The following is a 144,179-nucleotide window of genomic DNA, read 5'->3' as shown; positions in this document are numbered from 1 at the left end:
ACAGACAATGACATTCAATGCCACCTTGCATACTGTTGCCTGCATCTAGCTGATATAGGGTGTAATCATTAGTCCAACAGTTGCAAATGAGAGTTTCTATTGGACAAATTCAGATATGTTCATCCCTGTTTTGTTACGTTTGCTTCCATTTAAGAAACGTTTTCAACAGAATTGTCTGGAATGAATACACCCCTGTCCACGCTTAAACACAGTTCACTTTCATAGCAGCCACGTTGTTTTCCTTCTCGTATATATGCACTCTCCTCCTTTCACCTCTTCCCTTTGCTTGTGGACTTCAATGCACAACACATCAGCTGTATGTGACCAGGCGAAAAACACTTTCCAAACCAAACTGCTGCACACAGCCTACATCTTTCTCACAATATTAGCTAAAGTAACGCCACAGTCAGCATAGCTAATTGAACTAATGCGTTAGTAAACCCGCTACAATCATGCAGTGACGTTAGTGTACAGTCAGTTAGCAGTTACACCGACAGGCCCCGGTTGCAATAAATGAGTAATACCAAAAGCTTACCTTGACTTGGAAGAGTTCCAGTGTTGTGCTGGAAAGTCATAGCCAGCTAGCTAACATAGCATCCCTCTGTTTGAGCAGGGCGTTTCAGTTGGCTAAACCAGCTAGCTGCATTTGCTAGCTAACCTCTCTGGGCTAGGCGGGACGAATTCGTCCCACCTACGTAACAGCCACTTGAAGCCTGTGGCGCGATTTTCAAAACCTTAAAAATCCTATTACTTCAATTTCTCAAACATATGACTATTTTACAGCTATTTAAAGACAAGACTCTCGTTAATCTAACCACACTGTCCGATTTCAAAAAGGCTTTACAACGAAAGCAAAACATTAGATTATGTCAGCAGAGTACCAAGCCAGAAATAATCAGACACCCATTTTTCAAGCTAGCATATAATGTCACAAAAACCCAGAAGACAGCTAAATGCAGCACTAACCTTTGATGATCTTCATCAGATGACAACCCTAGGACATTATGTTATACAATACATGCATGTTTTGTTCAATCAAGTTCATATTTATATCAAAAACCAGCTTTTTACATTAGCATGTGACGTTCAGAACTAGCATACCCCCGCAAACTTCCGGGGAATTCGCTAACATTTTACTAAATTACTCACGATAAACGTTCACAAAAAGCATAACAATTATTTTAAGAATTATAGATACAGACCTCCTCTATGCACTCGATATGTCCGATTTTAAAATAGCTTTTTGGTGAAAGCACATTTTGCAATATTCTAAGTACATAGCCCAGGCATCACGGGCTAGCTATTTAGACACCCGGCAAGTTTAGCACTCACCATAATCATATTTACTATAATAAAAGTTTGATTACCTTTTGTTGTCTTCGTCAGAATGCACTCCCAGGACTGCTACTTCAATAACAAATGTTGGTTTGGTCCAAAATAATCCATCGTTATATCCGAATAGCGGTGTTTTGTTCGTTGGTTCCAGACACTATCCCGAAATGGTAAAGAAGGGTCGCGCGCATGGTGCAATTCGTGACAAAAAAATTCGAAATATTCCATTACCGTACTTCGAAGCATGTCAACCGCTGTTTAAAATCAATTTTTATGCCATTTTTCTCGTAGAAAAGCGATAATATTCCGACCGGGAATCTCCTTTTCGGCAAACAGAGGAAAAAATCACAAAGACGGGGGCGGTCAGGTCACGCGCCTAAGCCCAGAGTCCCTTGATCGGCCACTTGAGAAAGGCGATAATGTGTTTCAGCCTGGGGCTGGGATGACGACATTCAGGTTTTTCCCGGGCTCTGAGCGCCTATGGACGACGTAGGAAGTGTCACGTTAGAGCAGAGATCCTTAGTAAAAGATAGAGATGGAAAAGAAGTTCAAGAAATGGTCAGACAGGCCACTTCCTGTAAAGGAATCTCTCAGGTTTTGACCTGCCATTTGAGTTCTGTTATACTCACAGACACCATTCAAACAGTTTTAGAAACTTTAGGGTGTTTTCTATCCATATGTAATATGTTTATGCATATTCTAGTTACTGGGTAGGAGTGGTAACCAGATTAAATCGGGTATGTTTTTTATCCAGCCGTGTCAATACTGCCCCCTAGCCCTAACAGGCTAAGTAAGTCAAACTGAACGTGTTTTTTTTTTAAATCTCTCTCTATTTCTCTTTTGCTTCTCCTTCATTTTGGAAGAAATTAATTTGTTCAAAACTGTTCAACTATTGGATTTTTCTCTCTTTGAGTCAACAATAATTACTGTGTAAGTCTTTGAAAGGGGGTGAGAACCATGAGCCTCCTAGGTTTTGTATTGAAGTAAAAGTACCCAGAAGAGGACGGAAGGTAGCTGTCCTTTGAGCATTCGGCCAGGAACTGAAAGGTTGCTGAATCGAATCCCCGAGCTGACAAGGTACAAATCTGTTGTTTTGCCCCTGAGCAAGGCAGTTAACCCACTGTTAAGACACATTTCAGTTGAAGGCATTCAGTTGACTAGGTATCCCCCTTTCCCTCTGGTTACACCATGGTGCTACCCAACAGAGTGCTGCTGAGGCTACTGCAGACCTTATTTGCAAAATAGTGTGTTTTAATCAGTTATTTGTTGACATGATTATATTTAGTATAGTTTTATCTAAAAAGGAAAACTTTTAAATGTATTACAATTTTTATTTTTATGAAATTCATTGAGGAGGATGGTCCTCCCCTTCCTCCTCTGAGGAGCCTCCATTGGTTGAAAGTGCCCGGTGTTCAGGTTGATGCTGCTTTCCAATAAATATTGAGGGTCTTATTCTGGTGACATGATGAACGATGCTTAACTGCCGTTTGACAAATAAAAATATTCTCGATCTTAGTCTTATCCATAATAATCTCATCATGTAGACAAGCTTACCAGCACAGTTTACCCGTACTTTATCTGCGAGCTGTTGGCTAGAGCACACGTGGAAGACCAGAGTAGGCACATTTGCTATTTAACGCAACAGTTTTTGTGAGTTGGTAGATCTCAAGTCATTTTGTTCACCTGACCTAGAATTCCTCACAATCAAATGCCTACCTTTTTATCTCCCAAGATAATTCTTGTCGGTTATTGTCACAGCCATATATATATATGCCCCCTCAAGTCAATACATTTACATTTTTACATTTTAGTCATTTAGCAGACACTCTTATCCAGAGCGACTTACAGTAGTGAATGCATACATTTCATTTAATACTGTCACGTCCTGACCAGCAGAGGGAGCAATTGCATTAGTTTTGGTCAGGACGTGGCAGGGTTTTTGTGTGTGTTAAGTGTTGTGTTGGTGATTGGACTCCCAATTGAAGGCAGGTGTGTTGAGTTGCCTTTGATTGGGAGTCCTATATAGTAGTGTGTGTTTTTCTTTGGGGTTGTGGGTAGTTGTTTTTGCACTGCGTTTGATAGCCTGCAAAACTGTTCTTGTCGTGAGTATCATTTATTGTTTTTTCACTGTGGATGCTCTGCGTGTTTTTTCATTAAAGAATATGAGTATCCACATACCCGTTGCGCCTTGGTCTTCTCTCCACTACGACACATGTGACAGAACTACCCACCACAAAAAGACCAAGCAGCGGAGAAGAGGACAGAGGGAAGTCAAGGAGGACTATTGGAAGCAGCACGCTCAGGAGGAGATGGCATCCTGGTCGCTGGAAGTATTGGAGGAAAGGATTGACTGGACATGGGAGCAGTTGCGGGTCCACTGTGACAACCTGCCTGGGAGGCAGGTAGAACCCGAGAGGCAGCCCCAATAATTTTTTGGGGGGGGGCACAAGGGCTATTTGGCTGGGCGAGATTGGAGCCCCAGGCCAGCTCCCCGTACCCTTGTTGGGCAGAGACAGACTGGACAGGTCCCGTGCTTTGGGGTTGGGGCTGTGGTGAGGCCTGGGGTTTTCAGGCCGGTAGGCACAGTACCAGCGCCCCGCATGTGCCAGGGTGTAGTAAGCATCGAGCCTGAAGGGGTGATGCCAACCCTGCGCTCAAGACCGCCAGTGCGCCTCTATGGTCCGGTGTTTCCCGCTATACGCACTAGCATGGAGGTCGCCAGAGCTGCCCGCCAGTCAAGAGTCGCCAGAGCTGCCCGCCAGTGAAGAGTCGCCAGAGCTGCCCGCCAGTCAAGAGTCGCCAGAGCTGCCCGCCAGTCAAGAGTCGCCAGAGCCGCCCGCCAGCCAGGAGCGGCCAGAGCCGCCCGCCAGTCAGGAGCCGCCAGAGCCGCCCGCCAGTCAGGAGCCACCAGAGCCGCCCGCCAGTCAAGAGCCGCCAGAGCCGCCCGCCAGTCAGTAGCCGCCAGAGATGCCCGGAGATGCCAGAGCGGCCCGTCTGCCCGGAGATGCCAGAGCGGCCCGTCTGCCCGGAGATGCCAGAGCGGCCCGACTGCCCGGAGCTGCCAGAGCGGCCCGACTGCCCGGAGCTGCCAGAGCGGCCCGACTGCCCGGAGCTGCCAGAGCAGCCCGACTGTCCTCCGGCCCAGCCCGAGTGGCCCGCCTGTCCTCCGGCCCAGCCCGAGTGGCCCGCCTGTCCTCCGGCCCAGCCCGATTGGCCCGCCTGTCCTCCGGCCCAGCCCGAGTGGCCCGCATGTCCTCCGGCCCAGCCAGAGTGGTCCGTCTGCCAGGGTCAGCCCGAGTGGCCCGTCTGCCCGGCACAGCTATCGGCGCCACCGAAGTGGGCGACGCCGAAGGTGGAGCGAAGTCCACGTCCTGCACCTGAGCCACCTCCAGGATAGGTGGGTTGGGGAGGGAGGGTGTAGCACAGTGCCGTCGTTGACGGCAGCCACCCTCCCTTCCCTCCCTTATTGTTTAGGGGTTATTGTTTATTGGTTTTGTTGGGGTATTGGGGATTTTTTTGTGTTTTCTTTTTTAAGGTGCATTCTGCACCTGCACCTTGAGGGGGGGGTACTGTCACGTCCTGACCAGCAGAGGGAGTAATTGCATTAGTTTTGGTCAGGACGTGGCAGGGTTTTTGTGTGTGTTAAGTGTTGTGTTGGTGATTGGACTCCCAATTAAAGGCAGGTGTGTTGAGTTGCCTTTGATTGGGAGTCCTATATAGTAGTGTGTGTTTTTCTTTGGGGTTGTGGGTAGTTGTTTTTGCACTGCGTTTGATAGCCTGCAAAACTGTTCTTGTCGTGAGTATCATTTATTGTTTTTTCACTGTGGATGCTCTGCGTGTTTTTTCATTAACCTGTTGGGGATAGGGGGCAGTATTGAGAGTTTTGAAAAAAATATGTGCCCATTTTTAACTGCCTCCTACACCAACTCAGAAGCTAGGATATGCATATTATTGTTCAGGTTTGGATAGAAAACACTCTGAATTTTCTAAAACTGTTTGTATGGTGTCTGTAAGTATAACAGAACTCAGAAGAGAATGCAATCGTCCGCCTTGAATATTATTCATGTTCTGGTTGAAAAAGGCACTAATGATTTATGCTATACAACGTTTGACATGTTTGAACGAACGTAAATATTTTTTCTCCACTCTTTCATGAAGACAAGTCCGGCAGGCTTAGATCATGTGCTAACAACACGGAGCTTTTTGGACATAAATTATGAGCTTTTTCGAACAAAACTACATTTGTTATGGACCTGGGATTCCTGGAAGTGACATCTGATGAAGAGAATCAAAGGTAATGGATTATTTACATAGTATTTTCGATTTTAGATCTCTCCAACATGGCGGTTAGTCTGTATCGCAAAGCGTATTTTTCTTGGCGCAGTGCTCAGATTATTGCAAAGTGTGATTTCCCAGTAAGGTTATTTTTAAATCTGGCAATCCGGTTGCGTTCAAGAGATGTAAATCTATAATTCTTTGAATGACAATATAATATTTTACCAATGTTTTCGAATAGTAATTATTTAATTTGTTGTGCTGATTTGACGGGCGGTTATTGGAGGGAAAAGATTTCCTCAACATCAACGCCATAGTAAAACGCTTTTTTTGGATATAAATATGAACTTGATAGAACAAAAAATGCATGTATTGTCTAACATAATGTCCTAGGAGTGTCATCTGATGGAGGTTGTCAAAGGTTAGTGCATAATTTTAGCTGGTTTTCTGCTTTTGTTGACGCGTGTCTTTGCATTGACAAAACATTACACACAGCTATTTTCAATGTACTGTCCTAACATAATCTAACTTTATGCTTTCGCCGTAAAGCCTTTTTGAAATCGGACAATGTGGTTAGATTAACCTCTATGGGCTAGGTGGGACGCTAGCGTGCCACCCGTGGTGCACTCCATCAACAGCAGGTGCATTTCAAGAGCGGCAAATTTGAATCCAAATAAATGTCAAAATTCAAATTTTTCAAACATACAACTATTTTACACCCTTTGAAAGATAAACATCTCCATAATCTAACCACGTTTTACGATTTCAAAAAGGTTTTACGGCGAAAGCATAAATTTAGAGTATGTTAGGACAGTACATTTACAAGAGTTGTGTGTAATGTTTTGTCAATTCGAAGACAGGGTAACCAAAACCATAAAACCAGCTAAAATGATGCACTAACCTTTTACAATCTCCATCAGATGACACTCCTAGGACATTATGTTAGACAATGCATGCATTTTTAGTTCTATCAAGTTCATATTTATATCCAAAAACAGCGTTTTACTATGGCATTGATGTTGAGGAAATCGTTTCCCTCCAATAACCGGCAGTCAAGTCAGCGTCACAAATTAAATAATTAAAATTAGAAAACATTGGTAAAATATTATATTGTCATTTAAAGAATTATAGATTTACATCTCTACAACGCAATCAACTTGCCAGATTTAAAAATAACCTTACTGGGAAATCACACTTTGCAATAATCTGAGCACTGCGCCCAGAAAAATACGCGTTGCGATACAGACTAGCCGTCATGTTGGTCCATAACGAATGTAGTTTTGTTCAAAAAAGCTCATAATTTATGTCCAAAAATCTCCGTCTTGTTAGCACATGATCTAAGCCAGCCGGACTTCTCGTCATGAACGAGGGGAAAAAATATATTTACGTTCGTTCAAACATGTCAAACGTTGTATAGCATAAATCATTAGGGCCTTTTTTAACCAGAACATGAATAATATTCAAGGTGGACGAATGCATACTCTTTTATAACGTATTGGAACGAGGGTACCCAACATGAACTCGCGCGCCAGGTGTCTAATGGGACATCATCGTTCCATGGCTCTTGTTCGGTCAGATCTCCCTCCAGAAGACTCAAAACACTTTGTAAAGGCTGGTGACATCTAGTGGAAGCAATAGGAAGTGGCAAAATATTCCTCAGCCCCTGTGTTTTTCAATGGGATAGGTTTAAAGGTAATACAACACATCAGGTATCCACTTCCTGTCAGAAAATGTCTCAGGGTTTTGCCTGCCAAATGAGTTCTGTTATACTCACAGACACCATTCAAACAGTTTTAGAAACTTTAGAGTGTTTTCTATCCATATATAATAAGTATATGCATATTCTAGTTACTGGGTAGGATTAGTAACCAGATTAAATCGGGTACATTTTTTTTATCCAGACGTGCAAATGCTGCCCCCTAGCCCTAACAGGTTAAGGAGATGTTTATCTTTCAAAGGGTGTAAGATAATTGTGTGTTTGAGAAATTTGAATTATGACATTTAATTGTTTTCAAATTTGGCGCTCTTGATATTTCACCTGTTGTTGATAGGGTGTACCAGGGGTGGGACGCTTGACGGTCCCACATAGCCCATAGAGGTTAAAGAATATGAGTATCCACATACCCGCTGCGCCTTGGTCTTCTCTCCACTACGACAAATACATTTTTTTATTTTATTTTTTATTTCTTTCCCAAACTGGCCCCCCGTGGGAATCAAACCCACAACCCTGGCATTGCAAACACCATGCATTGCAAACACCATGCTCTACCAACTGAGCTACAGGGACAATACCACGACAGCCCTCAAGGAACTCCACTGGACTCTATGCAAACTGGAAACCATATATCCTGAGGCTGTATTTGTTGTAGCTGGGGATTTTAACAAAGCAAATTTGAGAACAAGGCTACCTAATTTCTATCAGCATATTGATTGTAGCACTCGCGCTGGCAATACAATGGATAACTGTTACTCTAACTTCCGCAATGCATACAACACCCTCCCCCGCCTTCCTTTTGGCAAATCTGACCACAACTTAATTTTGCTTCTCTCTCCCTGTAGGCAGAAACTTAAACAGGATGTATCCGTGACAAGGACTTTCAACGCTGGTCTGATCAATCGGAATCCACTTATACTAATTTCATTTATACGCTGATTCGGTGAGTGAGTTTATAAGGAAATGCATAGGAGATGTTGTACCCACTGTGACTATTAAAACCTACCCTAACCAGAAACCATGGATAGATGGTGGCATTCACACAAAACTGAAAGCGCAAACCATTGCATTTAACCATGAAAAGGTGACGGGGAATATGGCCGAATACAAACAGTGCAGTTATTCCCTCCGCAAGGCAATCAAACAAGCGAAATGTCAGTATAGAGACAAAGTGGAGTCGCAATTCAACGGCTCAGACACAAGACGTATGTGGCAGGGTCTACAGACAATCACAGACTACAAAAAAAACAGCCATGTCACGGAGACCGACGTCTTGCTTCCAGACAAACTAAACACCTTCTTTGCCCGCTTTGAGGATAATACAGTGCCACCGACACGCCCCGCTACCAAGGACAGTCAGCTCTCCTTCTCTGTGGATGACATGAGTAAGACATTAAAACGTGTTAACCCTCGCAAGGCTGGCGGTCCTGACGGCATCGCTAGCCGTGTCCTCAGAGCAAGCGCAGATCAGCTGGCTGTTTGTTTACAGAAAAATTAAATCTCTCCCTATCCCAGTTTACTGTCCCCACATGCTTCAAGATGGCCACCATTGTTCTTGTACCCAAGAAGTTAAAGGTAACTGAACTAAATGACTATCGCCCCGTAGCACTCATACTCCCCTATCCCATCTGGACAAGAGGAATACCTATGTAAGAATGCTGCCCGAGAGGCAGCCCCAAGATTTTTTTTTTGGGGGGGGGCACACGGGTAGTTTTGCTGGGCGAGGAGTGAGCCCCAGGCCAAATCCCCAAACCTTTTTTGGGCAACCAGTGACTGGACAGGTCCCGTGCTTCAGGGTAATGGGTACTGTGGCGAGGCCAAGTATTTTTAGGCCGGTACGCGCAGTACCAGCGCCCCGCATTTGCCAGGGGGAAGTGGGCATCCAGCCAGTAAGAACGATGCCAGTTCTGCGCTCGAGACCGCCAGTACGCCTCTACGGTCCAGTGCGTCAGCCCAGTCCAACTCGTCCTGTTCCCGCTCCCCGCACTTGCCCTGAGGTGTGTGTTCCTAGGCTGATACCTCCAGTACCAGCACCACGCATCAGGCTTCCAGTGCGTTAACCCAGTCCGACTCGGCCTGTTCCCGCTTCCCGCACTAGCCCTGAGGTGCGTGTTCCCAGGCTGATACCTCCAGTACCAGCACCACGCATCAGGCTTCCAGTGCGTCAGCCCAGCCTCGAGAGTTTGGCAATAGTGTGCAGTCCAGAGTATCCTGCAACAGTGTGCAGTCCAGAGTATCCGGCACCAGTGTGCAGTCCAGAGTATCCGGCACCAGTGTGCAGTCCAGAGTATCCGGCACCAGTGTGCAGTCCAGAGTATCCGGCACCAGTGTGCAGTCCAGAGTATCCGGCACCAGTGTGCAGTCCAGAGTATCCGGCACCAGTGTGCAGTCCAGAGTATCCGGCAACAGTGTGCAGTCTAGAGTATCCGGCAACAGTGTCTAGTCCGGAACCGAGGGAGACTGCCTGCGACCCGGAACCGAGGGAGACTGCCTGCAACCCGGAACCGAGGGAGACTGCCTGCGACCCGGAACCGAGGGAGTCTGCCTGTGACCCGGAACCGAGGGAGTCTGCCTGTGACCCGGAACCGAAGGGGTCTGCCTGTGACCCGGGAACCGGGTGAGTCCACCTATGACCCGGAACCAAGGGAGTCTATCAGCAACCCGGAACTGAGTAAGTCTGTTGACGATCCGGAACTAAATGTGATTAACTGTGTACAAAATGAGTCTGCTTACAGCGTGGAATGGAATGGGTCTGCCTACGATCTGGAACGGAATGGGTCTGCCTACGATCCGGAAAGATGGGAGTCTGCCTATGGCCCGGAACTGAGCAAGTCTGTCTGCAGTCTGGAGGGCAGTAGGCCTGAGCCGGAACCACCTCCAGTTTAGGTGGGTTGAGGAGGAGGGGTGTAGCACAGGTGCCGGCATTGACGGCAGCCACCCTCCCTTCCCTCCCTTTAGTTTAGGGGGATTTTTGTTTGTTTTTGGGGATTATGTTTTTGCACCTTTGGGGGGGGGGGATAATGTCACGTCCTGACCAGTTTAGGGATTATTTGCTATTGTAGTTTGGTCAGGACGTGGCAGAGGGTATTTTGTTTATGTGTTTCGGGGTGGTGGTGTATGTAGTAGGGTGTTTGATTTATTATTTCCGGGTTTTGGTCTATGTTCTATGTTTTGTATTTCTATGTTCTTTCTGGTTTGTGTATTTCTATGTTTAGGTTGATGGGGGATGGACTCTCAATTGGAGTCAGGTGCTTTCTCGTTGCCTCTGAGAGTCCTATATATGGGTAATTGTTTGGTTTGGTGTTGTGGGAGATTGTTTCTTGTTTTGCCTGTGTGAGCCTGACAAGACTGTTTTGTTGTTCGTGTGTTCTTCGTTTTGTTATTTTGGTGTTCTCTTTATTTAAAATAAATAACAAGATGAGCATCCACATTCCTGCTGCGTTTTGGTCCTCTATTCCCGACGACAGCCGTTACAGTTTCCTCCAGTATCTTCACAAGAACCTTTGCTGTTGTTCTGGGATTGATTTGCACTTTTCGCACCAAAGTACGTTCATCTCTAGGAGACAGGACACGTCTCCTTCCAGAGCGGGATGACGGCTGCATGGTCCCATGGTGTTTATACTTGCATACTATTGTTTGTACAGATGAACATGGTACCTTCAGGCATTTGGAAATTGCTCCCAAGGATGAACCAGACTTGTAGAGGTCTACAATTTTATTTCTGAGGTCTTGGCTGATTTCTTTTGATTTTCCCATGATGTCATGCAAAGTGGCACTGAGTTTGAAGGCAGGTCTTGAAATACATCCACAGGTACAACTCCAATTGACTCAAATTATGTCAATTAGCCTATCAGAAGCTTCTAAAGCCATGATATCATTTTGTTCTGTTTAAATGCACAGTCAACTTAGTGTATGTAAACTTCTGACCCACTGGAATTGTGATACAGTGAATTATAAGTTAAATAATCTGTATGTAAGCAATTGTTGGAAAAATTACTTGTGTCATGGCAAAAGTAGATGTCCTAACCAACTTGCCAAAACTATAGTTCGTTAATAAGAAATTAGTGGAGTGGTTGAAAAACGAGTTTTAATGACTCCAACCTAAGTGTATGTGAACTTCCAACTTCAACTGTATATTCTTATTCCATCCCTTTACTTAGATTTGTGTGTATTAGGTAGTTGTTGTGGAATTGTTAGATTACTTGTTAGATATTGCTGCACCTTTGTAACTAGAAGACCTATAGACCTATCAAATTTGATTTGATAAGATATATGTCATGTGTCAAATGTGAATTGTTTTAGTTGCCTTTTGGGTGAGAATGATTTTTAATGCATTTGTATTGATTGAACCATGCAAACAATGCATGGGTTTATGAGGTCAATGTAGAATAGCATTGATCACCTCTGGATTTGACAGCACACAGCAAATTTGCGGGGGTTAAAATCTCGGTGTTGAGGTAAAAAGTGTTGTGAGTGTTTCTCTGAGTGTTGACACCAGTGGGATTGAAATTGATGCCACATGGGGTGAATAAATGAAGTGTTAACCAAGTGATGTTGTTCTTACTCGACAGTGAGTTCATTTCCGTGCTTTGTTGCTTTTTAGAATAGTTTGTTTTAATATCAATGTTTCTGCATACACATTGATTGATTCATTGATCTTATACTAACTCAAAGGTAAATCACATACATTTTTCTAAACTAATCCAATCTGTAAGTGGTTGAATTTATGCGAAGTAAATTATTGAGATTGTTGTGCCAGTTTAGATGGTTTAGCTAGTCTCATTTATCAATCTTCCCTAACTTCTATGGGCTAGGTGGGATGCTAGCGGGACACAGCCAGTGAAATATCAGGGCGACAAATTCAAAACAACCAAATCTCATAATTCAAATTTCTCAAACATAACTATTTTTCACCATTTTAAAGATACACTTGTCCTTAACCTCTATGGGCTATGTGGGACGCAAGCGTCCCACCCCTGGTACACCCTATCAACAACAGGTGAAATATCAAGAGCACCAAATTTGAAAACAATTAAATGTCATAATTCAAATTTCTCAAACATACAACTATCTTACACCCTTTGAAAGATAAACATCTCCTTAATCTAACCACGTTGTCCAATTTCAAAAAGGCTTTACGGCGAAAGCATAAAGTTAGATTATGTTAGGAGAGTACATTGACAATAGCTGTGTGTAATGTTTTGTCAATTCAAAGACAGGCGTCACCAAAAGCAGAAAACCAGCTAAGATTATGCACTAACCTTTGACAATCTCCATCAGATGACACTCCTAGGACATTATGTTAGACAATACATGCATTTTTTGTTCTATCAAGTTCATATTTATATCCAAAAACAGCGTTTTACTATGGCGTTGATGTTGAGGAAATCGTTTCCCTCCAATAACCGCCAGTCAATCAGCACAACAAATTAAATAATTACTATTCGAAAACATTGGTAAAATATTATATTGTCATTCAAAGAATTATAGATTTACATCTCTTGAACGCAACCGGATTGCCAGATTTAAAAATAACCTTACTGGGAAATCACACTTTGCAATAATCTGAGCACTGCGCCCAGAAAAATACGCTTTGCGATACAGACTAACCGCCATGTTGGAGAGATCTAAAATCGAAAATACTATGTAAATAATCCATTACCTTTGATTCTCTTAATCAGATGTCACTTCCAGGAATCCCAGGTCCATAACAAATGTAGTTTTGTTCGAAAAAGCTCATAATTTATGTCCAAAAAGCTCCGTGTTGTTAGCACATGATCAATGCCCGCCGGACTTGTCTTCATAAACGAGGGGGAAAAAAATATTTACGTTCATTCAAACATGTCAAACGTTGTATAGCATAAATCATTAGTGCCTTTTTTAACCAGAACATGAATAATATTCAAGGCGGACGATTGCATTCTCTTTTAAAACGTATTGGAACGAGAGTACCCAACATGAACTCGCGCGCCAGAGTCTAATCGGCCACCACCGTTCCAAGGCTCTATTTTGGGTCAGATCTCACAGTATAAGACTCAAAACACTTTGTAAAGACTCGTGACATCTAGTGGAAGCCATAGGAAGTGCTCAAAGATTAATAAGCCCCTGTGTGACACTCCTAGGACTCAATGTTACACAATACATGTATGTTTTGTTCGATAAAGTTCATATTTATATCCAAAAACCCCATTTTACATTGGCGCGTGATGTACAGAAAATATTTTGCCTCCAAAACTGCCGGTGAAAAAATACTCATCATAAACGTTGATAAAATATTAAACTGTTATTCAAAGAATTATAGATAAACATCTCCTTAATGCAACCGCTGTGACAGATTTCAAAAAAGCTTCACAGGGAAAGCACACTTTGCAATAATCTGAGTACGGCACTCAGAAAAATACATCAGGCAAGGCAGATACCCGCCATTTTTGAGTCATCTAAAATCATAAATAGCATTATAAATATTCACTTACCTTTGATGATCTTCATCAGAAGGCACTTCCAGGAATCCCAGGTCCACAATAAATGTTGTTTTGTTCGATAAAGTCCATAATTTATGTCCAAATACCTCCTTGTTGTTTGCGGGTTCAGTAAGCTACTCCAAATGTAGGAAGCGCGCCGAATTTCACAACGAAAAGTCAAAAGAAGTTGTATTTCCGTTCGTAGAAACATGTCAAACGTTGTATAGCATCAATCTTTAGGGCCTTTTTAACCTGTTAGGGCTAGGGGGCAGTATTGACACGGCTGGATAAAAAACGTACCCGATTTAATCTGGTTACTACTCCTGCCCAGTAATAATAATAATATGCAAATATTTTACTCTGGGCCCGAGTATTAGGCAGTTTACTCTGGGCACGCTTTTCATCCGAAATTGAAAATACTGCCCCCTATACCTTAAAAAGCTAACTTGGCAGTCATTGTAACTGCAGATTGTGGGTGATTTGAAGTTTCAATTGTTAGATAAAAAAATGTCAAGATTTCAATAGGAATTATACTGAACAAAAATATAAACACAATATGTGAAGTGTTGGTTGCATGTTTCATGAGTTGAAATAAAAGATCACAGACATTTTCCATAGGCACAAAAAGCTTCTTTCTCTCAAATGTTGTGCACACATTTGTTTACATCCCTGTTAGTGAGCATTTATGTTTTGCCAAGATAATCCATCTACATGACATGTATGGCATATCAAGAAGATGATTACATTTTTTTTTTTTTACAATCGCTTACACACTAAACGTGGTACTTGAGGCACACTCAGTGAAACCATTAACTTGTTATGGATAAGGGGCAGTATTTTCACGGCCGGATAAAAAACGTACTCGATTTAATCTGATTATTACTCCTGCCCAGAAACTAGAATATGCATATAATTATTAGCTTTGGATAGAAAACACTCCAAAGTTTCTAAAACTGAATGGTGTCTGTGAGTATAACAGAACTCATTTGGCAGGCCAAAACCTGAGAAGATTCCAAACAGGAAGCGCCCTCTCTGACTATTTCTTGGCCTTCTTGATCATCTCTATCCAAAACAGGGGATCTATGCTGTAACATGACATTTTCTAACGCTCCCATAGGCTCTCAGATGGCGCCAGAACGTTGAATGATGACTTTGCAGGCCATGGCTGAAAAACAGTAGCGCATTTGGTAAGTGGTGGATCTGAGAACAATGAGACTGGCGCACGCGTGCACAAGACGACTCCATGTTTTTATTTTCAGTCTTTGAACGAAAACAGGGTTTCCCGGTCGTAATATTATCGCTTTTTTATGAGACAAATCGCATAAAAATTTATTTTAAACAGCGTTTGACTTGCTTCGAAGTACGGTAATGGAATATTTTGACATTTTTTGTCACGAAACGCGCCGGGCGCGTCACCCTTCTTTACCCTTCGGATAGTGTCTTGAACGCACAACAAAACGCCGCTATTTGGATATAACTATGGATTATTTGGAACCAAACCAACATTTGTTATTGAAGTAGAAGTCCTGGGAGTGCATTCTGACGAAGAACAGCAAAGGTAATCCAATTTTTCTTATAGTAAATCTGAGTTTGGTGAGTACCAAACTTGGTGGGTGTCAAAATAGCTAGCCATGATGGCCGGGCTATCTACTCAGAATATTGCAAAATGTGCTTTCACCGAAAAGCTATTTTAAAATCGGACACCGCGATTGCATAAAGGATTTCTGTATCTATAATTCTTAAAATAATTGTTATGTATTTTGTGAACGTTAATCGTGAGTAATTTAGTAAATTCACCGGAAGTGTTCGGTGGGAATGCTAGTTCTGAACATCACATGCTAATGTAAAAAGCTGGTTTTTGATATAAATATGAACTTGATTGAACAAAACATGCATGTATTGTATAACATAATGTCCTAGGAGTGTCATCTGATGAACATCATCAAAGGTTAGTGCTGCATTTAGCTGTGGTTTTGTTTTTTGTGACATTATATGCTAGCTTGAAAAATGGGTGTCTAATTATTTCTGGCTGGGTACTCTGCTGACATAATCTAATGTTTTGCTTTCGCTGTAAAGCCTTTTTGAAATCGGACAGTGTGGTTAGTTAACCTGTTGGGGATAGGGGGCAGTATTGACACGGCTGGATAAAAAACGTAACCGATTTAATCTGGTTACTACTCCTGCCCAGTAACTAGAATATGCATATAATTATTGGCTTTGGATAGAAAACACCCTAAAGTTTCTAAAACTGTTTGAATGGTGTCTGTGAGTATAACAGAACTCATATGGCAGGCAAAAACCTGAGAAGATTTCATGCAGGAAGTGGCCTGTCTGACAAGGTGTCGTTCTTCTTGTCTCTGTTTATTGAAGAGTGAGGATCTTAGCTGTCCCATGACACTTCCTACGGCTGCCATAGGGTCTCAGAAGGCGGCAAAAAGCTGAATCGTGGCTTTGCAGGCTCTGGCTGAAACAAAGTAGCGCGTTTGGGTAGTGGTTGGTTACAGTACTGTGAGACTCAGGCTCGTGCCCGCGTCGACCGAAAGCTTTGTTTTCTTTCCTCTGTTTAGCTAAATGGACATTCCCGGTCGGAATATTATCGTTTTTTTACGAGAAAAATGGCATAAAAATTGATTTTAAACAGCGGTTGACATGCTTTGAAGTACGGTAATGGAATATTTAGATTTTTTTTGTCATGAATTGCGCCATGCGCACGACCCTTATTTACCCTTTCAGATAGTGTCTTGAACGCACGAACAAAACGCCGCTATTCGGATATAACGATGGATTATTTTGGACCAAACCAACATGCTATTTTAAAAACCAACAAGCTATTTTAAAAACGGACATATCGAGTGCATAGAGGAGTTCTGTATCTATAATTCTTAAAATAATTGTTATGCTTTTTGTGAACGTTTATCGTGAGTAATTTAGTAAATTGTTAGCGAATTCCCCGGAAGTTTGCGGGGGGTATGCTAGTTCTGAACGTCACATGCTAATGTAAAAAGCTGGTTTTTGAAATAAATATGAACTTGATTGAACAAAACATGCATGTATTGTATAACATAATGTCCTAGGGTTGTCATCTGATGAAGATCATCAAAGGTTAGTGCTGCATTTAGCTGTCTTCTGGGTTTTTGTGACATTATATGCTAGCTTGAAAAATGGGTGTCTGATTATTTCTGGCTTGGTACTCTGCTGACATAATCTAATGTTTTGCTTTCGTTGTAAAGCCTTTTTGAAATCGGACAGTGTGGTTAGATTAACGAGAGTCTTGTCTTTAAATAGCTGTAAAATAGTCATATGTTTGAGAAATTGAAGTAATAGGATTTTTAAGGTATTTGAAAATCGCGCCACTGGATTAGACTGGCTGTTGCGTAGGTGGGACGAATTCGTCCCGCCTAGCCCAGAGAGGATAAAGGAGAGTCTTGTCTTTAAAATGGTGTAAAATAGTCATATGTTTGAAAAATTGAAGTTTTCGGATTTTCGAGGAGTTTGTATTTCACGCCACGCCTATCATTGGATATTGGAGCAGGTGTTCTGCTAGCGGAACGTCTAGATGTAAGAGGTTAACTCATGTACCTAATCTTCAGACCAAGTCTGCAAAACTGCAAGCACATGCTCTGCTTCACACTCAGTTTGCAAATGTTAAAACACTTTTTGAAAAACACTGAACACAGTTCTCTACATTAGACACATCATTCAAAACTAACAGGTCTTGTGTTTCGTTTGGAAAACACTGCCATTCAAAATTCCACACTCATTTACCGATTACCTACGCCCAGTGCTCAAGTGTGAAAACATAGCCAATTTCTTCACTTAGAAATCAGAGCTTCAGCACCATACATAGGCTTCAGGTTGGCTTTCTTGGTTTGGACAACAATGGAGCCAATTTTGGAGAGAGAGTTAGTTAGAGGAAGATGAGTGAGAGTAAGAGGGGGGTGAGGATGAGGATGAGGACATTGACGAGGAGGGGGAAGAGGACGAGGACAAGGTGTGGGACAAGGAAGAGGAGGAAGGAGAACAATCACAGATGAGATCCGGGCCACTTTGGTTGACAATGTGGTCAACCATGGTTTGAGTTTCAGGGAGGATGGGCAGAGGATCCAGCCTAACTTGAGCCGTTACACTGCAACAAGTGTCATCCGGACATTTCGAAATGAGAACAGGTAAGTAAACCTACCTTCTATACCATGCCACTGTGCTTACAGCACTACAGTAACATTTCATTTCATACTGAAAGAAATCTTGCACCCTAACCATTCACATCACGTTTTTGCAGAATTGCTAGACAACCCTTCAATGGAGGAAGAAACCGGCTGTTCACAGCAGACCAGGAACAACACATTGTGAATACGGTCATTTCAAACAACTGCATACGTTTACGACAATTGCAACACCACATCATCACTGACATCACAACATTCAGTAACATAAATAGGGTGAGTTTATCCGCACTTGGCCGTCTCCTGAAACACCATCAGATTTGTATGAAGCAGCTCAACTGAGTACCATTTGAGCGAAATTCTGACAGAGTGAAACAACTGCGCTATGAATATGTACAAGCAAGCTATACTATCCAGTCGTTGGTACTGTAATCCAATGTATTGTGCGACATATTGACTGCTCTGTTTATTCATACTGTCATACAATAATGTTTTGTCTTGTCTGTTTCAAAGTTATGGAACTAGATGCTGCTGCAGAGCATCATCATTTCGTCTACGTTAACGAAGTCGGCTTTAAGCTAGCCAAAACAAGACGCAGGGGAAGAAACCTCACAGGACACTGCGCCATTGTCAATGTCCCTGGATAGGGTGGTGACAACATCACAATGTGTGCAGCCATTAGTCAGAACGGTGCTATGACAAACTGCTGTGGACTCCATTACACACTGAACATGCAAAAGACACAAGGTAGTAAGTAGTGTTTTACCTTTGTCACATCCGTGTGTAGTTGGCGTGTATAAGAGCTAATCATTTGATGGTTTGTGTGTAGAGTTAAAATCGTTTTGAATGAATTGTTTGGTTTTGCAAGAGATGTGTGATGTTTTGCATGTTGGGTGTGTAGAGTCTAGAGAAAAGGAGCCATAGTTTCAGAAATCATGTGTAAGCAATTGTCAAAAAATAAACAGTATGATCATTGCACAGGTGCACCTTTAGCTGGGAACAATAAAAGCCCGATCTTAAATGTGCAGTTTTGTTACACAACACCATGCCTCAGATTCCTCAAGTTTTGAGGGACTGTGCAATTGGCGTGCTGACTGCAGGAATATCCACCAGAGCTGTTGTCAGATAATTTCATATTAATTTCTCTACCATAAGCTACCTCCAATGTTGTTTCAGAGAATTTGGCAGTACGTCCAACGTGACTCACATGCAGATCACGTGTAACCACACCTGCCCAGTACATCCACATCTGGCTTCTTCACCTGCTGGATCATCTGAGACCAGTCACCTGGACAGCTGATGAAACTGAGGAGTATTTCTGTCTGTAATAACGCCCTTTTGTGAGGAAAAACGTATTCTGATTGGCTGGGCCTGGCTCCCCAGTGGGTGGACTTATGCCCTCCCAGGCCCACCCATGGCCCAATTAATTTGTTTCAGTTGACTGATTTCCTTATATGAACTGTATTTCAGTAAAATCATTGACATTTTTATATTTTTGTAAGCCAGCATAATATGACTTGCTGATCTGGTCTGCCAACCAGGAGTTTTAGAACACTGTGTTGGGGTAAAACTAGGCTATTGAAATATGTTATTGTCAAAAAAAGTAATGTATTGCCATAAATAATTCCATTTGAATTATAAACTACTCACTTGATGAAGGCTACAGGACTGAAAGACATTGAATGCAACAACCAAATCAAATCAAAATCAAATGTTATTGGTCACATACACATATTTAGCATATATTATTGGCTTCCTGAACTAGTTAGGAACTCGCCTTTCCTCTTATGTTAATCTTGTCCGTTTATGACAAACAAAAAGTGTTTTTTGTTTCAAATGTATTAATTATTTTGGATTAATGCATATAAATCAATCTCTGAATGTGCTACCGTGAGGAAACCAGTCTGGTAGGAGGTTTCAGATTTCAAATCCTACGTCACATAGGCAAAGAAGTATAGTCTGTGTCTATGGTAACCAAGGCTCAATGCAAAGCATTTCAATCTACATTGTCCACAGATCGACTATAAACTGTCGGTCAGAAGCAGTACCAGAACCACGCAGGTGCCCTAAACAGCGGACTTTAGATCTAAGAGGTTTTAAACAACACCCCAAAACGAGTTACTGCAACACCACAGGTGTTACTTCCCTAACACTGAGAGTGTATCAGCATGAGCTCTAATAAAGTGTTAATTTAAGTCGTAATTTGCAACACCCATGGTATTACCCTAACTCTTGGGGTGTTAATTTATCAATACTTTGAAAAGTGTTAGTTTAACACTATTTCTATGGGTCATATATACTGTAATTACTAAGAAAGTGTTACATTTAGCATTTGGGTATTAAAATTCTGCTGTGCGTAAACAAGAAACCCTCTATGATTTGAAGCAGACGGCATCGTGCAAATGGAGGTCATAGTTTAACTGTATTGAGTCCCACCTCATTGGGTTTCCAACAACAAAAGGAGTCAGCAAAATCCCTTTGAAAATTATTAAAACTAAACCTCTCTTTTGGGGATAAAATATGCTGTCTAAACACAGCGAGTATTTATCACATTTCAAATTGATAGTGTCAACAGCCTTATAGTGTCTCATGGCCTATAGCATCCCTGAGTTACTCCAGGTCTGCAGTTCAATAACTAAAGCCTAAGCCTATCCATCCTCTCAGAACCCCAGCCCTCCAGCCGGAGACAAATATTTTGATTTGAAATGGACCATTTCCTTAAATAACTGCATTTCTAACAAGTACTCCCCCTTTTCTCCCCTCTCCTCCCCTATAGTTGTCTCTCTATTAGCGTCGGGGAACATACCAACGAGCCAAGCTACACGCAGGACTTGGAGGCTGGCTGAGTGATCAACTAAACCTTGGGGCTGACAGGACTGCTAGCCCCAGAGGAGGCCCCAGTTAGACTAATGTGGTTCTCTATTTAACAAGGCTGGAGGAGGGAGAGACAGGGGTGGAGGGGAAGGAGGTAGTGATATAATGGGGTGAGAAAGGGGTATGAGAGGAGGGATGGAGGAAATAGTAAAGGAGTGAAAGGGGCTAGTGGGAGGTGGAGAAGGAGTGTAAGGGGATAGTTAGAGGGAGGGAGGGGCTCGAAGAAAAGTATGAAAAGGTCAATAATGTAAGAGTGAAGCACAGGTTTACAAGGAAGACTACCATGCGAGGAAGCAGTGAAATATAAGGTGTGACAGGTCTGAGGCTTAACTAACGAGCTAGCCTGACTGAGAATGGGGCTGCTGAAACCTCTCCCAGGGGCTCTGGAGCGATGCATGCAGTTGTTTACCAAGCACTCCTGATCAAATGTCCTTCTTTACCCACCTTTACCCACAAGTGAGGAGGGATATTGATGGCTGTTTTCTGGAGCAAGCAGCATTTGAAAGTGCAGTTATTGTTTTGATTGCAGAGCCAGTGGTCTTTTCAAGTAACAGCTAGGGTTGATGGTTGCTGGTTGATGTCCATGAGGTGTTGAAGGAGACAGAGCATTGTTAAAAATGATTCTCCTGTGTATGTGTAACGAGGGATGGGTATGAAAACAGAGTAATTAGAGAGTGGCAGAGCTGTTTGTTATCACAGATGAAACAGATCTGTTTTTTTTTACCATTGGCATAAACACTCCTCACACAGACAGTCTCCTCCTGATAAACACATTTCAAACACAGAGCCCACTGAGATTCCTTAACTGGCATCGCTTAACAAACAAGTGTGATGTCCATTCATGATAAGTCTATTTTTGGGTTAGGTTTTTAACTAATTACACGCTTTATGTAGGTGCATTGTCCAATAGATTGCCTTCACTGTCGTTAAACAGGAACACACCTCACTGCACTGAGAAAAGTGTACTGTGGTAAAATCGCACTTAAGCAGCCATACAATCCTGTTCTCTATTAATTTCCTTTTCCAACAGTCAGAATCTTTACAGCAGTGTTTCCTGTCACCAAAGTGCTGGGCTCAGCATTTAGTCTCCTTATTAGTGTCATTTCTCCTGCCACTATACTAGGAACAGTCACAGTGACTATGTGATACATTCAGTAGGAAAACCCCTGGGTATGTTTGCTAGTAGGCAAAGTGGATGTCAGAATACAGCCGTTGGCATCTGCTGCTGAGAAACAGAAGACCTCACACTCTCTAGCAATGAGGAGTCCCATCTTTTTTACCTCTCCAGACCCTCATTATCTACCATTAACAGCAGGATTCTCCCTGTCAACGATCTCTATAGACGACAGAGATACCGAGGACAGAGAGAATGAAAGCTTCTGTATTCACTCAAAAGTGGGTTGGAGCTAGATCATGTTCCATTGGTAGCTGTCCCTATTAATGGTATCTAAAATGAACGGTAGTATTTAGAAGTTACTATAAGTCAAAGTTACAAGCAGTGAATACATCCAAGATTGCATATGTAAGATTCAGCATGGCAATGTTGATATACACTATATATACAAAAGTATATGGACACCCTTTAAAATGAGTGGATTTGGCTATTTCAGCCACACCTGTCACTGACAGGTACTGTATATACATTTTTACCTTTCTTTAACTAGGCAAGTCAGTTAAGAGCAAATTCTTATTTACAATGACTGCCTACCAGGGAACAGTGGGTTAACTGCCATGTTCAGGGGAAGAACAACATATTTGTACCTCGGGGATTCGATCCAGCAGCCTTTCGGGTACTGGCCCAACACTCTAACCACTAGGCTACCTGCTGCCCCGAGCTAACACGTCTTAGTGTGCATAAAAAATTGAGCACACAGCCATGCAATCTCATTAGACAAACACTGGCAGTAGAATGGCCTTACTGAAGAGCTCAGTGACTTTCAAGTGGCACCGTCGTAGGATGCCACCTTTCCAATAAGTCAGTTCATAAAATGTCTGCAGTGCTATAGCTGCCCTGGTCAACTGTAAGTGCTGTCATTGTGAAGTGGAAACGTCTAGGAGCAACAATGGCTCAGCCGTGAAGTGATAGGCCACACAAGCTCACAAAACAGGACCGCTGAGTGCTGGAGTGAGTATAGCATAAAAATAGTCTGTCCTCAGTTGCAACACTCACTATCAAGTTCCAAACTACCTCTGGAAGCAACGGCCATGGAAATGGGTTTCCATGGCTGCATACAGGCCTAAGATCACCAGGGGCAATGCCAAGCACTGGCTGAAGGGGTGTAAAGCTTGCCGCCATTGGATTCTGGAGAAGTGGAGACGCTTTCTCTGGAGTGATGAATCACGCTTCACCATCTGGCAGTCCGATGGACGAATCTGGGTTTGGCGGGTGCCAAGAGAACGCTACCTGCCTGAATGCATAGTGCCAACTGTAAAGTTTGGTGGAGGAAGAATATTGGTCTGGGGCTGTTTTTCATGGTTCGGGCTAGGCCCCTTAGTTCCAGTGAAGGGAAAATCTAGACAATTCTGTGCTTCCAACTTTGTGGCAACAGTTTGGGGAAGGCACTTTCCTGTTTCAGCAATACAATGTCCCCGTGCACAAAGCGAGGTCCATACATAAATGGTTTGTTGAGATCGATGTGGAATAACTTGACTGACCTGCACAGAGCCCTGACCACAACTCCATCAAACACCTTTCGGATGAATTGGAACGCCTACTCCGAGCCAGGCCTAATCACCCAAAATCAGTGCCCGACCTCACTAATGCTCTAATGGCTGAATAGAAGCAAGTCACAGCAGCAATGTTCCAACATCTAGCAGAAAGCCTTCCCAGAAGAGAGGAGGCTGTTATAGCAGCAAAGGGGGCCCAACTCCATATTAATGCCCATGATTTTGGAATGAGTTGTTTGACGAGCAGGTGTCCACATACTTTTGATCATGCAGTGAATGTTCACCTTCTAATTTGCTACTTCAGCTTTTTTCCTTTTTTTTCTCGAAAACATTGGACCCAGTCCTGCATTCAATATATTTGCTGCCAAAGTCTACTGTACATCTACAGCGTGTTAGACTTGATAACAGATACAATTTGCATTCATGGCACAATGTATCAAATCCAACCATTTAGTTCTAGCAAGTATATAATGAGCAGAGCAAACACAACTTAGATATATATACTGAACAAAAATATAAATGCAACATTGAACAATTTCAATGACTTTACTGAGTTATAGTTAATCTAAGAAAATCTGTCAATTGATCCCACATGACTGGGCAGGGGTGCAGCCATGGGTGGGCCTGGGAGGCCATAAGCCCACCCACTTGGGAGCCAGGCCCACCTAATGGGGAGCCAATTATAATTAGTTTTTCATAACAAAAGGGCTTTATTACAGACAGAAATACTCCTCAGTTTCATCAGCTGTCTGAGTGGCTGGTCTCAGACGATCCCACATGTGAAGCAGCTGGATGTGAATGTCCTGGCCTGGCGTGGTTACACGTGGTCTGCAGTTGTGAGGCCTGTTGGACGTAATGCAGAGTTCTCTAAAATGACATAGGAGGCTTATGGTAGAGAAATGAACATTCCTACAGTAAGTAAAACTTGAGACATCTGTGGCATTATGTTGTGTGACAAAAGTTGCCTTCTATTGTCCCCAACACAAGGTGCATCTGTGTAATGATCACGCTGTCTAATCAGCTTCTTGATATGCCACACATGTCAGGTAGATGGATATCTTGGCAAAGGATAAATGTTCACTAACAAGGATGTAAACAAATTTGTGCACAAAACTGGAGAGAAATAAGCTTTTTGTGCGTATGGAAAAATTCTGGGATCTTTAATTTCAGCTCATAAAACATGGGACCAACACATTACATGTTTCGTTTTCATTTTTGTTCAGTATATTTGCTCCCTTCTCTATGAGAAAAGTAAAAAAAAATACAATGAAATGTTATTGCAACTTAGCAACAATTTACACAATGAGCCACTAGATGTAGATGTTTGAATTCTGATGCAATGTGTTTTCCAAATTATTTACTTTGTTGTGCCCCAACAAACACATAAACAGGCACACACTTGTTCACTTCAATTAAATTCAATTTAAGGGCCTTATTGGCATGGGAAACATATGTTAACATTGCCAAAGCAATTGAAGTAGATAATAAACAAAAGTGAAATAAACAATACAAATTTACAGTAAACATTACACTCACAGAAGTTCCAAATGTAATATTATGTCTATATACAATGTTGTAACGATGTGCAAATAGTTAAAGTACAAAGGGGAAAGTAAATAAACATAAATATGGGTTGTATTTACAATGGTGTTTGTTCTTCACTGGTTGCCCTTTTCTTGTGGCAACAGGTCACACATCTTTCTGCTGTGATGGCACACTGTGGTATTTCACCAAGTAGATATGGGAGTTGATCAAAATGTGCTTTTTCTTTTCAAATTCTTTGTGGATCTGTGTAATCAGAGGGAAATATGTTTCTCTAATATGGTCATACATTTGGCAGGAGGTTAGGAAGTGCGGCTCAGTTTCCACCTCAATTTGTGGGCAGTGTGCACATAGCCTGTCTTCTCTTGAGAGCCGGTGTGTGTGTGTGTGTGTGTGTGTGTGTGTGTGTGTGTGTGTGTGTGTGTGTGTGTCTGTCTGTCTGTCTGTCTGTCTGTCTGTCTGTCTGTCTGTCTGTCTGTCTGTCTGTCTGTCTGTCTGTCTGTCTGTCTGTCTGTCTGTCTCTCTCTCTCTCTCTCTCTCAAATACAATCAGTAATTATCCTTTTTGTCTCCCAAATAAGGAACTATAAACCAGCAGAATCCAGGAACCACATCAGAAAGAGCTCTGTGTGGCAGAGAGACACTGTGGAGTGGGGTTCTGAAAATAATGTAATTCACCAGTGGGGATCAAAATGCTGCAACCTGCCATCTCCCCGAGATGGACTTTGTAGTCCCTCAGAAGTGTTAAAGCTGGTTAATTAGCATAATAGAAATGTTAATGAGAGGCAACATGACAAATCACAACATGCAATCAAGGACAGGCGAAGAAGACGCTGATAAAGTTGTTGGTGTTGAAGAGAGAGAGAGCGAGCGAGAGAGAGAGAAAGAGAGAGAGAGAAAAAAAAGAAGAGAAAGAGAGAGAGACAAACAATCATAGATGTTTTGGGCCACATGCAATACTAGGGAAACAAACACACCTACATCTAAACTGAGCTAACCTTGAGAGATGTCTGTTTTTATGTGTTTCACCACATCAATGGCTCCACTCACTATAAAGCCTGACATGTACACCTTCCCTCACACAATGCAGCCAATTATTTCCCCTGCTCTGAAGAAAGTGCAGCAGTGCTGACTTTCAAACACTAACACATTCTGCTACCACCTTTGAGGACTGATTTCCCCAACTTCACTTCAAGTTACTCTGGGCCACAAAAATTCAACAAAAACGTGCTTGTCGGTGTGACTTTTCAGTATCCAATTATTTAATTCATACATGCATTGTGTTCATTATATTTACCACAGAGATAATTCTAAACTTATGCCTATTTGTCATGTTCCCTCCCATTTCATTGCTGTAGCTGCACTACTGGTGGATGACTGGAAGTGGAATATGCGAGGTTGCAGGTTATGTAAAAGCACAGTTCAGAGATCAGCGAGGATGCAGGAAATGACAACACAGAGCCAACTGCAGACTCGGATATCCAGCTTCCTCTCTCAAAGTTGGTTCCTCTATCGTATGCAGAAAACGGTTCGTATGCATCTCAATGAAGCATGCCTCTTTTCTACCTAACATCAATAGTCCCTCAAATCCACCTCTGCACCCTTTCATACTGACAGCCCTAAACAGCAACCACACATCAGTCAGTCACCCTCCACCCCAGCACAGTCAAGCACGATATGAGAGAACAGAGGCCTCACCTGCCTGTCTTCCGCTCTGTAACTGCCTCTCTGCTGCCTCACACATAATTAGAGGCCAGGGAATACGTTTGACTAATCATCAGAACGACGCGGGTCCTTGAAAAGTGATCATCATTAGGTGATTTGTGTTCGTGGTGCCACATCAGCGTCGCCGTAGGGGGCTACGGCAGATCTAAGGAGGCCTCTCATCTCACCTCAAATCGTTTCCCTTTGTTGTTTTTCAGCATGTTGTTTATAAAGCCAACACCACACGACTACACACACATATAAACACATTGTGAACCATACTCTGATCAAAAACACACATACACACACACACACACACACACACACACACACACACACACACACACACACACACACACACACACACACACACACACACACACACACACACACACATACACACAGCAGTTGAATCAGAGTACACAGTATGTGATCTGTCTGTCTGTTTAAATATGGATATGTTGATAAATATGATTCCATTTGTGTACTTGTTTAAAATGACTTGTCACTCTTCTTTTAGATCAAAGACTTGTCAAAGCTTTAATTCATGTTATTGAATGTGTTTAAGTAAGTAACATCAACAGAGAAGTGTATTCTCCAACTTCTTGGTCTCCAGTGCCTGTGAAGACAAGGCCAAACAGAGAGAGGCGGTCTACAGAACACAGCACCCAAGCCAAGGAGGAACAATTAGAGAAGAAAAACAATTACAAGCCGTCTTTATGTTTCCTCCCTGCAAGGCACAGCGTGATCCACAGGCTGACTGCTTTAGTTTGACTAAATGTGAAATTTAAGTCTTTAAATTAGGACTTTGGGGAGAGTGGATTTATGTCCTGCTGAGGCGGTTAAAGAACTTCCTTGTCTTCCATTTGTACAGGAAGTAGGCTCTGAATATTGATGATTTGCTTTAAGTTGTGTGTACATAGAAACATTCTGGTACATACTGGTTAAATGTTTTAGGAAGGCACAGTGGTATTTCAGTGGTGTGCGAGCTAGCTGCAAGTCGAGGTGAATACTCTCCAATGACATCACTTCTGACCAACTGAGTTTTTCCTGTTATAATCACATTGGAGACAAGTCTTTCTCTTTCTCTCTCTCTCTGATAGTTATCTAGGATTCATGTTTCGACTGTATCAATCACACCTCCACTTCCTTTCCAAAGCGCAGCCAGCATCAAGAAAAATAGGAGAGATGATTGCATGAGATTGCAGCCCGTCTTCCTTAAATGGTTCGTAAGTAATGGCTCCAAACAATTTCCATGTTTCATTGACAGCCAAGTTCACATCATCGCCAGCAGCAATACATGTACAGAAAAAAGCAGACCGTGGTTTTAAAGATTTTTTTTTAATTAGATTTTTTTGTATCAGTGCTCTGAGAGTGTTTGTAGTAATTTGTTGAGTGGGTGTCTCAGAATGTTGTTCACATTTAACAATCACTGATGAAGGACAAACAAAAAAAACTAAAATGTGGATACCGATGGCATATTCCACTGTTACTGAGTATTTGTTTTCCCAAGGAAATATAAACAACTCAGACATATTTAATGGTTAGAAAATAACAATTTAGCTGCACATACAGTCAAATTCAATATCCAATACTGCTTGTATTCCGTTGAGAATTCTCTATCAGGGGCATATGATAACTGCCTATGAAGTGCTCAATGTTTCCCTGCAAGCAACTTTATACCATTCATTTTCTGTTTCTCATTCTAGTCAAACATTATTACAACTTCTTCCCTGTGGCCTTATATCATAACGGTCTAAATGAATGAATGACGTGTGCAGCATGTTTTGAGCAATTTTTATAGTAACCTCTTGAGTGTTCTCTGCTGAGTAATTTTGTACTGTGCTGTTTGGGAGAGGGCATACCACTGAGCCCTGTGGTACACCACTTTGAGCAAGACAAATTGAGATGAATAAGATTAACTTAGTAAGCTCACGGAAGTAAAGTTTACCAGACTGATGTTTATTTAATAACAACCATCGAACTAAAGTACAATAAACTAGAAAAATAAATAGTAGAAAAGTTTTAAAAAAGGCAAGAATGAAGAATCAAAATTGTCATTTTTATAGCTCAGTTACATACTGTATATAAATATTGTATCACTCAAATGGAAACGCTGAATATAGTGTGAATGGTAAAATATAATTTGCATTATGAAAAAATATATACTGAACAAAAATATAAAAACAACACGTAAAGTGTTGGTCCCATGTTTCATGAGCTGAAATAAAAGATCCCAGAAATGTTCCATATGCACAAAAGCTGATCTCCCTCCAATTTAGAACACACATTTGTTTACATCATTACATCATTATGATCATTACACAGGTGCACCTTGTTTTGGGGACAATTTAGAATGTGCCGTTTTGTCCCACAACACAATGCCACAGATGTCTCAAGTTTTGAAGGAACGTGCAATTGCCAGGAATGTCCACCAGAGCTGTTGCCAGATAATTTATTGTTAATTTCTCTACCATAAGCCGCCTCCAATGCCATTTTAGAGAATTTGGCAGTACGTCCAACTGGCCTCACAACCCCAGACCACGTGTATCCACACCAGCACAGGACCTACACATCCGGGTTCTTCACCTGTGGCATCATCTGAGACCAGCCACCCGGACAGCTGATGAAACTGAGGAGTATTTCTGTCTGTAATAAAATCCTATTTTGAGGAAAAACTCATTCTGATTGGCTGGGCCTGGCTCCCCAGTGAGTGGGCCTATGCCCACCCATGGCTGCACCTCTACCCAGAAAAGGGCCTAATGAATCAATTTCAATTGACTGATTTCCTTATATGAACTGTAACTCAGTAAAATCGCTGAAATTGTTGCATGTTGCCTTTATATTTTTGTTCAGTAATATTATAAATCACTAAATTCTTAATTTCACACAAGAGTCCTATGGGATCCAATTTCTATGTACAATGTACACTGAGTGTACAAAACATTAGGAACACCTGCTCTTTCCATGACATAGACTGACCAGGTGAAAGCAAAGTTGATAGTCTTCAATTTTGGAATTACTAGAGAATGTATAATCTTTTTTGTAAGAACACAGTATATGGGATTGATTTTATGAAATTTTGCTTAATTAATTTGATTAATATTATGGTGTTTCTATTCCAAGAAAAATTTAAAACGAACCCCTGAGGGTTTCTGTTAGGATGGAATGGAAAATATGGCACTGTACAACGTGATGGTCGGGAGTACGCTACAGTACTAAGCGCACAACATTTCCAAACCTTAATTGTAGTGTAACCAATACCCAAACGGAGATTCAGTGAAAATAAAAATCTCATTGATTTATCAAGACCATTCCTCATGATTGTCTCAGAGTAGAGCGAAACGATGCTGGAATAGTTATTGCTTCAAATCCTATTGCTTTTAACCTCAATATGCTTTTTAAATAAATAAGACCTACACCACTTTTAACAGCACATTACTCAACACTAGTGAGACTCATTTTGCCTTCGGTAGGCCTACAGTGTATCTAAAAATATTTTTTTCAAAGACGACTCTCCGCCAAATAATTTCATTTAGAGGAATGCTGGATTCTAAATTAATATCTAAGGGGCATTTTTTATTAGGGCAAATCTGATCTGTGAGAATATCTAAGGGGCTTTTATATAATTCTAAATTAATTATCAATAATAATAGTAATTTGCTTTGTTTAAAAATTAACAATATTTTGGAGATGATTTCATTTTCATTTAACCTAGAGTGAGTGAAAAAAGACCATTCTTGAACATGGGGTGAGACATTCTCACTAATTTGGAAATAAAGCCAGTTTGTTATTAAGAATGATTTATTTCTGTTTATAGAGAGAGAAACCAAAAGCCTACCATCGCCTCATGGGTCTCCCGGTTGCGGCCGGCACGGGTATCAAACCAGCATCTGTAGCAATGCAGTCTGCATTGCAATGCAGTGTCTTAGACCGCTGCGCCACTCAGGAGGCCCCATGCGCAAAGTTTTTAATGCTGATCAATTACCTTGCACAAAGTATTGTAATGACCTGGCTAGATCATAAAAGAACAATTGTCCAGACAGAGGTTGAGTTAACGAATTTACGGTTTATTAACCCAACTTTACACAGGCTACTGTTTGGCCGTAGCCCACGCCAAATAAATGAAAGGCACCCTACAAACCAACCGTGACCTTCTCTTGTGAAGCCCAAACGTAAGAGAGAGAACAATGGCTAAACCTGGTCTTAACTTCCAATGCTCCATCCCCCTGCCCAACACCCCTCCAAGCCACTCCACCAACCACCAGGATGCCCGACATCAGAACATTCCAGGCATTCCTGTGATTGGCAGATAGCAGGTCGATTGGCATGTCGGACCCCGCGAACACTAGGTACTGGTAAGAACAACACAACCAACTACTAGCCTAACACATAACACACAGCTGTCTGTGCGGGTCACTACAGTATCAAAATACAGAGAGATGTTGGTAAAGGTATATTGTCCTGCGAATAGCCCATAATGGGCTATTATAATACTGTACATGGTGTCCAGGTCAGGATAACCAAAAAATATATTTATTAAAGACGATCTGAAAGAATGTTGGTACTTATATTTTGATCCAAACCCATGAATGAGTGAGTCACTCAGCTTTATCAAGGTGCCGGGGCTATATGACTGTGCCATCAACTTGATTATATATTACGATATTTTGGAGATTATTTTGTTTAAAAAAAAAAAGAAAGTGAGTGATTGTAATCTAAATAAAGGCCAAAATAATATTTGTAAAGGCCAAAACATGTATTTCTGTTTTTAGAGGGAGAGAAATGCTGGTCCAATTGTGCGCCGCCCTATGGGACTCCCATTCACGGTCGGATGTGATACGTAATAATAATAATACTTTTTCCCCCTTCCACATGTTCAAGGTTCCAATTGATTTAAAAAAAATTAGCAATTAGGATATTTGAGTTTAACCACAAAATGTGTTGTATTATTTGTTCTGTCTTTTCTGGTGGATTAAACTGAAATTGCAACCAATCACGGCCGGTTTTGTTACAGCCAACCTAACTAAGAAATACATTTGACGACAGAAGTCTCCCCCTACCCTCCTTCTAGGCAACTCTATTGTCCTGCTGATAGCCCTGCTAATAGCCATAGTGCTGTTGTTCAACGTGACCGTGTGTGTTTGAAAGAGTATTTTCCAGGAAGCAACAATTTGTTTACCTTCATTAGTCTACTTTCTTCCAATATTTCTGTCATTCAGTGATAGTTATTCCCATAGTAATTCATTACGGATCCATAAGGAAATAAACATCTGCATTTTGAAAGAGTATTTTTTTATCATTATTTTATTAAAGAAAGCTTAAAGATGCTGATGAAGAAATACAGTACTGTACAGTATATGCTTTATCCAACGTTTTGCGGTTGCATGATGTCACCCACACGCACTTTAAACATTTGGATAATAAAGCATTTAAAGCATTTTGAAGATAGAAGCCACCTGCATGTGTGTATTAGGCTACTGTGCAGTCTGACAAGTAAACATAGCCTACAGTACATACTGTAGTAAACATGGCAAAGTGCCTAATTCCTTACAGAAGGGAGAGCAGGTCACGTCCAGACTTTCTCGGTGACCTCAAGTACTCATTAACTCTGTCTTTAATACTTTTTTGGGTTGCATCAGTCATGGACAGAAACTTCTGAGACACAGTACTAATGACAAACACCCGGAGGTTCATTGGTAAGCCACATTTGCCTCGGGATCCATCTCAGTTGGTATTCTGTGTCCACTCGTGGTATCTCTCTTCGGTTACACATCCTTGGAATAGCAAAACAGCATAACGGTCCGGACTGCCCTTGCTGTGCCTGGTGAGCAGTTGGTCAAGTTCTATTGTCAGAAGAGGAATGGAAATGTCAGGATGAACCGACGACACAACGAACCCGCCATGTATGTTGATATATATATATATTTGTTTGTTTTTCTCAGAACATTAACCATGTGTGTTCGCTTGTTTTGTACTGTTCTGTAGTTTCGACCCAATGATTTGTCTTACAAACAAAGACCTTCGCTTCCTGCAGGCCCAGACATGGATCAAAGCTGGTGAGACATTCAGTGACATCATCTTCACAGACGAATCAACCATGGCCCTTGAGCAATTTGCTCAAAATTGCTACAGAAAAAAGGAAGAAGATCAATCGGGCCGAGTCCCAAGTATCCGTTCAAACTCCATGTGTGGGGGGCAATTTCTCATCAGGGACGAGGCCCATAATTGATTTTTGATTGTAAGTTTGGCTATTTACAAAGTAAAAGGTACATAAAATATTAGGGCTATACCTGCTACAGTACCACAGTACACTTGTGAAAAACAAGTGTTTGAAAACCTGTTTTCAAAATGCCACCAGCTGTCCATCCCTACTGTAAATAAAAACACAGCATCTTGTTTACATCTTGTTTACCTTCTTTATTGTAACCACAATATCACAAATAATTTGTATCTACCTTTCCAATTACTTTTAGAGTTTGGGATTTACAAATGTGCACTTTTCATGTCATTTTTGTTAAATCCAGTTCGGATTAAAGTTTAACTTTTGACTGACGCCTTTAGTGAGAAGTCTAATGCTTTAATATTTAATACTATCTGCCCTCCGAATATCATATCTAAGGGGTATTTTTCACGCTATTATTAGTTACATTGTTTTAGTTTGAAAGGGCAGACAGGCACTAAGAACAGCGGGAAAATTTCCCTAGTCAGTGGAGAAAGCTGGAGAACTGCAAGACAATCCTATTGTGTGCAACTCGGGAGCCATGACCAATATGACCAACATATAAAGTCCTGCTAGAAACGTTGTTTGCAGAATTCTCAGCCTGCTACACTTGTGAAAAACAGGGTTAATAATATATCTGTGAGAATATCTAAGGGGCTTTTATATAATTCTAAATTGATTAATAATAATAATAATAGCTTTGTTTAAAAAATAACAATATTTTGTTGATGATTTTGTTTTCAAATAACGTAAAGTGAGCAAGAAAAAGGCCATTCTTGAACATGGGGTGAGACATTGTTACTAATTTGTAAATAAAGCCAGTTTGTTATTAAGAATCATTTATTTCTGTTTTTAGAGGGAGAGAAATCAAAAGCCTACAATCACCTCATAGCTCTCCCAGCATCTGTAACAATGCAGTTACAGACCACTGCGCCACTCAGGCACTGTACAACGTGACTTGTCGGTAGTAGGCTACAGTACTACAGTAAGAGCAAAATAATCCTAACATTTCCACACCCTAATTGTAGTCTTTCTCTTAGAATAAAAACCTTAGTGTAACAACAGTTTTCATAAGTAATACTGACGAGTAGTAACAAAAAAAATAAGTGTATTTTTAGAGACACAGTAGCGCCTTGGGACCCAAAAGCATAATCAGTGCTCTAACTCCCCCTTGCGCTGATCTGGAGCAATGAAGTAGTGATGCAGGGTACCATACTAAACCACAAATTACCTCTAAGTCCCGCAACATAATCACAAAACTTTTAGTTGAGCAACCACTGTACTAAGGACATGGACTAATGACTCATTACTTAAATTATAACTGTATTTTCTTCATAAAGCACTTTTTACAATCCCCAAAATATAAAATGTGTAATTAAAATGAATTGTTGTAATAGAATGAAAGCGTACCAGAATGCGCTTTAGTAGTTGAACTAAAGGCAAACGAGCTACGTACCATACTGTAGGCAAAAAGCAGGCACAAATACGTTAAAAAATAACTCAAAGTCAATTTAACAGAGCTATTATTTGTGCCTTAAGAGCATATGTGAAATTGTGTCTTTTTCATAGGCTAAAAGTAGAGACTCAGAACTACGAAATAGTATATCATACACCACATTTGAGGAACAATGGGAAAGCAATTTTGCTTTGGGAGTTGATAAACTTGTAAACTCACTTTTGAGAAAATGGCCTTTGAATATTTTGGTACTACTACTGCAGAGCCCTTCTTAGTCAACACCCATTCAGCGTCGTTCACACCCTCTTAAGCTTTAGCCCCACCCTTCTCTTTAAGGGTTGATCTGAGTGTTCTGTACTGTACTAACAACATCGGTCAAGCACCCCTATAAAGATCTTTATTATACACAGATTCAAAATAGCTATTGATAACAAATGTGTATTTTGTGGTTGTGACCCAGAGAGTCTTGACCATTTATTTTGGGATTGTTCTCATGTCAGAAGATTTTGGAGTGAGTTAGAAGATTTGGTTTTAAAATAAACTACTATTAATGTTAATTTGAAAGACTCTGATATTATGCTTTATTTTGATCCAAATTATATGGACCCTGATTTAACTTTCATTTTTAATTTGTTTATTTTTCATTACCCGCTCTAACAGAGCTGGTTAGGCTGTTATGTTATCCAGAGAGTTGGAGACTGCACCTGTGCAGTCAGATTGTCCATTAGTAAATTTAGAGCGTTTCGCTCTCGGAGCGTTCAGAGCGCACACTGAACGCTCTGGCCGATGAGTAGGGTTGATCCGAACGTTCTGACCTCACAACGGTAGTCAAGCACCCAAGCTACCTGGCTAACATTGGCTAGCTTGCTAGCTACTTCCAGACACATAATGAGAGAAACCCCACTCTGACCATTTTACTCACCCTAGCAAAGCTGTTTTCATGTTATCCAGAGCATTGGTGACTGTAACTGTGCTGCTGGCAACAATTTAATTACGCTTTTTTGCCGACGTTTACTGACACCGGCCATATTCAACTGCTGTTGACGTTCATAAATTCATCAGTTATTCTGCGCTCTGGCACACTCAGATGAGAGTGCACTGAAATCTGAGCAGATGGCCAGACTGAATTTACGAATACACCTGAAATGGTTACTTGCGTGGAGGATTCTTTTGTTAAGACATGTAGCTAGCTAGCTAGGTTAACAATGAACCATAATCCCAACTCATGACGTTACTACCATGCATGAATCTGCAGGTAGCTAACCAACCAGGTTCCTTGTTAGCTAGCCAAGCAAATGGCTCTGAGATATGAATAATAAGATCATACACATAACATTAGCTACCGAGCCAGCCAGCTAACATTAGCTAGCTAACAGTACACTTTAACTTGAAATGAAACCACTTTCTTACCCATATACATCATAGATGGACAAGTCTCCTGTCACGGATGCCATGGTTGCCCCTAGTTTGATGATGTAATCCAGAGACAGGTATTTTCTCCATCTCCTTAGCTATCACATTCGAATTCCACTGAACTCGGTCCTCCAGAGAGCAACACTTATGCAGTTTACCTTTGCGATACATTTAAAAAAAGACTTGTTAGACAGGATTACCGACACATACTAACCAGCTCAAATAGACAGACCAATCCAAACTCCACATACTCCAGCCCACTCATTATCTCAGCCAATCATGGCTAGCAGAAAGGTTTCTGACTTTTTCTGTGGCTAAACCAACTAGGCTCGTAATTATTTTTTTAAATTCATATTTACAGATGGCATACACGTTTGTTATTAAGGCACGTGGAAGTTCACATGTTCGAGAACTCATTTCTGCCCCCAAAAAAACACATTTTGATAAAAAAAAAAAAAAAGTTTACATTCAAATGGCTCTCCTGTGAAGTAGTGACCCGCAACATACACCTAGTTCCCTGAAACGGTAAAATATTAGCATTGGAATGAGACACTCATGGCTCATCCATATATCAATCTATTTAATTCACAGGAACACATTAGCCAGAGGGCTCACTTCTCACACTACATACAAAAGAAGATACTTATCCACTATTGTTCAGTGGGAAAAAAGACATGCTCGCAACAGTCTTACTGCGGGGGATTCTGTTCCTGACAGCTGATACATTGTGGTCTGTAGGAATTCCCAAGCTGGGGGACACTGCCCGCATTGCCTTCATTGTCGTTTTCTTTACTAATAATAACTTTGGACATGTGTGTGTTCCTATCAAAGTAAGTGCCTTATTACATTATTGTTGTAGTTTCTGTATATTGTGTTTTCTTTTTACTGTAGCACACCGTATGTGTGGCGCATAATGTATCCACTCTGTTATTCACATGTTTTCAAGTGCTGGTGTCCAATCATGCATTCGGATTCTTGTATAGATTGTAATAGACACATATGATGTGTGTAAAATACTTTTTGAAGGTTGTACTGATTATGATAAGCTAATGCTAATATGTTGCGCCATGTCTGATGACATCATACAATGCATTCTGGTTGTCACGTAAACATCTGTCAGACCAAAGATGTTATAACAAAACAAGGTGAAGGGATGGTTCCCTCATCTTTCGAGTAAACTTCACGGAAGTGAATGAATGATCGTAGATGACACATCCCTTCAACATGCATACTGCAAACACACCCAACTTATCTTGTAACCGCTTATCTTTGATTGACGTGAAAATACAAACATGGGGGCATGCACAAACTTACTACCTCTGAGGGTTTAGAGCTTGAGGTAGTCACCTCATACAAGTACTTGGGAGTATGGCTAGACAGTGCACTGTCCTTCGCTCAGCACATATCAAAGATGCAGGCTAAAGATAAATCAAGACTTGGTTTCCTCTATTGTACTCGCTCCTCTTTCACCCCAGCTGCCAAACTAACCCTGATTTAGATTACCATCCTACCCATGCTAGATTACGGAGACATCATTTATAGATTGGCAGGAAAGGGTGCTCTCGAGCGGCTAGATGTTCTTTACCATTCGGCCATCAGATTTGCCTTATAGGACACATCACTATACTCCTCTGTAAACTGGTCATCTCTGTATACCTGTCACAAGACCCACTGGATGATGCTCATTTATAAAACCCTCTTAGGCCTCACTCCCCCTATCTGAGATACCTATTGCAGCCCACATCCCCACATTCAACACCCGTTCTGCCAGTCACATTCTGTTAAAGGTCCCAAAGCACACACATCCCTGGGTCACTCCTCTTTTCAGTTCGCTGCAGCTAGCGACTGGAATGAGCTGAAAAAAAGCACTAAAACTTGACAGATTTATCAACGTCTCTTCATTGAAAGAATCCACTAATCATGGATACTCTTACTGACAGTTGTGGCTGCTTCACGTGATGTATTGTTGTCTCTACCTTTTTTCCTTTGTTCTGTTGTCTGTGCCCAATAATGTTCATACCATGTTTTGTGCTGCTACCATGCTGTGCTGCTGCCATGTTGCTACCATGTTGTTGTCATGTGGTGTTACTACCATGCTGTGTTGTCATGTGTTGCTGCCATATGAAAGCCTATCCCGGATTTCCTTATATGAACTGTAACTCAGTAAAATCGCTGAAATTGTTGCATGTTGCCTTTATATTTTTGTTCAGTAATATTATAAATCACTAAATTCTTAATTTCACACAAGAGTCCTATGGGATCCAATTTCTATGTACAATGTACACTGAGTGTACAAAACATTAGGAACACCTGCTCTTTCCATGACATAGACTGACCAGGTGAAAGCAAAGTTGATAGTCTTCAATTTTGGAATTACTAGAGAATGTATAATCTTTTTTGTAAGAACACAGTATATGGGATTGATTTTATGAAATTTTGCTTAATTAATTTGATTAATATTATGGTGTTTCTATTCCAAGAAAAATTTAAAACGAACCCCTGAGGGTTTCTGTTAGGATGGAATGGAAAATATGGCACTGTACAACGTGATGGTCGGGAGTACGCTACAGTACTAAGCGCACAACATTTCCAAACCTTAATTGTAGTGTAACCAATACCCAAACGGAGATTCAGTGAAAATAAAAATCTCATTGATTTATCAAGACCATTCCTCATGATTGTCTCAGAGTAGAGCGAAACGATGCTGGAATAGTTATTGCTTCAAATCCTATTGCTTTTAACCTCAATATGCTTTTTAAATAAATAAGACCTACACCACTTTTAACAGCACATTACTCAACACTAGTGAGACTCATTTTGCCTTCGGTAGGCCTACAGTGTATCTAAAAAATATTTTTTTCAAAGACGACTCTCCGCCAAATAATTTCATTTAGAGGAATGCTGGATTCTAAATTAATATCTAAGGGGCATTTTTTATTAGGGCAAATCTGATCTGTGAGAATATCTAAGGGGCTTTTATATAATTCTAAATTAATTATCAATAATAATAGTAATTTGCTTTGTTTAAAAATTAACAATATTTTGGAGATGATTTCATTTTCATTTAACCTAGAGTGAGTGAAAAAAGACCATTCTTGAACATGGGGTGAGACATTCTCACTAATTTGGAAATAAAGCCAGTTTGTTATTAAGAATGATTTATTTCTGTTTATAGAGAGAGAAACCAAAAGCCTACCATCGCCTCATGGGTCTCCCGGTTGCGGCCGGCACGGGTATCAAACCAGCATCTGTAGCAATGCAGTCTGCATTGCAATGCAGTGTCTTAGACCGCTGCGCCACTCAGGAGGCCCCATGCGCAAAGTTTTTAATGCTGATCAATTACCTTGCACAAAGTATTGTAATGACCTGGCTAGATCATAAAAGAACAATTGTCCAGACAGAGGTTGAGTTAACGAATTTACGGTTTATTAACCCAACTTTACACAGGCTACTGTTTGGCCGTAGCCCACGCCAAATAAATGAAAGGCACCCTACAAACCAACCGTGACCTTCTCTTGTGAAGCCCAAACGTAAGAGAGAGAACAATGGCTAAACCTGGTCTTAACTTCCAATGCTCCATCCCCCTGCCCAACACCCCTCCAAGCCACTCCACCAACCACCAGGATGCCCGACATCAGAACATTCCAGGCATTCCTGTGATTGGCAGATAGCAGGTTGATTGGCATGTCGGACCCCGCGAACACTAGGTACTGGTAAGAACAACACAACCAACTACTAGCCTAACACATAACACACAGCTGTCTGTGCGGGTCACTACAGTATCAAAATACAGAGAGATGTTGGTAAAGGTATATTGTCCTGCGAATAGCCCATAATGGGCTATTATAATACTGTACATGGTGTCCAGGTCAGGATAACCAAAAAAATATATTTATTAAAGACGATCTGAAAGAATGTTGGTACTTATATTTTGATCCAAACCCATGAATGAGTGAGTCACTCAGCTTTATCAAGGTGCCGGGGCTATATGACTGTGCCATCAACTTGATTATATATTACGATATTTTGGAGATTATTTTGTTTAAAAAAAAAAAGAAAGTGAGTGATTGTAATCTAAATAAAGGCCAAAATAATATTTGTAAAGGCCAAAACATGTATTTCTGTTTTTAGAGGGAGAGAAATGCTGGTCCAATTGTGCGCCGCCCTATGGGACTCCCATTCACGGTCGGATGTGATACGTAATAATAATAATACTTTTTCCCCCTTCCACATGTTCAAGGTTCCAATTGATTTAAAAAAATTAGCAATTAGGATATTTGAGTTTAACCACAAAATGTGTTGTATTATTTGTTCTGTCTTTTCTGGTGGATTAAACTGAAATTGCAACCAATCACGGCCGGTTTTGTTACAGCCAACCTAACTAAGAAATACATTTGACGACAGAAGTCTCCCCCTACCCTCCTTCTAGGCAACTCTATTGTCCTGCTGATAGCCCTGCTAATAGCCATAGTGCTGTTGTTCAACGTGACCGTGTGTGTTTGAAAGAGTATTTTCCAGGAAGCAACAATTTGTTTACCTTCATTAGTCTACTTTCTTCCAAAATTTCTGTCATTCAGTGATAGTTATTCCCATAGTAATTCATTACGGATCCATAAGGAAATAAACATCTGCATTTTGAAAGAGTATTTTTTTATCATTATTTTATTAAAGAAAGCTTAAAGATGCTGATGAAGAAATACAGTACTGTACAGTATATGCTTTATCCAATGTTTTGCGGTTGCATGATGTCACCCACACGCACTTTAAACATTTGGATAATAAAGCATTTAAAGCATTTTGAAGATAGAAGCCACCTGCATGTGTGTATTAGGCTACTGTGCAGTCTGACAAGTAAACATAGCCTACAGTACATACTGTAGTAAACATGGCAAAGTGCCTAATTCCTTACAGAAGGGAGAGCAGGTCACGTCCAGACTTTCTCGGTGACCTCAAGTACTCATTAACTCTGTCTTTAATACTTTTTTGGGTTGCATCAGTCATGGACAGAAACTTCTGAGACACAGTACTAATGACAAACACCCGGAGGTTCATTGGTAAGCCACATTTGCCTCGGGATCCATCTCAGTTGGTATTCTGTGTCCACTCGTGGTATCTCTCTTCGGTTACACATCCTTGGAATAGCAAAACAGCATAACGGTCCGGACTGCCCTTGCTGTGCCTGGTGAGCAGTTGGTCAAGTTCTATTGTCAGAAGAGGAATGGAAATGTCAGGATGAACCGACGACACAACGAACCCGCCATGTATGTTGATATATATATATATTTGTTTGTTTTTCTCAGAACATTAACCATGTGTGTTCGCTTGTTTTGTACTGTTCTGTAGTTTCGACCCAATGATTTGTCTTACAAACAAAGACCTTCGCTTCCTGCAGGCCCAGACATGGATCAAAGCTGGTGAGACATTCAGTGACATCATCTTCACAGACGAATCAACCATGGCCCTTGAGCAATTTGCTCAAAATTGCTACAGAAAAAAGGAAGAAGATCAATCGGGCCGAGTCCCAAGTATCCGTTCAAACTCCATGTGTGGGGGCAATTTCTCATCAGGGACGAGGCCCATAATTGATTTTTGATTGTAAGTTTGGCTATTTACAAAGTAAAAGGTACATAAAATATTAGGGCTATACCTGCTACAGTACCACAGTACACTTGTGAAAAACAAGTGTTTGAAAACCTGTTTTCAAAATGCCACCAGCTGTCCATCCCTACTGTAAATAAAAACACAGCATCTTGTTTACATCTTGTTTACCTTCTTTATTGTAACCACAATATCACAAATAATTTGTATCTACCTTTCCAATTACTTTTAGAGTTTGGGATTTACAAATGTGCACTTTTCATGTCATTTTTTGTTAAATCCAGTTCGGATTAAAGTTTAACTTTTGACTGACGCCTTTAGTGAGAAGTCTAATGCTTTAATATTTAATACTATCTGCCCTCCGAATATCATATCTAAGGGGTATTTTTCACGCTATTATTAGTTACATTGTTTTAGTTTGAAAGGGCAGACAGGCACTAAGAACAGCGGGAAAATTTCCCTAGTCAGTGGAGAAAGCTGGAGAACTGCAAGACAATCCTATTGTGTGCAACTCGGGAGCCATGACCAATATGACCAACATATAAAGTCCTGCTAGAAACGTTGTTTGCAGAATTCTCAGCCTGCTACACTTGTGAAAAACAGGGTTAATAATATATCTGTGAGAATATCTAAGGGGCTTTTATATAATTCTAAATTGATTAATAATAATAATAATAGCTTTGTTTAAAAAATAACAATATTTTGTTGATGATTTTGTTTTCAAATAACGTAAAGTGAGCAAGAAAAAGGCCATTCTTGAACATGGGGTGAGACATTGTTACTAATTTGTAAATAAAGCCAGTTTGTTATTAAGAATCATTTATTTCTGTTTTTAGAGGGAGAGAAATCAAAAGCCTACAATCACCTCATAGCTCTCCCAGCATCTGTAACAATGCAGTTACAGACCACTGCGCCACTCAGGCACTGTACAACGTGACTTGTCGGTAGTAGGCTACAGTACTACAGTAAGAGCAAAATAATCCTAACATTTCCACACCCTAATTGTAGTCTTTCTCTTAGAATAAAAACCTTAGTGTAACAACAGTTTTCATAAGTAATACTGACGAGTAGTAACAAAAAAATAAGTGTATTTTTAGAGACACAGTAGCGCCTTGGGACCCAAAAGCATAATCAGTGCTCTAACTCCCCCTTGCGCTGATCTGGAGCAATGAAGTAGTGATGCAGGGTACCATACTAAACCACAAATTACCTCTAAGTCCCGCAACATAATCACAAAACTTTTAGTTGAGCAACCACTGTACTAAGGACATGGACTAATGACTCATTACTTAAATTATAACTGTATTTTCTTCATAAAGCACTTTTTACAATCCCCAAAATATAAAATGTGTAATTAAAATGAATTGTTGTAATAGAATGAAAGCGTACCAGAATGCGCTTTAGTAGTTGAACTAAAGGCAAACGAGCTACGTACCATACTGTAGGCAAAAAGCAGGCACAAATACGTTAAAAAATAACTCAAAGTCAATTTAACAGAGCTATTATTTGTGCCTTAAGAGCATATGTGAAATTGTGTCTTTTTCATAGGCTAAAAGTAGAGACTCAGAACTACGAAATAGTATATCATACACCACATTTGAGGAACAATGGGAAAGCAATTTTGCTTTGGGAGTTGATAAACTTGTAAACTCACTTTTGAGAAAATGGCCTTTGAATATTTTGGTACTACTACTGCAGAGCCCTTCTTAGTCAACACCCATTCAGCGTCGTTCACACCCTCTTAAGCTTTAGCCCCACCCTTCTCTTTAAGGGTTGATCTGAGTGTTCTGTACTGTACTAACAACATCGGTCAAGCACCCCTATAAAGATCTTTATTATACACAGATTCAAAATAGCTATTGATAACAAATGTGTATTTTGTGGTTGTGACCCAGAGAGTCTTGACCATTTATTTTGGGATTGTTCTCATGTCAGAAGATTTTGGAGTGAGTTAGAAGATTTGGTTTTAAAATAAACTACTATTAATGTTAATTTGAAAGACTCTGATATTATGCTTTATTTTGATCCAAATTATATGGACCCTGATTTAACTTTCATTTTTAATTTGTTTATTTTTCATTACCCGCTCTAACAGAGCTGGTTAGGCTGTTATGTTATCCAGAGAGTTGGAGACTGCACCTGTGCAGTCAGATTGTCCATTAGTAAATTTAGAGCGTTTCGCTCTCGGAGCGTTCAGAGCGCACACGGAACGCTCTGGCCGATGAGTAGGGTTGATCCGAACGTTCTGACCTCACAACGGTAGTCAAGCACCCAAGCTACCTGGCTAACATTGGCTAGCTTGCTAGCTACTTCCAGACACATAATGAGAGAAACCCCACTCTGACCATTTTACTCACCCTAGCAAAGCTGTTTTCATGTTATCCAGAGCATTGGTGACTGTAACTGTGCTGCTGGCAACAATTTAATTACGCTTTTTGCCGACGTTTACTGACACCGGCCATATTCAACTGCTGTTGACGTTCATAAATTCATCAGTTATTCTGCGCTCTGGCACACTCAGATGAGAGTGCACTGAAATCTGAGCAGATGGCCAGACTGAATTTACGAATACACCTGAAATGGTTACTTGCGTGGAGGATTCTTTTGTTAAGACATGTAGCTAGCTAGCTAGGTTAACAATGAACCATAATCCCAACTCATGACGTTACTACCATGCATGAATCTGCAGGTAGCTAACCAACCAGGTTCCTTGTTAGCTAGCCAAGCAAATGGCTCTGAGATATGAATAATAAGATCATACACATAACATTAGCTACCGAGCCAGCCAGCTAACATTAGCTAGCTAACAGTACACTTTAACTTGAAATGAAACCACTTTCTTACCCATATACATCATAGATGGACAAGTCTCCTGTCACGGATGCCATGGTTGCCCCTAGTTTGATGATGTAATCCAGAGACAGGTATTTTCTCCATCTCCTTAGCTATCACATTCGAATTCCACTGAACTCGGTCCTCCAGAGAGCAACACTTATGCAGTTTACCTTTGCGATACATTTAAAAAAAGACTTGTTAGACAGGATTACCGACACATACTAACCAGCTCAAATAGACAGACCAATCCAAACTCCACATACTCCAGCCCACTCATTATCTCAGCCAATCATGGCTAGCAGAAAGGTTTCTGACTTTTTCTGTGGCTAAACCAACTAGGCTCGTAATTATTTTTTAAATTCATATTTACAGATGGCATACACGTTTGTTATTAAGGCACGTGGAAGTTCACATGTTCGAGAACTCATTTCTGCCCCCAAAAAAACACATTTTGATAAAAAAAAAAAAAAAGTTTACATTCAAATGGCTCTCCTGTGAAGTAGTGACCCGCAACATACACCTAGTTCCCTGAAACGGTAAAATATTAGCATTGGAATGAGACACTCATGGCTCATCCATATATCAATCTATTTAATTCACAGGAACACATTAGCCAGAGGGCTCACTTCTCACACTACATACAAAAGAAGATACTTATCCACTATTGTTCAGTGGGAAAAAAGACATGCTCGCAACAGTCTTACTGCGGGGGATTCTGTTCCTGACAGCTGATACATTGTGGTCTGTAGGAATTCCCAAGCTGGGGGACACTGCCCGCATTGCCTTCATTGTCGTTTTCTTTACTAATAATAACTTTGGACATGTGTGTGTTCCTATCAAAGTAAGTGCCTTATTACATTATTGTTGTAGTTTCTGTATATTGTGTTTTCTTTTTACTGTAGCACACCGTATGTGTGGCGCATAATGTATCCACTCTGTTATTCACATGTTTTCAAGTGCTGGTGTCCAATCATGCATTCGGATTCTTGTATAGATTGTAATAGACACATATGATGTGTGTAAAATACTTTTTGAAGGTTGTACTGATTATGATAAGCTAATGCTAATATGTTGCGCCATGTCTGATGACATCATACAATGCATTCTGGTTGTCACGTAAACATCTGTCAGACCAAAGATGTTATAACAAAACAAGGTGAAGGGATGGTTCCCTCATCTTTCGAGTAAACTTCACGGAAGTGAATGAATGATGGTAGATGACACATCCCTTCAACATGCATACTGCAAACAGACCCAACTTATCTTGTAACCGCTTATCTTTGATTGACGTGAAAATACAAACATGGGGGCATGCACAAACTTACTACCTCTGAGGGTTTAGAGCTTGAGGTAGTCACCTCATACAAGTACTTGGGAGTATGGCTAGACAGTGCACTGTCCTTCGCTCAGCACATATCAAAGATGCAGGCTAAAGATAAATCAAGACTTGGTTTCCTCTATTGTACTCGCTCCTCTTTCACCCCAGCTGCCAAACTAACCCTGATTTAGATTACCATCCTACCCATGCTAGATTACGGAGACATCATTTATAGATTGGCAGGAAAGGGTGCTCTCGAGCGGCTAGATGTTCTTTACCATTCGGCCATCAGATTTGCCTTATAGGACACATCACTATACTCCTCTGTAAACTGGTCATCTCTGTATACCTGTCACAAGACCCACTGGATGATGCTCATTTATAAAACCCTCTTAGGCCTCACTCCCCCTATCTGAGATACCTATTGCAGCCCACATCCCCCACATTCAACACCCGTTCTGCCAGTCACATTCTGTTAAAGGTCCCAAAGCACACACATCCCTGGGTCACTCCTCTTTTCAGTTCGCTGCAGCTAGCGACTGGAATGAGCTGAAAAAAAGCACTAAAACTTGACAGATTTATCAACGTCTCTTCATTGAAAGAATCCACTAATCATGGATACTCTTACTGACAGTTGTGGCTGCTTCACGTGATGTATTGTTGTCTCTACCTTTTTTCCTTTGTTCTGTTGTCTGTGCCCAATAATGTTCATACCATGTTTTGTGCTGCTACCATGCTGTGCTGCTGCCATGTTGCTACCATGTTGTTGTCATGTGGTGTTACTACCATGCTGTGTTGTCATGTGTTGCTGCCATATGAAAGCCTACCCCGGATTTCCTTATATGAACTGTAACTCAGTAAAATCGCTGAAATTGTTGCATGTTGCCTTTATATTTTTGTTCAGTAATATTATAAATCACTAAATTCTTAATTTCACACAAGAGTCCTATGGGATCCAATTTCTATGTACAATGTACACTGAGTGTACAAAACATTAGGAACACCTGCTCTTTCCATGACATAGACTGACCAGGTGAAAGCAAAGTTGATAGTCTTCAATTTTGGAATTACTAGAGAATGTATAATCTTTTTTGTAAGAACACAGTATATGGGATTGATTTTATGAAATTTTGCTTAATTAATTTGCTTAATATTATGGTGTTTCTATTCCAATAAAAATTTAAAACGAACCCCTGAGGGTTTCTGTTAGGATGGAATGGAAAATATGGCACTGTACAACGTGATGGTCGGGAGTACGCTACAGTACTAAGCGCACAACATTTCCAAACCTTAATTGTAGTGTAACCAATACCCAAACGGAGATTCAGTGAAAATAAAAATCTCATTGATTTATCAAGACCATTCCTCATGATTGTCTCAGAGTAGAGCGAAACGATGCTGGAATAGTTATTGCTTCAAATCCTATTGCTTTTAACCTCAATATGCTTTTTAAATAAATAAGACCTACACCACTTTTAACAGCACATTACTCAACACTAGTGAGACTCATTTTGCCTTCGGTAGGCCTACAGTGTATCTAAAAAATATTTTTTTCAAAGACGACTCTCCGCCAAATAATTTCATTTAGAGGAATGCTGGATTCTAAATTAATATCTAAGGGGCATTTTTTATTAGGGCAAATCTGATCTGTGAGAATATCTAAGGGGCTTTTATATAATTCTAAATTAATTATCAATAATAATAGTAATTTGCTTTGTTTAAAAATTAACAATATTTTGGAGATGATTTCATTTTCATTTAACCTAGAGTGAGTGAAAAAAAGACCATTCTTGAACATGGGGTGAGACATTCTCACTAATTTGGAAATAAAGCCAGTTTGTTATTAAGAATGATTTATTTCTGTTTATAGAGAGAGAAACCAAAAGCCTACCATCGCCTCATGGGTCTCCCGGTTGCGGCCGGCACGGGTATCAAACCAGCATCTGTAGCAATGCAGTCTGCATTGCAATGCAGTGTCTTAGACCGCTGCGCCACTCAGGAGGCCCCATGCGCAAAGTTTTTAATGCTGATCAATTACCTTGCACAAAGTATTGTAATGACCTGGCTAGATCATAAAAGAACAATTGTCCAGACAGAGGTTGAGTTAACGAATTTACGGTTTATTAACCCAACTTTACACAGGCTACTGTTTGGCCGTAGCCCACGCCAAATAAATGAAAGGCACCCTACAAACCAACCGTGACCTTCTCTTGTGAAGCCCAAACGTAAGAGAGAGAACAATGGCTAAACCTGGTCTTAACTTCCAATGCTCCATCCCCCTGCCCAACACCCCTCCAAGCCACTCCACCAACCACCAGGATGCCCGACATCAGAACATTCCAGGCATTCCTGTGATTGGCAGATAGCAGGTTGATTGGCATGTCGGACCCCGCGAACACTAGGTACTGGTAAGAACAACACAACCAACTACTAGCCTAACACATAACACACAGCTGTCTGTGCGGGTCACTACAGTATCAAAATACAGAGAGATGTTGGTAAAGGTATATTGTCCTGCGAATAGCCCATAATGGGCTATTATAATACTGTACATGGTGTCCAGGTCAGGATAACCAAAAAATATATTTATTAAAGACGATCTGAAAGAATGTTGGTACTTATATTTTGATCCAAACCCATGAATGAGTGAGTCACTCAGCTTTATCAAGGTGCCGGGGCTATATGACTGTGCCATCAACTTGATTATATATTACGATATTTTGGAGATTATTTTGTTTAAAAAAAAAAGAAAGTGAGTGATTGTAATCTAAATAAAGGCCAAAATAATATTTGTAAAGGCCAAAACATGTATTTCTGTTTTTAGAGGGAGAGAAATGCTGGTCCAATTGTGCGCCGCCCTATGGGACTCCCATTCACGGTCGGATGTGATACGTAATAATAATAATACTTTTTCCCCCTTCCACATGTTCAAGGTTCCAATTGATTTAAAAAAATTAGCAATTAGGATATTTGAGTTTAACCACAAAATGTGTTGTATTATTTGTTCTGTCTTTTCTGGTGGATTAAACTGAAATTGCAACCAATCACGGCCGGTTTTGTTACAGCCAACCTAACTAAGAAATACATTTGACGACAGAAGTCTCCCCCTACCCTCCTTCTAGGCAACTCTATTGTCCTGCTGATAGCCCTGCTAATAGCCATAGTGCTGTTGTTCAACGTGACCGTGTGTGTTTGAAAGAGTATTTTCCAGGAAGCAACAATTTGTTTACCTTCATTAGTCTACTTTCTTCCAATATTTCTGTCATTCAGTGATAGTTATTCCCATAGTAATTCATTACGGATCCATAAGGAAATAAACATCTGCATTTTGAAAGAGTATTTTTTTATCATTATTTTATTAAAGAAAGCTTAAAGATGCTGATGAAGAAATACAGTACTGTACAGTATATGCTTTATCCAACGTTTTGCGGTTGCATGATGTCACCCACACGCACTTTAAACATTTGGATAATAAAGCATTTAAAGCATTTTGAAGATAGAAGCCACCTGCATGTGTGTATTAGGCTACTGTGCAGTCTGACAAGTAAACATAGCCTACAGTACATACTGTAGTAAACATGGCAAAGTGCCTAATTCCTTACAGAAGGGAGAGCAGGTCACGTCCAGACTTTCTCGGTGACCTCAAGTACTCATTAACTCTGTCTTTAATACTTTTTTGGGTTGCATCAGTCATGGACAGAAACTTCTGAGACACAGTACTAATGACAAACACCCGGAGGTTCATTGGTAAGCCACATTTGCCTCGGGATCCATCTCAGTTGGTATTCTGTGTCCACTCGTGGTATCTCTCTTCGGTTACACATCCTTGGAATAGCAAAACAGCATAACGGTCCGGACTGCCCTTGCTGTGCCTGGTGAGCAGTTGGTCAAGTTCTATTGTCAGAAGAGGAATGGAAATGTCAGGATGAACCGACGACACAACGAACCCGCCATGTATGTTGATATATATATATATTTGTTTGTTTTTCTCAGAACATTAACCATGTGTGTTCGCTTGTTTTGTACTGTTCTGTAGTTTCGACCCAATGATTTGTCTTACAAACAAAGACCTTCGCTTCCTGCAGGCCCAGACATGGATCAAAGCTGGTGAGACATTCAGTGACATCATCTTCACAGACGAATCAACCATGGCCCTTGAGCAATTTGCTCAAAATTGCTACAGAAAAAAAGGAAGAAGATCAATCGGGCCGAGTCCCAAGTATCCGTTCAAACTCCATGTGTGGGGGGCAATTTCTCATCAGGGACGAGGCCCATAATTGATTTTTGATTGTAAGTTTGGCTATTTACAAAGTAAAAGGTACATAAAATATTAGGGCTATACCTGCTACAGTACCACAGTACACTTGTGAAAAACAAGTGTTTGAAAACCTGTTTTCAAAATGCCACCAGCTGTCCATCCCTACTGTAAATAAAAACACAGCATCTTGTTTACATCTTGTTTACCTTCTTTATTGTAACCACAATATCACAAATAATTTGTATCTACCTTTCCAATTACTTTTAGAGTTTGGGATTTACAAATGTGCACTTTTCATGTCATTTTTTGTTAAATCCAGTTCGGATTAAAGTTTAACTTTTGACTGACGCCTTTAGTGAGAAGTCTAATGCTTTAATATTTAATACTATCTGCCCTCCGAATATCATATCTAAGGGGTATTTTTCACGCTATTATTAGTTACATTGTTTTAGTTTGAAAGGGCAGACAGGCACTAAGAACAGCGGGAAAATTTCCCTAGTCAGTGGAGAAAGCTGGAGAACTGCAAGACAATCCTATTGTGTGCAACTCGGGAGCCATGACCAATATGACCAACATATAAAGTCCTGCTAGAAACGTTGTTTGCAGAATTCTCAGCCTGCTACACTTGTGAAAAACAGGGTTAATAATATATCTGTGAGAATATCTAAGGGGCTTTTATATAATTCTAAATTGATTAATAATAATAATAATAGCTTTGTTTAAAAAATAACAATATTTTGTTGATGATTTTGTTTTCAAATAACGTAAAGTGAGCAAGAAAAAGGCCATTCTTGAACATGGGGTGAGACATTGTTACTAATTTGTAAATAAAGCCAGTTTGTTATTAAGAATCATTTATTTCTGTTTTTAGAGGGAGAGAAATCAAAAGCCTACAATCACCTCATAGCTCTCCCAGCATCTGTAACAATGCAGTTACAGACCACTGCGCCACTCAGGCACTGTACAACGTGACTTGTCGGTAGTAGGCTACAGTACTACAGTAAGAGCAAAATAATCCTAACATTTCCACACCCTAATTGTAGTCTTTCTCTTAGAATAAAAACCTTAGTGTAACAACAGTTTTCATAAGTAATACTGACGAGTAGTAACAAAAAAATAAGTGTATTTTTAGAGACACAGTAGCGCCTTGGGACCCAAAAGCATAATCAGTGCTCTAACTCCCCCTTGCGCTGATCTGGAGCAATGAAGTAGTGATGCAGGGTACCATACTAAACCACAAATTACCTCTAAGTCCCGCAACATAATCACAAAACTTTTAGTTGAGCAACCACTGTACTAAGGACATGGACTAATGACTCATTACTTAAATTATAACTGTATTTTCTTCATAAAGCACTTTTTACAATCCCCAAAATATAAAATTTGTAATTAAAATGAATTGTTGTAATAGAATGAAAGCGTACCAGAATGCGCTTTAGTAGTTGAACTAAAGGCAAACGAGCTACGTACCATACTGTAGGCAAAAAGCAGGCACAAATACGTTAAAAAATAACTCAAAGTCAATTTAACAGAGCTATTATTTGTGCCTTAAGAGCATATGTGAAATTGTGTCTTTTTCATAGGCTAAAAGTAGAGACTCAGAACTACGAAATAGTATATCATACACCACATTTGAGGAACAATGGGAAAGCAATTTTGCTTTGGGAGTTGATAAACTTGTAAACTCACTTTTGAGAAAATGGCCTTTGAATATTTTGGTACTACTACTGCAGAGCCCTTCTTAGTCAACACCCATTCAGCGTCGTTCACACCCTCTTAAGCTTTAGCCCCACCCTTCTCTTTAAGGGTTGATCTGAGTGTTCTGTACTGTACTAACAACATCGGTCAAGCACCCCTATAAAGATCTTTATTATACACAGATTCAAAATAGCTATTGATAACAAATGTGTATTTTGTGGTTGTGACCCAGAGAGTCTTGACCATTTATTTTGGGATTGTTCTCATGTCAGAAGATTTTGGAGTGAGTTAGAAGATTTGGTTTTAAAATAAACTACTATTAATGTTAATTTGAAAGACTCTGATATTATGCTTTATTTTGATCCAAATTATATGGACCCTGATTTAACTTTCATTTTTAATTTGTTTATTTTTCATTACCCGCTCTAACAGAGCTGGTTAGGCTGTTATGTTATCCAGAGAGTTGGAGACTGCACCTGTGCAGTCAGATTGTCCATTAGTAAATTTAGAGCGTTTCGCTCTCGGAGCGTTCAGAGCGCACACGGAACGCTCTGGCCGATGAGTAGGGTTGATCCGAACGTTCTGACCTCACAACGGTAGTCAAGCACCCAAGCTACCTGGCTAACATTGGCTAGCTTGCTAGCTACTTCCAGACACATAATGAGAGAAACCCCACTCTGACCATTTTACTCACCCTAGCAAAGCTGTTTTCATGTTATCCAGAGCATTGGTGACTGTAACTGTGCTGCTGGCAACAATTTAATTACGCTTTTTTGCCGACGTTTACTGACACCGGCCATATTCAACTGCTGTTGACGTTCATAAATTCATCAGTTATTCTGCGCTCTGGTACACTCAGATGAGAGTGCACTGAAATCTGAGCAGATGGCCAGACTGAATTTACGAATACACCTGAAATGGTTACTTGCGTGGAGGATTCTTTTGTTAAGACATGTAGCTAGCTAGCTAGGTTAACAATGAACCATAATCCCAACTCATGACGTTACTACCATGCATGAATCTGCAGGTAGCTAACCAACCAGGTTCCTTGTTAGCTAGCCAAGCAAATGGCTCTGAGATATGAATAATAAGATCATACACATAACATTAGCTACCGAGCCAGCCAGCTAACATTAGCTAGCTAACAGTACACTTTAACTTGAAATGAAACCACTTTCTTACCCATATACATCATAGATGGACAAGTCTCCTGTCACGGATGCCATGGTTGCCCCTAGTTTGATGATGTAATCCAGAGACAGGTATTTTCTCCATCTCCTTAGCTATCACATTCGAATTCCACTGAACTCGGTCCTCCAGAGAGCAACACTTATGCAGTTTACCTTTGCGATACATTTAAAAAAAGACTTGTTAGACAGGATTACCGACACATACTAACCAGCTCAAATAGACAGACCAATCCAAACTCCACATACTCCAGCCCACTCATTATCTCAGCCAATCATGGCTAGCAGAAAGGTTTCTGACTTTTTCTGTGGCTAAACCAACTAGGCTCGTAATTATTTTTTTAATTCATATTTACAGATGGCATACACGTTTGTTATTAAGGCACGTGGAAGTTCACATGTTCGAGAACTCATTTCTGCCCCCAAAAAACACATTTTGATAAAAAAAAAAAAAAGTTTACATTCAAATGGCTCTCCTGTGAAGTAGTGACCCGCAACATACACCTAGTTCCCTGAAACGGTAAAATATTAGCATTGGAATGAGACACTCATGGCTCATCCATATATCAATCTATTTAATTCACAGGAACACATTAGCCAGAGGGCTCACTTCTCACACTACATACAAAAGAAGATACTTATCCACTATTGTTCAGTGGGAAAAAAGACATGCTCGCAACAGTCTTACTGCGGGGGATTCTGTTCCTGACAGCTGATACATTGTGGTCTGTAGGAATTCCCATGCTGGGGGACACTGCCCGCATTGCCTTCATTGTCGTTTTCTTTACTAATAATAACTTTGGACATGTGTGTGTTCCTATCAAAGTAAGTGCCTTATTACATTATTGTTGTAGTTTCTGTATATTGTGTTTTCTTTTTACTGTAGCACACCGTATGTGTGGCGCATAATGTATCCACTCTGTTATTCACATGTTTTCAAGTGCTGGTGTCCAATCATGCATTCGGATTCTTGTATAGATTGTAATAGACACATATGATGTGTGTAAAATACTTTTTGAAGGTTGTACTGATTATGATAAGCTAATGCTAATATGTTGCGCCATGTCTGATGACATCATACAATGCATTCTGGTTGTCACGTAAACATCTGTCAGACCAAAGATGTTATAACAAAACAAGGTGAAGGGATGGTTCTCTCATCTTTCGAGTAAACTTCACGGAAGTGAATGAATGATGGTAGATGACACATCCCTTCAACATGCATACTGCAAACAGACCCAACTTATCTTGTAACCGCTTATCTTTGATTGACGTGAAAATACAAACATGGGGGCATGCACAAACTTACTACCTCTGAGGGTTTAGAGCTTGAGGTAGTCACCTCATACAAGTACTTGGGAGTATGGCTAGACAGTGCACTGTCCTTCGCTCAGCACATATCAAAGATGCAGGCTAAAGATAAATCAAGACTTGGTTTCCTCTATTGTACTCGCTCCTCTTTCACCCCAGCTGCCAAACTAACCCTGATTTAGATTACCATCCTACCCATGCTAGATTACGGAGACATCATTTATAGATTGGCAGGAAAGGGTGCTCTCGAGCGGCTAGATGTTCTTTACCATTCGGCCATCAGATTTGCCTTATAGGACACATCACTATACTCCTCTGTAAACTGGTCATCTCTGTATACCTGTCACAAGACCCACTGGATGATGCTCATTTATAAAACCCTCTTAGGCCTCACTCCCCCCTATCTGAGATACCTATTGCAGCCCACATCCCCCACATTCAACACCCGTTCTGCCAGTCACATTCTGTTAAAGGTCCCAAAGCACACACATCCCTGGGTCGCTCCTCTTTTCAGTTCGCTGCAGCTAGCGACTGGAATGAGCTGAAAAAAAGCACTAAAACTTGACAGATTTATCAACGTCTCTTCATTGAAAGAATCCACTAATCATGGATACTCTTACTGACAGTTGTGGCTGCTTCACGTGATGTATTGTTGTCTCTACCTTTTTTCCTTTGTTCTGTTGTCTGTGCCCAATAATGTTCATACCATGTTTTGTGCTGCTACCATGCTGTGCTGCTGCCATGTTGCTACCATGTTGTTGTCATGTGGTGTTACTACCATGCTGTGTTGTCATGTGTTGCTGCCATATGAAAGCCTACCCCGGCCAAACCCGGACAACACTGGACCAATTGTGTGCTGCTCTATGGGACTAGCAATAACGGCCAGATGTGATCTAGTCTGGTATTGTACAAGTGACTGCAGTGATGCCTCTTGCACTGAGATGAAGTGCCTCAGACCGCTGCACCACTTGGGAGCCCTGATGTGTCAATCGTAACTGGACGTCCTAAATAAGTGTCACACCGGTTTGAGAGTACGCTGCAGAGAGCACTGTAGAATGATCACACCCGATGTGTTTGTATGTGAAACAATGGGTTAACATCCACACCGCGCTAAAGGCTAGAGCTGCCGCTTTCAAGGAGCGGGACACTAATCCGGATGCTTATAAAAAGCCTGCTACTCCCTCAGACGAACCATCAAACAGACAAAGCATCAATACAGGACTAAGATTGAATCCTACTACACCGGCTCTGATGCTCGTCGGATGTGACAGGGCCTGAAAACTATTACAGACTACAAAGGGAAACCCAGCCGCGAGCTGCCCAGTGATGTGAGCTACCAGATGAGCTAAATGCTCGCTTCGAGGAAAGCAACACTGAAGCATGCATGAGAGCACCAGCTGTTCCGGATGACTGTGCGATCATACTCTCGGTAGCCGATGTGAGCAAGACTTTTAAACATGTCAATATTCACAAAGCTGCTCGGCCAGACGGATTACCAGGACGTGTACACAAACCATGCGCGGACCAACGGGCAAGTGTCTTCACTGACATTTTCAACCTCTCCCTGACCGAGTCGGCAATACCTACATGTTTCAAGCAGACTACCATAGTCCCTGTGCCCAAGGAAGAGAAGGTAACCTGCCTAAATGGTTACCGCCCCATAGCACTCACATCGGTAGCCATGAATTGCTTTGAAAGGCTGGTCATGGCTCACATCAACACCATCATCCCGGGAAAACCTAGACCCACTCCAATTTGTGTAGCGCCCCAACAGATCCACAGATGACGCAATCTCAACTCCACACTACCCTTTCCCACCTGGAAAAAAGGAACATCTCGTTTGGCAAGAAAAAGTATGTGAACCCTTTGGAATTACCTGTATTTCTGCATAAATTTTACATCAAATTTTATCTGATCTTCATCTAAGTCACAACAATAGACAAACAGTCTGCTTAAACTAATAACACAAAGAATTATATGTTTTCATGTCTTTATTAAACACACAGTGTAAGCATTCACAGTGCAGGGTGGAAAAAGTATGTGAACCCTTGGATTTAATAACTGGTTGACCATCCTTTGGCAGAAATAACCTCAACCAAACATTATATGTAGTTTCGGATTAGACCTGGAGGAATTTTTGAGCATTCCTCTTTACAAAACTGTTTCAGTTCAGCAATATTCTTGGGATGTCTGGTGTGCCACAGCATCTCTATCGGGTTGAGGTCAGGACTCTGACTGGGCCACTCCAGAAGGTGTATTTTCTTCTGTTCAAGCCATTCTGTTGTTGATTTACTTCTGTGTTTTGGGTCGTTGTCCTGTTGCATCACCCAACTTCTGTTGAGCTTCAATTGGCGGACAGATAGCCGAACATTCTCCTGCAAAATGTCTTGATACACTTGGGGATTCATTTTTCCGTCGATGATAGCAAGCTGTCCAGGCCCTGAGGCAGCAAAGCAGCTCCAAACCATGATGCTCCCTCCACCATACTTTACAGTTGGGATGAGGTTTTGATGTTGGTATGCTGTGCCTTTTTTTCTCCACACATAGTGTCGTGTGTTCCTTCCAAACAACTCTACTTTAGTTTCATCTGTCCACAGAATATTTTTCCAGTAGCGCTGTGGAACAACTAGGTGCACTTTTGCAAACTTCATATGTGCTGCAATGTTTTTGTTGGACAGCAGTGGCTTCTTCCGTGGTGTCCTCCTATGAACACCATAACATTTTCAAGTTCATTAGGAAGTTTTAAGATAGACACCCACCGGACAACTTTGGTAGGTACCTACCCAGGTAGCTTGGTTTCCCAAGTGTTAAAAGTTTGCAAACCTCTAGCAAAAAGTTGTGGCACACTATTTTGTTTGCAGCAAATTTGCCACAAACTTGCAGGAAGTTCACTGCCATAAATGCATTGGAATCAACATTGTTTCGACTTCATTTCAAACAAAAAGTGATATGTTATCACGTTGAATCAACATGGAAAACTGATTGGCTAATCTGAAAACAAAGCTCCCTACATTTTATCAGCATATCGAATGTGCGACCCGGGCTGGCAAAACCCTGGATAATTGTTATTCTAACTTCCATGACGCATATAAAGGCCTCCCCCGCCCTCCTTTCGGAAAATATGACCACGACTCCATTTTGTTGCTCCCAGCCTATAGACAGAAACTAAAACAGGAAGCGCCCATGCTCAGGTCTGTTCAACGCTGGTCTGACCAATCGGATTCCATGCTTCAAGATTGCTTCGATCACGTGGACTGGGATATGTTCCGCATAGCATCGGACAATAACATTGATGAATACGCTGATTCGGTGAGAGAGTTAATTAGAAAGTGCATCGGTGATGTTATACCCACAGTGTCAATTAAAACATTCGCCAACCAGAAACCGTGGATTGATGACAGCATTCGCGCAAAACTGAAAGCGCAAACCACTTCTTTTAATCAGGGCAAGGTGACCGGAAACATGACCGGAAACAGTGTAGCTATTCCTTCCGCAAGGCAATCAAACAAGCTAAGTGTCAGTATAGAGACAAAGTAGAGTCGCAATTCAATGGCTCAGACATGAGAGGTATGTGGCAGGGTCTACAGTCAATCACAGACTACAAAAGGAAAACCAGCCCCGTCGCGGACCACATTGTCTTGCTCCCAGACAAGCTAAACAACTTATTTTCTCGCTTTGAGGACAATAGAGTGCCACTGACACGGCCCGCTTACCAAAACTTGCTCTCCTTTACTGCAGCCAACGTGAGTAAAACATTTAAACGTGTTAACCCTCGCAAGGCATGCGCAGACCAGCTGGCTGATGTGTTTACAGACATATTCAATCAATCCTTATCCCAGTCTGCTGTTCCCACATGCTTCAAGAGGGCCACCATTGTTCCTGTTCCCAAGAAAGCTAAGGTAACTGAGCTAAATGACTATCGCCCCACTTCCGTCATCATGAAGTGCTTTGAGAGACTAGTCAAGGACAATATCACCTCCACCCTACCTAACACCCTAGACCCCATCCAATTTGCTTACTGCCCCAATAGGTCCACAGACGACGCAATCGCAATCACACTGCGCACTGCCCTAACCCATCTGGACAAGAGGAATACCTATTTAAGAATGCTGTTCATCGACTACAGCTCAGCATTAAACACCATAGTAACTTCCAAACTCATCATTAAGCTCGGGACCCTGGGTCTCGACCCCGCCCTGTGCAACTGGGTCCTGGACTTCCTGACGGGCTGCCCCCAGGTGGGGAGGGTAGGTAACAACATCTCCACCCCGCTGATCCTCAACACTGGGGCCCCACAAGGGTGCGTTCTCAGCCCTCTCCTGTACTCCCTTTTCACCCATGACTGCGTGGCCATGCACGCCTCCAACTCAATCATCAAGTTTGCAGACGACACTACAGTGGTAGGCTTGATTACCAACATGACGAGACGGCTTACAGGGAGGAGGTGAGGGCCTTCGGAGTGTGGTGTCAGGAAAATAACCTCACACTCAATGTCAACAAAACTTCAGGAAACAGCAGAGGGAGCACCCCCCTATCCACATCGACGGGACAGTAGTGGAGAAGGTGGAAAGTTTTAAGTTCCTCGGCGTACACATCACGGACAAACTGAAATGGTCCACCCACACAGACAGCGTGGTGAAGAAGGCGCAGCAGCGCCTCTTCAACCTCAGGAGGCTGAAAAAATGTGGCTTGTCACCAAAAACACTCACAAACTTTTACAGATGCACAATTGAGAGCGTCCTGTCGGGCTGTATCACCGCCTGGTACAGCAACTGCTCCGCCCACAACCATAAGGCTCTCCAGTGGGTAGTGAGGTCTGCACAACGCATCACCGGGGACAAACTACCTGTCCTCCAGGACACCTATAACACCCGATGCCACAGGAAGGCCAAAAAGATCATCAAGGACAACAACCATCCGAGCCACTGCCTGTTCACCCCGCTGTCATCCAGAAGGCGAGGTCAGTACAGGTGCATCAAAGCTAGGACCGAGAGACTGAAAAACAGCTTCTATCTCAATGCCATCAGACTGTTAAACAGCCATCTCTAACATTGAGTGGCTGCAGCCAACATACTGACTCATCTCTAGCCACTTTAATAATGAAAAAATGGATGTAATAAATGTATCACTAGCCACTTTAAACAATGCCACATTATACAATATTTACATACCCTACATTACTCATCTCATATGTATATACTGTACTCTATACCATCTACTGCATCTTTCCTATGCCGTTCGGCCATCGCTCATTCATATATTTTTATGTACATATTCTTATTCATTCCTTTACACTTGTGTGTATAAGGTAGTTGTTGTGAAATTGTTAGGTTAGATTACTTGTTAGATATTACTGCATGGTCGGAACTAGAAGCACAAGCATTTCGCTACACTCGCATTAACATCTGCTAACCATGTGTATGTGACAAATAACATTTCATTTGATTTGATTGGATTGGATTGGATTTACTAAAAGTCATGAATTTAGGGGAATTTCATATTTTAACCTTGTTCCAATGACAGGGTGACATTTTTTGTTGAATTCACATTGAATTCACATTAGTTGACGACTCATCCAAATGTAAATCAAAATAGATGTTAAACTGATGTCTGTGCCCAGTGGAATGTTATTTTACTCTCCTTCGTGAAACAATACTTTGGGGACTTCAGCCACAGGAAGCCAATATAATATTACAGAAGTGATTCAAGTTCATGAATATTACAGAATCTCTATGGTAACCACCACATTTCCTTCATGGTGAGCTAGCTACCTGATCAATGTGATCTAATATTACTAAGGCAATGACTAGACTATGGTACTTAACGACTTACTTACTGTGCGTGTGCCACTGAGTTTGTGAGTATGCCACTGAGTCTCAGATTGCTGTAGGTGCTATTTGTAGCAGTTCCTAAAGTCTAGCTGGGATGAAAATTGTTTTCTTTTTATATAGTGTTTGGCCAGCAATCACTCAGTGACCCATCTGGGACAGAAAGAGACCTTAGTAGAGGTTTATATTGTTTGGAAGATGGATGGGGTGTCTCGTTAAATGCATGGGAGCTCACGAGCAGGGGAGGAAAAACATATTTCATGTGTTTATCCTCAGGCCACAATGCCTTGCGGTTCTCAACAATAGGTTGATTTATTTACACATAACCATCATCTACTGTACATGCAGTTTAGCCTGGTTTAGTTAAGCAAGTAGTTCTGAGTGCATAAACCGATGATAGTAGTTGGTTTGAACCAGTTTACCAAGTTAATGATGACTCTGACTATCAACTGCACTGACTTCATATCACAGGGACAGGCAGTCAACTAAAACAACAAAAGCCCTGAGATAGATTTGTCCAACAAACATCAACAAACTAATAAAAATTCACCCACTTAAATCCATTAATTGCCCTAATTCCTCCTGAGATCACAGACAAGAAGTTGAGATGACAAGAAAATGAAATATCTGATAGGTTGTCTGATCTTATTTGCTGTGTTGTTGTGTATCCTGTAATGAAAATTCCTGAATTGGAGCTAAATTGAGGAAAAGTAATTCATTTGGCTGCTCTGCTGGATGAGGCTTCATACTTTATTAAGGTCATATATTCCAGCTCCGCTGAGACTGTTCTAGAGGCAATCATATTTTAGCAGCTGACAAGAGACAAGTCACTCAAAATCAACTCACTATGCAAATGAAAATAAAATATTATATTAGTCTCAAAGAAGAGAGAAATAACATCAGCAGAGAGGTGGGAGGAAAAACTTTAATATCAGTAACTGAATATGTCTGTTTCATAAATGTCTCAGCATATGTAGGAGATAACATGAGTTTTGTTTAGTTACCTAGCATAACACCTAACACCACAACTAACATCAATACCTACAATAATCATGTAACTGCTTTAGAAGTACCCAGAGTTTTTCCTGGTCAGGTCATGTAGTCAATATAAACTCCTCTGTTTATCTCGTCATCCACCGCTACTGTGGCCTACTATATGTGTTCTAGCTTGGTGATGTGAAATGACTCGTCTTGTTGACAGTTGTTGGGGTGTGATGCTAGGCTAGAGAATGTTCTGCTAGGGTGCTCTGATCTGCATAATTAGCCTGTGCAGCAGGAGCCCATGTTCTGTGAAAGGTCAGGCGGAATTAGCGGACTGTGGGTAGGCTGGTGTGTGATGGCCAACTCTGACCGCCGCCGCGCTTGCCGCCAGCAGAAAATTACCCCGGAATGTTCACAGGTCAGTAGTCTACTGAGTCCGAGGGAAATGGTGGCGAGATGGGAAAAGGCAGGAAGTGAACGAACAGCACCTTGACTTGATCACGCCTCAGCGGATCGACCAGGGTGATTGTCTGGGTTCTGTGATGCGTCACAAGAGGGCCTAGAACACTGGCAGAAAGTTGAGGAAAAGTGCCATAGAGTAGTGGAGTGTTTTGTTAGTTAGACTAGGGGGGAAATTACACTTATTTGAGGTTCATGATATTGTTGTCAGGATGCAATAGGTGCCGGGGTATAATACTCATTATGGATTATTTATTTAAAGGCAACATGGAATACTCTCATAACAGTTTTGACAACAAAGAGAATTAGATAAATAGAGAGAAAAATGTAATATAAAAACTGAGAGAGGGGAGAAAGGTTGAGAAAGGGAATGAGAAAAATGAAAGAGAGTGGATATCTGAACTTTAGAAATAGGTTGGAGCTAACTGTTAGCATTCTGAGAGGTCATTTTACCAGAACGCCACAGAGTTAATATTCAGTCCTCAGGTATTGGGGGAAATAGAAATATTTCTGTGCGTCTGTCAGCAATATTTGGAACTCTCAGCAGAATACAGTGACACTTTCACAGTTGGGTTTTCATTTCATTATTGGAGCCTCAAACCATGAATAAGACTTTTATATTAATGCATTGTTTGCTGTTTTTATATGGGAAACTGAATGTTTGTTGCAACATTTGCGGTATTGTATATAATATTTTTGACACGCATACTATGACCCAATATAGGCCAGGAGTGTTTTCACAATCGAGTCTTCTACAGTTGAAGGGATGAGAAGTGAGACTTCCACAACTGCCTGTCCTCCTTTGCAGATCCAATTTACTCTTCTCCACTATTCTGGTGTCACTTTTTCGGTTTTAACGGTACACAAATTGTGCAAAGGAGAGTAAATGTAAATTGAACATAATTATAGAATCAATTAATTTCCCTTAAGTTTGATTGAAGGTAAAATCATTACATATGACATTCAAGGAGAATCTCCCATGTATAAGATTGAGTCTGTTTCAAATGCATAACTGGTGCTTATGTCCATTTATATTATCTGTCTCTTCTCTGTGTAGTATGAAAACCAGTGGACATGTCAAAGTGATTGGTGTCTGTTTTAGTGTCCCAGGAGGAAGTGTACTCTGTTCTAATGCCTGTAAAACATCTCCCTGCTAGAGAGCTTCTCTCCCCAGAGGATTGAGACACCAAACCTTGTCAGCAACAGAGATGTCTCATCTGTCATCCAAATCAAGGTATTTCTTTTCTGTTGAGGATGTCACACAGAATCACATGGCTTTGAGGTTACAGTAGCTAATATTGTGTTTGTTTTTTCTTTTTGTTTTATCCTAATATATTGGATATTTGAGGATGACTCAATCAGGAAGTTTTCCAGAGAAGACATCTGAAAATCTGTTTTCAGAGTATGTTGTCATTGAAGGGTCACTCCACAGTCTTTCAACCACTTTGGATTGTCTTTGGTGTACAAATATGATTTGTACATTGAAGTGTTCATCAAGCCACATAACATTCATGATTAATATGTTTGCATAATACAGTATATTTTAAGAGTGAAGACGTAACATGTTCTATTGCTTTTCTGAGAAATTCCCATTCTGCAGTTAGTTAAATGATTCAAAAGCATACCATGTACAGACGACTCTCAGTCAAGGTATTCCAAAATAGATCAGATATTGAACTGTGGTCCCTTCCGGCTATATCTGTGACCTTCTCAAGTGATTTAAAACTGTGTCTGCCCTGATGCTGATGGCCACTTAGCTGTCACTCACAAGGAAAGAGTACATGCCATATCATCTCAGAGTGGAATGTGGGTGGAAAAATGAAGAGCCCCATGGCTGATGTCCATTAGCTAATGGAAATATACACATTTTATAGACATTTCACTCTGGCGGAGAGAGTTTGTAATTACGAGATATTTCTAAATAGCACCGGAGTGAAAGGTCATGGTGGATGGTGGATCGGTGGGTTTGTGACAGGCCCTGTAATTTTGATACAATTTTAGGGAGAGAATATCTCCGGGAGATAAATGCATTTCCTCTTTAAAGTAAATTGAATTCACAGAGTGTGACACATTGAGAACAATGAGATGCCTGGCCTGGTGACGGAGTCTGAGACTGGGGTCAAACCAGAGAGATATTGCATGTTTGATGGACACCACAGATCTGATACCAGATGCCCAAAAGCACTTGTTATATTGTTTTATAGGCTTATGTTGTTGTTATACCTTTGTTTTTATATTAAACTTTTCTGCCATTGCTCAATATTTACAGATATATTGATGACTTGTGACCAAACAGAGGTGTTGAAAAGAGAGATATTCAACACTAGGAATAATTATTTACATACAGGGAAATTATTCATTCAATTTCACCAATGGTTTATTAACAGTTACATACCAGTTGCAAAATAAAAACATTCAGGTGTTTCTCTAATGGAAAGATGGATGTTTTTTTTACCATTCTAATGCATTATTCATTTACATTTGACAGATTCTGCCGGCTATTGATTTGCTATTGCTCTAAGTAGTCAAACAGCACAATTATTAATAGACAATGACATAAGTAATCTTTCATTTCAGCCTCAAGCGCTTATACCACTGACAACCCTCTTTGTCCTTTGACAGAGTAGGTCAGTGTAGATTACAGGACCATAACTACATGCCATTTCATTACACATTAGTGCTTCTCACTATATTATTTTGAAAAAAGTGTTTTGTAGATTTGTTTTACATTTTTCTATCTGCCTTGTTAGTGGAGGTTGGAAGTTTTATTTAGTCTTTACAGACAAAAAGACAGTCACATAATCATGTCTATTTTTACCACAGCTAATATTCCAGTGACGTTTAGGTACAGTCTTCTTTAGAACCAAATGTCATTCCTCCACTTTCACGCTTGTAATACTCAGTGGCAATGATTCATAATTATTAGCTAATATGACACTCATTTAGCTTCGGCTTAAATTAAACGGGAGGAATTTATCCCATTATTCTTAAAGTCAACTTTTCTGCTTAACATAATTAGAGGCCACATTTGAAGGGTTTCTTGTATTTTCCTAAATGTTATGGCAAGTACCCTATGCACTCTCTGATACTTCTGACGCTTTTGTCAACTACTAAAACACATGATCCATGCAGAGAATGGGAAGTTGAACTACATAGGGCTCTGGTGAAAAGTATACATGAGAATAAGGTGTCATTTGAGATCCAGCCTTGTACACTGCAGTATCCCTCAGTGTTGCGCTTCCCATTGCCATCACATAACATCTTTACAAAGCATTGTCCCCTTTGCTAGGTTAGTTAACCATGGACCCTCAAGCCCTACAGGGCTGAATTAGAAGAGGTTTACATCCACAAAACAGATGAGGGCTTCAACTTGTGACTCCTATGAACGATGGCACTTCCAGACTAATATTTCTCCCAGACATTATAGGGTGGATGATGAATGGAGGGGGACAGCAGGTGGAGTGTTCCATCTGACACCCATCTAGGCCAGTGGAAAGCTATGAGACATGGGGAGCCCATCCCTCTGGACAGGATAAAGAGAGATATCACCTCCCTGTAGCCTAGATTCAAGACCCATAGAGGAATGGAGGAGTGGGGTGGACTGTGAGGATAGGAGTTTATGAGCGAGAGAACATATAGGTGTGTAGGACTCTTCTTGCGTTATTGTTCATTGTATGTGAGAGAAAGCTATGGTTGAGTGTTTTGATTTATTGTTTAACTTTTTCTTTAACAAAGACATCCCATTGAGCTAAGCACCTGAGACCTGAATCATTCTGCATTCCAGTGCGTTCAAATAAGGCTGCAACAATCACTTTATAGGAGCTTCATGGGTAAAACCTTCTTCAACCAAAAAGTGTTAGTAACAATATCAGCGCTAGAATCAAAGAGTAACTATCCGAGTTAAACAATATCATGATAGAAAAAAACGAATGAAAATCAAATAAAGTGCAAGATTCAGATTCAATTTTAAAGTGAATACAGTACCATATCTGTGCAGCCAAGACTGGTTTTTAATATGATCTAATTAATGTAATTGTTTAAGTGATTAATGTCCAATGTCTCAACAAGCGGGCATTGTTTAAGTTTTAAATCTGGGAGTAAGTCTTCCAAATGTCTGCATTACTGTCTAACACATGATTTATACACAGAATCAATACAGACATTATGCTTCTGATCCAGACCTGAATTATTCTGCCGGTGTTATTATCCTCAACATGAGAATAACTCAATTGCCTCAAATTACCGAATGTATAAAAATCATAAATTTTAACGGGTAATTACTACATTTATTAAGAGCTTTTATGACTTTGTTTAAAGGCTGTTAAAGTCATCAGCAGCCAGTAAAAATATTGGCGCTGAAGTTAATTTCCATTGGGATCTGAAGACAATCTCACACCGCAGCGGAGGACATTCACTAATGTTGTCATGGTAGTAGGTAAAGGTCGATGTACGCTGGCCCCCGGGTCCCTGGGAGACACTGAGAGAGGAGGGAAATAGATTTAAGATCATGTGTATTGATAAACCATCACTGACAATGCAAACTACGCAGTGGGAACCCCATGACTTGTTCTCTTTCAGACAACTGGGGGAGTTTAATTATAGAACACACTCTGATAGATGTGGGTAGTTTACTCTCATAGATGCAGCTAGTTTGTGCTTGGCACGGCTAGAATTGTACATGGCTGTTGATGGAGATCTGGTGAATTATACCTATCTGAATTTTTTTTTATTTATATCCAACAGAATGTCATGTACTGTGCATTCAGAAAGCATTCATACCCTTCACTTATTACAAATATTGTTGTTACAGCCCAAATTCAAAATTTATTAAATAGATTTTCTTTCTCACCAATCTACACACAATACCCCATAATAACAAAGTGAAAACATGTTATTTTTTTGGATTGATTGATTGAAAACGAAATGCAGAAATATCAATTTACATAATTATCCACACCCCTGAGTCAATAGATGTTAGAATCACCTTTGGCAGTGATTACAGCTGTAAGTCTTTCAGGGGAAGTCTCTAAGAGCTTTGCACACCTGGATTGTACAATATTTGCACATTACTCTTATAAACTCCAGTGTATATTTGGCCTTGTGTTTAAGATTATTGTCCCGCTGAAAGATTCATTTTTCTCCCAGTGTCTGTTGGAAAGCAGACAGAACCAGGTTTTTCACGAGGATTTTTCCTGTGCTTAGCTTTATTCCATTTCTTTTTACTCCATTGACAATGACAAGCATACCCATAACATTATGCAGCCACCGCTATGCTTGAAAATATGAAGAGTGGTACGCAGTGATGTGTTGTGTTGGATTTGCCCCAAACAGAATGCTTTACATTCATGACTCAAAGCTAATTTCTTTGCCACATTTTTCAGTTTTACTTTAGTGCCTTTTTGCAAACTGGATGCACGTTTGGAATATTTTATTCTGTACACGCTTCCTTCTTTTCACTCTGTCATTTAGGTTAGTATTATGGAGTAACTACAATGTTGTTGATCCATTATCAGTCTTCTCCTATCACAGCCATTACAATTGTGCCTGTATCTGTGTAGTGACTGGGTATATTGAAACCCCATCCAAAGTGTAATTAATAACTTCACCATACTCAAAGGGATATTCAAAGTGTGCTTTTTCTTTAATTTAGAAAAAAATAAAACAACTCAACTTTGACATTTTGGGGTATTGTGTGTAGGCCAGTTACACATCTCAATTGAATCCATTTTAAATTCAGGCTGTAACACAACAAAATATGGAAAAAGTCAAGAGGTGTGAATACTTTCTGAAGCCACTGTACATAAATCAAATCACATTTTATTGGTCACATACACATGGTTAGCAGATGTTAATGCGAGTGTAGCGAAATGCTTGTGCTTCTAGTTCCGACAGTGCAGTAATATCTAACAAGTAATCTAACAATTCTACAACTACCTAATACACACAAATCTAAAGGGATAGAATAAGAATATGTACATATAAATATATGGATGAGCGATGACCGAGCGGCAATGGCAAGATGCAATAGATGGTATAAGATACAGTATATACATATGAGATGAGTAATGTAAGATATGTAAACATGATTAAAGTGGCAATATTTAAAGTGACTAGTGATCCATTTCTTAAAGTGGCCAATGGTGAGTCTGTATGTAATCAGCAGCCTCTCTGTGTTAGTGATGGCTGTTTAACGGTCTAATGGCCTTGAGATAGAAGCTGTTTTTCAGTCTCTCGGTCCCAGCTTTGATGCACCTGTAATGACCTCGTCTTCTGGATAGTAGCGGGGTGAACAGGCAGTGGCTCAGGTGGTTGTTGTCCTTGATGATCTTTCTGGCCTTCCTGTGACATCGGGTGTTGTAGGTGTCCTACACACTGCATCTCACATAGGTCGGTTAGATGTACAGTACACGTCTACTTTATTTGTGGATGGACTTTGCAATTCTACAGACAATTCACAAAGACTTCACATAATACAAAAAAATATGACATATCAAATCAAATGTTATCAAATCAAATTTTATTTGTCACATGCGCCGAATACAACCGGTGTAGACCTTACAGTGAAATGGTCATTTACAAGCCCTTAACCAACAATGCTTTAAGAAGTTAAGAAGAAAAAATAGTTAAGTAAAAAAATAGATAAGTAAAATATATATATATATATATATATATATATATATATATATATATAATTACAAATTATTAAAAAAGCATCAGGAAAATAACAATAGCAATAGCAAGGCTATATACGGGGGTACCAGTACAGAGTCAATATGCAGGGGCACCGGTTAGTTGAGGTAATTGAGATAATATGTATATGTAGGTAGAGTTAAAGTGACCATGCATAGATAATAAATGACTGGATAGCTATAGATTTCTGCTTTTGGTCCCCCTGCAAAACATATTCAACGTCCTACACAGAAATGTTATGCACATTGCACCTACAGAACACATTTATTTACAGCTTATCCTCTACGGGATCGGTGTCCCTATACCGGGACGGTTGTTGCTAACATGTGCTAATGTGACTAGAATGACCTTGTAAGTAACAGCAAACTTTCCAGGACATAGACATGTCTTAGATGGGCAGAAAGCTTAAATGATTGTTAATCTAACTCCATTGTCCAATTTACAGTATCTATTACAGTGAAAAAATACCATGCTATTGTTTGAGGAGAGTGCACAACAGCAAAAAACTTTTATCATGGCAACTGGTTTGATACATTCACCTCTGAAGGTAAATCATGTACTTCCATTCAGTAATCTTGCTTTGATATGTCATTCTGAGGGTCCCAGAGATAAAAATGTAGCATTGTTTTGTTTGATAAAATCCATTTTCATTTTCAAACATAGGAACTGGGTTCTACAATTTGAACCGCTGCTGTCTCTGGCCCCACCCCCACCCGTACCCGGCCATCTAGATGTGTGAAGGTTAGTGTTTTTTCTGTAGGGAAGCTAATTATCGATCATGTATGACATTCCTGGGAGTGTGTAAACTTACATTTTGTATAACAATATCATTTTCATATGTCCTCTATAGTTATGTACTTGAAAATGTATCAATTAACCAATTCGGTACATTTGGGCAGACTTTATTCAAAATATTGTGCAGTATTGCAGTGCTTCACTGGATCAGTCTGAAACTTTGCACACACACTGCTGCCATCTAGTGGCCAAAATCTAAATTGCGATTAAACTCCTATAGGATATTATGGCCTTTCTCTTGCATTTCAAAGATGATGAAAAAAAAAAAAAATCGAAATTGCATGTTTTTTGTTTGTATTATCTTTTACCAGATCTAATGTCTTATATTCTCCTACATTCATTTCACATTTACACAAACTTCAAAGTGTTTGCTTTCAAATGGTATCAAGAATATGCATATCCTTGCTTCAGGTCCTGAGCTACAGGCAGTTAGATTTGGGTATGTCATTTTAGTCGAAAATTGAAAAAAAGGGTCCAGTCCTTAAGAGGATTTATATATGCATGTACTGTAAATTGTGTGGAGACTCAAGGGATTGCCTGGTAAATGTATTCTTCAGCAAACTGGGCTATACTCCCATATTCACGTAATCATTAGTCATATCAAGCACACATAGACGCATATACACAGACAAACAGACAAACACACACACACACATACTCCTGATGGGCCGGTTATGCATGCATTTTCTTCTCTCTGGGCGCTTCAGTCCCTCTGAACCCAAACGTGCGTTGGTGAGAACAACTTCATTACACTCTTGTTACCTCGACAACCACATAAATCACACACCAGCTTTCGACACACACACACACACACACACACACACACACACACACACACACACACACACACACACACACACACACACACACACACCTTGCAGCCCAATGCCTAGGGAGAGCTTTGCTCAGTAAATCCACTGCTCTTGGAAAAGAAACATCTTTGGGTCAGCTCTTTATGTCTTCTGGGACAATCATGGGAAGCAAAAATCATCTATTGCCGCAGACAATTGATCATCAGGGGCTCCTGGGCTCTGGAGCTTGGGCCGTCTCTCTCTCTATTACCTGACTGAAATAGGCCTCTCTCTGGAGGCCCAGGGCTCATTGAACAGGAGAGGTTGCCACGGTAATTATATCCCAGGCCAGCCCCCAAACCCCCGAAATCGCTGCTCATTAGGCCGCTGTTCCTCACACATAGCTGCACTAACCTGTCTCTGGTCTGGTGCTAGCTTCAGTGTGTACCTCCCATCCTCGTTGTTGAGAGACATACAGAGAGATGTGTTGTTGTTGCTTTAAAACATTGGAATTTGTGTTACTAACCACATTTACATGCACAGTTTGATGCAAATAAAGTCATACTATATAAAAAATAATTCCGACAGCTGTGATGGAAACAGGAAGTTTACTGAAGGTACAATTTTTTAAATGCAGACAGATCATTTGTTTGTTCGACATGGTGGGATCTTTTTGTGTTGGTAAAATTAACTATGCGAGAAATGGCAGTGGAAACACCTTTATGCTCAAATTTTAATATAATAACCATCATATTGAAGTAAACTTTGAGTTCCGCAATGATATGATGTGTGGTCCTTCCACTATGATTCGGGAAACCATACAGTTTACTAGGCTTGAGATTAAGTAACTTATGATGAACTTCAGGGGGTGGTGAAAATGCATGATGATCTTGATGCTCCTTTCCAATAAATATCTAGGGTTTTATTATAGTCACATGATGAGCCTACCCACACAGCCTACCTGTTTTTGCTATTTAATAAAACATTTTTTGTGACCTAAACTATCAGTAGAGGTGAAAATGCGATTGAAATGTTCCATTTTTATTTGGTACCTGAAAACTTAAGCAAAAAATACATTTTGTGTGCACTACATCTTAACGTTGTGATTTTTATCCACAAAAAGTTAAATAAAGGTTAAATAAATAAATAAAATAAAATAAGTCAATTTGGTGGAAACACACCGCTGGTGGGAAAATGTGCAAATGTTCTTAAAAAATAAAAATTCCATTCAAATCTGTTGTCAATTGAATATAAACCTAGATATTGTGTTGGTTTTGTTCCGCACTCAGTCAGAACTCCAACCTGAATCATTGGGTGCAGGAATAGAAATCAGGTACAGCTGGGATTTAGTCTTTCTCTCGATCTCGTGATCCTCTTTCTCTCTCTCTGATTCTTTCTTTCTTTCTGTCACACCCTGATCTGTTTCACCTGTCTCCACCTCCATCCAGGTGTCACCCATCTTCCCCATTATCCCCTGTGTATTTAAACCTGTATTCTCTGTTTGTCTGTTGCCAGTTGCCTGCCGTCCTGTACCTTTGCCCCACCTTTCTGGATTACTGCCATTTGCGTGCCCTGACACTGAGCCTGCCGACTGTCCTGTACCTTTGCCCCACCTATCTGGATTACTGACCTCTGTGCCTGCCCTTGACCTGCCTTTTGCCTGCCCCTGTTTGATTAACCTTTCTAACGCAGGCGTTTCGCTAGCGACCCACCTCAACAACATCCGGTGAAATTGCAGAGCGCCAAATTCAAACTACAGAAATATAAATATTTAACATTCATATAAATACAAGTGTAATACATCAAAATAAAACGTAACTTGTTAACCTCTTACATCTAGACGTTCCGCTAGCGGAACACCTGCTCCAATATCCAATGATAGGCGTGGCGTGAATTACAAATTCCTCAAAAATACAAAAACTTCAATTTTTCAAACATATGACTATTTCACAGCATTTTAAAGATAAGACTCTCCTTTATCTAACCACACTGTCCGATTTCAAAAAGGCTTTACAACGAAAGCAAAACATTAGATTACGTCAGCAGAGTACCAAGCCAGAAATAATCAGACACCCATTTTTCAAGCTAGCATATAATGTCACATAAACCCAAACCACAGCTAAATGCAGCACTAACCTTTGATGATCTTCATCAGATGACAACCCTAGGACATTATGTTATACAATACATGCATGTTTTGTTCAATCAAGTTCATATTTATATCAAAAACCAGCTTTTTACATTAGCATGTGACGTTCAGAACTAGCATACCCCCCGCAAACTTCCGGCGAATTCACTAAGAATTTACTAAATTACTCACGATAAACGTTCACAAAAAGCATAAGAATTATTAAGAATTATAGATACAGAACTCCTCTATGCACTCGATATGTCCGATTTTAAAATAGCTTTTTGGTGAAAGCACATTTTGCAATATTCTAAGTACATAGCCCAGGCATCACGGGCTAGCTATTTAGACACCCGGCAAGTTTAGCACTCACCAATATCAGGTTTACTATTATAAAAGTTTGATTACCTTTTGTTGTCTTCGTCAGAATGCACTCCCAGGACTGCTACTTCAATAACAAATGTTGGTTTGGTCCAAAATAATCCATCGTTATATCTGAATAGCGGCGTTTTGTTCGTGCGTCCCAGACACTATCTGAAATGGTAAATCAGGGTCGCGCGCATGGCGCAATTCGTGACAAAAAAAATCAAAATATTCCATTACCTTACTTCGAAGCATGTCAACCGCTGTTTAAAATCCATTTTTATGCCATTTTTCTCGTAAAAAAGCAATAATATTCCGACCGGGAATCTCCTTTTAGCTAAACAGAGGAAAGTAAACAAAGCTTTCGGTCGACGCGGGCACGAGCCTGAGTCTCACAGTACTGTAACCAGCCACTACCCAAACGCGCTACTTTTTTTCAGCCAGAGCCTGCAAAGCCACGATTCAGCTTTTTACCGCCTTCTGAGACCCTATGGCAGCCGTAGGAAGTGTCACAGGACAGCTAAGATCCTCACTCTTCAATAAACAGAGACAAGAAGAACGACACCTTGTCAGACAGGCCACTTCCTGCCTGAAACCTTGTCAGGTTTTTGCCTGCCAAATGAGTTCTGTTATACTCACAGACACCATTCAAACAGTTTTAGAACCTTCAGGGTGTTTTCTATCCATATGTAATAAGTATATGCATATTCTAGTTACTGGGTAGGAGTGGTAACCAGATTAAATCGGGTACGTTTTTTATCCAGCCGTGAAAATACTGCCCCCTAGCCATAACAGGTTAATCCAGCCACTGTATCAGATTTAAAAAAGGCTTTACGGTGAAAGCACACCATGCGATTATCTGAGGACAGCGCCCCGCATACAAAAACATGAAAACATTTTTCAACCAGGCAGGTGCAACACAAAAGTCAGAAATAGCAATATAATTGTCACGTCCTGGCCAGTATAAGGGTTAATTGTTATTGTAGTTTGGTCAGGACGTGGCAGAGGGTATTTGGTTTATGTGGTTCGGGGTGTTTTTTTTTCTAAAAGGGCATTTGATTTAAGTATTCCGGGGTTTTTGGGCACTGTTCCTTGTTTACGTATTTCTATGTTGATCTAGCTGGTTGTATGTCTATGTTTGGTTAATTGGGGTGGACTTCCAATTGAAGGCAGCTGTGTGGTGTTGCCTTTGATTGGAAGTCCTATATTAGTTGGGTGTGTTTGTCTGTGTATTTGTGGGAGATTGTTTCTTGTTTAGCGTGAGTGAGCCTAACAGGACTGTCTAGTAATCGTGAGTTAGTTTTGTTATTTTGTATGTTCATTTTTGAGTTTATTAAATGTTCAAAATGAACTATTTCAACTCTGCTGCATATTGGTCCTCATTTTCCGACAATGATTTCGCCATGTCGTCTGACGACAAAGAAATCCCTGACAATAATAAATGCCTTACCTTTGAAGATCATCATCTTTTTGCAATCCCAAATGTCTCAGTGACACAATGAATGGTCGTTTTGTTTGATAAATTCCTTCTTTATATCCACAAAATGTGCATTTATTTGGCGCATTTGATTCAGAAATACATCGGTTCCAACTCGCCCAACATGACTACAATGTATCTAATAAGTTACCTGTAAACTTGGTCCAAACATTTCAAACCTCTTTCTAATCCAACCTCACGTACCCTAAAATATAAATAATCGATAAAAATTTAAGACGGAATAAACACTTTCCAATACAAGAGAAAAATAACGAGGAGCGCGCTCCTTTTCACGAGAACCAAAAGACTAGAGTCCTTCTGAGTGACACATAGAAAAAATAGGACTACTTCTTCATTTTTCAAAAGAAAAACATCTAACAATTTCTAAAGACTGTTGACATCTAGTAGAAGCCAGAGGAACTGCAATCTGGGCCCTAATAAATCAGGTTTCCCATAGAAAATATTTGGAAAACACAATGACCTCAACAACAACAAAAAATCCCTGGATGGATTGTGCTCGGGGTTTCACCTGCCAGATCAGTTCTGTTATACTCACAGACATTATTTTAACCTGTTAGGGCTAGGGGGCAGCATTTGCACGTCTGGATAAAAAAAATGTACCCGATTTAATCTGGTTACTAATCCTACCCAGTAACTAGAATATGCATATACTTATTATATATGGATAGAAAACACTCTAAAGTTTCTAAAACTGTTTGAATGGTGTCTGTGAGTATAACAGAACTCATTTGGCAGGCAAAACCCTGAGACATTTTCTGACAGGAAGTGGATACCTCATGTGTTGTATTGACTTTAAACCTATCCCATTGAAAAACACAGGGGCTGAGGAATATTTTGGCACTTCCTATTGCTTCCACTAGATGTCACCAGCCTTTACAAAGTGTTTTGAGTCTTCTGGAGGGAGATCTGACCGAACAAGAGCCATGGAACGATGATGTCCCATTAGACACCTGGCGCGCGAGTTCATGTTGGGTACCCTCGTTCCAATACGTTATAAAAGAGTATGCATTCGTCCACCTTGAATATTATTCATGTTCTGGTTAAAAAAGGCCCTAATGATTTATGCTATACAACGTTTGACATGTTTGAACGAACGGAAATATATTTTTTCCCCTCGTTCATGACGAGAAGTCCGGCTGGCTTAGATCATGTGCTAACAAGACGGAGATTTTTGGACATAAATTATGAGCTTTTTTGAACAAAACTACATTCGTTATGGACCTGTGATACCTGGAAGTGACATCTGATGAAGAGAATCAAAGGTAATGGATTATTTACATAGTATTTTCGATTTTAGATCTCCCCAACATGACGTCTAGTCTGTATCGCAACGCGTATTTTTCTGGGCGCGGTGCTCAGATTATTGCAAAGTGTGATTTCCCAGTAAGGTTATTTTTAAATCTGGCAAGTTGATTGCGTTCAAGAGATGTAAATCTATAATTCTTTAAATGACAATATAATATTTTACCAATGTTTTCTAATTTTAATTATTTAATTTGTGACGCTGACTTGACTGCCGGTTATTGGAGGGAAACGATTTCCTCAACATCAATGCCATAGTAAAACGCTGTTTTTGGATATAAATATGAACTTGATAGAACTAAAAATGCATGCATTGTCTAACATAATGTCCTAGGAGTGTCATCTGATGGAGATTGTAAAAGGTTAGTGCATCATTTTAGCTGGTTTTATGGTTTTGGTGACCCTGTCTTTGACTTGACAAAACATTACACACAACTCTTGTAAATGTACTGTCCTAACATACTCTAAATTTATGCTTTCGCCGTAAAACCTTTTTGAAATCGTAAAACGTGGTTAGATTAAGATGTTTATCTTTCAAAGGGTGTAAAATAGTTGTATGTTTGAAAAATTTGAATTTTGACATTTATTTGGATTCAAATTTGCCGCTCTTGAAATGCACCTGCTGTTGATGGAGTGCACCACGGGTGGCACGCTAGCGTCCCACCTAGCCCATAGAGGTTAACAGTTAACAGTTTTAGAAACTTTAGAGTGTTTTCTATCCAATACTACCATGCATATGCATATCCTAGCTTCTGGGCCTGAGTAACAGGCAGTTTACTTTGGGCACGCTTTTCATCCGGACGTGAAAATACTGCCCCGTAGCCCAAAGAGGTTTTAATAAACTGTTGTTACTTCGACGTTGTCTGCATCTGGGTCTTACATGAAATGTGATAGCACGAACTGGCCATGACCGACCCAGCAGACTCTGACCAGCTGCGCAACGCCATCTCCTCCCAAGGAGCCACCATTGGTAGGCATGAGGAATTGCTTCGTGGCCTTATGGAGGGGGTCCACACCTTGGCCGAAGGCCATGACCGGGCGCTGGACATCTTGCTGGAGCAATTCCGCAGGTTGGCTGGGAGGCAGCCTACTATGACGGTAACCTCACTTCCCCTCAGTAACTCAAATGCTTCAATGGAGAGCCGGGCACCTGTCTGGCATTTCTAGCTCAGTGTTCCCTCATCTTCAAGCTTCAGCCCTCCTCCTTCCCCTCGGACCACTCTATGATAGTGTACCTTATCACGCGGATCTCCGGGAGGGAGCTCGCCTGGGCTACAGCTGTATGGGAGCAACAGCCAGTCATATGCGTCAGTCTGGAGGAGTTCGTGGGAGAGGTCAAGAAGGTGTTTGATGCCCCTTTCTCTGGGAGAGAGGCTGCCCGGACGTTACTCCAGCTTTGGCAGGACTCCCGCAGAGTGGCAGACTATGCCGTGGATTTTTGCATGTTGGCAGCTGAGAATGCCTGGAACCAGGAAGCACTGTTAGACATGTTCCTACACGGAATCTTGGAGGAGGTCAAGGACGAGCTTGCAGCCCGGGAATTACCGATGGATCTCAAATCCCTCATCGCCTTGACCATCAGGATCGATGGGCGACTACAGGAACGATGGAGGGAGAGGAGATTCGATTTCGCTCACCAGCCCAAGGATTCCACCTCCCCTCTGAGGCATCCTGGAAGTCCCCGACGGCCCTGTTCCCGAAAGAACCCAATGCAACTCGAGGTTTCCCGAAAGTCACCGAAGACGGCCGAGTCACCGTTTCTCGAGCATATGCAGGTAGGCAGATCTGGGTTGTCTCCAGCGGAACGGCTATACAGGCTCAACACTAAGAGTTGCCTGTATTGCGGGACTCATGGTCATTTTGTGTCCTCTTGTCCATTAACCTCTTAGGGCTAGGGGGCAGTATTTACACGGCCGGATAAAAAACGTACCCGATTTAATCTGGTTACTACTCCTACCCAGTAACTAGAATATGCATATACTTATTAGATATGGATAGAAACCACCCTGAAGTTTCTAAAACTGTTTGAATGGTGTCTGTGAGTATAACAGAACTCATATGGCAGGCAAAAACCTGAGAGATTCCTTTACAGGAAGTGGCCTGTCTGACCATTTATTGGCTTTCTTTGACATCTCTTTCCAAAACAAAGGATCTCTGCGGTAACGTGACACTTCCCAGGGCTCCCATAGGCTCTCAGAGCCCGGGAAAAAGCTGAATGTCGTCATTCCAGCCCCAGGCTGAAACACATTATCGCCTTTGTCAAGTGGCCGATCAGGGGACAGTGGGCTTAGGCGCGTGCACTGGTCGCCCCCGTCTTTCTTTTTTTTCCTCTATTTACCGAAACGCAGATTCCCGGTCGGAATATTATCGCTTTTTTACGAGATAAATTGCATAAAAATTTATTTTAATTGAGGTAGATATGTACATAATATTAGGAATAAAGTGACAGATAACAAACAGTTGCAGCATTGTATGTGATGAGACAGAAAGTTTATTTCAGAAAGGGTCAATGTTAACTATTTAGCAGTCTTATGGCTTGGGGATAGAAACGGTTCAGGGTCCTGTTTGTTCCAGACTTGGTGGATTGGTATCGCTTGCCGTGTGGTAGCAGAGAGGACAGTCTATGATTTGGGTGGCTGGAGTCTCTGACAGTTTTTTGGTTCTTCCTCTGACACTGCCTTTTATAGAGGTCCTGGATGGTAGGAAGCTCAGCCCCAGTGATGTACTAGGATGTATGCATTTCCCTCTGTAGCGCCTTGCGGTCGGATGTCAAGCAGTTGCCATACCAAGCGGTGATGCAGCCAGTCAAGATGCTATCAATGGTGCAGCTGTAGAACTTTTTAAGGATCTGGGGCCCATGCCAAATCTTTTCAGCCTCCTGAGGGGGGAAAGGCATTGCCATGCCCACTTCACGGCTGTGTCGGTGTGTGTGGACCATGATAGATCCTTAGTGATGTGGACAGCGAGGAACTTGAATCTCTCGACCAAGTGCCTATCCTATTGTATGCAGCCCCAGCACATTTCCTCACTGGTACTAGCCTCATCATTATTATATGACGGCTGCTCCTCCAGTAGAAGCTGTCAGTCAGCAGCACAGCATGCCTCACTCACCCACTGTTCTCTCTCTACCAAGGGAACAGACAGGAAGGAACACTGGATCTCTGCACTTGTACCACACTGCTGTTTAAAGGCTAACCTGACAAACTTCATTCATATCACCGTATGGCACCTACTCATCATGGTACAATTACATTTTATTTGGACCATATATGGTCAGTCTTATGGTACAGACACACATACACATGAAAAGACACGCACTCTACACACACGTATACATGGATTTTGTATTGTAGATATGTGGTTGTGGAGTAGGGGCCTGAGGGAACACACTTAATGTGTTGCGAAAACTGTTAGGAAATGTAATATAATATCATATTTTAAATGGTATATAACTGCCTTAATGTTGCTGGATCCTGTCTTGGCAGCAGCAAATGGGGATCCTTAAAAAACACAAAAATACAAATAATCAATTCATAAGTGTGTTTCTCTCACTAGATTTGAATGTGATCATTGATCGTAAAGAGGCGACATCCGTACGGACAAACATGAATCTTTACAGTAACCTCACCTCAAATATCACATTTGCAAGACATCAAAGCAATAATTAACAGATTGTTTTATTCATAAATCACTCCAAATCTGATTCACTCAACCCCTCTTCATCCTATGTATGGAATGTGCAGTACTCTGGGCAGCTCTGTTTCTGGTTGGCTGCTTGGTGTTGATGTGCTTCAGCCCTATGCCCCACCGTGATCCAGCCAGGTCAGCAGCCCGAGTGAAGGCAGGTATGTCTCTTTCAATAGGAAGATTTAAGCTGTAGAGTGTCAAGAGTGTAGAGTGTCAAGAGTGCAGAACTGGGTTATTTGAACAACCTCAGAATTAGACATTCATCTCAAACGTAAAATTTAAAAGTTGTTCCAAACGTCAAATATAAAGGTGTAGTTTAAGCATTAACCTCTCTAGGGTAGGTGGCACCAAATCGTCCCACCTATGCAACAGCCAGTCTAATCCCGTGGCGCGATATTCAAATACCTTAGAAATGCTATTACTTCAATTTCTCAAACATATGACTATTTTACACCATTTTAAAGACAAGACTCTCCTTTATCTAACCACAATGTCCGATTTCAAAAAGGCTTTACAACGAAAGCAAAACATTAGATTATGTCAGCAGAGTACCCAGCCAGAAATAATCAGACACCCATTTTTCAAGCTAGCATATAATGTCACATAAACCCAAACCACAGGTAAATGCAGCACTAACCTTTGATGATCTTCATCAGATGACAACCCTAGGACATTATGTTATACAATACATGCATGTTTTGTTCAATCAAGTTCATATTTATATCAAAAAACAGCTTTTTACATTAGCATGTGACGTTCAGAACTAGCATACCCCGCAAACTTCCGGGGAATTTACAAACAATATACTAAATTACTCACGATAAACGTTCACAAAAAGCATAACAATTATTTTAAGAATTATAGATACAGAACTCCTCTATGCACTCGATATGTCCGATTTTAAAATAGCTTTTTGGTGAAAGCACATTTTGCAATATTCTAAGTACATAGCCCAGCCATCACGAGCTAGCTATTTAGACACCCAGCAAGTTTAGCCTTCACCAAAATCAGATTTACTATAACAAAAATGTTATTACCTTTGCTGTTCTTCGTCAGAATGCACTCCCAGGACTTCTACTTCAATAACAAATGTTGGTTTGGTCCCAAATAATCCATCGTTATATCCAAACAGCGGCGTTTTGTTCGTGCGTTCAAGACACTATCCGAAATGGTAAATCAGGGTTACGAGCATGGCGCATTTCGTGACCAAAAAATTCTAAATATTCCATTACCGTACTTCGAAGCATGTCAACCGCTGTTTAACCTCTATGGGCTAGGTGGGACACAAGCGTCCCACCCGTGGTGCACTCCATCAACAGCAGGTGCATTTCAAGAGCGGCAAATTTGAATCCAAATAAATGTCAAAATTCTAATTTTTCAAACATACAACTATTTTACACCCTTTGAAAGATAAACATCTCCTTAATCTAACCACGTTTTACGATTTCAAAAAGGTTTTACGGCGAAAGCATAAATTTAGAGTATGTTAGGACAGTACATTTACAAGAGTTGTGTGTAATGTTTTGTCAATTCAAAGACAGGGTCACCAAAACCATAAAACCAGCTAAAATGATGCACTAACCTTTTACAATCTCCATCAGATGACACTCCTAGGACATTATGTTAGACAATGCATGCATTTTTAGTTCTATCAAGTTCATATTTATATCCAAAAACAGCGTTTTACTATGGCATTGATGTTGAGGAAATCGTTTCCCTCCAATAACCGGCAGTCAAGTCAGCACCACAAATTAAATAATTAAAATTAGAAAACATTGGTAAAATATTATATTGTCATTTAAAGAATTATAGATTTACATCTCTTGAACGCAATCAACTTGCCAGATTTAAAAATAACCTTACTGGGAAATCACACTTTGCAATAATCTGAGCACTGCGCCCAGAAAAATACGCGTTGCGATACAGACTAGACGTCATGTTGGGGAGATCTAAAATCGAAAATACTATGTAAATAATCCATTACCTTTGATTCTCTTCATCAGATGTCACTTCCAGGTATCACAGGTCCATAACGAATGTAGTTTTGTTCAAAAAAGCTCATCATTTATGTCCAAAAATCTCCGTCTTGTTAGCACATGATCTAAGCCAGCCGGACTTCTCGTCATGAACGAGGGGAAAAAATATATTTACGTTCGTTCAAAAATGTCAAACGTTGTATAGCATAAATCATTAGGGCCTTTTTTAACCAGAACATGAATAATATTCAAGGTGGACGAATGCATTCTCTTTTAAAACGTATTGGAACGAGGGTACCCAACATGAACTCGCGCGCCAGGTGTCTAATGGGCCATCATCGTTCCATGGCTCTTGTTCGGTCAGATCTCCCTCCAGAAGACTCAAAACACTTTGTAAAGGCTGGTGACATCTAGTGGAAGCAATAGAAAGTGCCAAAATATTCCTCAGCCCCTGTATTTTTCAATGGCATAGGTTTAAAGGTAATACAACACATCAGGTATCCACTTCCTGTCAGAAAATGTCTCAGGGTTTTGCCTGCCAAATGAGTTCTGTTATACTCACAGACACCATTCAAACAGTTTTAGAAACTTTAGAGTGTTTTCTATCCATATATAATAAGTATATGCATATTCTAGTTACTGGGTAGGATTAGTAACCAGATTAAATCGGGTACATTTTTTTATTCAGCCGTGCAAATACTGCCCCCTAGCCCTAACAGGTTAACCTCTTACATCTAGACGTTCCGCTAGCGGAACACCTGCTCCAATATCCAATGATAGGCGTGGCGCGAACTACAAATTCCTCAAAAATACAAAAACTTCAATTTTTCAAACATATGACTATTTCACAGCATTTTAAAGACAAGACTCTCCTTTATCTAACCACACTGTCCGATTTCAAAAAGGCTTTACAGCGAAAGCAAAACATTAGATTATGTCAGCAGAGTACCCAGCCAGAAATAATCAGACTACCCATTTTTCAAGCTAGCATATAATGTCACAAAAACCCAGAAGACAGCTAAATGCAGCACTAACCTTTGATGATCTTCATCAGATGACACACCTAGGACATTATGTTATACAATACATGCATGTTTTGTTCAATCAAGTTCATATTTATATCAAAAACCAGCTTTTTACATTAGCATGTGACGTTCAGAACTAGCATACCCCCCGCAAACTTCCGGGGAATTTACTAACAATTTACTAAATTACTCACAATAAACGTTCACAAAAATCATAACAATTATTTCAAGAATTATAGATACAGAACTCCTCTATGCACTCGATATGTCCGATTTTATTAAAATAGCTTTTTGGTGAAAGCACATTTTGCAATATTCTAAGTACATAGCCCAGCCATCACGGGCTAGCTATTTAGACACCCGGCAAGTTTAGCCTTCACCAAAATCAGATTTACTATTACAAAAGTTTGATTACCTTTTGTTGTCTTCGTCAGAATGCACTCCCAGGACTGCTACTTCAATAACAAATGTTGGTTTGGTCCAAAATAATCCATCGTTATATCCGAATAGCGGCGTTTTGTTCGTGCGTTCCAGAAACTATCCGAAATGGTAAATCAGGGTCACGCTTATGGCGCAATTCGTGACAAAAAAATTCTAAATATTCCATTACCGTACTTCGAAGCATGCCAACCGCTGTTTAAAATCAATTTTTATGCAATTTATCTCGTAAAAAAGCGATAATATTCCGACTGGGAATCTCCTTTTCGGGAAACAGAGGAAAAAACACAAAGACGGGGGCGGCCAGTGCACGCGCCTAAGCCCACAGTCCCTTGATCGGCCACTTGAGAAAGGCGATAATGTGTTTCAGCCTGGGGCTGGAATGACGACATTCAGGTTTTTCCCGGGCTCTGAGAGCCTATTGGAGCCGTGGGAAGTGTCACGTAAGAGCAGAGATCATTTGTAATGGAATGAGATGTCAAAGAAAGACAATAAATGGTCAGACAGGCCACTTCCTGTAAAGGAATCTCTCAGGTTTTGACCTGCCATTTGAGTTCTGTTATACTCACAGACACCATTCAAACAGTTTTAGAAACTTTGGAGTGTTTTCTATCCAAAGCTAATAATTATATGCATATTCTAGTTTCTGGGCAGGAGTAATAATCAGATTAAATCGGGTACGTTTTTTATCCAGCCGTGAAAATACTGCCCCCTAGCCATAACAGGTTATATCCAAATACCTCCGTTTGTTTGTGCGTTCAGGTCACTGCCCGAAGGGTAACGCGCGAGCGCATTTCGTGACAAAAAAATTCAAAATATTCCATTACCGTATTTAGAAGCATGTCAAATGCTGTTTAAAATCAATTTTTATGCAATTTTTCTCATAAAATAGCAATAATATTCCAACCGGACAACGTTGTATTCATTCACAGACTGAAAGAAAAAAATGGAGAAGTCTCGTGAATGCGCATCTCAGTCTCACTGTCCCCAGGCAGGTCACTTACAAACTCTGCTGCTGTACTTTGCCCAGAGACAGGAGACGCGTCATTCTGCTTTCCAAACGCTTTAGAGAGCCAATGGAAGCCTTAGAAAGTGTTACGTAACAGCACAGATGCTGTAATATCGATAGAGATGCAACAGAAGGACAACAAATTGTCAGACAGGGCACTCCTGCATGGAATCTCATGTTTTGGCCTGCCATATGAGTTCTGTTATACTCACAGACACCATTCAAACAGTTTTAGAAACGTTAGAGTGTTTTCTATCCAAATCTACTAATTATATGCATATTCTCGTTTCTGGGCAAGAGTAGTAACCAGTTTAAATCGGGTAATTTTTTTATCCGGCCTTGAAAATACTGCCCCCTAGCCCCAACAGGTTAATAACTCTACCTACATGTACATATTACCTCAATTACCTCGACACCGGTGCACATTGACTCTGTACCGGTACCCACTGTATATTGTCCCGCCATTGTTATTTACTGCTGCTCTTTAATTATTTGTTATTCTTATCTCTTACTTTTTGGGGGGTATTTTCTTAAAACTGCATTGTTGGTTAAGGGCTTGTAAGTAAGCATTTCACTGTAAGGTCTACACCTGTTGTATTCGGCGCATGTGACAAATAAGATTTTATTTGATTTATTTCCATTTTTAATTTGAAATAGATTTTTTTTTAATCTAAAAAACAGTTTTTGCTTTGTCATTATGGGGTATTGTCGGTAGATTGATGAGGGAGAAAAACCTATTTAATCAATTTTAGAATAAGGCTGTAACGTAACAAAATTATGAAAAAGTCAAGGGGTTCGAATACTTTTCGAATGTACATTAAAATAATAAAGATCTTATTTACAATGGCGGCCTAGGAACAGTGGGATAACGGCCTTGTTCAGAGGGAGAACGAAAGATTTTTACCTTGTCAGCTCGGGGATTCAATCTAGCAACCTTTCGGTTACTGGCCCAACGCTCTAACCACTAGGCTACCTGCTGCCCCTATACAGCTGTACTATCTTAATTTGCTCACTCTGTTGTCGCAGAGAATTCTACAGCACAGCAGGAAATACAAACTTGTATTGTATTCTTGGTTTCATTTCCAGTTATAATCCACATAATCAATCACATATCCTGTTGCTGCAGGATTATTATCCTGCTGTGAGAATCTGGTTAAATTAAGATACTGTATGTATGTATATAGAAATGACTGAAGGAGAAGATTAAAAAGAAGAACACACAAGGTGAAGGCATGCAGCATCCCCCATCTGTAGACCAATTTGAGCTTGCTTTAGAGGCAGAGTAAGGATATTTTTTGAACCAGAGTTGATTCTATCCCAAATCCTGTTTTCTCTTCCTGTCCAAGAGAAGATCTGTGTTCTGCCCGCAAACTCCAGTTAGAGGCCCAGAAAGGGGTGTGTGTGTGTGTGTGTGTGTGCGTGTGTGCTGACTGGGCCACAGCTGTGTAGTGGGGGACAGAAGGTGTCCTTGTGGCCTGAGTGCATTATTCAGACATGGGCTCTGCAGCTGCAGCCTCTTACACTGGCTCTCAGCTCTACGGACAACCATATCTCATCCAGAGCTCTGTTACTCTCCTTTATCTGGCAATGATTCTGGAAAGGAAGGTTGGAATTAATGGTTGAAATCCCATTTGTGCTTCGAAAATTGCGACTAAATTGGTGGCTTTTTCTAATTGCAAGTGTAAATTTGACGATTAACCCTATCCTTTACCCTTGACCCCAAATCCTTAATATTAATCCACTGTTTGTTAGTAGCCACCAAAAAAAAGAGAGAGAGAGAGAGACTGAGAGACTGAGAGAGAGAGACTGAGAGAGAGAGACTGAGAGAGAGAGACTGAGAGAGAGAGACTCATGGCTGATGGGTCTGTAGGGGGAAGAGTAGGTTTATTTTAACCTGGTAATGAGGTGTAGGTCTGGGACACAGGGACCTCTACAGGAGCCACTGTTTGATGGTCCCAGCCAACAACTGTTTGTAAAATAGTAGAAGGAAACGGGATATACATTGATTTATTTGAACAAACATACAGTATAGGCCTTGGTGTATACATTAAGGTCAATTGTTTTTGTTCCAACAGATTTTTACTGACAAACAATTTGGATTTCAATGATTTTTGTTTATTTAACATAAAAGATTAGTCTTAGCTAAAATGTATTCAATGAATATCAAAATAATTAGCATAAAGAGCTCTCTTTTTATATTTCTAGCGTATGTGGTGTCTTGCTGGTGTCATGGACATTTTATATTTACCTCAATTATACACCCAGGCTTAAAATCTCTCCTCACAACCAAATTAGACTTTTATTGCATGGATATGAAATATAGCATTCTAAATCTGAACTGACTGAAAGATGGACGTTGTGGCATCCTAGGGCCCATTAGAATGTGAAGAGCTTATCGTAATAATAGGTAGATTTAAGATGACTATGTTCAGACACATAAATCCTCTCCTCCCTCTCTTCCCTCGATTACTGGAGATGTGCCAACTTACTGGAGGTCTCAATCATCAAACTGACAACACTCTGTGGCCTGTCTGTGGGCCATCTCTGCCCACACAAAAACTCACTCATTCACATCCCTCTCTCTCTCAACTCTCAACCCTTGTCTTCTTGTCCACAAGTAGCCTACACAACGCATCAGATAGCTCTCCAGTAGATTTTTCATGAATCAGTGATTCCAAATACATAGACTAAGGGCTAGATTCAATCACTTCTTCCTTAAACCGTGATAACAGACAACTGCATAGCAGTTTCATTGATTTTATTTAGATGTCAGAGGGTTAACTGTGTGGAAGCTGTCAAATCAGTGAACGGCTCCTGGTGTTACTTATAGCGGTCATTGCCATAGGATGCCCTGAGTCGAATTAGTAATAATCCCATGCAACCTTGTTACAAGTTTAGGATCAGACCCTTTCTTTCAATTTTTGCCTAAAATGACATACCCAAATCTAACTGCCTGTAGCTCAGGTCCTGAAGCAAGGATATGCATATTCTTGATATCATTTGGTCCCGTGTGGCTCAGTTGGTAGAGCATGGTGTTTGCAACGCCAGGGTTGTGGGTTTGATTCCCACGGGGGACCAGTATGAGAAAAAAATATATATGCAATGTATTCACTACTGTAAGTTGCTCTGGATAAGAGTGTCTGCTAAATGACTGAAATGTAAAAAAAATGTAAAATGAAACACTTTGAAGTTTGTGGAAATGTGAAAGGAATGCAGGAGAATATCGGCAGGTAGCCTAGTGGTTAGAACGTTGGGCCAGTAACCAAAAGATTGCTGGATTGAATCCCTGAACTGACAAGGTAAAAATTGGTTGTTCTGCCCCTGAACAAGGCAGTTAACCCACTGTTCCCTGGTAGGCCATCACTGTAAATAAGAATTTGTTCTTAACTGACGTGCCTAGTTAAATAAAGGTTACACAATATAACACATTAGATCTGGCAAACAATGAAAAAACACATTGTTTTTGTTTGTACCATCATCTTTGAAATGCAAGAGAAAGGCCATAATGTATTATTCCAACCCAGGCACAATTTAGATTTTGACCACTAGATGGCAGCAGTGTATGTGCAAAGTTTTAGACTGATCCAATGAACCATTGTATTTCTGTTCAAAATGTTGTTTCAAGACTGCCCAAATGTGCCTAATTGGTTTATTAATAACTTTTCAAGTTCATAATTGTGCACTCTCCTCAACCAATAGCATGGTATTATTTCACTGTAATAGCTACTGTAAATTGGACAGTGCAGTTAGATGAATGAGAATTTAAGCTTTCTGCCAATATCAGATATGTCTATGTCCTGGGAAGTTTTCTTGTTATTTACAACCTCATGCTAATCACATTAGCCTACGTTGGCTCAACCGTCCCGCAGGGGACCCACCGATCCTGTAGAGGTTTTAAACACTGAAATGTATGTTGTAATCTACACCTCAATTAGGCTCATATCAGTTATTTTGTTTAATGATTTTCCATTTGAGTGTCATTAATTCTATATAGCCTACACTTTCTTGTTCTAAACCTCTGACGCGGGGAAGGATGTGTCTTCGTGACAATGACCACACTAGCAACCACTCACCGATTTGACAGCTCTAATGCAGTTACACTTCAGACACTGCCAAAACACCAGCTCTGCGGGTGTCAGCTATCGCCGGTTAATGCTTGATCTAATTGAAGCTTGGACTAATATTCAATTTGGAAAAAGCCAATCCACTGCACCACATTTTTCAATTTGGTCATGCATTACAGGACACTCGATTAGCTTCAAGGTAAGGAAACAGTTGTTTGTGTCAGGGGAAAATGTCAGTAAGAGACTTCACGTCCTTTTAGCATATAAATAAGGTAAATGTAAATGTAAATAGGATAACGTTTAGTTCAGAGGTAAATTATTTAGTTTTCAGAAATGAAGGGATGCTAACTCTGTGGTACTTTAGCAAGCTGGTTGGAAAATAATGAAGGAGAAAACAAACGTGGTAAATGGTATGTGGCCTGTGTTACCATGGCGACTGTAACTCCAACTGGCAAGCTGGTGAGTGACAGGTAGAAATCAACTAAAGTTAACCTCTTTGTGTGGGTGTGTGTGTGAGTTTGTTTGAGTGTGAGTGTGCATTTATGTTTTCAGAGAAACAGAGAAAAGCTTTTACAGAGCTCGTTAATTCTTCATTCTAAGCACACTTGGCCACATTTTTCATCTGTCAATATTTATAACAGAGAAAAAAGTGACTGCACTTACAGTGCCTACAGAAAGTATTCACAACCATTGACCTTTTCCACATTTTGCTGTTCTACAACCTGAATTTAATTTAGATTTTTTTGGGTCACTGGCTTACACACAATACCCCATAATGTCAAAGTGGAATTATGTTATTTGACATTTTTACACATTAATTAAACATTAAAGTTGAAATGTTTTGAGTCAATAAGTATTCAACCCATTTGTCATACCAAGCCTAAATCATTTCAGGAGTAAGAATGTGCATAGCAAGTCACTTAAAACAGTTACCAAGTTTAATAGCTCTGATAGGAGAAAACTGAGGCTGGAGAAACAACATTGTATACTGAACAAAAATATAAACGCAACATGCCACATTTTCAAATCAGTCAATTTAAATATATTCATTAGGCCCTAATCTATGGTTTTCACCTGATAAGGCAGGGGCGCAGCCATGGGTGGGACTGGGGGGGCATAAGCCATGTCTGTGGGCTGTCTCTGCCCACACAAAAACACACACATTCACATCTCTCTCTCAACTTTCAACACCTTGTGTTCTTGTCCACAAGTAGCATCAGATAAATCTCCAGTAGATTTTCTATGAATCAGTGATTCAAAAAAACTTAGACTAAGGCCTAGATTCAATCAGTTCTTCCTTAAATTGCAATAACAGACAACTGCATAGCAGTTTCATTGATTTTATTTAGGAGATGTCAGGTGGTTAATAACTGTGTTGGAGCTGTCAAATCAACAAATGGCTCCTGGCATTACTTATAGCGGTCATTGCCATTGGATGCCCTGAGTCAAATTAGCAATAATTCCATGCAGCCTTGTTACAAGTTTAAACATTAATTCTATATAGCCTACACTTCCTTGTTCTAAATTTCTGACGCGGGGGAAGGGTGTGGCTTCGTGACAATGAGGGCCGCCAGGCCCACCCACTGGGGAGCCAGGCCCAGCCAATGGCAATACGTTTTTTCCCACAAAAGGGCTTTATAACAGACACAAATACTCTTCAGTTTCATCAGCTGTCCTTGTAGCTGGTCTCAGACGATCCCGCTGGTGAAAAAGCCGCATGTGGAGGTCCTGGGCTGGTGTGGTTACATATGGTCTGCGGTTGTGAGGCTGGTTGGACATACTGCCAAATTCTCTAAAACAACGTTAGAGGTGGCTTATGGTAAAGAAATTAACATTCAACTGCTCTGGTAGACATTCCTGCAGTCAGCATGCCAATTGCACACTCCCTCAAAACTTGAGACATCTGTAGTATTGTGTTAAGTGACTAAACTGCACATTTTGGAGTGGCCTTTTTTTGTCCCTAGCACAAGGTGCACCTGTGCAATTATAATACTATTTACTGATATGGCACACATGGGTGATGGGTTATCGTGGCAAAGGAGAAATGCTCACTAACAGGGATGTAAACAAATTTGTGCACAAAATTGGAGAGAGATAAGCTATTTTTGCATATGGAACATTTCTTGGATCTTTTATTTCAGATCATGAAACATGGGACCAACACTTTACATGTTCGGTTTATATTTTTGTTCAGTACATTTACTCCAAAATACTAACTTAATTGACAGAGTGAAAATAAGGAAGCTTGTACAGAATACAATTATTTCAAAACATACATCCTGTTTGCCGCAAGGCACTAAAGCAATTCACTTGTTGTCCAGAATACAAAGAGTTATGTTTGGGGGAAATTCAGTACAACACATTACTAAATACCACTCTCCATATTTTTAAGCAGAGTGGTTGCTGCATCATGTTATGGGTATGCTTGTAATCTTTAAGAACTGGGGAGTTTTTCAGGATGAAAAAAAAGAAACGGAATGGATCTAAACACAGGCAAAATCCTAGAGGAAAACCTGGTTCAGTCTGGTTTCCACCAAACACTGGGAGATGAATTCACCTTTCAGCAGGACAATAACCTAAAACACAAGGCCAAATCTACACTGGCGTTGCTTACCAAGAAGACAGGGAATGTTCCTGAGAGGCTGAGTTACAATTCTGACTTGAAATCTATGGCAAGACCTGAAAAGGGTTGTCTAGCAATGAACAACACCCAATTTGACAGAGCTTGAAGAATTTTGAAAAGAATAATGGGCAAATGTTGCACAATCCAGGTGTGGAAAGATCTTACAGACGTACCCAGAAAGTACTACTACAAAGTATTGACACTGAATGAAAGAAATAATCTTATTAAATACTTTTTTCTTTACATAGTTGAATGTGCTGACAACAAAATCACACACAAATAATCAATGGAAATCCAATTTATCAACCCATGGAGGTCTGGATTTGGAGTCACACTCAAAATGAAAGTAGAAAACCACAGTACAGGCTGAACCAACTTTGATGTAATGTCCTTAAAACAAGTCAAAATGAGGCTCAGTAGTGTGTGTGGCCTCCACGTGCCTGTATGACCTCCCTACAATGCCTGGGCATGCTCCTGATGAGGTGGCGGATGGTCTCCTGAGGGATCTCCTCCCAGACCTGGACTAAAGCATCCGCCAACTCCTGGACAGTCTGTGGTGCAACGTGGCGTTGGTGGATGGAGCGAGACATGATGTCCCAGATGTGCTCAATTGGATTCAGGTCTGGGGAACGGGCGGGCAAGTCCATAGCATCAATGCCTTCCTCTTGCAGGAACTGCTGACACACTCCAGCCACATGAGGTCTAGCATTGTCTTGCATTAGGAGGAACCCAGGGCCAACCGCACTAGCATATGGTCTCACAAGGGGTCTGAGGATCTCATCTCGGTACCTAATGGCAGTCAGGCTACCTCTGGCGAGCACACGGAGGGCTGTGCGGCCCCCCAAAGAAATGCCACCCCACACCATGACTGACCCACCGCTAAACCGGTCATGCTGGAGGATGTTGCAGGCAGCAGAACGTTCTCCACGTCGTCTCCAGACTCTGTCACGTCTGTCACATGTGCTCAGTGTGAACCTGCTTTCATCTATGAAGTGCACAGGGCGCCAGTGGCAAATTTGTCAATCTTGGTGTTCTCTGGCAAATGCCAAACGTCCTGCACGGTGTTGGGCTGTAAGCACAACTCCCACCTGTGGACGTCGGGCCCTCATACCACCCGCATGGAGTCTGTTTCTGACCGTTTGAGCAGACACATGCACATTTGTGGCCTGCTGGAGGTCATTTTGCAGGGCTCTGGCAGTGCTCCTCCTGCTCCTCCTTGCACAAAGGCGGAGGCAGCGGTCCTCCTGCTGGGTTGTTGCCCTCCTACAGCCTCCTCCACGTCTCCTGATGTACTGGCCTGTCTCCTGGTAGCGCCTCCATGCTCTGGACACTTCGCTGACAGACACAGCAAACCTTCTTGCCACAGCTCGCATTGATGTGCCATCCTGGACGAGCTGCACTACCTGAGCCACTTGTGTGGGTTGTAGACTCCGTCTCATGCTACCACTAGAGTGAAAGCACCGCCAGCATTCAAAAGTGACCAAAACATCAGCCAGGAAGCATAGGAACTGAGAAGTGGTCTGTGGTCCCCACCTGCAGAACCACTCCTTTATTGGGGGTGTCTTGCTAATTGCCTATAATTTCCACCTGTTTTCTATTCCATTTGCCCAACAGCATGTGAAATTTATTGTCAATCAGTGTTGCTTCCTAAGTGGACAGTTTGATTTCACAGAAGTGTGATTGACTTGGAGTTACATTGTGTTGTTTAAAACCTCTTGGGGCTAGGGGGCAGTATTGAGAATTTTGAAAAAAATATGTGCCCATTTTTAACTGCCTCCTACACCAACTCAGAAGCTAGAATATGCATATTATTGTTCAGGTTTAGATAGAAAACACTCTGAATTTTCTAAAACTGTTTGAATGGTGTCTGTAAGTATAACAGAACTCATATGGCAGTCAAAACCCTGAGACAAATTCTGACAGGAAGTGGATACCTGATGTGTTGAATTACCTTTAAGCCTATGCCATTGAAACACACAGGGGCTTATTAATTGTTGAGCACTTCCTATGGCTTCCACTAGATGTCACCAGTCTTTAGAAAGTGTTTTGAGTCTTATACTGTGAGAACTGAACGAACAAGAGCCTTGGAACGGTGGTGGCCGATTAGACTCAGGCGCGCGAGTTCATTTTGGGTACTCTCGTTCCAAAACGTTTTAAAAGAAAATGCAAACGTCCGCCTTGAATATTATTCATGTTCTGGTTAAAAAAGGCACTAATGATTTATGCTATACAACGTTTGACATGTTTGAACGAACGTAAATATTTTTTTCCCCCTCGTTCATGACAAGAAGTCCGGCTGGCATAGATCATGTGCTAACAACACGGAGCTTTTTGGACATAAATTATGAGCTTTTTCGAACAAAACTACATTTGTTATGGACCTGAGATTCCTGGAAGTGACATCTGATGAAGAGAATCAAAGGTAATGGATTATTTACATAGTATTTTCGATTTTAGATCTCTCCAACATGGCGGTTAGTCTGCATCGCAAAGCGTATTTTTCTGGGCGCAGTACTCAGATTATTGCAAAGTGTGATTTCCCAGTAAGGTTATTTTTAAATCTGGCAATCCGGTTGCGTTCAAGAGATGGAAATCTATAATTCTTTGAATGACAATATAATATTTTACCAATGTTTTCGAACAGTAATTATTTAATTTGTTGTGCTGCTTGACTGGCGGTTATTGTAGGGAAACGATTTCCTCAACATCAACGCCATAGTAAAACGCTGTTTTTGGATATAAATATGAACTTGATAGAACAAAAAATGCATGCATTGTCTAACATAATGTCCTAGGAGTGTCATCTGATGGAGATTGTCAAAGGTTAGTGCATCATTTTAGCTGGTTTTCTGCTTTTGGTGACGCCTGTCTTTGAATTGACAAAACATTACACACAGCTATTGTCAATGTACTCTCCTAACATAATCTAACTTTATGCTTTTGCCGTAAAGCCTTTTTGAAATCGGACAACGTGGTTAGATTAAGGAGATGTTTATCTTTCAAAGGGTGTAAGATAGTTGTATGTTTGAGAAATTTGAATTATGACATTTAATTGTTTTCAAATTTGGCGCTCTTGATATTTCACCTGTTGTTAATTGGGTGTACCAGGGGTGGGACGCTTGCGTCCCACATAGCCCATAGAGGTTAAGTGTTCCCTTTATTTTTTTGAGCAGTGTAAATCAGCAAAGACCTCAGGAAAAAATTGTAGACCTCCACAAGTCTGGTTTATCCTTGGGAGCAATTTCCAAACGCCTGAAGGTACCAGGTTCATTTGTACAAACAATAGTATGCAAGTATAAACACCATGGGACCATGCAGCCATCATACCGCTCTGGATGGAGACGTGTTCTGTCTCTTAGAGATGAACGTACTTTGGTGCGAAAAGTGCAAATCAATCCCAGAACAACAGCAAAGGTTTTTGTGAAGATGCAGAGGAAACAGGTAAAAAAGTATCTATATTCACAGTAAAACGAGTCCAATATTGACATAACATGAAAGGCCGCTCAGCAAGGAAGAAACCACTGCTCCAAAACCACCATAAAAAAGTCAGACTACGGTTTGCAACTGCACATGGAGACAAAGATCAAACTTTTTGGAGAAATGTCCTCTGGTCTGATGAAACATAATGCAATTGTTTGGCCAGAATGACCATTGTTATATTTGGAGGAAAAAGGGGGAGGCTTGCAAGCCGAAGAACACCATCCCAACCGTGAAGCACGGGGGTGGCAGCATCATGTTGTGGGGGTGCTTGCTGCAGGAGGGACTGGTGCACTTCACAAAATAGATGGCATCATGAGGATGGAAAATTATGTGGATATATTGAAGCAACACCTCAATACCTCAGTCAGGAAGTTAAAGCTTGGTCATAAATGGGTCTTCCAAATGGACAATGACCCCAAGCATACTTCCAAAGTTGTGGCAAAATGGCTTAAGGACAACAAAGTCAAGGTATTGGAGTTGCCATCACAAAGCCCTGACCTCAATCTTATAGAACATTTGTGGGCAGAACTGAAAAAGCATGTGCGAGCAAGGAGGCCTACAAACCTGACTCAGTTACACCAGCTCTGTCAGGAGGAATGGGCCAAAATTCACCCAACTTATTGTGGGAAGCTTGTGGAAGGCTACCCAAAACGTTTGACCCGAGCTAAACAATTTTTGCTAGGATTAAATTTCAGAAATTGTAAAAAACTGAGTAAGTTTAAGTGTATTTTGCTGAGGTGTATGTAAACTTCTGACTTCAACTGTAGATTCCTGTGAATGCAATAATCTGAATGTACATGGGATTTGGGAGGTTTAGCTAAAGCCATAGCTCTGGATTTTAAATGAAATTAAATTAAATCCTGCAGCAACAGGAAATGTGAATGTTTATTATTATTAAATGGCATTTTTGTGTGGGTTGATCCATTTTTTGTTAGGACAAATCAAGTCTGACATTTTAAAGTAGACTTTAGAAGCCTCTTTAAACCTCGAATACACTACAAGTTTGCATTTCCTGCTGTGCATTACATTTCCTGTAACAAAAGGGTGATTAAATTAAGATCCTACACCTGTACTTTCAAGTACGGTCTCATTGTGAGTTCAATGAATTCAAGTAAATAAAATAAAATGTTATTTGTCACATGCGCCGAATACAATTGGTGTAGACTTTACCATGAAATGCTTACTTACGAGCCTTTCCCAATGATGCAGAGTAAAAAAAATAATAGTTTTTTTAAACTAAAATAGTAACACAAGAAGAATAAAATACACAAGAAGCTATATTTTTTAAATGTATTTATTTCACCTTTATATAACCTGTTGGGGGTAGGGGGCAGTATTTACACGGCCGGATAAAAAACATACCCGATTTAATCTGGTTATTACTACTGCCCAGAAACTAGAATATGCATATAATTATTGGCTTTGGATAGAACACACCCTAAAGTTTCTAAAACTGTTTGAATGGTGTCTGTGAGTATAACAGAACTCATATGGCAGGCAAAAACCTGAGAAGATTCTGTATAGGAAGTGCCATCTCTGACCATTCCTTGAGCTTCTTGACTCTGTTTATTGAAGACTGAGGATCTTTGCTGTAACGTGACACTTCCTACGGCTCCCATAGGCTCTCAGAAGGCGGGAAAAGGCTGAATGATGTAATTCCAGCCACTGGCTGAAACACATTAGCGCTTTTGGCAAGTGCTCTATCAGAGGACAATGGGCTGAGGCGCATGCACGAGTCGACCCCATGTTTTTATTTTCATTCGTCTTTGAACCTAAACACGCTTTCCCGGTCGGAATATTATCGCTTTTTTACGAGAAAAATGGCATAAAAATTGATTTTTAACAGCGGTTGACATGCTTCGAAGTACAGTAATGGAATATTTAAAAAACATTTGTCACGAAATGCGTCGTGCGCGTCACCCTTCTTTACCATTCGGATAGTGTCTTGAACGCACGAACAAAACAGAGGATATTTGAACATAACTATGGATTATTTTGAACCAAACCAACATTTGTTATTGAAGTAGAAGTCCTGGGAGTGCATTCTGACGAAGACAGCAAAGGTAATAACATTTTTCTTCTAGTAAATCTGATTTTGGTGAGTACTAAACTTGGTGGGTGTCTAAATAGCTAGCCCTGTGATGCCGGGCTATCTACTGAGAATATTGCAAAATGTGCTTTCACCGAAAAGCTATTTTAAAATCAGACATAGCGAGTGCATAGAGGAGTTCTGTATCTATAATTCTTAAAATAATTGTTATGTTTTTTGTGAACGTATATCGTGAGTAATTTAGTAAATTAACCGTAAGTTTGCGGGGGGTATGCTTGTTCTGAACGTCACATGCTAATGTAAAAAGCTGGTTTTTGATATAAATATGAACTTGATTGAACAAAACATGCATGTATTGTATAACATAATGTCCTAGGATTGTCATCTGATGAAGATCATCAAAGGTTAGTGCTGCATTTAGCTGTGGTTTGGGTTTATGTGACATTATATGCTAGCATGAAAAATATGGTGTCTGATTATTTCTGACTGGGTACTCTGCTGACATAATCTAATGTTTTGCTTTCGTTGTAAAGCCTTTTTGAAATCGGACAGTGTGGTTAGATTAACCTGTTGGGTCTAGGGGGCAGCATTTGCACGTCTGGATAATTTTTTTTTACCCGATTTAATCTGGTTACTAATCCTACCCAGTAACTAGAATATGCATATACTTATTATATATGGATAGAAAACACTCTAAAGTTTCTAAAACTGTTTGAATGGTGTCTGTGAGTATAACAGAACTCATTTGGCAGGCAAAACCCTGAGACATTTTCTGACAGGAAGTGGATACCTGATGTGTTGTATTGACTTTAAACCTATCCCATTGAAAAACACAGGGGCTTAGGAATATTTTGGCACTTCCTATTGCTTCCACTAGATGTCACCAGCCTTTACAAAGTGTTTTGAGTCTTCTGGAGGGAGATCTGACCGAACAAGAGCCATGGAACGATGATGTCCCATTAGACACCTGGCGCGCGAGTTCATGTTGGGTACCCTCGTTCCAATACGTTATAAAAGAGTATGCATTCGTCCACCTTGAATATTATTCATGTTCTGGTTAAAAAAGGCCCTAATGATTTATGCTATACAACGTTTGACATGTTTGAACGAACGGAAATATATTTTTTCCCCTCGTTCATGACGAGAAGTCCGGCTGGCTTACATCATGTGCTAACGAGACGGAGATTTTTGGACATAAATGATGAGCTTTTTTGAACAAAACTACATTCGTTATGGACCTGTGATACCTGGAAGTGACATCTGATGAAGAGAATCAAAGGTAATGGATTATTTACATAGTATTTTCGATTTTAGATCTCCCCAACATGACGTCTAGTCTGTATCGCAACGCGTATTTTTCTGGGCGCAGTGCTCAGATTATTGCAAAGTGTGATTTCCCAGTAAGGTTATTTTTAAATCTGGCAAGTTGATTGAGTTCAAGAGATGTAAATCTATAATTCTTTAAATGACAATATAATATTTTACCAATGTTTTCTAATTTTAATTATTTAATTTGTGACGCTGACTTGACTGCCGGTTATTGGAGGGAAACGATTTCCTCAACATCAATGCCATAGTAAAACGCTGTTTTTGGATATAAATATGAACTTGATAGAACTAAAAATGCATGCATTGTCTAACATAATGTCCTAGGAGTGTCATCTGATGGAGATTGTAAAAGGTTAGTGCATCATTTTAGCTGGTTTTATGGTTTTGGTGACCCTGTCTTTGACTTGACAAAACATTACACACAACTCTTGTAAATGTACTGTCCTAACATACTCTAAATTTATGCTTTCGCCGTAAAACCTTTTTGAAATCGTAAAACGTGGTTAGATTAAGGAGATGTTTATCTTTCAAATGGTGTAAAATAGTTGTATTTTTGAAAAATTTGAATTTTGACATTTATTTGGATTCAAATTTGCCGCTGTTGAAATGCACCTGCTGTTGATGGAGTGCACCACGGGTGGCACGCTAGCGTCCCACCTAGCCCCAAGAGGTTAACCTGTTAGGGCTAGGGGGCAGCATTGACACGGCTGGATAAAAATCATACCCGATTTAATCTGGTTACCACTCCTACTCAGTAACTAGAATATGCATATACTTATTACATATGGATAGAAAACACCCTAAATTTTCTAAAACTGTTTGAATGGTGTCTGTGAGTATAACAGAACTCAAATGGCAGGTCAAAACCTGAGAGATTCCTTTACAGGAAGTGGCCTGTCTGACCATTTGTTGAACTTCTTTTCCATCTCTATCATTTACTAAGGATCTCTGCTCTAACGTGACACTTCCCACGTCTTCCATAGGCTCTCAGAATCCGGGAAAAAACAGAATGTCGTCATTCCAGCCCCAGGCTGAAACACATTATCGCCTTTCTCAAGTGGCCCATCAAGAGACACCAGCTTATGCGCGTGACCCCGACCGCCCCCGCCTTTGGGATTTTTCCCTCTGTTTGCCGAAAAGGAGATTCCCTGTCGGAATATTATCGCTTTTCTACGAGAAAAATGACGTAAAAATTTATTTTAAACAGCGGTTGACATGCTTCGACGTACGGTAATGGAATACTTTGAATTTTATTGTCAGGAATTGCGCCAAGCGCGACACTTCTTTACTATTTCGGATAGTGTCTGTAACGCATCGAACAAAACGCCGCTATTCGGATATAACGATGGATTATTTTGGACCAAACCAACATTTGTTATTGAAGTAGCTGTCCTGGGTGTGTATTCTGATGAAGACAACAAAAGGTAATGACATTTTTATAATAGTAAATATGATTATGGTGAGTACTAAACTTGCCGGGTGTCTAAATAGCGAGCCCGTGATGCCTGGGCTATGTACTTAGAATATTGCAAAATGTGCTTTCACCAAAAGCTATTTTAAAATCGGACATATCGAGTGCATAGAGGAGGTCTGTATCTATAATTCTTAAAATAATTGTTATGCTTTTTGTGAACGTTTATCGTGAGTAATTTAGTAAAATGTTAGCGAATTCCCCGGAAGTTTGCGGCGGGTATGCTAGTTCTGAACGTCACATGCTAATGTAAAAAGCTGGTTTTTGATATAAATATGAACTTGATTGAACAAAACATGCATGTATTGTATAACATAATGTCCTAGGGTTGTCATCTGATGAAGATCATCAAAGGTGAGTGCTGCATTTAGCTGTCTTCTGGGTTTTGGTGACATTATATGCTGGCTTGAAAAATGGGTGTCTGATTATTTCTGGCTTGGTACTCTGCTGACATAATCTAATGTTTTGCTTTCGTTGTAAAGCCTTTTTGAAATCGGACAGTGTGGTTAGATTAACGAGAGTCTTATCTTTAAATGGCTGTAAAATAGTCATATGTTTGAGAAATTGAAGTAATAGGATTTTTAAGGTTTTGAAAATCGCGCCACAGGCTGGCAGTGGCTGTTACGTAGGTGGGACGAATTCGTCCCGCCTAGCCTAGAGAGGTTAATCTAACCACACTGTCCGATTTCAAAAAGGCTTTACAATGAAAGCAAAACATTAGATTATGTCAGCAGAGTACCCAGCCAGAAATAATCAGACACCCATTTTTCAAGCTAGCATATAATGTGACATAAACCCAAACCACAGCTAAATGCAGCACTAACCTTTGATGATCTTCATCAGATGACAACCCTAGGATATTATGTTATACAATACATGCATGTTTTGTTCAATCAAGTTCATATTTATATCAAAAAACTCCTTTTTACATTAGCATGTGACTAGCATGTGACTAGCATTCCCACCGAACACTGCCGGTGAATTTACTAAATTACTCACGATAAACGTTCACAAAAAGCATAACAATTATTTTAAGAATTATAGATACAGAACTCCTCTATGCACTCGATATGTCCGATTTTAAAATAGCTTTTCGGTGAAAGCACATTTTGCAATATTCTCAGTAGATAGCCCGGCATCACAGGGCTAGCTATTTATACACCCAGCAAATTTAGCACTCACCAAAGTCAGATTTACTATAAGAAAAATGTTATTACCTTTGCTGTCTTCGTCAGAATGCACTCCCAGGACTTCTACTTCAATAACAAATGTTGGTTTGGTTAAAAATAATCCATAGTTATATCCAAACAGCGGCGTTTTGTTCGTGCGTTCAAGACACTATCCGAAAGGGTAAATAAGGGTGACGAGCATGGCGCAATTCGTGACAAAAAATTTCTAAATATTCCATTACCGTACTTCGAAGCATGTCAACCGCTGTTTAAAATCAATTTTTATGCCATTTTTCTCATAAAAAAGCGATAATATTCCGACCGGGAATCTGCGTTTAGGTAAACAGACGAAAGAAAATAAAGCATTTGGTCGACTCGGGCACGCGCCTAAGCCCATAGTACTCTGATCGGCCACTTGCCAAAAGCGATAATGTGTTTCAGCCAGAGCCTGCCTCGATATCGTTCAGCTTTTTCCCGGGCTCTGAGAGCCTATGGGAGCCGTAGGAAGTGTCACGTTAGAGCAAAGATCCTCAGTCTTCAATAAAAAGAGCCAAGATGAAACACAACTTCTCAGACAGGCCACTTCCTGCATGGAATCTTCTCAGGTTTTGGCCTGCCATTTGAGTTCTGTTATACTCACAGACACCATTCAAACAGTTTTAGAAACTTTAGGGTGTTTTCTATCCAAAGCCAATAATGATATGCATATTCTAGTTACTGGGCAGGAGTAGTAACCAGATTAATCGGGTATGTTTTTTATCCGGCCGTGTCAATACTGCCCCCTAGCCCTAACAGGTTAAAGCTAGTGAGGGAGATAAGTGTTTCCAGTTTCAGAGATTTTTGTAGTTCATTCCAGTCATTGGCAGCAGATAACTGGAAGGAGAGACGGCCAAATGAGGAATCGGCTTTGGGGGTGACCAGAGAGATATACCTGCTGGAGCGCGTGCTACAGGTGGGTGCTGCTATGGTGACCAGTGAGCAGAGATAAGGGGGGACTTTACCTAGCAGGGTCTTCTAGATGACCTGGAGCCAGTGGGTTTGGCGACAAGTATGAAGCGAGGGCCAGCCAACGAGAGCGTACAGGTCGCAGTGGTGGGTAGTATATGGGGCTTTGGTGACAAAACGGATGGCACTGTGATAGACTGCATCCAGTTTGTTGAGTAGGGTATTGGAGGCTATTTTGTAAATGACATCGCCGAAGTCGAGGATCGGTAGGATGGTCAGTTTTATGAGGGTATGTTTGGCAGCATGAGTGAAAGATGCTTTGTTGCAAAATAGGAAGCCAATTCTAGATTTAACTTTGGATTGGAGATGTTTGATGTGCGTCTGGAAGGAGAGTTTACAGTCTAACCAGACACCTAGGTATTTGTAGTTGTCCACATATTCTAAGTCAGAACCGTCCTGAGTAGTGATGCTGGACAGGCGGGCAGGTGCAGGCAGCGATCGGTTGAAGAGCATGCATTTAGTTTTACTTGTATTTAAGAGCAGTTGGAGGCCACGGAAGGAGAGTTGTGTGGCATTGAAGCTCGTCTGGAGGGTTGTTAACACAGTGTCCAAAGAAGGGCCAGAAGTATACAGAATGGTGTCGTCTGCTATATACAGGGAGTGTGCAGGGGTGCGAGGTATTTGAGGTAGATATGTACATAAAGTCAAGGTAAAGTGGCTAGGTATCAGGATAGATAATAATAAGAGTAAGAATAAGAACAGAGTAGCAGCAGCATACGATGTGTCACGCCTGCTCCCGCTCCCGCACCCGCTCCCCCTCCCTGGAGCTCGAGAGCGCCAGGCTACCCGTCATCATACACACCTGTTACCAACATCACGCGCAGCTGCGCTCATTGAACTCACCTGGACTCGTTCACTTTGTTGATTACCCCCTGTATATCTGTCTGTTCCTTGGTTATGTTCCCTGTGTCCGCATTATTGTGTTTGTTATGTGTTCCTGTCCAGACTCTGTTCTGTTTCATATCCGTCAGCTAATAAACCTTCACTTCCTGTACCTGCTTCTCATCTCGTGCGTCGTTCCTTACATTATAAGTGTGTGTGTATGTGTTAGAGTGTCAGTATAGTGTGTGTATATAGTGTGTATAAAGTCTTGTGAGTGTGCATAGAATCAGTGCAAGATAGGGTCAGTGCAGATAGTTAACTGAATGGTTACCTGAACTATTTAGCAGTCTTATGGCTATTTACCGGTCTTAGCGGAGTTCTTATAACTTTGGAGATTACGAGAGTTGTTATAATATATGTTTTATTATCACATACACCGGATTAGTGCAGTGAAATTTGTTATTTTACAGGGTCAGCCATAGAAATACAGCACCCCTGGAGCAAATTAGGGTGAAGTGCCTTGCTCAAGAGCACATCTACAGGTTTTTTACCTTGTCAGCTCAGGTATTTGAACCAGCAATATTTTAGTTAATTATCCAATGCTCTGCCACCCTAACTCCAGCTCCCCAGCAGTTCCCCATTGGCTCTCTCACTTCTCAAATGACTGTCTCGCTTCACCGGCGTTGGATTGCAGTCGATTAGGATCATTACAAGGTATTTAATGGGAAATGCATTGCCCAATCATTTTATATATGAGGAGATATGCAATATGTACAGCAGTAGGAATACTTTATTTCATGCTAGATTTAAGCAGAATGATCAGCTCATTTCCGGATTTCTAAAGCCCAAATTCAGTATTGTTTCTGCTTTAACGTTTGTGATCTATCAATTTCACTAAAATAGAATGTAGTCACGCACGCATGCACACACACACACACGATCACAAAACACGCTCACACACACACACACACACACACACACACACACACACACACACACACACACACACACACACACACACACACACACACACACACACACACTCACACTTACACACATGGTTAGCCCCCACACCAAGAGTACTTTCCATAGCAGTCAGCCTGACAGTAATGAATTGTGATACGCTGCATTGATAAAAAAAAGCAACATGAGAATTTTTGAACGAGATTTCCTGAAAGTGACTTTTGAAATAACCTTGCTGTGCGTAGGAATAAATAATAAAATGTTATTCCATGGTTTGAATAATTCATAGGTCTACAGAGGATGGTTGCCAAAAAGGTGGTGGGATGTTCATTATCATAATGATGTTCACACAACAGCCTAATATGTCATGATACTGTGACAATCAAAACCCTCTTTTTCTCAGATATTGCATTTCATTATCAAATGTTCTCAGTTTCGCTCAAATGCAAACGCAGAAATTTCCGACAAGGGTTTTTGTTTCAGGTTTCACAAAGAGTGCTTGTGACATGAAAGCTATTTGGAGCTATTTGTTTGGAGGAGTTGTCAACATGGGATGAATCAAATGACAAGCAACACAGCAAAAACACAAAGAAGTGACATTTACTTTGAGTGAAGTACTACCGTTCACCTGCTGCTGGATAAACATACTTATTTATTCCATACATATAGAGCCTATATCGAATGGATTGACTGCTGAGCCCAGCTGCAAACATGACATTTAATGCACTATGATCTGGCATGGCTCCATGTGAAGGTGGGGGGTTGGGGTGGGATCCTTATGGTGCTCGGAACCGTGACAGGTGAGTTGAGATATGAAGACCTGCAGAGCACTCAACCTGAACCTGAACAGCATGGTTGTTAACGTGACCCATGGTGCCTCACCTTTTAAAAGGCTTGGGATTGATATGGGTTAAGGCAACCTAGAGAGGGTCAGGGGGTAGTGCTGAGTGAGATCCTACTGACAAACCCAATTCCCCCATCTGTGGATCAATACATCTCATTCAATAATGAATAACCCTAACCCTCAAGGTCAAATTCTCCTTTATCTCATTGGCTGCCAGGAGATATCAACCTGCATCAGCGTCACCGTCTTATTGGGGCTTGGGGGTCATGAAGAGATAAGGTTGGCACCATGATGTTTCTCTAGGGTAGACAACCAGGGATGTCATGCTAAAATATTGGTGTAAATTCATTGGTGGCTCGTCATAATAAACACTGACGCTATCAACGCGATTGGTGTGTAAAGGCAGCACTACATCCCTGACCTCAATGCTCTTTCAGGCTAGACATCCCCCACCACCACCGCGCCAACCTTTCATGGCCATGCTGGCCTTGCATGCCATCCAAAGAGGCTTTGGACAGCCACAGGGCCACGGTTACATCTGCTTGGGTTGACAATGCGGAAGAGAGAGAGAGGAGAGCATAGGGAGGAGTGAGATGAGCATAGGGAGTTCAATGAGATGGTTAGGATCCCTATTAGCTACTGCACAAGCAGCAGCTACTCTTCCTGGGATCCACTTAAAACCTACAAATACATGACAGAACAGTAATAGACAAGAACAACATAAGATAGTACATACAAATAGAAAATATGAGTTATAGACTGTACTGTATATAGAAAAGACACCAAGAGACAACAAAAATGCTATTTACACTCTATTCATGTAAAGTGCCTTCAGATTCAGTATTCAGACCCCTTAACTTTTTCACATTTTGTTAGCTTGCAGGTTTATTCTAAAATTGATTAAATCGTTTTTTTCCCTCATCAGTCTACACACAATTGTCACACCCTGATCTGTTTCACCTGTCTTTGTGCTTCTCTCCACCCCCCTCCAGGTGTCGCCCATTATCCACTGTGTATTTATACCTGTGTTCTCTGTTTGTCTGTTACCAGTTCGTTTTGTTCTTCAAACCTACCAGCGTTTTTCCCCTTGCTCCTGTCTTGTCTATAGTTCCTGTTTTCTAGTTTTCCTGGTTTTGACCTTTCTGCCTGACCCTGAGCCTGCCTGCCGTCCTGTACCTTTGCCCCACTACTCTGGATTACCGACCTCTGCCTGACCTGACCCTGAGGCTGCCTGCCATCCTGAACCTTTGCCTGCCCGTGTTCGATATAATACACCTTTGTTACATCGACACTGTCTGCACCTGGGTCTTACCTTCAAACATGATACACAATTCCCCATAATGACAGAGGAAAAACAGGTTTTTAGAAATATTTGCAAATGTATTAAAAATAAACAACTGAAAAACCAATTACATAAGTATTCAGACCCTTTACTCAGTACTTTGTTGAAGCACCCTTGGCAGCAATTACAGCCATGAGTATTGTTAGTGTCAAACCCTGATCTGTTTCACCTGTCTTTGTGATTGTCTCCACCCCCCTACAGGTGTCGCCCATCTTCCCCAATATCCCCTGTGTATTTATACCTGTGTTCTCTGTTTGTCTGTTGCCAGTTAGTCTTGTTTGTCAAGTCATCCAGCAATTTTGTTCTCAGCTCCTGCTTTTCCCAGTCTCTCTTTTTTTCGCCCTCCTGGTTTTGACCCTTGCCTGTCCTGACTGTGAACCCGCCTGCCTGACCACTCTGCCTGCCCCTGACCCTGAGCCTGTCTGCTGACCCATACCTTTGCCCCACCTCTGGCTAATTGACCTCTGCCTATCCTGACCCTGAGCCAGCCTGCCGTCTAGTACCAGAGCTTGAGAATATCTGCAGAGAAGAATGGGAGAATCTCCCCAAATTCAGGTGTGCCAAGCTGTAGGGTCATACCCAATGAAACTTGAGGCTTTAATGGCAAACAAAGGTGCTTCAACAGAGGAGTAAAGGTGCTTCAACAGAGGAGTAAATTATACAGGAAGAGAGACTGCAGATTATTTCAAACAACAATTTTATTATAAGATTTGCAAAAATGAAGCAATCAACCATCACTAAGAATAGTCAGAGTTGAAAGCTTCAAGAACAGAATTGGCGCACAGCTATTATAGAAAAGTCAGCAAAAAAAAAACACTAGCATATAACACTGGACAGGTAAAAACAGCATAGTATATCTAATTTTGTTATTTTCCACGAGAAGGGTCTGAATACTTATGTAAAGGTCATATTTCCGTTGTTTATTTTTATAAATATACAAAAATAAAAATAAAATGGTTTTGGCTTTGTCATTATGGGGTATTGTGTGTAGATTGATGAGGATTTTTTTCATCAATTTTAGATTAAGGCTATAACGTAACAAAATGTGGAAAAAGTCAAGGGGTCTGAATACTTTCCGAATGCACTGTATGTCTGTTCGAAGTGGTTAGGCATTTAGATTATACACGTGGTTAGGCATGTTCAATACAAGAGAGACGTGACTGGAAGCTGGAGGGTGGTAAAAAAGGAGGGAGGGGAGATGACACGAAAAGCAGAGATGGGAGGAGTGGGGGATGAATGATGGAACGTGTGAGGGGAGATGAGAGGAAAGGGAATGTGAGAGGTGGCATGGACATCGATATGTCGTGTTGGCATGTGTTTAAGACGTCAGCGCTCAGGGGTTACCATGGACATAGGAGAGCGACTGAGGTGACAACGTTCACTTATTTACAGGTGATTTCTTTATTCATTGTCTATTACTTTATAGCAACAACAATTCTTCCTGTGTTCCATCTTTAAAAACAGCTCAAATCAATCATACAGACAGAACAAGAATATTGAGACATGTTTACAATAAAAACATGTTTCAATGTACTTTTCTCAGTACCTGAGATTTGAAATGCTTGGAAGTTCATTCAGTTTCTGTTGACGTGTCAGAAACTCTGCCGCAAAGACAGAACAATTTGTTTCTCACCAGGATGATTTAAGAGCAGAGTAGTCAGATGCTCCAGACTGATTGATGCTGGAGACAGCTGGATCCTCTTGCTGTCTTGATTGATGCGTTGTCCTTGTTTGGTACATATGCTTATGAAGTACTTGCTTACGTTGGAATCCATCAATCAATCAAAACACAAATGCTTCATTCTCCTCAGACCGACACAGTATGATTAAAGGCTATAGGCCTTGTTTAGAAATTGTGACTTTGGTTTTCTTATGCTATCCCCATAAACTTGAAAATGTGAAACTCCCTAATATTTTGCCAATGTAGTTGGATGGCCTCGGTACTCCATGTTTCTTTCTTCTCAGAGAGAGAGAGCCAGAAGATGGATAAAAAGAGAGAGGGAGAAACAGAAAGGATAGAGAGACAGAGTGAGACAGAGTGTGAATTCCCGACCACGGCACTCACAGTCACCCTTGAAAGGATAAATGGATGAAACATACCAGGGGAGGGATATACTGTATTTCGGACTGTGCCGAGTCAGGATGTCTCCCACCGTGGCAGAGGAGCACAATAACAGTTTATGCTGACAAAAACCTTTACCTTGTTCAGCCATAAACCCTTCACAAGGTCAGGAGGGGCTGTAGAAGAGGATATACATATGGCTCAGTCCTGACCACTACCACTGCACAGTGCCTGGCCTATTTCCTAATATAAGGTCCATCTCCAGAAGGCTCAAGCCATCACACCATTGTCAGCTTAATCAGTATTAAAGTCACTCAAAGTGACTCCACAATGCTTTGATGGTGATGGGGGATTTGCGTTCCCATTCTGGACTACAGAAGCTTTTTGAGTTGTGTAGCCTGTGCTCTTTTACCAAATCAACACGAGCCCTCCACGCCTTCACAGGAATTAGTATTAGCTAAACTCCCAGAGAAAATAACAAATGTCAAACATTGCTTCGAGAAAATTAATGAGCTAGAAGGAATGTGACAGGACAGAGTTGTTGAAAGCAGCCCCAGGGTTGTGTGAGACTGGGCAGTCAGTTACTTCAGCTATAACCTTTACTGTTGCTCTAATGCACTGGTGACCTTGTGAAGTGTGTCTGCCAAGCTGTGTCAGTGCCAAGGGCCACCACCGGGGGCAGTGTCTCTCCCTGGGTTAGGCCACTGCAGCGCTGCTTCCTGTCAGAAGAGATCGAGGTTCCATGTCACTGCAGGTCATCATGAATGTTACATACAGATATGATGAGCCAGTCTGGATCGAGATGTTATCTCATTAACATTCACTGTTCCCTTTTTTGCATGAGGGAGGTTGTGTGTGTCTGTCTACTACAGTCATTCATCCTTCTTTTATTAAACTCATCTCTCCTTCCCTCATTAGACTCATTACCCCATCCCTCCATTCTTCCTTACACTCATATCTCCATTCATTCATCCTTCTATCCATATTTCATTCTCCCTTAAAGACCAATGGACAGAGGTATTTTGTGTCGGAAAAGAACATTGGACCCAAGAAGAGAGGACACTGTCTGACAACTGCCTGACCGCCCCTGGTTTCATCCAGCCTCAGTGGTTTCACTCTCTGGTCGTAAACCTCTGGCGGAAGCTGTTGTTGATGTGATGTCCTCAGATTCCGTTTTTATGACAGGGCGGTCACAGCAATCCCTTCCCTCCCTTCCCTCTTGCGTCCTCCTCTGCAGTCTTGGCGGGCGTGCTGTATGCTAATTCACAGAAACAAAAATCCAATGGAGTATGGCAGTGAGGTAAATCATGCAGCAGTTTTTATCTTCCTGTCATTACATTGTGGCAGATGTATAATGATTCATTATAATGATAAATCTGCAACATTATCTCAGCACCATATTTGGGGGGGGCACCGTACCTAGTCACTCAAGATGCTTGTTAGAAACAAAAACAAGGACACAGGGAGGATTCAGAACAGCGATGATAAATAAAGAGAAAAAGAGGGACAAAGAGACAGATAGAGATAAAAAGAGTGCATCAGCTGTACACAATACGCAACACTCCCTCAGGTTGTAATGGGTAGCTTAGGTCTTTGTCTGAAGCCATTCATTGTTGTGTCATTGTCTCATGACATCAATGACAACACAATGTGACCCTCTAAATTCCTGGGCTTATGCAGGGATTGACCTGCCGTGTTGACAACCTTGGGGAGTTATGATCCAAAACAATCCCTAAGTCTTACTAAAGACCCAGAAATAGCTCAGTGACTGCACCGTGCAGCTGGAAGCACCGCGTACCCTGTGAAATGATAAGAATAGATTATTTCATGCAGCCCACACATACTGTATGTATATAACGGTCCTATGATGTCTAGAACAGAACGATGAGGCTGTTTTCAGAGAACAGAGGCTGTTTTCATTACTTACACCAGCACGGGAAGAGAGAGTGTCTTACCTAGAGGTGTTTCATTGATCTATTTGTGTTTCTGATATGATAATGGCTTTCTGATTCGCACGTAAATCTATCAGCCCAACAGGACCCTGTTCAGGGTGACAGAAGAAACGCCTTATCATCCCAAGCCATCTCAAACATGCATAATCCATAAAATGTGCCAGCAGCAAACATTAATCAGGACAGAAGAGAAGAGGACGGACGGTCATTTGGACAAAGTCACAGACGGACTAGGAGGCAGCACTTCAGGGGTTGATGCAGTAAGGTCAGACCCAGTCAACAGAACGGTTCCTATTTTACTGTATTAATGTTACTACTAAGAAGTGACGAGAGGGATGTTAGAGGTGAGTGTTTGTATGTCTCCTGCATCCTTAATTGTTCACCTCTCAGCCAAGGTTGTTATTATAAAGGAGAATTTGTTCGCAATGACTGTCCTAGCTAAATAAATTAGGATAATAAATCGCACTTGAACTTGGTGATGCCACTCATATCTAATCTAGCTCATTTGACTTCTATTAATCTATGTTTTCTGGGTGAAGGTCGTCTTGTAGTTCGGAGTGTTTGGTTTTAATCTGATTGCTGAGTCATTTTAAAAGGCTCACCGCCATCACCTTATGATACACTTCTAACATTACTTCAGTTTGGCATCCTGACAGATCTATTAAAGCAGCTAACCTGCAGAAAAAAAAGACAGCTAGGATATTGAGACATACATGCAGACAGAGTTCGAGACAGATATGACATGCGGACAGTGTGTGTGTCTGTGATTGTGTCATGAAAGACATGATCCCAGTGTCTCGCTATTAACACTATGGATGTGCAGTGGTTGTACTAGAATATTCAAGGGCACCTGTTTGTTATTACAGCAACATAAAACTCTGAATCAAACCACATTAGCTAATAGCTTATCACTGGATTGACCGCAAAATTAAACATTACTGGATAAATAACTGTTGCATAGCATTAACCTGACAGTGCTTCATAATACATGTGTGTTAGTGTGTTACTTACTCTCCACCCACCCTCCCCAACACACACACACACACACACACACACAAACACACACCATTTGATAATAGGGTACAGCAATTCCACACCCTGTTCCCAATGTGAGGAAATTACATAAATTAACATTTAATAATTTAAATTTCCTAAAATGACTTTCAAACGTTTTAATTAGCGAGCACTTTGCACACTACACTCTTGCAGCAGATGGGTGCTCGTGTCAGCCAATTTGAAGAACCAGCAATTATCAATGCATTTGCATTCATACCCCTCCTCTCCCCTCCTCTCAAACCATCTCCCTTACTGAGTGTTTTACATTTATCCCACTGGGATTCTGACTTTGCAGGTGGTCAAGTGCCTATTGAGGATGTCGAGAGGATCCCAGAGCGAAAATAAAACTCTCCCTCCAAAGGTTAATTATCAAATGGAGAATCCCCAAATAGCTTTAATGCCCCTTCAGACAGGAACTTGGAATGACACCATTTACATGATTAAAAAGTTATGTTATTAGAGCTCTGCTCTGAATATGAGACAAGAGGGTTTAATTCAAACAAACCCTCCCTGCAGGATTCACATAGTAGTTGTATACTGAAAAAGCCCAAGTTTTAATGGTACTGTGAAAACATTAGACAAGGTGAGACTTGCCGTTTTCAGAATAAAACAGATTATGTGTGTGGGCTCTAGACACTCCAAGAAAAACTTGATTGAATCCGGCCCAAAGTGTTAGTGTTGCTACCATTGATGTCCCTCCAATTCCAATGTGTTGATGATTTCTCCTTCCCCCATGACATGTGACATCTCTACCTAAACCCAATCTTTCAAACACCAGGAAGCAATCACAGTAGCATGTAACATAAATCCCGGTGGTTTGTTTGTGTGTGGGGAGGTTACGCTATCCCACCTCTCACTCTTTTCCAAAGGACGGTCTGTCAGTGAGATGGAGAGGGTTATGACTACTGTTCAGCCACTGTTCTGGGTGTCACCCCAGACAGACAGACAGACAGACAGACAGACAGACAGACAGACAGACAGACAGACAGACAGACAGACAGACAGACAGACAGACAGACAGACAGACAGACAGACAGACAGACAGACAGACAGAACAGACAGACAGACAGACAGACAGACAGACAGACAGACAGACAGACAGACAGACAGACAGACAGACAGACAGACAGACAGACAGACAGACAGACAGACAGACAGACAGACAGACAGACAGACAGACAGACAGACAGACAGACAGACAGACAGACAGACAGACAGACAGACAGACAGACAGACAGACAGACAGACAGACAGACAGACAGACAGACAGACAGACAGACAGACGAGACAGACAGACAGACAGACAGACAGACAGACAGACAGACAGACAGACAGACGAGACAGACAGACAGACAGACAGACAGACAGACAGACAGACAGACAGACAGACAGACAGACAGACAGACAGACAGACAGACAGACAGACAGACAGACAGACAGACAGACAGACAGACAGACAGACAGACAGACAGACAGACAGACAGACAGACAGACAGACAGACAGACAGACAGACAGACAGACAGACAGACAGACAGACAGACAGACAGACAGACAGACAGACAGACAGACAGACAGACAGACAGACAGACAGACAGACAGACAGACAGACAGACAGACAGACAGACGAACAGACAGACAGACAGACAGACAGACAGACAGACAGACAGACAGACAGACAGACAGACAGACAGACAGACAGACAGACAGACAGACAGACAGACAGACAGACAGACAGACAGACAGACAGACAGACAGACAGACAGACAGACAGACAGACAGACAGACAGACAGACAGACAGACAGACAGACAGACAGACAGACAGACAGACAGACAGACAGACAGACAGAATGGTCTAGGTGACTGTGACTCTCCATCTCTGACACCTCACCTTGACAGTCCCCAGGTCACAGCAGTAGAGATCACAGCAGTAGAGGTCACAGGAAAGGCATGAGCCTGCAAGTGAAGTCCTCTCTGGTCCATACTGTACCCTTTAGCTGTCCAGTCACCTCCATATGAGGGTCTGTACAATAGTGTTGGAAAAGAATGAGGGGCTGGCCATAGTAAAATTGATGTTTTTTACCTTTATTTAACTAGGCAAGTCAGTTAAGAACTATTTCTTATTTTCAATGACGGCCTAGGAACAATGGGTTAACTGCCTTGTTCAGGGGCAGAACAACAGATGTTTACCTTATCAGCTTGGGGATTCAATCTTGCAACATTTCGGTTACTGGCCTAACACTCTAACCATTAGACTACCTGCCTACTAATCCATTGTTTTGAATTATGCTGGTCATTGTTTAGAACGTATACTCTATAACTCCCATTCATCTATGTAATCCTGGTACAAAGTAAACTTTTTGAAAGTATACTTTTTAATCTTCCGTTCATCATTGTAACTATTTAGGTCTTTTGCTTCTGTAGTTTATGGGGCAGTCCTGAGACCTGTAGCTAGTCGGCCATGATGGATCCAGGTTTAGACACAATGGAGAGGCTCACCTGAAATGTTATCTAACCTTTACATAGCTGCACGTAAGACATTGAGAACTATGTTTATTTTATCATAATAACCTTGATGTACCTAATAATATTCAAGTCCTTGTCACTTTCAATTGATGGAGTTGTCTGTTGAGTAAAGAGCAATAATGAATAAAGAAACATCCTACTGGGCACACGCTGGTTGAATCAAAGTTGTTTCCACGTAATTTAAATGAAATGACGTAGAACCAACGTGGATTATACGTTGAATTGACGTCCGTGCCCAGTGGGATGTCTGTCCTTAAATGTATTGTTTAGTTTAACAATTTAATTGAACCTTGAATTATTCATCCAGGTTAGGCTTGCTGAGAGAAAAAATATTTTTAAAAGAGAGACCAGCTTGTCCTAGCTGGCATTTTCCCCTTTTTTGTTGTCAATGGAGCCATATCAAGGAAAGGCGAAGACAGGAACTTACCTGCCCTGGTGACAACAGCTCAGCTTTATTTACATGTAGTATAGTATCACCTTTGCCTGTATAAAAGGATAACACTCCCTGGCCGCAACAGCATATCCATTCAATTCTCTGTCTTTCAAAAAACAAACAACAAAAATGTTTAGAACTACCACCCAGATGGTTTCCACCTCTAAATACGAGCCCAGATATTTACCATGTAGTTTTGCACCTGTGACATACACTCTCCACTCCACTCCACGCCTAAGACATGTCTGCTGTCACAGACTTCACTGACTCCTGTCTGTAAAAGAAAAAGCAATTGCCTATTTTTCTCTCACTTTTCTTCCCGTACTCCCGGGAAATATTTTCTAACGCAATTTCAGAACGATCCCACACACCCATGAAGAAATGTTTTTCCTTTGTTGACTCTGTGCATGGCTGCATCTTAATAGTGAGGAGAAGATTCCTCATCTCTTTTCCCCCATTTTCTCTGAAGAGAAAAAACCAGCCTCCTGAAAGCTATTTCCCAGCTAGTAGACATCGACTAATTATGCATTTACCTGTAATATGTTTTCAGGTCAGCGCAAATGAAAGAGAGGAAATTAAGAGATGAGAGGAGGCCATTTTCGAGTATTGAGATGCACCCCATGTATACCCCTGTGTGGAGCAAGGCATCAAAGGCACCTGGGTGATTGGCACGGTTTCTACGGTTTCCAGGGGCTGGCTTTGATGAAGTATGCGGTGGTGCGCCTGCCAGGCTCGCTGCCCGACTGTGGCCTCGGTAAAATAAGCAATCAACAGCCATGGCTGTGGCTTCCCCAGAGCATTCACTGTGTGTGTGTGTGTGTGTGTGTGTGTGTGTGTGTGTGTGTGTGTGTGTGTGTGTGTGTGTGTGTGTGTGTGTGTGTGTGTGTGTGTGTGTGTGTGTGTGTGTGTGTGTGTGTGTGTGTGTGTGTGCTTTTAACCTTTATGCAGAATAGATATTCTGCTGGGGTAAAGGAGAGGGAAAGAGAAAGGGGGATACCTTGTAGAGGACACTGGACACACACACTCTGACACACACACACAGACTTGAGTGGTGTCAAACGGCAGAGGGACTGAATCCCGCTCGGACAGCAGGTACAGCAGGTGCTCACTGTAGCCTTCCTAACCAGAACCCTCCCTCTCTCTCACACACACACACACACACACACACACACACACACACACACACACACACACACACACACACACACACACACACACACACACACCATGAACCAAAAGAGACTTTCACAAATGGCAAGATATTGTTTTCAACTCACCAACTGATACTTGTTACAGTCAGGAAAACATAGCAGACTTCAGGCACACTGTCCAATAAGGGTACAGTGCCACCTATTGGTAATGCCCTGTAATAGAGCAGGGGAGTTACTGGCCAAATTATATCAATTTCTGTTCCGTTTCTGTTACTATTAGGCTACGGCCACACTTAGACGCATGAACGCCTACAACATTGTTCGTTTTTTTCTGTCAATTGTACATCTCAAGTCAACTATTGTCGGATGAGAAGCATACGTAAGAAGGTGTGTTTTTTGTCAGACGTTGTCCTATGCCTCCTACTGAAAAAGCATTCTCAGACATAAAATCCCAGTGTGTCTGCACCCTTTTTCCAGGAAGTGTCTGTGTTCATGTGTGTGTTCATGTGTGTGTTCGTGTGTGTGTTCAAGTGTTTTTGCGCATGTGCCAGTATGTGTATGTGTGTTTGATGTTGTCTGATGTGTGAGTGTTCCGGTTCAACCTACAATTAAACACAATTAGTCTGTACTAGTGACAGACAGCTGTGGTGAAATAGCTGAACCTGAAATAAATACTTCCCTCTCTATTGATTAGACCATATGTGCCTAGTCCTCTGAAATCACAGAGCTGGCCACAAGAAATAAGATTGTTACTTAAAGTAGCCTATGTCTTTTCACACTGCCGGTAAAATATTCAACAAAATGCAAATGATTGAAAAAAGAAGTAGCAGCAGCACTTCAGGTATTCCAAAACAACTACAGGTGCTCTTAGAGGGGGAATAGTACTGGAAAAACACAAGGAAAACATATAACCATAAATTAGTGACACTGCATCACAGTGCTTGAGGCGTCACAACACTACACACCCGGGTTCGATCCCAGGCTGTGTCACAACCGGCCGTAACCGGGAGTCCCATAGGGCGGCTTACAATTGTCCCAGCATCATCTGTCTTAGGGAAAGGGTTTGGCCGGGGGGCTTTCCTTGGCTCATCGTGGTCTAGCGACTCCTTGTGGCAGGCCAGGCACCTGTAGGCTGAGTACGGTCATCAGTTGAACGGTGTTTCCTCCGACACATTGGTGCGGCTGGCTTCCAGGTTAAGCGGGCGGGTGTTAAGAAGTGCGGTTTGGCGGGTCATGTTTTGGAGGACGCATGACTCAACCTTCGCATCTCCCTAGCCGATTGGGGAGTTGCAGCGATGAAACAAAATCGCAATTACATATCACCAAATTGGGGAGAAAAGGGGGTAAAATACAAAGAAACAAAAAACTTTCAATGTGTGGACTAGTTCATTATTAACCTCTTGGGGCTAGGTGGGACGCTAGCGTGCCACCCGTGGTGCACTCCATCAACAGCAGGTGCATTTCAAGAGCGGCAAATTTGAATCCAAATAAATGTCAAAATTCAAATTTTTCAAAAATACAACTATTTTACACCATTTGAAAGATAAACATCTCCTTAATCTAACCACGTTTTACGATTTCAAAAAGGTTTTACGGCGAAAGCATAAATTTAGAGTATGTTAGGACAGTACATTTACAAGAGTTGTGTGTAATGTTTTGTCAAGTCAAAGACAGGGTCACCAAAACCATAAAACCAGCTAAAATGATGCACTAACCTTTTACAATCTCCATCAGATGACACTCCTAGGACATTATGTTAGACAATGCATGCATTTTTAGTTCTATCAAGTTCATATTTATATCCAAAAACAGCATTTTACTATGGCATTGATGTTGAGGAAATCGTTTCCCTCCAATAACCGCAGTCAAGTCAGCGTCACTAATTAAATAATTAAAATTAGAAAACATTGGTAAAATATTATATTGTCATTTAAAGAATTATAGATTTACATCTCTTGAACGCAATCAACTTGCCAGATTTAAAAATAACCTTACTGGGAAATCACACTTTGCAATAATCTGAGCACTGCGCCCAGAAAAATACGCGTTGCGATACAGACTAGACGTCATGTTGGGGAGATCTAAAATCGAAAATACTATGTAAATAATCCATTACCTTTGATTCTCTTCATCAGATGTCACTTCCAGGTATCACAGGTCCATAACGAATGTAGTTTTGTTCAAAAAAGCTCATCATTTATGTCCAAAAATCTCCGTCTCGTTAGCACATGATGTAAGCCAGCCGGACTTCTCGTCATGAACGAGGGGAAAAAATATATTTCCGTTCGTTCAAACATGTCAAACGTTGTATAGCATAAATCATTAGGGCCTTTTTTAACCAGAACATGAATAATATTCAAGGTGGACGAATGCATACTCTTTTATAACGTATTGGAACGAGGGTACCCAACATGAACTCGCGCCAGGTGTCTAATGGGACATCATCGTTCCATGGCTCTTGTTCGGTCAGATCTCCCTCCAGAAGACTCAAAACACTTTGTAAAGGCTGGTGACATCTAGTGGAAGCAATAGGAAGTGCCAAAATATTCCTAAGCCCCTGTGTTTTTCAATGGGATAGGTTTAAAGTCAATACAACACATCAGGTATCCACTTCCTGTCAGAAAATGTCTCAGGGTTTTGCCTGCCAAATGAGTTCTGTTATACTCACAGACACCATTCAAACAGTTTTAGAAACTTTAGAGTGTTTTCTATCCATATATAATAAGTATATGCATATTCTAGTTACTGGGTAGGATTAGTAACCAGATTAAATCGGGTACATTTTTTTTTTATCCAGACGTGCAAATGCTGCCCCCTAGCCCCAACAGGTTAAATTACACCAACATGTTCTGGCTGTCTGAGACACCATGTATTTTATTTATGAACTACCCCAAACATTAAAGGCTTTTTAACTTGCAAACCCACATCAGTGCCTGGACTTGGGTCTTTCTTATGCCACTAAGCACTTATTTGATATTATAATTAATTTTTTTTCAAAATACAGAAATTACAGTTAAAATACACTATCTCGTGACAGCAGCATAAAGCTAAGAACTCGCCGGCTTTATATTTGGCCATCCCCCATTCCTCGTGGGACGCTCAAAATTACCCAAACCCCAGTGGATCGCTGCATATAGGCTAGCCTCTTGAGGATACCCTAGGATAGGGGGGCGCCACAGCGCATTTTGAAAAAAATTCGTTCCCATTTTCAACGGCCTACTAATCAAACTCAGAAGCTAGGACATGCATATACTTATTATATATGGATAGAAAACACCCTAAAGTTTCCAAAACTGTTTGAATGGTGTCTGTGAGTATAACAGAACTCATATGGCAGTCAAAACCCAGAGACCGATTGAACCAGGAAGTGGAATTCTGAATTGTGGACTCAACTTCTCATCTTTCCCTATTAATCACACCATTAACAATGGTTCAGTGAGCACTTCCTATTGCTTCCACTAGATGTCGCCAGTCTTTTCACAGTGGTTTGAGCCTTATACAGTCGAAACTCAGTGAATGAGACGCATTGGAAATTGGTCACAGGGGATGGGCCATCACCATTATGACGCCGGCGGCCCTGTCTACCCCCACCTTTGGAAACGTTTTAAAACACTCTACAACCGTCCCCGTCGAATCTGATTGGCTCTCTTGGTGTTACAGGCCCTGAAGATTAATGTTTTACAACGTTTGACATGTTTGAACGAACCTAAAGGCGGGAAAATCTCATTTTATCCGAAACTGCAGCCCTGCACACGTCGGAGAATTTGGAGAGAGCCCTAGGACGCGCTACCAACAGCAGGCTAATGGAAATGAAGGATGGACTTTTTCGACCGAAAATACTTCTGTTGTGGACCTGGGAATTCCTGGAAGTGCTTTCTGATGAAGAAAACTAAAGGTAGGCGATTATTGACAATATTATACAAGATGAGATGTGACATGCGATTGTTCCAAGATGGCGCCGAGCTCGGTATATTAGCTCATTTTCTGAGTATCGCATCTCCTTTTATCGCAAAGTGTGATTACCCAGTAAAGTTAATTTAAAATCTGGTATGACAGGTGTTCTCAAGAGATATTCATCTATAAATGTTAGATTGACAATATAAATTTAAAAAATCGTTTTCGAATAGTAATTTAGGGAATTGTAGCACTGTTTCCCGGGACGCATTTGAGGGGAAAATAGTTAGTCAACGTCAGACGCCGATGTAAAATGCTGTTTTTATATATAAATATGACCTTTATTGAACAAAAGAATGCATGCATTGTGTAACATGATGTCCTAGGTGTGTCATCTGATGAAGTTTGTAAAAGGTTAGTGCTGCATTTAGCTGTTTTTTGGTTATTTGTGATGCAAGTGGTTGGTCGGAAAATGGCTATGTTGCTGCTTTTTACGATGGACTCATCTAACATAATCTAATGATTTGCTTTTCCTGTAAAACCTTTTTGAAATCGGACGACGTGGGTCGATTCAGGAGAGGTGTATCTCTAAAAAAAATATATATATATATTAATTCTTTTTTTTTAATTATTAATTTTTTTAATGCTAATTGGCGATATGATTTTTCGCTGGATTTTGATCCCGCTGACGGGATGAGAGGGGAGTTGCAGCGATGAAACAAAATCGCAATTACATATCACCAAATTGGGGAGAAAAAGGGGGTAAAATACAAAGAAACAAAAAACTTTGAATGTGTGGACTAGTTCATTATTAAATTACACCAACATGTTTTGGCTGTCTGAGACACCATGTATTTTATTTATGAACTACCCCAAACATTAAAGGCTTTTTAACTTGCAAACCCACATCAGTGCCTGGACTTGGGTCTTTCTTATGCCACTAAGCACTTATTTGATGTTATAATTCATTTTTTTTCAAAATACAGAAATTACAGTTAAAATACACTATCTCGTGACAGCAGCATAAAGCTAAGAACTCGCCGGCTTTATATTTGGCCATCCCCCATTCCTCGTGGGACGCTCAAAATTACCCAAACCCCAGTGGATCGCTGCATATAGGCTAGAGAGGAGAGGAGCATGTCATTCGCCTCTCATCTGAATAATATTAGAGAGGATAAATGAGGGCCATTATGAGCAAAGAGAGCCTCAATAACACTCCACAATCGAATCACAACATTGCAGGGACCATGTCGGCTCAGCAGTGCCTGAACTCATTTAAAACAAGCCCGCAGCTGGGCTCCTCTCCAGCTTGCCTAGTAACCTGCTAAGCTGGTCCACCACTGAAATCCTTCCCCCACAAATGGAATCTCTCCACGCCACATTGTGAGGACCGTGAGTTAACTGCAAATACCATGTCTTCTAGTAACCTTGAGCATTATAGTTGAGACATAGTTTTATTAGCTATACATTTGGTTTTGGTTTTAATCCGGTCTCACCATAACGTTCTATGTCTCATCTTGTGAAACAGTTCGGCAGCATGTTCCAGGACCATGGAGCAGAACGCTGTGACAACCATGCAGGCAGTGATACTGTGCATCATATCTGTTTTCAAATGTCCTTTACTTCTCACTAACCATATATCTCATCATTGATGTCCTTACATTGTACCACCAATATATTACTTAGTTATTTCTGTTATTACATGTAAAATAAATCATCAGCCTACTCACAGTTTACAGTGATGAGAAGTTTAACTTTAAGGTTTAACCACCTTTTTTTTACATTCCTTTGAATCCCCTCCTAGTGATATTCTACTTTAGATAGCATGCAGATGCCAAACACACACAGTTTCACCCCATTTTTCATACAAGCTCCCATCTAACTTATTTTAGAGGCTGTAAACCATTCCCTGGAGTGCTGTCACAGACTCTGACTATAGTCGAGAGAGTATGTCAAGGATATGTACGCAGCGGCACACACCAAACTGTCAAGTCACAAGAGGCACGTACACACACGCATGCACACACACACACAGCTCAGATACCTCACACACCCTCATTACCCTTTCTCCTATTCTTTAGTTCATGTCCTGTAGACCCTCATTACCATTTCTCCTATTCTTTAGTTCAGGTCCTGTAGACCCATGTCTCCATGGAATTTGAGAGTAAATAAGAGCGTGTTGGAACTAGATTCGTCAGGCACTGCACCGTGGCCTCTAGGAAATTGGAGTCAGTTTCTCAAATTAGCTGCTGCGTTGTGAATCCAAATGGAATAATTTGTGGCTCATCACTCACACCACCTAGTCTGTTCTCAGCATAATTTCTCCATCTCAGACTTGTGTACTATGAAAAAGCCATTTGACATTTCTGGGTCAGATCTGAAAGTTTTTTAAGCTTCAGCTGAAAATGGATACATGGGGAGGGACTGTTTCTGTATACATAATGGTATATTAATTGCATAATAAAGGCATAACGAGTTCCATGATCGAAATTAAGGTTTGAGGTTTGCCCTGGATCATGTAGCACATGCAATGACACAGACCGACACACAGACACATAAACACATACACATGCACATGTCCATGGTGCCTCTCAGTCCGTATTCCCTTTAGAAATAGTGAAGTGAAGCTAGATTTCATCTCTTAACGCTGTATCCCTTCTAGCCACTGCCTACCTTGTGTCACAATCCCAGTCGACCTTACAAGCAAACTCTCAGAGGCAGCAACAATGTCAGAGAGAGCAACACATGAACAGCTGAGGGGATAGAGACAAAGGAAGAAAGAGAAAGAGGGAAATGCAGGGATACAAATTTGAAAGAGAATGTGCAGTAAAAGATGAGTAGCGAGAGAGAGAAAAAGAGAAAAAGTGATAGAAACAGACAGTGAGAGACCGGTGCTCCAGAGCGCTGAGCCAGTTAAACGTTTTAAGACGGTGGAAATGTTAAGATGTTAAATCATAGACAGTGCTGCTGAGGGCCAGCATAATCATAAAACACAGAGGCTCCCTGGCCACAGCAGATTAGACGGATGTTACTAAATAAAATAATCTTACACTTACAGGGTTTATGTTACTTTTTGACCCAGAGCCAACCCTTGTGTTTCTTTTGAGTAGTCCTGAGAGTCCTCATGATTTCAGAAACATTGAAGTTGAAATCAAAGCCTTATGTTGAGTAAAATGTTTAGAAGATCTTCGTGAGATCTTTGTGGAGATCTTTGTGGGCTATACTCGGCCTTGTCTTAGGACGGTAAGTTGGTCGTTGGAGACATCCCTCTAGTGGTGCTTTGGCAAAGTGGGTGGGGTTATATCCTGCCTGTTTGGCCCTGTCCGGGGGTTTCATCGGATGGGGCCACAGTGTCTCCTGATCCCTCCTGTCTCAGCCTCCAGTATTTATGCTGCAGTAGTTTATGTGTCGGGGGGCTAGGGTCAGTCTGTTACATCTGGAGTATTTCTCTTGTCTTATCCAGTGTCCTGTGTGAATTTAAATATGCTCTCTCTAATTCTTTCTTTCTTTCTTTCTTTCTTTCTTTCTTTCTTTCTTTCTTTCTTTCTTTCTTTCTCTCGGAGGACCTGAGCCCTAGGACCATGCCTCAGGACTACCTGGCATGATGACTGCTTGCTGTCCCCAGTCCACCTGGCCGTGCTGCTGCTCCAGTTTCAACTGTTCTGCCTGCGGCTATGGAACCCTGACCTGTTCACCGGACGTGCTTGTTGCACCCTCGACAACTACTATGATTATTATTATTTCACCATGCTTGTCATTTATGAACATTTTAACATCTTGACCATGTTCTGTTATAATATCCACCCGGCACAGCCAGAAGAGGACTGGCCACCCCTCATAGCCTGGTTCCTCTCTAGGTTTCTTCCTAGGTTTTTGGCCTTTTCTAGGGAGTTTTTTCCTAGGGAGTTTTTCCTAGCCACCGTGCTTCTTTCACATGCATTGCTTGCTGTTTGGGGTTCTAGGCTGGGTTTCTGTACAGCACTTTGAGATATCATCTGATGTACGAAGGGCTATATAAATAAATTTGATTTGATTTGATTTGATTTAGAACTGTCACACCTGCTCTTGCTCCCCCTCTCTGGCAATCAAGGGCGCCGGGCTGCCCATCATTGCGCACACCTGTCACCATCTTTGCACGCATGAGTGCTTCATTGGACTCACCTGGACTCCATCACTTTATTGATTGCCTCCCCTATATCTGTCTATTCCTCAGTTTAATCCCTGTGTCTGCTATGTTTTCCTTGTCCAGACGCTATCCGTGTTTTGTTTCATGTCTGTTATTCATTGAATACTCACTCCCTGTACTTGCTTCTCATCTCCCAGCGTCTGTACTTACAAGAAAGTTTTTATCTAATTCAACATTGAGTTAATTTACAGTTGTGGGGCCACAGTCTGGGGATAGTTCAGTGGCTGAGGGAATATGAGCTTTGCTTGATTTAAAACTCAATTCACAGTATTAAAGGCAAAGGGCAGAGGGCGTGACATGGGTTCAGCACTGAGATAAATGATCAGAAGTATGTGAATGCCTGATCATCAAACATCTCAATCCATATCATGGGAATTAATATGGAGTTGGACCCCCTTTGCTGCTATAACAGCCTCCACTCTTCTGGGAAGGCTTTCTACTAGATGTTGGAACATTGCTGCAGGAACTTACTTCCATTCAGCCACAAGAGCATTAGTGAGGTCAGACACTGATGTTGGGTGATTAGGCCTGACTCACAGTCGGCATTCCAATTAATCCAAAAGTTGTTAGATGGGGTTGATGTCAGGGCTCTGTGCAGGCCAGTCAAGTTCTTCCACACCGATCTCGACAAACCATTTCTGTATGTACCTCGCTTTGTCATGCTGAAACAGGAAAGGGCCTTCCCAAACTGTTGCCATAAAGTTGGAAGCCCAAAACCGTCTAGAACGTCATCGTATGCCATTGCATTAAGATTTCCCTTCACTGGAACTAAGGGGCCTAGCCCGAACCATGAAAAACAGCCCCAGACCATTATTCCTCCTCCACCAAACCTTACAGCTGGCATTATGCATTGGGGCAGGTAGCATTCTCCTGGCATCCGCTGCTCCAGAGTTCAATTGCGGTGAGCTTTTCACCACTGCAGCCCTCGCTTGGCATTGCGCATGGGGGTCTTAGGCTTGTGTGTGGCTGCTCTGCCATGAAAACCCATTTAATGAAGCTCCCGACAAACAGTTATTTTGCTGACGTTGCTTCCAGAGGCAGTTTGGAACTTGGTAGTGAGTGTTGCAAGTGAGGACAGACGATTTATAGGTGCTACGTGCTTCAGCACTCGGCGGTCTCGTTCTGTAAGCTTCGGTGGCCTACCACTTTGCGGATGAGCCATTATTGCTCCTCGACGTTTCCACAATAACAGCACTTACAGTTGACCATGGAAGTTCTAGCGGGGCAGAAATTTGCCTTGTTGGAAAGGTGGAATCCTATGATAGTGCCACGTTGAAAGGCACTGAGATCTTCAGTAAGGCCATTCTACTGACAATATTTGTCTATGGAGATTGCATGGCTGTGTGTTTGACTTTATACACCTCTCAGCAAAGAGTTTTGCTAAAATAGCCGCATCCACTAATTTGAAGGGGTGTCCACATACTTTTGTAGATGTAGTGTAGTGTAACATAAGTCTGAGTACAAGGCAATACTCACTTTTAACTTTTCATTTCAAAATTAAATACGAAAAGTCCAATGTGACTCACCACCTGGATTTGGTCTTATGTATACAAATTTGAAATGGTGTTTTTACAATGGGAAAGTAATTCTGCTTTGAAAGTTTTTAGAAAATGGCCTTCGAATGTTTTGGTATGTAGTGCCGAGCTCTTCTTTGTCTACACCCATTCAGCATCATTCACACCACTGCACACCCTCTTAAGCTTTAGCCCCACCCATCTCTTTTTGCTCTTGGAGCATTCAGAGCGCACACTTGACGCTCTGGCCGATGATGTGTTTACCTCTGGATAACATTAAAACAACCTAACCAGCTCTGCTGGAAACAATTTCATTACGCTTTTTTGCCAACATTTACTGACACCGGGCATATTCAACGGGCGTTGTACATTTTAGCTTAAGGTATGAAGCTAGCTAGCTAGGTAAACAATTAACCTAGCTAGGTAAACAACGTGTAAGATCACACACGTCACATAATTTAGCTGACAAGCCAGCCAGCTAATGTTAGCAAGTTAAACAACAATGAACATAGTGCCAAATCATGTCATTACTACTCTGCATGAATCCGCTGGGAGCTAACCAACCGGGTTCAATGTTAGGTAGCTAACATTAGGCTCTGACTAGCAAAGAAAACGGTTCTGGGATATGAATAATAACGTCATTCATGTAATGTTATCTAGGGAGCCAGCCAGGTAACGTTAGCTAGCTAGCTAACAGTACACTTGAGCTTGAAATTAAACCACTTTGTGGTTCAACGTCTAATATCTTAAAATGTAGCTAGTTAGATTATCTTACTTGTATACATCTTCATGCATCATGGACGCGTCTCCCTGTCACGGATGCCATGCCACGGTTGCCCTTAGTTTGAAGATGTAATACAGAGACAGTTGTTTTCTCCAGCTCTTTAGGTATCATACTCTAATTCCACTGATTTCAAAACTCGATTCTCCAGAAAGTGGTGAGTAACACTTATACAGCTCCACAACATGATATATGTAAAACAAAAGCTGAGTTCGACAGGATTACCAATACAGGCTGACCAGCTCAAATAGACAGAAGCCTTCTATATGGCAGACCAATCCTCTCTCCTCTCTCCTCTCTCGGCATGTCCAGCCCACTCATTATCTAAGGCTAGTGGGAAGATTGCTGCTTTTTCTGTGGCTTAACCAACAAGGCTCATCATTTAACCATTTTATTAGTATTTACAGACGGCATACAAATTTGTTATTAAGGCACATGAAAGGTCACATGTTCCAGAAGGCATTTCTGCCAAAAAAAACGCATTTTGATAAAAAAATTAAAATACATTCAAATGGCTTTCCTGTGAAGTCGTGACTTGCGACATACGCCTAGTTTCCTGAAACGGGTCACATATGTTAATAACCTGTTGAGGACAGACTTTCCAGCGGGACCACTCGCCAACAGCCAATGGAATAGCAGGCTGCGAAATACAAAACAACAAAAATCTCATAATTCAAATTTCTCAAACAATCAACTATTTTACACCATTTAAAGATAAACTTCTCGTCCGATTTCAAAAAGGCTTTACGGCGAAAGCATATCATTAGATTATGTTAGGACATCACCTTGACAAGAAAAACCACACAGACATTTTCCAAGCAAGGAGAGGCATCACAAAAACCAGAAATACAGCTAAAATTAATCACTAACCTTTGACGATCTTCATCAGATGACACTCCCAGGACTCAACGTTACACAATACATGTATGTTTTGTTCGATAAAGTTCATATTTATATGCAAAAAACCCATTTTACAATGGCGTGTGATGTTCAGAAAATGTTTTGCCCCCAAAACTTCCGGTGAATGAGCACATAATTTACAAAAATACTCACCATAAACGTTGATAAAATTTACAACAGTTATTGAAAGAATTATAGATACACTTCTCCTTAATGCAACCGCTGTGTCAGATTTCAAAACAGCTTTATGGCGAAAGCACATTGTTCAATATTCTGAGTACAGAGCTCAGCCATCAAAGCAAGCTATACAGTTACCCGCCAAGTTCTGGAGTCAACAAAACTCAGAAATAGTATTATAAATCTTACATTTACATTTACATTTAAGTCATTTAGCAGACGCTCTTATCCAGAGCGACTTACAAATTGGTGCATTCACCTTATAATATCCAGTGGAACAACCACTTTACAATAGTGCATCTAAATCTTTTAAGGGGGGGTTAGAAGGATTACTTTATCCTATCCCAGGTATTCCTTAAAGAGGTGGGGTTTCAGGTGTCTCCAGAAGGTGGTGATTGACTCCGCTGTCCTGGCGTCGTGAGGGAGCTTGTTCCACCATTGGGGTGCCAGAGCAGCGAACAGTTTTGACTGGGCTGAGCGGGAACTGTGCTTCCTCAGAGGTAGGGAGGCGAGCAGGCCAGAGGTGGATGAACGCAGTGCCCTTGTTTGGGTGTAGGGCCTGATCAGAGCCTGAAGGTACGGAGGTGCCGTTCCCCTCACAGCTCCGTAGGCAAGCACCATGGTCTTGTAGCGGATGCGAGCTTCAACTGGAAGCCAGTGGAGAGAGCGGAGGAGCGGGGTGACGTGAGAGAACTTGGGAAGGTTGAACACCAGACGGGCTGCAGCGTTCTGAATGAGTTGTAGGGGTTTAATGGCACAGGCAGGGAGCCCAGCCAACAACGAGTTGCAGTAATCCAGACGGGAGATGACAAGTGCCTGGATTAGGACCTGCGCCGCTTCCTGTGTGAGGCAGGGTCGTAATCTGCGAATCTTCACTTACCTTTGCTGATCTTTGTCAGAATGCACTCCCAGGACTCCCACTTCCACAAGAAATGTTCATTTTGTTCGATAAACTCCATATTTATGTCCAAATACCTCCTTTTGTTCGTGTGTTCAGATCACTATTCCAAAGGCAAAATGCGCGAGCGCAAAACCCGAGACGAAAAGTCAAAAATGTCCATTACCATTCGTAGAAACATGTCAAATGATGATTACAATCAATCTTTAGGGTCTTTTTATCATAAATATTCGATAATATTCCAACCGGACAATAGTGTATTCATTACAGAGGAAAAAGAAGGAACGGCGTGTCTGCGTGACCGCGCAGTGAACAACTCATTGGCCTCAGGCAGTCCACTTGTTGAGTCAGCTCTTATTCTCGCCCCAGTAACAGTAGAAGCATGAAACAAGGTTCTAAAGACTTGACATCTAGTGGAAGCCTTAGGAAGTGCAAAATGGATAGGCAATCACTTGAAAAACTACAAACCTCAGATTTCCCACTTCCTGGTTGGATTTTTCTAAGGTTTTTGCCTGCCATATGAGTTCTGTTATACTCACAGACATCATTCAAACTGTTTTAGAAACTTCAGAGTGTTTTCTATCCAAATCTAATAATATGCAAATATTTGACTCTGGGCCCGAGTAGCAGGCAGTTTACTCTGGGCACACTATTCATCCGAACGTGAAAATACTGCCCCTGTCCCAAATAGGTTTTAAGTGTAAAACGGTGTGTTTGTATATATACACCATGGTGTGAATGGATTTCAAACTATCTTCTGTCCTTTACTTTCATTTAAAGGCTGATGAATTGAAAGGTTATGTCCATGACATTTTCTTGGTGTATAAAGTTTGGTACTTCTTTGTCAGGTGAATACTAATAGTGCACATTGATGGAGTTGCAATGAAGCAGCAGCACCTACGAGTCAGAAAGTAAGTAAGTCAGAATTAGCACTTAAAAGGTCAGCTCTAAGTCACTAATGGGGTGAAGTACTCTAAGTGCTCAAAGAACCTCACAATATTTTGTTCAGTTCTGATTCAATGGCAAATAAAGCATAGAGCTCCATTCTAAATCTGTTACATTGGTATTGCCTTTATCAGGCTTTACGTCTCCTTTCTTCCACACAAAGGCGGTGACAGCATTAAGCACTTGTTATAAAGAGTTAGTGCATGTGTATCTTCTCAGATCTAAATTAAATAAATGTCTGTTGACAAATTCAGGTTCCATCTTATCAGAAAATTGAGATTGTATTTCTGTGATGGGGAGAGGCGAAACAAAGCGAGGTGTGGTGACACTTCAAAAGCTAGCGGCTGGGATTGGGTATGGTTGGGTTGAGTGGTTTTGTTTGGTGTGTGTGTGGTGATGGTGGAGGTTGGGGTGGTGTGGGGTGAGGGTGGATGTTAGGGTGAGTTGGTAGGATGCATGATCGTATCGCTCTCAGGATAGAGGCAGGGCAGAGTGCGACCTCCTCTGATGCCAAGAGAGGGCTGGGTAAGAGGCAGAGTGAGAGAGTGGAAGGCGGTGAGAGAGAGAGTATGACGCTCCATCGTCTCCAGCTCATGCATTTATTAGTGCGTGTGTGCGTATGCGTGTGTGTGTGAGACAGAGAGAGAGAGAGAGAGAGAGAGAGAGAGAGAGAAGAGAGGCTCCATCCTCTCCAGCTCATGCATTTATTGGTACATAACTACAATGACACCAGATGGCACACAGTGCAAATCAAAGAATTACGTTTTTTCAGTCTTTCCATCAAAATTGAAATAAAGTCTCCCACACTGTACATAAATGTTTTGTAAATTGTTTGTTGTTTCGTTGATGCCAGGCGGTTCACTGATCAAACAATCAAACTACTACTTTGCACACCGCCAAATCTTCAGCATATATATTTTATGTAGAGGTTGTCATTGTAAAGTCTGCACCCTTAGAAATAATACTGCCGCATGCATACGTATCTTTTGCCCCCTCCAGCCCAGACTGATAAGGACCCACAGAGGGATTCTCTATCTGCTGCCTGTTCTATTCACAGTGGACGGCAGAGCACGCAGCTCCAGTCCTATCTCCAGCCCCATCTCCCCTCGGTCGCACTGTGCCAGACAGACTAGAACCTGCATAAAAATAACCGGAATGGAATATCAATGGAGCAGAAACATGTCAGCAGGCGGATAGAGCCAGGAAACATTGCATCATTACACTCAGTGAGGGAAAGCACAGGAGCCTGTTTCATACACAGGCCAGGCCAAATCTCCAATGACTCTGTATTCCCCATGTTGTTCAATACTGAACAGTATAAAGAAAGGGTTCTGGCCAACTGTAGTGTGATGTAAACGGAATTTGAAGTCCTTGGAGTGTCACGGTTGTCGTAGAGAGGAGCGGACCAAAGTGCAGCGTGTGTGTCGTTCCACATTTTATTTATACTGTGAAACTATGCAATACATAAATAAACTGAATGGCAAAACAACAAACTGTGACACAGAGGTGAAACATACACTACTCAAAATTAATCTCCCACAAACCCAGGTGGGACAAACACCAACTTAAATATGACCTCCAATTAGAGACAACGATGACCAGCTGCCTCTAATTGGAGATCATCTCAAACAAAGCCCAACATAGAAATACAAAAACTAGAACAACCCAACATAGAAATACAAAACTAGAACATAACATAGAAAAACTAAACTAGAAAAACCCCCGTCACGCCCTGACCTACTCTACCATAGAAAATAACAGCTTACCATGGTCAGGACGTGACATGGAGACACAACCAGAAGAATTACAACAAAAGCTAAGAAGCTATTCTCATTGACAAACGTTTAAGGAGAGGCAGAGCGACAAAATTTTCATTTACATAATATGTACATAAACTTACATTTACATTACATCCTCGCCTTGCCTTTTGTGGTGGGTAGCAACACGACATTCTTGATCTGCAACTTGAAATGTACCGTAGATATCAGTATAACAGTAGCTACTAACTAGCCAGTAAGCTTGCAAACTATTCAACAATGCAAGCATTTTAGCTACAGTCTTGAATAATGCAACCAAACCATATCACACTCTTGAATAATGCAACAATTCACAAGCATGTGCAGACAATTAAAGGATTTATTTCATTATTTGTATTACGCATTAGCTAAATGTACCTTGCAAGACCATAACACAGCTAGCCAGTAACATTAGCATGTCAAACATGAACACTTACCACTCTGATACACATATAAAAGTACATTTTCAGCGTATTAAAGTTACCTTAGATCAAACCAGGCTTTATTTGATCAATATCATGGAAGTCATTATATGAGGTAAAGGCAAAATTGTAAATGAAAATGTTGATAATTGCCCAGGTGAGTTGATCCGCTTCTTGCTGCATGTTTCTTGCAGTGGCCCTTTCTTAAAGATACAGCAACAATTTCAGAATGTAACAGGCTGTTACTGCAAATTTACGTTTCAGTAATGTCTCTCGAGAATCAATGCCTCTTAAGAATTTCTTGAAATTCTCCTTTATTCTCATCAATGAGAATAGACACTAAGAACAGCTTTGGGAGAATGGTACAGTGTGTGTGGGTGTGCATGAATGTGTGTGTGCATGAAAGTGAATGTGTGTTGAGTGCATGTCTCACCAGGCTCTTGTATGAACAGACCCCCTAGGGTTCTCTGCTCCTCTGCTAACGAGATGCTCAACTAACGAACTGAAGTTTAACATAAGAGCATTGACGTGAGTTTACACCGAGTTGTAATTATGTACATGTGACGAGGGACCCACATGCTTAAGAATGTACCAAATCAAATCAAACACATGCCCCTGGCTTGGTCTGTATGGGGCCCAGACTGGGTTGTCATTTAAAGTGCAGTCGTTAAACGTCATTAAAGTCAACAGCTAAACATAGTGTTGCCTGGCTGGGTCAGGCGTCAGGCCCGGTGCTCACATTAAAGTGCACAGTGCACTAAATTATCAACATCAGTGGAGGAGTAGATCATGTGCTGTAGAGAATCATCGGTGCTTAGCAGCGATCAAAGACAAGTGGACACTAGCCAGGCAACTAATGCAGAACGGGACCTGATGATTTTTATCCTGTTGAATTGGGCAGATTTATAATTGCGGGGTATAATGGACTTATGCTACTCAATAATGTTCAGAGAGTGTCCACTGCAGTGTGCAGGGAAGTGTATGAAAGCAGAGCTGAGCTACCTCCTTTTCTTTCCCCCTTGGCCCCTCTGGTCAGATCCAATAGAGGTTCGTTAGGACCAGAGAGAAGCTCAATTAAGCGCTGGTCTCTTCTAACTCCGATAAATGTTCACCTCTGGGATATTAACTCTGCTCTCGTCCCTGCTCGTTATGCTATTTTCAATCATTTTTCCCCAGCCATGAGAGAGAGGGGTTGTCAGGTCAGTATACCTCTATGACCGTTTCATGCCCACCTCCCATTACCGGTTATGTGCAGTGAGATTCATCATTGTTCTGATTGTGTGACAGGGTCGGCTCTCTCTGCGTGGGATGCCGGCTTGTGAAGAGCACTCAGAGTGAACCGGCCGTCTATTATAAGGCTGTAATTGGCTGATTGGCAGGGGGGAGAAAGCAGCACTGGCTTGAGAATGGATGGCCAAATAAGGCCATTTGTGTGTGTGTGTGTGTGTGTGTGTGTGTGTGTGTGTGTGTGTGTGTGTGTGTGTGTGTGTGTGTGTGTGTGTGTGTGCATGCATGGATGTGTGTTTGTTCCCCAAGGTAAGGGTACCTATTAAGGGCTATTTTCTGCCACACACTCATAGTTACAGTACCTGGTCCTCTGTGATTCCTTAAACCCACTGTCTCCTCTCTCTTACAACACAACTCAGTAAACTATCAACCCAACACAACTCAGTAAACTATCAACCCAACACAGCCCAGTAAACTATCAACCCAACACAACTCAGTAAACTATCAACCCAACACAACCCAGTAAACTATCAACCCAACACAGCCCAGTAAACTATCAACCCAACACAGCCCAGTAAACTATCAACCCAACACAACCCAGTAAACTATCAACCCAACACAGCCCAGTAAACTATCAACCCAACGCATCCCAGTAAACGATCAACACAACGCAACCCAGTAAACTGTCAACACAACGCAACCCAATAAACTATCTTCCTAAATTGCCCACTGTTCTATGAAAGTCAAATCCAAACAGTTTTTGTTATTTTTAATAAACTCCAAACTATAATTTGCCTGGGCATTGCTCAATGTTAACCTCCCTACTTCTGTATGCTCTTGCCAGGGGCCCCAGTGTCTCCTTGGTGGCTTTCACAAGCTCAATAATAATAGGCAAAAAACCATTAGACCCTCATACATAATCTTTCACTGCGGATATTTTCAATCAGCTCTTTTATATTGCAGAAGCTTTTCCCAGTAAGGCTGTGTGAAAGGTGGACGGAACACAGTAAAATTACCCGTGTTAAATTCACTGTGTCAAAAGTGATCAACTCCCATAGAGTTGTTTTAGCAACTGGCAGTGCCAAATGACTCCTAGCGTCAGTGCTGATAACAGGTTTTAATTGCTAAGGTATAACATTTGACTCTATTAGTGTAGACTTTTACTCAGTAATTGTAAACATCATCACAACCCCTAGCCTCATGCTAGTTTGTTCTCTTTATTTCAGCTGCTTACAATATATTAGGAGTAATCGGATTAAGGTGAGTTGTTTATTCAGCCAAAATATAACTGCATTTTTGACTTGCGGGTGATGCTTATAGATTAATATTGTGGCCATTGCATTTGGCAGCTAGCTAGTCTAGCTAACTGCGTTTCCCACTCGCTTTATCATCAGTTCATTTTGGCGGTCTTGTAAGACTGCTCCTAGAACATGACAACATAGTATAGTGACTAGTTGGAATTATGAGTGTATTTTACTGGACTAATTAGACCGTGTCCATACTGTATTTCAGGACAGTGAATGTGAGTTGAATAGTCTGTTTGCTGTAGTTTGGGTCCTGCTTCAAGTAATATCAGACAAGTTGTGGTCATGTCCAATATTTTCATAATATACTTTGAAATTAGCATGTCTAAGTAAAGGAGTATTGGTGAAAACGTTTGTAGTCATCCTTAGGTTAGCTGTATAATGGCGCCGACAGAGATGGTCGCCTCGCTTCGCAATCTCAGGAAACTATGCAGTATTTCGTTTTTTGATGTATTATTTCTTACATTGTTACCCGAGGAAATTTTAAGTCTTATTACATACAGTGAGGGAAAAAAGTATTTGATCCCCTGCTGATTTTGTACGTTTGCCCACTGACAAAGAAATGATCAGTCTATAACTTTATTGGTAGGTTTATTTGAACAGTGAGAGACAGAATAACAACAAAAAAATCCAGAAAAACGCATGTCAAAAATGTTATAAAATTATTTGCATTTTAATGAGGGAAATAAGTATTTGACCCCTCTGCAAAACATGACTTAGTACTTGGTGGCAAAACCCTTGTTGGCAATCACAGAGGTCAGACGTTTCTTGTAGTTGGCCACCAGGTTTACACACATCTCAGGAGGGATTTTGTCCCACTCCTCTTTGCAGATCTTCTCCAAGTCATTAAGGTTTCGAGGCTGACATTTGGCAACTCGAACCTTCAGCTCCCTCCACAAATTTTCTATGGGATTAAGGTCTGGAGACTGGCTAGGCAACTCTCGGACCTTAATGTGCTTCTTCTTGAGCCACTCCTTTGTTGCCTTGGCCGTGTGTTTTGGGTCATTGTCATGCTGGAATACCCATCCACCACCCATTTTCAATGCCCTGGCTGAGGGAAGGAGGTTCTCACCCAAGATTTGACGGTACATGGCCCCGTCCATCGTCCCTTTGATGTGGTGAAGTTGTCCTGTCCCCTTAGCAGAAAAACACCTCCAAAGCATAATGTTTCCACCTCCATGTTTGACGGTGGGGATGGTGTTCTTGGGGTCATAGGCAGCATTCCTCCTCCTCCAAACACGGCGAGTTGAGTTGATGCCAAAGAGCTCCATTTTGGTCTCATCTGATCACAACACTTTCACCCAGTTGTCCTCTGAATCATTCAGATGTTCATTGGAAAACTTCAGACGGGCATGTATATGTGCTTTCTTGAGCAGGGGGACCTTGCGGGAGCTGCAGGATTTCAGTCCTTCACGGCGTAGTGTGTTACCAATTGTTTTTTTGGTGACTATGGTCCCAGCTGCCTTGAGATCATTGACAAGATCCTCCCGTGCAGTTCTGGTCTGATTCCTCACCGTTCTCATGATCATTGCAACTCCACGTGGTGAGATCTTGCATGGAGTTATTTTGTGTTTCTTCCATTTGCGAATAATCGCACCATCTGTTGTCACCTTCTCACTAAGCTGCTTGGTGATGGCCTTGTAGCCCATTCCAGACTTGTGTAGGTCTAAAATCTTGTCCCTGACATCCTTGGGGAGCTCTTTGGTCTTGGCCATGGTGGAGAGTTTGGGATCTGATTGATTGATTGCTTCTCTGGACAGGTGTTTTTTATACAGGTAACAAGCTGAGATTAGGAGCACTCCCTTTAAGAGTGTGCTCCTAACCTCAGCTCATTACCTGTATAAAAGACACCTGGGAGCCAGAAATCTTTCTGATTGAGAGGGGGCAAATACTTATTTCCCTCATTAAAATGCAAATCAATTTATAACATTTTTGACATGGCGCTGCATAAGGGGCAGACGGAGCGGTTTTCTGGTCAGGCTCCGTAGACGGGCACATCGCTTAACGCTCCCAATGTCCAGGTCTCTTGACACAAGGTAGACGAAATTCGAGCAAGGGTTGCCTTCCAGAGAGACATCAGAGATTGTAACATTCTCTGTTTCACAGAAACATGGCTCACTCGGGATGTTATCAGAGTCAGCACAGCCAACCGGTTTCTTCACGCATCGCGCCGACAGAAACAAACATCTCTCTGGTAAGAAAAAGGGCGGGGGTGTATGCCTTATGATTAACGAGTCGTGGTCTGACCATAACAACATACAGGAACTCAAGTCCTTTTGTTCACCTGACCTAGAATTCCTTATAATCAAATGCAGACAGCATTCTCTACAAAGAGAATTCTCTTCGATTATAATCACAGCCGTGTATATCCCCCCCAAGCAGACACCTCGATGGCCGTGAAAGAACTTCATTGGACTCTATGTTAACTGGAAACCATATATCCTGAGGCTGCATTGATTGCAGGTGGAGATTTTAACAAAGCTAATCTGAAACCAAGGCTCCCTAAATTTTATCAGCATATCGAATGCGTGACCCGGGCTGGCAGCATTCTGGATCATTGCTACTCTAACTTCCGCGACGCATACAAAGCCCTCCCCCGCCCTCCTTTCAGCAAATCTGACCACGACTCCATTTTGCTGCTCCCAGCCTATAGACAGAAACTAAAACAGGAAACGCCCATGCTCAGGTATGTTCAACGCTGGTCCAACCAATCGGATTCCACGCTTCAAGGTTGCTTCGATCACGTGGACTGGGATATGTTCCGGATAGCCTCAGATAACAACATTGATGTATACGCTGATTCGGTGAGCGAGTTTATTAGCAAGAGCATCGTGTTGTTCTATCCACGGTGACTATTAAAACTTTCCCAAACCAGAAATCGTGGATTGATGGTAGCATTCACACAAAACTAAAAGCGCAAACCACTGATTTTAATAATGACAAGGCGACCGGAAACATGACCGAATACAAACAGTGTAGATATTCCCTCCGCAAAGCAATCAAGCGTCAGTATAGAGACAAAGTAGAGTCGCAATTCAACAGCTCAGACACAAGACGTATGTGGCAGGGTCTACAGTCAATCACGGATTACAAAAAGAAAACCAGCCCAGTTGCAGACACCGACGTCAAATTAAACAACTTCTTTGTTCGCTTTGAGGACAATACTGACACGGCCCGCTACCAAAACCTGCGGGCTCTCCTTCACCAAGGCCAACGTGAGTAAAACATTTAAACATGTTAACCCTCGCAAGGCCGCCGGCCCAGACAGCATCCCTAGCCGCATCCTCAGAGCATGTGCAGACCAGCTGGCTGGTGTGTTTATGGACATATTCAATCAATTTCTATCCCAGTCTGCTATTCCCACATGCTTCAAGAGGGCCACCATTGTTCCTATTCACAAGAAAGCTAAGGTAACTGAGCTAAACAACAATCACCCCATAGCACTCACTTCCGTCATCATGAAGTGCTTTGAGAGACTACATTTTACATTTACATTTTAGTAGACACTCTTATCCAGAGCGACTTACAGTAGTGAATGCATACATTTAATTTCTTTTTTTTCTTCATTTTTTGTACTGGCCCCCCGTGGGAATCAAACCCACAACCCTGGCATTGCACACACCATGCTGGCATTGCAAACACCATGCTCGACAAACTGAGCCACAGGGAAGGCTATATCATATCACCTCCACCCTACCTAACACCCTAGACCCCCTCCAATTTGCTTACAGCCCCAATAGGTCCACAGACAACGCAATCGCAATCACACTGCACACTGCCCTAACCCATCTGGACAAGAGGAATATCTATGTAAGAATGCTGTTCATCGATTACAGCTCAGCATTTAACACCATAGTATCCTCCAAACTCGTCATTAAGCTCATGACCCTGGATCTCGACCCCACCCTGTGCAACTGGGCCCTGGACTTTCTGCCGGACCGCCCCCAGGTGGTGAGGGAGGAGACAACATCTCCACCCCGCTGATCCTCAACACTGGGGCCCCACAAAGAGTGCGTGCTCAGCCCTCTCCTGTACTCCCTGTTCACCCATGACTGCGTGGCCATGCATGCCTCCATCTCAATCATCAAGTTTGCAGATGACACTACAGTGGTAGGCTTGATTACCAACAACGATGAGACGGCCTACAGGGAGGAGGTGAGGGCCCTCGGAGTGCGGTGTCAGGAAAACAACCTCACACTCAACATCAACAAAACAAAGGAGATGATCATGGACTTCAGGAAGCAGCAGAGGGAGCACCCCCCTATCCACATCGATGGGGCAGTAGTGGAGAAGGTGGAAAGTTTTAAGTTCCTCGGCATACACATCATGGACAAACTGGAATGGTCCACCCACACAGACAGTGTGGTGAAGAAGGCGCAATAGCGCCTCTTCACCCTCAGCAGGGTGAAGAAATTAGGCTTTTCACCGAAAACACTCACAAACTTTTACAGATGCAGAATCAAGAGAATCCTGTCGGGCTGTATCACCGCCTGGTACGGCAACTGCTCCGCCCACAACCGTAAGGCTCTCCAGAAGGTAGTAAGGTCTGCACAACGCATCACCGGGGGCAAACTACCTGCCCTCCAGGACACCTATAACACCCAATGTCACAGGAAGGCCAAAAAGATCATCAAGGACAACAACCACCCGAGCCACTGCCTGTTCACCCCGCTATCATCCAGAAGGCAAGGTCAGTACAGGTGCATCAAAGCTGGGACCGAGAGACTGAAAAACAGCTTCTGTCTCAAGGCCATCAGACTGTTAAAGAGCCATCACTAACATTGAGTGGCTGCTGCCAACATACTGACTCAATCTCTCGCCACTTTAATAATGGAAAAATTGGATGTAATAAATGTATCACTATTCACATTAAACATTGCCACTTTATATAATGTTTACATACCCTACGTTAATCATCTCATATGTATATATTGTTCGCTATACCATCTACTGCATCTTGCCTATGCAGCACGGCCATCACTCATCCATATATTTATATGTACATATTCTTATTCATTCCTTTACACTTGTGTGTATAAGGTAGTTGTTGTGAAATTGTTAGATTATTTGTTAGATATTACAGCACGGTTGGAACAAGAAGCACAAGCATTTCGCTACACTCGCATTAACATCTGCTAACCATGTGTATGTGACCAATAAAATTTGATTTGATTATATAATGTGTCATGATTGAAATACAAATGTAATGCTTTTTCATCCATTTTGGCCTTATCGTGTACCATTAACTGCTTTCAGACATAATCATTCTGAACAGGGTGAAATTCAATGGTGAACAAAAATATGTCAAGATCATTGACCTGACACTTTAAAACCTTTTGATTGGAGGTAAACTTTTAATTTGTGAATGGAAATAAATGTATTGTTTTCATACATTTACAAGTCAGTCTGATTACTCTTACCATTACGATTGCAATTCTAATTGTAGGTTGTTGTTTATAATGTTTGTCACAGCTTTCCTGAAATTTGAGATCCCACTTACTAGTTTATCAGAGGCAAAGCTGTATGATGGGTCTGGAACTGAAGTTGATGGGGATGGGTTTGAGGAGGTGGTGAAACGGCCAGATCTTGGTGTTTTCAAGCTCACACTGAACAATGATGCTAAAGGTATGTGCTGGTTTTCAAGTCTTGGTTACTTGTGGCATTACTTTCAATATAACCATACATTTGACATGCCTGTATTGTCATCTTTGTGTATTTCAGAATCTTCCCTGATGAGTCCTGTCTCTGCCAGTTCTGTGATGGGTGGTTCAGACCATGAGTCGGATGATACAATCATTTTGAGTGAGGATGGAAGCCCCTCACGAAAGTGTCAAAGATCTGATGACGAAGCAAAAAATGTACGTTTGTAATTCGTTCTTCAATTCACTTGCCATCGAATAGATTTTTCACTGCAGTTTTTTTTACAGCTAATAGAGCGCATACTGAAGAAAAAGCCTGGTGGAGAGGTTGTCATCAAGGAATACTCCAAAACTAAAAGCCTGACTGACCGCACACAGATGAAAAATTATCAACATTCTTGTTTCGGCGATGACAGAGACTGACGGGTAAGTTTAAAGGAAAGATTCATAATGAAAATTGTTGAGCATTACTTGCTCCCATATCTGCTGAATGTTAAAAATGACTTCTGTATCAATATCTCAGTCACATAATTGGTTATGCTACTGCTGACCATCCACTGCTATTGGTAGAAGATTTATCATGTATCAAACTCAATGGGCATGATACTGATTCAAAAATCCAACCTGATATTTAGCTGACTGGGGACCAATCCTGCTTGTGAAGATTCTAATTGACGCCTAAACAAAACATGATATTCTTGTCAGGACATCACCACCTCGCAGAATGAGAGAAAGAAATGTTTGCACAAGGCATCGTCTCCTTGTTCCCATACCTGAAGAATACCTACACCGCAAATGGATATGTAAGTATACATTACAACTGATAAAGGGCATCTGCGTTTAATTCATCTGGTATGGTATCTGAGCAAATGGGACTTGGTTATTAGATTTTTTTTAAAGATTAGTAACCATGTTAATTTCCTTAAGGAACATTATTATGACCCTAAAAGTGGATAAGGGTACGTCTCGTATAAAATCAAAACCGTTCAGAGGAATTTGGCTTCATCTGAGAAACGGCCCACTCAACTATACTCTGAAGGGCCAACTGCTGAGAGGGAGTCCAGTCCATCCACTTTGGTTACCCTGAGTGAAGACCAGTGCAGGGAGGCCATTTCTCTTATGAAGCATTCTTCTGATGAAGAAACAGTCAAACAGAAGATGAAATTGACCTTTGAGTGCAGGAAGAAGATGGCCCACGACCTAAGTAAATACTCCACCAACCTAAACTAATTTCCACACTTTCTGGATGTGAAGGGCTTGGTAAGACTTTTTTTTAAACAGTTTTATGTTGTATAAATGGTGTTTAATCTCTAGACGCCAATTCAGGTTGGCCAGTAATGTGTAGGCTGGTGATTTTACTCAAACTCTGTTTTGGAGGTTAAAGTGGAATGTTTTGTGAGAAAGAAATTGCCCCAAAACTGAAGATCTCGTACATCGCCGTGTACTACTCCCTTCACAGAACAGCGCAAACTGGCTCTAACCAGAATATAATGTCCATTTACATGGGGGAAGAGTAAATAAATGAACACTGAAAAGAGGAAACACATTTTTACTCTAACAGGAGTCACCCTAGATCAACACTAGTGAGTGTCACTATAACACTCAAAGTGTTGATTACCTCTTAGTGTTAAATTTGATCAACACTGGCCAGTGTAGTGCAGTGTTAACTTTTTGCACTTCTCAGTGTTAAATCAAAACTAGAAATGTAACACTTTGATCAGTGTACTTTTTACTCTGTGTAGAATGGGACCATATGTACTCGCTGACAGTGTTACATTTAACACTTAAAGTGTTGATTTAACACTTTCAAATGTACTGTTTGGAGAGGGCGAGCAGAGCTGCGTAAACAGTCGGCCTTCCTGTCTAGATTATCTATGCTCCTTTTAGGCAGCGCTCAAGGCATGTTTTGTTTAACGAAAGGCAGATTCATGCGTAATGGTGAGAGATCCGCTAACAGAGCAGCGATCAGGAGATTGATATCAGAAAGGTCCTCATCTTCCTGTTCTCTGAATGGGTCTGTTTTTTTCCCCTTCTTTTTATGTCAGACCCAACAAGTAAACAGGAACATCATTCCACAACACAAAGAGCTACCTAAATAGCACAATGAACTCCGATGTTTACTGTCTGTGACCTTTTTATCAGACAATGGATGAGAGAACTATACTGATTTCTACTGCTTAGAGAGGTACAATATATGACAGAGGTATTATTCATGCCCGAAAGAATAGAACACCAATATGCACCAGTATTTTAATAAACTAGGCTTTAAACACAGATCATCTTTGTCAGGTTAAGATTTAAAGAACACATCCCCAGGCAGAGGGGACCTCCCAACCTCTCACACATAATGAGCACCTATAGCCTTTAATTAGGGATCCATTAGGGCTTAACCCAGGACCCAGGACCTCTGGTCCGCAGGTTTTTTTTACTCTTCATATCCACCTGTGGGATGGGATGAGAGGTAGGTGAGGTGTGGTGACTGCAGGTGAGAGGAGAGGCCAGACTGAGACCTATAGGCTGTGTCAGAGAGAGTAAAGGAGGGTGCATGTAGAGAGGAGGGAGCATGTAGAGACGGCCCTGAACACAAAGAGGTTGGCATGAATTAACCTACCTTATCACAATAGAGTGGGAAAACTGTGCATGTGGTGCACAGAGCAGAGCAGACTAGTGTTTTCTCACGTTGCCCTGGAAACAGGTTCCCTCTACTACTCAGCGAGGAATCAATTATTAATTGCATGGGGTTAATGCATAGTATCTGGGCTGCATTGTCCCGCTTCCCGCTTTACATAGATGTGCAAAAACAGCATTTGTTTGGTTCCCATGGAAATGCATAAGGGAATTCTAATTCAAACCATGGGGTCTGTCTCACTTTATCATGCAGTCAGACTGTGCATTCCATATTTTTCAGTGCCGCTTTATTAGCAGTAAATGTTACTAAATATACATTAGCAAAATTCAAACGCGATCTGTAGAATTGCAGATTATTTGGTATGATTAATTCAAAGGGAGTGTGTGTATTTGTGTGTTTGTATGCCTTTTTTCTTTGTTTGTTTGTGTGTATATGTGTGTGTGTGTGTGTGTGTGTGTGTGTGTGTGTGTGTGTGTGTGTGTGTGTGTGCGTGCGTGCGTGCGTGCGTGCGTGCGTGCGTGCGTGCGTGCATGTGTGTGAAGGTTACAAACAGTAAAATCAATGACAGTGTTGATCCAAACAGCGTTGTACAAGGCTGCAGGGTACTATAAGTTTATAGTGTATCCCTTTCCACACCTAACACCAAAATCAATTACTGAAACGGGTTAAACAAGCAAAAAGTAATTGTCTGGTTCCTCAGAGAGCTCTTAACCATCTGTAGGATCATGCTTCTACAAACACAATCAGTAACCTTTCGCTCAGCACACAGCGCAAAACTGCCGCGGTAATCCTTAATCACGTGATGAGTGATTATTAATTTACAAAGTCGTCAGAAACTCCCAGGTGTGTCTTTAAGTCAGCCTTCTGGACTGGCGGGGCAGATAAAGGCAATGTATCAACTAGTCAATTACAGGGCCACTGTAAAGAGGACTTGGCAGTTAGATGAGCACAGTCACTGGCTGTTTCTGATGGGACTCTGTCATTCTTGGCTCATTCGACTGTGTTTTCCCATGCAATGTTTCAACAGTTTTGTTCTGGCATGAGAATGTGTTCTATTTAGTCAACCTTCATGGTAATTTGTAAAAAAAAAAGAAAAAGACAATTATAAATTAAACTGACGCATTGAATGTTCCATGCTTCCTTCATTGAAAGTAGAGTTACACAGCTTGTGAGTCAGACACATAAAACACCAAGATAAGAGGAAATAACTGATCCTCCTCTGACATTTAATGTGACAGACGGTCAAAAGCAGCCCATGCATGATGAGCAGTAGTCGATAGGTTATGACCCTTGGGGTATATACAGATGTAGGATCTTAATTTGATCACCATGTTGCAAGATAACTTACCTGAAAAGCAGTCTTGATTTTCAGACTTGATTTTCCCTTGCTAAAAATATATCAACCCCTACAAAGATTTCTATGAATTATAATCCACATAATAGTTTACATTTCCTCTTGCTGCAGGACTATTTTCCTGCAGTAGCAAGATGGAGAGCCTATTGGGGGTTGAAAACTCGTTTTTCAACAACTCCACAAATTTCTTGTTAACGAACTATAGTTCTGGCAAGTCGGTTAGGACATCTACTTTATGCGTGACACAAGTAATTTTTCCAACAATTGTTTACAGACAGATTATTTCACTTATAATTCACTGTATCACAATTCCAGTGGGTCAGAAGTTTACATACACTAAGTTGACTGTGCATTTAAACAGCTTGGAAAGTTCCAAAAAATTAGATCATGGCTTTAGAAGCTTCTAATAGGCTAATTGACATCATTTGAGTCAATTGGAGGTGTACATTTGGATTTATGTCAAGGCCTACCTTCAAACTCAGTGCCTCTTGCTTGACATCATGGGGAAAACAAAAGAAATCAGCCAAGACCTCAGAAAAAAAATGGTAGACCTCCACAAGTCTGGTTCATCCTTGGGAGCAATTTCCAAACGCCTGAAGGTACCACGTTCATCTGTACAAACAATAGTACGCAAGTATAAACACCATGGGACCACGCAGCTGTCATATCGCTCAAGAAGGAGACGTGCTCTGTCTACGAGAGATGAACGTACTTTGGTGCGAAAAGTGCAAATCAATCCCAGGACAACAGCAAAGGACCTTGTGAAGATGCTGGAGGAAACAGGTAAAAAAGTATCTATATCCACAGTGAAAGGAGTCCTATATCGACATAACCTGAAAGGCCGCTCAGCAAGGAAGATGCCACTGCTCCAAAACCGCCATAAAAAGGCCAGACTACGGTTTGCAAATGCACATGGGGACAAATATCATACTTTTTGGAGAAATGTCCCCTGGTCTGATGAAACAAATATAGGATTTTTGGGCCATAATGACCATCGTTATGTTTGGAGGAAAAAGGGGGAGGCTTGCAAGCCGAAGATCACCATCCCAACCGTGATACACGGGGGTGGCAGCATCATGTTGTGGGGGTGCTTTGCTGGAGGAGGGACTGGTGCACTTCACAAAATAGATTGCATCACGAGGAAGGAAAATGATGTGGATATATTGAAGCAACATCTCAAGACATCAGTCAGGAAGTTAAAGCTTGGTCGCAAATGGGTCTTCCAAATGGTCAATGACCCCAAGCATATTTCCAAAGTTGTGGCAAAATGGCTTAAGGACAACAAAGTCAAATTATTGGAGTGGCCGTCACAAAGCCCTGACCTCAATCCTATAGAACATTTGTGGGCAGAACTGAAAAAGCCTGTGCGAGCAAGGAGGCCTACAAACCTGACTCAGTTACACCAGCTCTGTCAGGAGGAATGGGACAAAATTCACCCAACTTATTGTGGGAAGCTTGTGGAAGGCTACCCAAAATGTTTCACCCAAGTTAAACAATTTAAAGCCAATGCTACCAAATACTAATACTGGGAATGTTATGAAATAAATAAAAGCTGAAATAAATCATTCAATCTACTATTATTCTGACATTTCACATTCCTAAAATAAAGTGGTTATCTTAACTGACCTGACAGAGAATTTTTACTAGGATTAAATGTCAGGAATTATGAAAAACTGAGTTTAAATGTATTTGGCTAAGGTGTATGAAAACTTCAGACTTCAACTGTATGTATGATTGGCCAGTTATAAACTTCTTATGGCTCAAATCCCATTAACGGGATCAATTTGACAACATCCGGTGAAATGGCAGAGTGCCAAATTCAAATTAAATTACTATAAATATTAAACTTTCATGAAATCACACATGCAATACACCAAATTAAAGCTACACTTGTTGTTAATCCAGCCAACGTGTCAGATATCAAAAAGGCTTTACGGCGAAAGCAAACCATGCGATTATCTGAGGATAGCACCCCACCAAACAAACACAGACAATCATAATTCAACCCGCCAGGCGCGACACGAAACTCAGAAATAAAGATAGAATTCAGGCCTTACCTTTGACGAGCTTCTTCTGTTGGCACTCCAATATGTCCCATAAACATCACAAATGGTCCTTTTGTTCGATTCATTCCGTCATTATATATCCAAAATGTCCATTCATTTGGTGTGTTTGATCCAGAAAAACACCGGTTCCAACTCGCCCAACATGACTACAAAATATCTCATAGGTTACCTGTAATCTTTGTCCAAACATTTCAAACAACTTTCCTAATACAACTTTAGGTATTTTTTAACGTAAATAATCAATAAGATTTAAGATGGGATAAACTGTGTTCAATACCGGAGGAAAACGAAGTGGAGCGTGCTTTCAAGTCACGTGCCTCAACCACAACAGTACACTTCACTCAACCTTCGTTCTGAACAGGGCTACTTCTTCATTACACAAAGGAAAAACATCAACCAATTTCTAAAGACTGTTGACATCCAGTGGAAGCGATAGGAACTGCAAGCAACTGCCTTAGAATTATAGATTCCCATTGAAAAGAGAGTGACCTCAGAATTTTTTTTTTGTTGATGGTTTGTCCTCGGGGTTTCGCCTGCCAAATTAGTTCTGTTATACTCACAGACATCATTCAAACAGTTTTAGAAACTTCAGAGTGTTTTCTATCCAAATCTACTAATAATGTGCATATCCTGGCTTCTATCAGAACTACACTGATGTATCCAAAATGTTTATGTTAAGCCCACTGAGCTAAAGGCTAAGGGTCTTTAGTCACTTTCAGCTCTTTGTCAAGATCTGACCTCATGGACCCAACAACATCCATACACAAAGCCTGCCGATGTTTGTACTTGACGTCTTAACCTCTCTAGGGTAGTATTTGCACGGCCGGATAAAAAACGTACCCGATTTAATCTGATTATTACTACTGCCCAGAAACTAGAATATGCATATAATTTGATTTGGATAGAAAACACCCTAAAGTTTCTAAAACTGTTTGAATGGTGTCTGTGAGTATAACAGAACTCATATGGCAGGCAAAAACCTGAGAAGATTCCTTACAGGAAGTGCCCTCTCTGACCATTCCTTGGCCTTCTACACTCTCTTTATTGAAAACTGAGGATCTCTGCTGTAACGTGACACTTCCTACGGCTCCCATAGGCTCTCAGAAGG

Source organism: Salmo salar, chromosome ssa10, assembly GCF_905237065.1.
Source record: "Salmo salar chromosome ssa10, Ssal_v3.1, whole genome shotgun sequence".
In the NCBI taxonomy this organism is placed as follows: domain Eukaryota; kingdom Metazoa; phylum Chordata; class Actinopteri; order Salmoniformes; family Salmonidae; genus Salmo; species Salmo salar.
This window is presented reverse-complemented; position numbering follows the sequence as displayed.